Consider the following 144,179-nt stretch of genomic DNA (forward strand, 5'->3'; position numbering starts at 1 on the left):
TGTTTGAGGAGTTTTGCTTCACGTTTCACTTCACGAGGAGAAAACTTTTATCCGGAATATAAGTTCTTAGATGCTTTGTGTCAACCTCATCGGAGCTGTTATCAGCTCACAGAGTGCCCTCGGTTGTCATGGAGATGATGAATAAAATATAGAAAATGTTTTAAAACCCTCCAATAGTCATTTTCAAGAGTCAATTCACACAGAGAGGAAAAACAGGCCGTTGGCAAACACAAGATCACTAAAAAAGAAAATAGCTCCTCAGAGCAGCAGTTGTTTAATCTTGTTGTTTAGCAACAGTTACAATGCACAACAGGTCATTTAATAAAAACATTACACAACAATCACATTAATAAATGCATAAAAAAAAAATGGCACAAAAGTAAGAAATTAATTTAACTGTTTCATCTCTGGCATGAGCTGCTAACATTAGCATGCATGCTATCTAGCTTAGTAGGTCAAGATTTAGACCAAAGTTTGTTCTTCTCTTTATATCTGCAAGGAAACAACACGTTTCATATATTTACAACGACGTTACAACAACGCTGCAAAATCTGTTAGCTATAGGCTACTGTGAAGGTGTTTAAATATACAGACTGAAACAGTCTTAATGCTAAGCTAGGCTAACCACAAACACATCCACATTCATTGTAGCAGTTCTTCGTCATGTGTCATGTTGTTATTTTTTATTGTTTATCTCTTTATCTCTCTTTTATTGTGAAACTGCCACTTTTATTTTGAAATGTACATTTTTGAAACGCAGTACTGGCAGGTGAAGATAACATGCGCTTAAGCGAAGATTTCTAAGTCATCAGGCTATTTCAGTGGTTGCAAAGTGTTCAAGAACCAAAGATACATTTCTCTTGTATCGCAGCCAACGAGGTCATTAATGGTTTTTCTCTTTATTTTACTTTCCGGATCCATTTTCCCACACGCTGTAAATGTTTTTACTTTGCTAATGTTGTCGTTATAATGTGTTTGTGGATTTGGATAGAGTTGCTTCCAGGGAATTACATTCACTACTCATCACACAGACATGGCGCTAATGTCAAGAGATAAACAGAGGAATGCCTTTAATGTACTGTTTGGGGACGATATAATACAAGATATTACATTTAGTTGAAATATTTTGAAGCAGATCACATCTAGGCTATATGCATTTTAAATGTGTGTCCATCATATCTAGAGCTTGTTCTATGAACTAAATATTTGTCTCATTATGGTTTTCACGTATGTGTTTACCTTCAGGATGAAATTCTACGTGGAAGGGAAAAGCCAGCGGCCGCCACCGTCTCTGAGTCCGTCTCTTTTTTTTTGCCGGTTTGAGGTTTTCCAGCTTCTTCCACCTCTGTTAATTCCTGAGATCTGTCCTTTTCTCTGACATTTGCACAAATGCTAAAGGGCCCGGGCTGTTTGCCTTCCTCCATGATGGAGGACGAGTAGTCTGGCTCGGTGGCAGCCGCAGAGAGCTTGACATATGAATTCAGCCCCGGTTTCCCTCCACATCCGCCAGGCCCAGGGATGAAATCCATCTCTCTGTGATGAGACAATGATTTGCTGAGCTCCATTGTGGCTGCAGAGCGGCGGCAGCACAGGGGCGAATTTGCATGTAAATACACGAGGAAATGATTCTGCAGCAGCAACGGTGAGGTATCGCACCCCTCCTTCCTTTACCTCCTGATCCTGCCACCACAAAACAACACACACACACACACACACTGAGCGCAGAGTAAAACACATTAACATTTTAGATTTCAATTTTTCCTGAAGTGATAGGCTACTCGTCGTGCTCTGAACAAACCACAGTGGGCCAAAGAGAAAAAACACACACAAAGGACCTGATGAAAGACAAACAGGAAGTTTGTACAAAGTGAAATATGAGATTTGAATGTAAACATATTAAATAAGTTATAAAAAGGGTTGCTAAAAAAACATGTGAAAAGATTGATAACTGTTACTGAACTTTGGAGTTAAAGGGTAAAACTGTTTTTGTGGACAATAACTTCTCTTTTTTGGGGGCGGGACTAAAGAGGAAGCTGATTGACGTAGATAAGCTTCCAGCTTTGATATGCAGTCTATGACAGTGGTTCTCAAAGTGGGGTCCGGGGACCCCCAGGGGTCCTTGAGAGGGTTTGGGGGTCCCCAACTTTTTTCTTGAAATGTTACCACTTTTTTCTAGAATTCTTTAAGCTTTTACCATTTCGGGTTTTTTTTTACAAGTCTTACAACTTTTTTTTTTTATTTTATTTTTTTAGAATTTTTACCACTTTTTGTGATGTTTTTGGAGAAATCGTACCATTTTTTTAATAGAAATGTATCCATAAAATTACCAAAATCTCTATCTATCCATCCATCCATCCATCCATCCATCCATCCATCCATCCATCCATCCATCCATCCATCCATCTATATTTGTGTATTTCTGGAGTTTTCTTCACTTTTTGTCCAATGGGGGTCAGTGGTCTAATTTGTGTAAATTTAGGGGTCCTTGGTGTAAAAAAAAAGTTTGAGAACCACTGGTCTATGATACACACTTCATAGATCAGAGCTGGTCTCAGACTCTGATTCTGACGGCTCCAACACCTCTTGGCCCGAGTGATGATGATGACGGGAGCAAGAGGAAAATGTAGGTCAGGAGCAGGAAGAGGTTGTGATGGGTGGATGTTAGCATTGTAACCATGGCAGCAAAGCGTTGTCAACTTTGACCCAAGCCATGATTGTTGGATGTGCCGGTCTTTGCCTCTTTCCTGTAATCGTTTTTGTCCTTTTTACTGCCACTTTAACTGTGTAGGAGCCTCTTTACTCTGTCATGGACGGTGCACACTGTCTCCACCCTGGTTCCTCCTGGTTCCTCCTGGTTCTTGTTAAACACAGTACAAACAGCAGAGCATGCAGGACGTCTTTATCACCAACAACAACCAGCGACACAGAAACCCAAATTAAAGCTCCTCTGTACCAACTACACTTTTACTAAGTGGCTCCTATTCTATATACAGATTTACCAATTAGTGAATTTGGGATGTTTCCTGCTTCCCTGGATGATCATCCAGCCCAACATCATCTCCCCAGGGTGAGGGAGCTGCAGCTGGAGGAGCTCACACAGGTCTGTAAAGTCCTGCACGGGTTCAGTTTGGTCGTGTACAAGATGAAACTGTTGATCCCAGTGGAACGGATACATGAATCAGGACAGTTTTCCAAGGATGGGAGAGAAAACTGTGACCATGCAGCTGCAGGAAAAACACAAAGATACGAAACTGAGCTTCTCTTTAGATTGGCTGACTGTTTTCTAAAGCGATTTCAGAATAAAACCAAATCCTGCACGTTGTTGGATAGTGGGTCCAGGTGGTGAGGGGGCGGGGTGACATCACTAAGTGACAGGAAGTCCTGACGGCTGGTTTTAAGGCTCAGTTTCTGAATACAGGCTGTGTGCATTTCAATCCAGATTTTTTTTTGGAAATGCCAAACCAGATGCCGAAAACCTTTGCATGAAGCAGGTGCAGTGAACGCATCGTCTCTCCTCCATCATGGTGAACGTTTTTTTTGTTTTTTTTCTTTCCGTGGTATTTCGCAGGAAGCTCCAGGAGGATTCACGTCGGCCTTTCCGTCGCTCTTCAGCTTCCTTAATCAACATGGCAGCTGTGTTTCTACCTCCTCCCCCTCCCTCTACCCCCCATCCTCCCATCCTCTTCCCTCGTTGTCGTAATAACATGCAAGACTGCCATGACAGGTAGGTATTTGCACGAGATTAGGGCTGTAATATTTTGGCATTAAGGTGAATTAATACAGAAATGAATATGGAAAATGCGGGTAATTACCAACTCTGAGGCGCTCTGAGACATTTTAGGGACATGTCAAAGGATTTTCCCTTCCTGCTGTCTTCTTTACCCTCCCCTCAAATGCCACCACGTTTTTTTCTCCCCTGCTGTTTTCTTCTTCTTGTCTGCTAATAGCAGAGCAACCCCTGAGCTCGCAGAGAGAGAGAGAGCCAGCGAGTGAAAGACTGTTTGAAAGCACTGATTATCCCCGAGCAGTCTCTGATGGAGCCGCTCGGCTTGATGCATGTAATTGTGGCGTAATTATACACTGACACGGGGGCTTTAACGCAGGAGGCCCCCGTCAATCCCTGACCTTCTCAGCCGCCCGGACAGGTGAGACAGAGGAGGAGGAGGAGGAGGATCTGAGCTGACGGTACAGACTCTGTGTCAGCGAGGTGAACTAACACATGTGTCAGATGTCGCCTTCAGCTGGAAAACTGACAATAACGAAGCAAAAGCTTTGAGTTTTAGTCAGTTTCAGAGCCGCCGCCTCCTCCTCCTCTCTTCTGATTGGCTGATTGACACCGACCTGTTGTTACTGGAGCTCCAGAGAGAAGCTGGTCAGTGAACACAGGAAGTGAGTTAAATGTTGAACTATCCCTTTAAAGCAGAAGTAAGCGGAATATTTGTGTTAATATAAGTCTTAAATAGTTATATCTTCTGACGGCAATCACTTACATAGAGTGTTTGGTCTGAAACACGGGTCTGTCAGTCACTCTGCTCTGCTCTGAGCCGAGGAGAAAACTTTCCTTGTATCCTACAACCTTTATCCAATGAGGAGAGAGAACTAACTCCATCTGCTGACAAGAAGTTAGCCAAAACCACCGGATCGCTTACTTCTGCTTTAAAGCAGAGAGCAGCGACTCACAGACTCTGAGACTCTTAGTTTCCTGTCAGTCACTTTAAGGACCTGGTTACATCACTTTTTTCTCTCCAGAGTTGGAGTTAGAGATCTTTATTCTGTGGATTTGTGACATTCAGACCTCGTTTTGTTTAATTTAACTGTTTCATCATTCAAGAGAGAAAGAGAGAGAAGAAACTAAAGTCACAGACAAGCTGTTCATGTACGTCCTTGTTGGAAAAGCAAAAAATGGAATATAACATTTACTTTTCAGGTGTTTTACCATAATATTACTGAAAATGTGACTTTTAATTCTTTTTAAAGAAATTGCCAAGAGGAGACTTAGATCTCTGAGCGCTGTTTGACCTCCACATACTGGAGTGGATCTGTCTGTAACCATTCATTCACCTAATGAGTCTTTGTTTACAACAATGACTTTCTCAGTTTCTTTCAAAAAATGGATAATATAACTTTCGAGTTTAGAAGTATTTAAAGTCTTTTTAAAGTCTCTGTAATACAAATTTTATTTAAATAAAATAATAAATCATGGCCACATTTGAGAGTAAATATCTTTTATTGAATTGCATGCCATTCATAAGTAACATGCTGCATGCACTAACATCAAGGTCTGCATTTTACCGGCTTTCTCTGAACTTCTGTGACTAAAATGACATCTGGTTTGTTAGCGACGGCCGTCTGCCCGACTGCAGGTGAATGCAGCATCAGTGTAACGCTCCATTCCTCCTCACTGCGTTACCGCGGTGACTCTTCACAGACGCCACCTCCACCTGAGCCGACAGCTCCGGTGTCTCCGCTGAGTTTCCGTGGTTTCCTACCGTCACGCTGCCACTGAACGTAAAAACATGGCGACACCACATGGCAGCAGCACCGAGCTTACCCGCTCCATGGAGATATGAATGATATGAACGGCTCATTCAGAGCTGAAAGGAACACTTCAGTTTGTTGATGGGGGGGATTACTGATTAATGAAAAACAGACTGAAGAACCAAATAATCGATTTTCCTGAATAGATAACAGGAGAAGTTACACAATGTCCCTTTAAACCGGCTTTAATATAGATTAATTCTGTTTTCTTTACAAAGATAATTTGCTCCTCTGTCTTTACTCATCCATAAATGCGTTGCCTCTGTCATTCTTAGCAGTCCAAGAGGAGACCTACTATCATCTCAGTTTTGTATAGTCAAAATGCTCTAGACAACCAACATTGTGTGGATGAAATAAAGAGTTAAACTATTTCGATACACACACACACACACCAGTGAAATATTTAATTATATTTAATGAATTCAATCTACTCCTCTATTTGTCTTTGTCATCTGAAAGTATTTGAGCTTTTACTGTTTGTTGTTTTCCTAACAAGAGGAAATGTACAATAACTAATAAGAAAGAAGAAGAAGAAGAAAGAGAGAAGAGGAGGTAAATGTATTTTAAATTGGGTGTAATAACGTACACACAGCATCAGCTCTGATTGTCAGACGCCTTATTAGGATGCAACTGATTATTAGCATAATTAATTATAGCTGTGTTTGACAAGTTAAAATGAACGTGAATCTGTCTGATCAACAGTGTGTGTGTGTGTGTGTGTTGTCATAGATGTGCTTTTTACAGGTTGTTGAAAACTCCAGTCTCTCTCTCTCTCATCCTACATCTTTTCACCCACTCTTCCAGGAAGCCGTCAGACAACAGGAAGTCTATTACGAGGCTGTTTCTTGGTTGTTGTGACCCTGAGCTCGGTAAAAGCTGCCCGTCCTATATAACGCTGCACTTTACCGTGGAAATATGAAAGAATGAAAAGCAGCAGCGGCAGCAGCAGCAGCAGCATTAACGCAGCTGAATAAATCCAGGTCAGACGGCTGCATGGAGAGAGTAAAATAATCCACAGCAGGTGAGGCAGCGAGTGCATGGCGAGCTCTGGCCTTCGCCGTGTTTGCGCTCTTATCAGGTGATTGATCGATCTGATTGATGAGCCAGGATGATCGTTCACCTGCCCGCCCGTGTGATGGGGCCAAAGCTGTGTCTGATTAACCAGCAGAATGAGATAGAGAGGCGGCGGCCAATGGCTGCAGCGGCCGCCGCTAGAAGAAGGCCTCTCATATATAGATTTTCCCTGAGCGTCGTTGCTCTTCAATCACTGAACTACTTCATCAAGAGGCATCAATCAGCGCCCAGCAGAGCCGCCGGTAATTACAGGGGCCGCTTCCAGCCGCTGATTTCTCCCGGGGTGGTGGTGGCGGCGGCGGTGGCACCGTCAGTCGCCAAACCGACCCCCACCTCCCCCCTCCTGCTCTGGTTTGATCCACTGATCTGGCAGAGCAGCGGTGGCGGCGGCGGCGATGAAGCGTTTCAGCCGCTGTCAGGAGCCAGGTGGAGATTTTTTTTATTTATTTTTAATTTGAATTTTTTACCGAACATGAACCTGAGTCCAGCTTCAGAGAGAAAAAGCTGCTACAAGACCGAACTGAAGAGTCTAAACTACAGGTCAAAGGGTCAGGGAGACTCAGAAAGCTGTGAACATGTTAGTGGTGGTAGGTGCACAAGGCAAGGCAAGGTAATTGTATTTGTATAGCCTGTTTTTACAAACAGTTTGTCTCAAAGGGCTTTACACGGCATCATAACAACATCCACGAGGCAACAGGTTGTTTTATCCACTGATGTGTAAAGTACGGTGGCCTGGAGGTGCAAACCAACATTACAAAATCCGAAACACTTTTACAAAGCTTGAGACAATACAAATTTACATTTTAGAAAACATTTTTACATATCATAAAACAAAATTGGATTACCATAACACATTTACAAGCCCTGAAACAAATTTACAAATAACATCAACCGGAAAGGGACTGTACCAACTCCGGGGTTGAACCGGAAGTGATAACGGATGGTGACCCAAGATGGACAGCAATCGGTGCCGCCGGCAGTAGCCTATGTGAATTTGCTGCTGTCATTACCGATACCGGCGCTGTTGCCAGTAGCTATCGTCATTGCCGGTGACAGGAACGATTGCTATCCATCTTGGGTCACCATGAACTCCATCAACGACAACAACAACTCCTATTGGCTGCTTGTTATCACTTCCGGTTCAACCCCGGAGTTGGTACAGTACATTCCCTTTCCGGTTGATGTTATTTCTAAATTTGTTTCGGAACATATAAAAGAGTTTCGCCACTCGTAAATGTGTCTCAGTGTTTGTTGAAGTATTTCGTTTCTTGTTAATTCTTGTAGTTCTGTTGTTGGTTTGCACCCCCCAACCACTGTAGTAAAGACTTGACTGTTCCCTCCCTTTAACCTAGATTATCTTCATCTGCTTCTGTCTGTTTATTAATCAATAATGAAATATATAATGTTGAACTCTTTGGAGGAAGAGGAAGTACTTCCTTTCTTACGTCCTTTTAACACTAGACCCTCCTTTTGCAAAATGAGAAAAATGCTGTCCCACAATTCCTTGCAGCATTTAAAGTGCTGCACTGTTTGTGACAGACGATGTGAAAGCCCATAAATCCACAAAGACACATTTCTCCTGTCAGATCTGTCCAGTTCTCATCATGAGGAACAAGCAGATTTAAATTCCTTGGCCATAATAAAATACTGCGTTCATAAATGTTTCACTAAATCCCCTCTCATTGTGGTGGAAGCACTAAAAATTGATGTTCTCTACTCAACAAATATATAAAAATGTCAGAAATGAGCCTTGTCAGGAAACTTGACTTATCACTGGCTCAACTTGGCTTTTTCATATTATCTCATTCCAACATGTTTGTCGTCCATGTGTTAGAGATAAAGTTTGTGTCAGATTATTATGGTGCGTTCAATTTGTCGCACCCTGAGGTCGGACATATCCCACCAGCCCTGATGAAAGAATTCAAGATGGCCGCTTTATGTCAATAGTGAGTAGGCTAGCCTTCTGCAAATTTTACTGTTTATGTATTAAATTTCACATTAAAATCAACCATGTAGCTTCATATTGATCAATTATGCCTGACTATTTTCCTTTGCTGTTTGTATTTGTGAAAAACAGAGTGTTGTTATTAAAAATTAGGAAGCTAACAACAGTTAACAGTGGCTAACAGCTAATTGTCCTTTTGTTTTGGTTCATGTTAGGCTTCGGGTTTTGTCTTTATTCCACTTTGGTTTAGAAATGTACTTTACATATAATTTCAGTAATACACAATTATTGTGTATAATAACAACCACCACCCCATTGTTACCCAAACAAATGAATTATTTAAGAAAAAGAGAGACATTGCATGTTTTTTGTAACTTTGTATGCCTTTTTTAAAGCGCTGTCATATCAAAACGTTTGTATGAAATCTTTTTTTTTTTTTCATTTCATCCAGTCACAGGATCAACTTATTGTCATGACAGAAATAAGTATTGATAGATGTGAGGAGTGAGATAATAAGTGCAGCTGCATGTTCGATGTTGGAGAAAAACATCGAACACCCGGTGATTTATTGACTCGACCTTTGACCTCAGAATTGAAGATGACATCACTATTTCCTCCAACGACGTTTCTGTCCACCAGTTATTTTATTATCACTGTTTGTCAAATATAGATGGAAAAAGAAAGAGAAAGAGAGAGAGATGTAATGGGGTCATGTGTGTCTCCTGAGAGGTGATCAGTGCTGTGTGTGTGTGTGTGTGAGTGTCTGACTCAGCAGGTCACATGACAGCGAGAGGCCTGATCCCCGAGCAGCCGACCAATCAGAGCGCAGGTTCCTACCGCCTGGTTCAAGCCTGAAAGAAACACAACAGCACCCGACGGAGAGGCAATTAATCTTAAAGCAAAAAAAAAAAGAAAGAAAGAAAGAGGAAAAAAAAAAAGGCAAGAAACGCAAGGCGAGTGTCCCAGGTGACAGAGGGGATTCTGGGTAATGAGGGTGCAGTACATTTAATTAGCAGCAGCGACAAGCCTCAGGACCTGAGCAGATGTCCAGATGGAGAAGATGGAAGCCGAGGATCAAGACGAGGAGGGTTTTTGGCTGCAACTGGTTCATTATTGATCAGGAGACCGGGTTTTATCACGTCAGCAGATCTTCTCCTCCTGAAGCAGCAGGTTGAGTCGGAGTCTGAGCGGCTCCTCAGAACAAAAGAACAACCTTGTTTCTTTAGGCGAATTCAGCCTGTTCGCACAAAGACCCATTTAAAAACCCTTTCACAAAAAGGAAAGATGTGGAAAAAAACGACATTTCTAGGTGATACTATTAAAGAACGTTGTTCCTATATGTGTATCTGTGCATGTCACTGAGAGTGGGCTTAACAATTGGTTAGGTGTCCAAGGTTCACAGATCCAGATGTGGTTACATTGGTTACATCAGTCAGGATGTCCGGGGTTGTCTTTTTCTCATACAAACAGGAAGTTACAAATCCTTTTCAAAATAAGGTTTAAAAAACAGTCTTTTCATTTCATATAACATTAATTTAAAGAGACAACAAGGAGTTTGCTTTTGGTTATAAAAGAGTATCGTATTGATGAGGATGAATCTACGTTACCACTTGTTAATGGGTCTTCATAGTTATTTTGTTATTATTATTTAGTGGTCGACTCTATCTGATCGTCTTCCAACCTCCGACTTTCATTCTTGATCAATAAAAACATTCATCGCAAATGTTTTTTCTTTCGTCCGTCTTGCGCCGGTCCAAGAATTTCACCGTGCTCGCGGAGGCTCATGTGAAATGTATTGAGAAAACACTTTGCTTTCCGAAACTCCTCGTTGTCCCTTTAAATCCCAGTCACTGAGAGCAGACCATCACTGTCAATGACGTCAAGAGCACAGAGAAAAATGAAAAAACACAAAGCACATTCAGAACAACAACAACACATACGTAGAATTTAAGCAAACATTGTTAAAAACATCTACATTGTTGATCATCGTTTTAAAGTGGCCCAATGCAACAAATATACTGAGTTTGAGTGTGTGTTTGATCACAGCGGAGAAACGAAATGCAGGTTGGTGTTTGTCCGAGGAGCATGCAGCAAATTGCATAGTTTCTGTGTGCCTAGTTTATTAGATAGCTGGGGTATGATGGGATGTTTCCTGTTAAAACTTACTTACAGTAAAGCCCCTGTACAGACTTTTCATTTAGTGTTGATTTTGGCGGCCCCTGTGGACAAAAGCGGTGGTGTTTTGCCTGAATGAAGACTGCATTTCCCACTGTCATCAGGACGTTTGTCTGGCCGGCGCGTGTAGATTTGTTTTGGAAATGTCGGAAAGAAGACGGGACTTGCTTTGAAAACTTTTTTTTTTTAGCAGCTATCTGCAGCGTGCATATGGATGAGGTAATGTATCTATTTGTATCGTTTGTCATTGGTCCGACCCGACTATGCCTTCCAAAGGTATAGAATTAGACTACTTAGAAATAGCGTATCTTCACACTGATGGGCTCATTTGCTGCTGTAGGTAACAGAGACACATCAGCAGAAACCAGAGACTTTTGCGTATCCAGTTAAAAGCTCCGTACCGGGGCTTTAATTAATAAAAATACTCACAGTCCTTTTCTGCCTTCAAAAAAAATGTTTTTTTGGGGGGGTTCCCTCTCATGTACATCTGTTGCAACTGCTCATCTGTAACACATTTTCTCTCTAAGCACATGAATAAAAAATATCTGAATATCTTCCGGTGACTTTCTCCTTTTCTTATAGAACACAGTGATGAGTGGAGTGAAACAAAGGCCTGTTGGGCAGGAAGTTTGTTTGTTTGTTTGTTTGTCGGCACCAGAATCCGTCCAGTCTGGGAAAAACATCAGATTTGAGCCGTGATTTGTACCAGTTGTACACGGGGCCAGATGAAAACAAGAATGCGGTCCGATATGGTTATTTCACTTTCTGTGTGCAGCCTTGCAGAATCCAGCTGTTGCATATGCTCTACACATTTGGCCCGGCCACGGCATCGGCCCGCGTCTGGCTGACCGGACCGAGATAATGACGGGACAAACAAGGACAACCAACACTCGTCCTTTTTCCAGTCGATTTTTTTTCTCTTTTTTTTTGGGTGGGATGGATTTGCTTGAAAAACCTGCGCTGCATTCAGATGGAAACACTCTGTGAACAGGTGCTGGAGGAATTTATAACCATTTAATTTCCACACACACACATGCACACACATGCAGATGCAGCCGGAGTCAGACGGTGACAGTAATGAGGGCCTCGGGCTGCCGTGCAGGTGATGTGGCGTCACATCCAGCCACAGAAACACGCATTGGATTAGATTCACCCCAACAGAGTCTCCTTCCACTTCAACCAGCCACTTATTCCTATTTCACAAGACGAGCGGGGAGGATGACACTTCAGAGAGAGCGAGCATCTCTCTTCCTCTCCGTCTTTCATGCACAAAGAAATCAAGAGGGGGAGAGGAGGAGGAGAGATCGTCTTCTAACTTATTCTGATGGCGTATCTTCTCCCCATCAGTCACGCATGGCTGCTAATCCTCTGCTATGCTTCTACAGAAAAAAAAGAGAAGAGGAGAGAGATGGAAGGAGGAGGAGGAGGAGGAGGGGGAGGCAGAAAGATGTGACGGAGTGTATTTGCATTCAGGGGCAAAGTTATAAAACGAGGGATGAATCCTCAATGGGGGGAAAGCCATTATCAGCTCACTGGTTAGTCTGACGGCGAGAGAAGAGAAAGAATGAGAAACGAAGGGAGAAGGAGAAACGTAGCTCAGACAGAGGTGAACAGTCATCTCGGCCCATTAGAGAACTGAGAGCGACGCGTTTTCACCTTCCTCTCTCTGGCTCTTTGAGCTGACAGAGTGGCGGGCTGCTCCCAGATCAGAGCTTGTCAGGAGGTGACGATACGACGTCGACGATCAGAAAAAGAAGAGGAACGGCGGCGGCGGCGTTTCTTTCAGGCTGCAGGTCTGGAACTGTTTTATTTTTTTGTCTTTTTTTATGAAACTCAACCCTCAGAGAGAGAACGGCGGCGACATGCCGGTCGGTCGTCTGACTGTCTGGAGTTAATCACCTCCACGCCGCTGCTTAACGCTCACACTGTTAAATTACCTCAGTTCACTTTACCTGCCCTTTGCCCCTGTGGTTCTTAAAGGGATAGTTCAACATTTTGTCAAACTGGCCCATTGCCATAATCCCTATAGTCATAGCAGTAGGTTCGTTACCTTTAATTGTCGGTGCAAGCTGTTTTTTAGAACGGCGGAGCAGAGCCGTGAGCTGCTCAGAGCTACGCTACGGAGGCTCATGGGATTTCTTGATTTCAAACTCATCAAACTCATCAAATACACAATCCAACAACTCCAAAACGCTCTGGTGGACAAGATGTGACCTGCACATTCACCACGCTATGAGATAATAACAGAACAATGGGCCAATTTGCCCAAATTTTTCAAGAGTACCTGTATGCAGGGACAATTAAGAGCATACTGGAAGTCACGACCGGAAGTTGCTCTTCTTCATGTGTATCATTTCTATGTAGATAAAAAATAATAACTCAGTAACTCAATGGTCCATAATAAAATATTGTTTTCCAGCGGATATCTTAGTTACAACATGATTGAGCTAACTAAATATTTTTTGCATGGATCGTTTATAAAGTTATTGAGTTATTAAAAAACGCTGCGAACGGCTAGCGGCTAAAGGCTAGCGCCGCTCCTGCTGACAGCAGACCAGGAGAGAGAGAGAGAAAAAATAAATGAAATGTCGTTGGTGTGTGTTTTGGTTAGGGTTAGGCAATGAAGAAAGGAGTTGGTTAAGGGTAGATTCTTAGAATAACATAGAAATAATATACACGAAGAAGAGCAACTTCCGGTCGTGACTTCCGGTATGGATCAGCTGGGCTAATGGCGGCGCCCTTGTCCCTGCACACAGGTCCCTCTCAAATTTTTAACAATCCCTTTAAGCCACGCCCCCTTTTAAGTCATTAGAGTTGATTGAACCCCTCCCACTTTTACCCCATGTGCACATTCGCTCTCTGCACGACTTAAACATATTATTTATCATGAGTTTATCTCCTAGGGACGATGCATGTTAGCAATGTAACGTCTAATTAAAGTGCAACAGATGCAGTGATGTAGCTACGGCTAATTAGCTACAGTAGTTAACTTGTTGCTGTTCAGGCTTTTAGGAGAAGTGCAGGCTCATGATACAACATTATTTACCATGCTAGAATAATTCAGCCTCAGTATGTAAAGCTTTCAAGTCTTTATATTTAGAGTTTTTATTCTACATGTGGGAAGCTGAGGTCAAATGTTGCTGGTCTACAGTCACCTCCTCAAATAAAAACTCCTTTACTGGAGTATTTTTGTATAATTTGTCCATCCACACACTTTAGAATCTGTTTTAGAGTTATAATATCTAATTTATGAGATCGTCAAAGCTTGATAGAGATTTTGCTTCCGTTGATTTTTGCATCGTCCTCAGATCCAGTGTTACACAATAAGAGTGAAAAGTGAGATATATAACCACAGTGTGCATGTTGTAACAGGTAAATAGGAGTCCAGAGCGATTCATATAGGGGACAATATTAATATAATAATAAAAAAACACATTTAACCACAGGAGTTGATTTCTGCTCAGTCCGACTCCACACTGAGTGACTGATAAATGCTGCAGCTCAACCTGAAAGGAAAAATAAGTGGCTTTGTGTGTCCATGTGTGTGTGTGTGTGTGTGTGTGTGTGTGTGTGTGTGTGTGTGTGTGTGTTTGCTCCTGTCCTCTAATGCATCACGCTCTGTGTCTCCACCGGATGATGACCATCTCTGGTGAAAATGTTGTCATCCGAGCTCACAAATTGAAATAATAAAAGTGAAATGAACTCGGGGGGTTATTTTTATTTTCATTTATTTATTTTTCCGTTCTTTCTCCCTCTGCACCTTTTATTTAAGCCCAGACCGGGAATGAGGCTCGTTTTCCCGCAATTAAACCTTATTCAGTCTCCAGTGTGGCAGCGGGACGAATGGATTTCACTACAGTCCGTGAATACATAGATGATGAAATTGCCAATAATTGCTTCGGCGAGCGGCCGACGCAGGAAGATTCTTCTCCATCATCAGCTCAGACACGATGTTCCTCCCTCTCCGTCTCTCTGTCTGTCTCTCTTTCTCTTTCTCGTATGTGAAAACCTCTGCAGATTGTTTCCTAACGAGGCCGCGGAGCGAGAGACAGACATGTGCATCTTGTCTGATGTTTTCTCCCATGCCGGTTGCCGCGGCAACGGCGATAAAGTGGCCTCCCACCCGCTTCCCTCTTGACCACCGAGCCACTTATAGGAGGAGGTAGCTGGTTGGTAGTATAGGTAGATAAACCTCCGTCATTATCCCCAAGGTGATTCTCAATGAAGAGGGTTTTATGATGGCGGCCCGACTGAAGTCAATGAGGACGACGGAGTTCAGAACAGGAAGTAGAACATCATCATCATCATCATCGTCATGGTCAATCAGACTTCACAGGCTCAGAAATCAGCTGTACATTTTTATTCACCTTCAAATCAGCTGCTTCTGTTTCTGCTCGTGTTTCTTCCTCCCGCTCCGGTAAAAAAAGATTAAAGAAAGTCAGCGGCTGCAGGTTTGGTATAACCTGCTGCATAATGTTTGGTTATATAATTCATCAAAATGATTATAACCTGACATTCCTTGATCTGCAGCTCATGTCCCTGTGCTCATGTTCCTTCTATTTGTCCAACCTAAACTCTGTCTTTGGTTCTTGTGCTTCACGAGACAGGGACAACTTTTTTCTGTGCTGTTCAGTTTCATTTCATTGGGTTTATTTTCATGTTTTTATATGGAATTTGCATAATCATTTCTGTGTGTTTTTAATTTGTGCAGGGCTTCATGTGTGTGTGTTCAGTAGGAACCTGTTGAATCCAGATGCTGAAGAACTGAGCAGCGACTCCTGATATTTTGGAGAGTTTTTTCCTCCTTTGGTTCTTGAACCTGTTTTTATTTGACTTAGTGTACTTATTTCTATTCATACTTAATTTATCCTGTTTTTTTCTTTTTTTAATCAATAATATTATATTTATAGTTTTTACTCCTTTAAAGGAATAGTTCACCAAAAAATGAAATTCAGTCATTATTGACTCCCCCTCATGCTGCAATACTCCAGAGTAGTTTTTTATTCCTCAAAGTGCATCTGGAGACCCGGGAGGCCGGTTCCTAGTCCAACCAAAACTTTATATGAGAGTAATAGGGTCCGACACAAAAACGTCCATAAAACTACACAAAAACCATTTAATATTCCTCCACACTGCTCGTCCACTGCAATCCAAGTGTCCTGAAGGGAGATAGTCCAGAGTTTACTGGAAACTACGTAAATTAGGCAAGTCCGGTGAATCGTGTGAACACGCCCGAGGCAAATTCATTACAGGACTGTTAAGGATGTAAAAATGTCCTTTGATGACACTGTTTCCAGTAAACTCTGGACTATATCCCTTCAGGACACTTGGATTACAGTGGACGAGCAGTGTGGAGGAATATTAAATGGTTTTTGTGTAGTTTTATGGACGTTTTTGTGTTGGGCCCTATTACTCTCATATAAAGTTTTGGTTGGACTACGAACCGGCCTCCCGGGTCTCCAGATGCACTTTGAGGAATAAAAAACTACTCCAGAGTATTCATCAGCAAGAGGGTGAGTCAACAATGACTGAAATTCATTTTTTGGTGAACTATTCCTTTAATGTGCCCCAAGTTTAGTTATTCTGAAGAGGTTTTTATTCAAGTTAATGTTCCCCCCAAAATATAACGTTAAAAATATGTGGTCCCACCCGGTTTTAACATCAGGTTAGATGAAAATCATCCAGTGTGTCACCAGAGCAACCACAGTAAATGTGACTTTAGCTCCAAACTCTGCTGTTAAAAATACACAGTTTATGAACTCTTCCTCCTTTAACATGGATCTGTTGTACATATAAAATAATTAATGTAACGAGCTGCGACTGGATGAAGCTCATTTAGTCGATCTGTGTGTGGTACTTTATGTTCTGTTGTTCTTCTTCTTCACACTCACTCCCAGATAAATCTCACTCTTTGTTCTACATGAAATCGTTTCTCTCTGTTTGTTATTTTCACCTGGAACTAGAATAAAGAGAATTTGAAAAGGTTTTTTCTATCGTTCATCTTTTCTTTGAACGTTCCTGTGTGTTAAATATCGACTTCATTAACAGCCTGTTTCATGTTCACGTCTTATTTCAGTCTGACAGAGCTGCTGGATTGTTCTGCTCTCTGAACTGAAGTCGAGGGTTCGATTCCTCCGGTTGTTTTAGTAGTTTACCTCTTCGTTCATTCTGCTTCTTCTTCCTGGTCGCCTGCACATGTGTTTTACAGAAGACTGATTCAAGTTTTTTTAACGATATTTTTAATTATTGATGTCAATGGTACAGTCCATGACTCCTCCTGGGTCAAGGAAGGTAGGACGAAAGGGAGGAAGGAAGGATGAAAGGCAGGCAGAATGGATGAAGGGAAGGAAGGAAGGACGAAGGGAGAGAGGGAATGAAGGAGAAAGAGAAAGATGGGAGGAAAGAAGGAAGGGAAAAGGAAGGAAAGATAGATGGAGGGAGGGAACAGATTTGGTCAAAGGGGAAGAAAGTGGGACAAAGGGAAGGAGGTATGGAAGGAAGGAAGGATGGAAGGGAGGGAAAAAGGATTGAGGAAACAAGGAAGGAAAAAATGAAGGAAAGAAAGATGGAGGGAGGGAACAGATTTGGTTTATTGGGTCAAAATGGAGGAAAGAAGTAAGGACGAAGGGAGGGAAGGAAGGAAGGAAGGAAGGAAGGAAGGAAGGAAGGAAGGAAGGAAGGAAGGAAGGAAGGAAGGAAGGAAGGAAGGAAGGAAGGAAGGAAGGAAGGAAGGAAGGAAGGAAGGAAGGAAGGAAGGGAAAAGGTGAAAGAAGGAAGGGGAAAAGGAAGGAAAGATAGATGGAAGGAGGAAACAGATTGGGTTAATCGGGTCAAAACGGAAGAAAGAAGTAAGGACAAAGGAAGGAAGGAAGGAAGGGAAAAAGGAGGAAGGGAACAAATCAGGTCAATTGGATCAAAAGAGGAAGGAAAGAAGGAGGGGAAAGGGATTGTGGAAAGAAGGAAGGGGGGAAGGAAGGAAAGAAGGAAGGATGGAGGAAGGGAACAGATTGGGTCAACTTCAACACAGGGCATGGTTTACGGTCATAAATCATTTGATCACTGTGGTTTGTTTCACGTAATTCAAGCACTGTCTTTGTTGGGGACTATTTTCAGTGGTGGATTAATCCAGAGTTGGTGACTATTTGGTGCAGTTTTCCAACCTCCAGATCTCTGACTCCACCTTTTTTTCTGTTAAAGTGAAGACCTGCAGCTCCGGTTGCAGCTCCGGTTGCTGCGTTGAGCCGAGGCCTCGTACGTGTTGGAGAGTTCGGTCTCGGTCGAGTCCGTCTGATGAATAACGCGGTGATAACTCATAAAGTCGGGGTCATAGCGGCGCAGTGCGATAAAACTGCACGTCGTCGGAGCCCCATTAGTTGTAATTGCCTCCATATCACTTCACAGACATATTTCTTTACTCACTGTAAATATCCTCATCCCTCGTTCTCCTCCTCCTCTTCCTACCATTTTTACAACAAAAACTTCCTCCCAAATACGTTTAAATCTCCTTTGCAGAGGTCGTCCTTCCTCCTGTCAGGTGGCACATCAACACACTTATTATTTATATGATTTATAGTTCAGATGATTCATGGGCCGGTTACACAGGCTGCTACTGTATCAGATGTACAGTTTGATTTTTGAGACTTTTAGTGGGAACTGAACTCTTTTCTTCTCCTTTCTCTTCAGTCAGAGAACAGATTCTCCTGGTCCAACATCACTCCAACACAAAGGAGTTGCTAAGTCTTTTTTTTTTTTTTTTTGCATGTGTTCAAGTCCTGCACTGGAGCAACATATGTAGCATTTAAAAAAACAGCTGGAAACATGGCTTAGTGATAACCAACTCTGTAAACATTAAGGGTAGTTCTCTGATTAAACTAGTAGGCACTTTCCTCCATGCACTTTAAAACCAGCACTTTAATGAATCTTAACAGCACTTGATGACACTTTTGTCGATTAAATACATTGTAATTCTGTACTACTCCTTGCTCCCTCTGACTGAAGCGACTGTGTGATATATTGTATATATTGTGATATATTGTATTTGTACCATGTTGTGCTTTGTTCTTGTCCTTGGTGTTCACGGGACTGCAGATGGAAATGAACTTTAGAGCTGAATCTGGCATATTTACATATTGTATGTTCATGAATATGCAGAGTCCCGTTACAAATAAAAAATAAATTAAATGAAAATGAAAACCTATTTGCATGCAAACTTTTAAAATGAAGGAAAGCTTCTTCTTTTTTTGTTATGGCTTAACATTACATGAAATATACAAGTTAAATAAAAAGTAATTCCACTGACTACTGGCTCTTTTCCACAGCACGGCTCAACTCGCCAAGGTCAACTGACTGCCGGCCTCTGATTGGCCAGAGAGCGTCGTCAGTGGAAGAATTATGAGTCCAACGTCTGACACAAGAAACCCAGCATTTATAAAAACACACCACTGATCTGAACTGAGACGGCTGCTGTGCAGAAAACCACAACAGAGTCCGTCGACGAGGTGCAGACGAGAGGATTCATGAAAAAAGACAAGTAACAAAGCAACCATAGCAGCTACGCTATAGCGACCCCGCCCACATTGTGGAGGAACTATGAAGAACTCAGCCGTAACTGTTGAATGGAAAATATATAAGCTCCCCTTCAAAGTAAAAGCACAAGTCAAAAGTAAAATCTTTGTATTTAAATGAAGAGAAACTGAAAAATGTCCAAAAAACAAATGAAAAATAATCAAGCAAAGTACACATGCACACAAATATAAAGCATCCTTAAAGGTATAATGCATAGGAATTCCCCCCATGTAGCAGTGTGGTTGCATATCTGAACGTATTCTTGATGTTGCATTCACGTGAAATCGGGCAGACGTCAGACAGACAACAGACGCTGCATGTAACAGGATAAACAAGCGTCTATGTAAACAAGTGGTCAGCCAGCACGAGGCTAAACAATACAGGCGTGATAATATGTTGTCATGGTGATGTCTTATTGTTTACCTGACCCACGTTTTACCGGCTTTCTCTCATAACAACTCATTCTAAGGTACCAGAAAGCTTTCATTTGTATGCGGGTGTGATTCAACTATAGTGAAATACGTGTTTATGAAAGACATATTTGTTTTTTGCTAATAAAAAGCCAAATAATTTACATACTGGGGCTTTAAAGCAGCACAGTTTAAAAACAAGCGCCACATTTATATTTCACGGTACAAACCTGAGCCACAGAGGGAACCAGAGGCCGGCCTCCACTGGTCTCTATTGTGTTTCTAATAGAAGACACAACAGGTCATAATGGGCCGCTCTGCGCTCTGCTGCTGTTTCTGTTTCAGGAGTCAATAATCTAAATGACTTGTGAAGATGAAGACTCACTTCACTGGGGGGAGAAGAAGCTGTGATGATTTGTGGGAACAGAATAAAAAAAAAAAGGTTCAGTTCTGCTGAACTCTTATTTTCCCCGCAGGGGTAGAAAACATTAAAGTGTCTCTTCGTCGTACGTTAACTCCTTCACAGTTTCCTGCTAATGTTTCAAGGCAAGGCAAGGCAAGGCATCTTTATTTATATAGCGCATTTCATACCAAGGCAACTCAATGTGCTTTACATAAAGACAAAACATTTAAAAAAAAAAAGAAGCATAAGACAGAATAAAAACAAACAAAACAATAAAAACAGAGTTAAATGCAAGAGCAAATAAAAGTAAAATAAAAGAAAAATTAAAAAAAAAAAAAAAAAAAAAAAAAAGCATAAGACAGAATAAAAACACTAAAAACAGGGTTAAAAGCAAGAGCAAATACAAGTAAAAGAAAAGAAAATAGATAAAGTTTTAAGTTCTCAGCTATAAGCACGTGAAAAGAGAAATGTTTTTAACCTGGATTTAAAAGTGCTTACAGTTGGGGCTGATTTCAGTTCTGCTGGTAGTTTGTTCCACTTGTGTGCAGCATAACAGCTAAATGCTGCTTCACCATGTCTGGTCTGAACTCTGAGCTCCACTATCTGACCTGAGTCAGTAGATCTCAGAGCTCTACTGGGTTTATATCCTACTAACATGTCATTCATGTATTCTGGACCTAAACCATTCAGTGATTTGTAAACCAGTAGCAGAACTTTAAAATCTATTCTGTAGCTGACTGGGAGCCAATGTAAGGTCTTAAGAACCGGGGTGATGTGATCTGATCTCTTTGTTCTGGTTAAAACTCGAGCTGCAGCGTTCTGAATGAGCTGCAGCTGTTTGATACTTTTTTGGGGGAGACCAGTCAGAAGGCCGTTACAGTAGTCTAGTCTACTGGAGATAAAAGCATGAATCAGCTTCTCCTGATCAGTTTGGGACATAAAACCCTTAATTCTGGATATGTTCTTCAGTTGATAAAAGGCTGATTTGGTGACTGATTTGATATGGCTGTTGAAGGTCAGATCTGAGTCTATCAGCACGCCAAGGTTTCGGACTTGGTCTTTAGTTTCTAAAGACAGTGACTCAAGGTGTTTACTGACAACAACCCTCTTCTCTTTATTTCCAAAAACAATGACCTCAGTTTTTTCTTGATTTAACTGAAGGAAATTTTGGCTCATCCAATTTTTGACTTGCTCTAAACAGTGACATAATGACTCTATTGGACTGCAGTCATCTGGAGACAGTGCAAGATATATCTGTGTGTCATCTGCATAACTATGATAGTTGACATTAGAGTTCTGTAGAATTTGACCCAAAGGCAGCATATACAGGTTGAACAGAAGGGGTCCAAGGACTGACCCCTGAGGAACTCCACATGTCATAGCCACTCGATCGGATTGATAACTACCAATGGTCACAAAATAACTCCGTTCCTCTAAGTAGGACCTGAACCATTTTAGGACTGTCCCGCTGAGTCCTGCCCAGGTTTCCAACCTGTCCAGCAGTATACTGTGATCCACAGTGTCAAACGCAGCACTGAGATCCAACATGACCAGAACTGACACCTTGCCTGAGTCAGTGTTCAGCCTTATGTCATTTAACACTCTAATCAGAGCTGTTTCTGTACTGTGGTGAGGTCGGAAGCCTGATTGAAATTTGTCAAAGAGTCCACTGGAGTTCAAGAAGTTGCTGAGTTGATTAAAAACCACTTTCTCAACGATCTTGGCTATAAAGGGAAGATTTGAGATGGGTCTGTAATTGGTTAAAATGGTAGTATCCAATGTTCTCTTTTTTAAGAGTGGCTTGATGGCAGCTACTTTCAGGGGTTTAGGAAACGTGCCTGATTGAAGTGAGCAATTTATTATTTGCTGCAGATCTGTTTGGACAGAGCTTATAATAGTTTTAAAAAAGTCCGATGGTATTGTGTCAAGACAACATGTCGATGTTTTAAGATGCTGAACTGTTTCTTCTAAGGTTTTTTGGTCAACTGTATTAAACTCTGACATTACAGTTGATTTATTCCTAGGTGATTTTAGGGATTGCATCATTGTATTATTTTGCTGATTTGTGTTGATATTTAGCCTTATGGATTTGATTTTTTCATTGAAGAAGTAAGCAAATTCATTGCATTTTTCTGTGGAAAAGAGTTCTGAAGCTATCTCTTTTGGGGGGGTTGTAAGCTTATCAACCATAGCAAACAGAGCACGAGTGTTGTTGATATTCTTATTAATCATTTCAGTAAAGTGTTGCTGTCTAGCCTTGAATAGCCCATGGTTAAAATTACAAAGACTTTGTTTGTAGAGGTCATGGTGGATTTGAAGTTTAGTTTTTCTCCATTTACGCTCAGCTTTCCTGCATTCTGTTTTCAGAGCCTTTACCATCAAAGTGTTCCTCCATGGTGTTCTCTGTCTGGCCAAGGTCATCTTAGTTTTAAAAGGTGCAATGGTATCAATGACATTTGAGATTTTGCAGTTGAAATTATCCAGGAGTTCATCAACTGTCTCTGCACTCACAGTTGGTGACATGACTATAGCCTCCATAAACTTAACACTGGTATTCTCATTTATGAACCTTTTCCTAACAGATACAGAGGGTAACTGCATGTTCGGAGTTATCTGTAAGTCAAAGAACACACAGAAATGATCAGAAAGAGCCAAGTCCTTGATATCAACAGATGTAATGTCAACACCTCTAGAGATAACCAGATCCAGAGTGTGGCCTCGGGTGTGTGTGGGCCCTTTCACATGTTGGGAGAGGCCAAAAGTGTCAAGAAGAGAGCAAAGTTCTTTGGCATTTGTGTCCATGTTATTGTCTATGTGAATGTTAAAATCCCCTGTTATGATAAAAAAGTTGTAGTCAGTGCAGATAACTGACAGCAGTTCGGCAAACTCATCAAAGAATTTTCCTGGGTATCTTGGTGGTCTGTAAATAATTAGGAAGAGAACTTTTGGATCCCCCTTTACTAAAAAACAGAGATATTCAAAAGAGCTAAAATCACCAAATATAGTTTCCTTGCACTGAAATACAGATTTAAAAATGGCAGCAACTCCCCCGCCTTTCTTACCACTTCGACACTTATTCATAAAACTGAAATTTGTTGGTGCAGCCTCATTGAGAATGGTAGCACAGCTACATTCAGTCAGCCATGTTTCACTAAGAAGTAAGAAGTCTAGATTATAGGTCATAATGATGTCATTTACTAACAAGGATTTGTTGGCTAGTGATCTTATATTAAGTAGAGCTAACCTTGTGGAGATAACAGGAGACACTGGTGAGTTTCGAGGTTGACAAGCTATAGTCACTAGATTGGTAGATTTAATTGAACCCTTTTTATTTCTCACCAGTTTGATCACTTTTCTGTTACCCGTCACCACAGGGATTGAGAAAGCTGCCTGAACTCCATAGGGCCCTGACTTTTCCTGGGAAAGAACATTCTTGATATCATTATTGCAGCCTGGACCCGGCACATATCATTCAGACTCAATGATATGATGATTCAGAGGAAGTGGGGGGGCTCGGTGACTTTTGGTCGAGGGTTGTTTCTGACGCGGTGGAATGCGAGGGGGTGGACGATGTGGGGGGTTAATTGGGGAAAATACGAGACCCTGGCGTGGTGTTAGTTGGATTCCACTAGTGAGAAAGCTCTTCATCCTGTCAGGGAAATCCAGAAATGGGGAGTCAGGACTAGATGAAGAGAGTTGGGGGCTGGATGGGGTTCGGGGGGTTGAATGTTGGGAGTCTCCTGTTGGGGCCGGGGGAGACTCCCCCTTTGGGGCTTTTGGGGCTAAGGGAGACTCCTCGTGTTGAGCTGATGGGGCTGGTGGATAATCCACTTGTTGCGGTGCAGATGATGACGTTGGGGCTGGTGGATAATCCAGTTGCTGGGGTGCAGATGATGACGCTGTTGGGGCTGGTGGATGATCCACTTGTTGGGGTGCAGATGATGCCGTTGTTGGGGCTGGTGTATAATCCACTTGTTGGGGTGCAGATGATGACGTTGTTGGGGCTGGAGGATGATCCACTTGTTGGGGTGCAGGTGATGACGTTGTTGGGGCTGGTGGATGATCCACTTGTTGGGGTGAAGATGATGACGTTGTTGGGGCTGGTGGATAATCCAGTTGCTGGGGTGCAGATGGTGACGTTGCAGGTTCTTTCCGAGTCTGCTGTCCTCCGTTGTCAATCCTTATCTCAGCGCCCTCACCAGAGTGCCGTCTTATCTGCTGTTTTGGATTGTTTTGTCTCTTGTCCTTGACAGGGACTGCTGGTGCCTGACGCAAAAAGTAAAAGATGTTGGCACTTAGCAGCTGTACTCCTGACTTGTTAAGGCTAAATCCATCTGCCTTAAAGAGGTGCCTGCGTTCCCAAAAGATGTTGAAGTTGTCAATAAAGTTCAGTGATTGAGCAGTACATGTATCTTTAAGCCATCTGTTCAGCATCATCAGCCTGCTGAATCTCTCATCTCCTCGCCGAACTGTTGGCAGAGGTCCACTGAAAAACACCTCAGTATTCAAACACTGAACTTTGTTTATCAGTTCCATGAAGTCTCGTTTTAATAGCTCTGATTGTTGCTTCACAACATCAAGGGCTCCTGTGTGTATGATGAGCGATTTCAATGTTGGATGCTCAGCAACAATCTTCAGGATCTTTTTTGAAACATCAGACACCATGTCATTGGGAAAACACAGTACCTTGGTGTTGTTCTTGTTGCAAAAGCGTTTTATGTCATACACAGCTCCGTCACCCACTATCAGTGTTTGAGGCCCAGTGGTTAGCTCTCTCTGTAGCCCTTTAGCATCAGATTTAGCCTCATACCTTTCTCTGGTCCTGGGAGATGAGCCTTCTTTTGGGGAGTCTGGGTCCTGTGAAAGTGGAGCATATCTGTTCACAAGTAGAATCCCTGTGTCTTGGGGCAGTTTGCTCGTAGCCTTGGTCCGTGGTTGTTTTCTCCGTGGTTTTGGGGTTGAGGAGACAGTCCTGTGTGATGGCAGTGCAGGCCACTCGGTGTCGTAATCCATCTCCGAGTGCTGGGTTCTGCCTGATAATCGTCTTCCCATGTTTGAGGGAGGTATTTTGTGGTGCTTTGGCTTTGCACCAAGAGAGTTCCAGGGAGGACTGTTTGATTTACTCCCATTTACACCTGGCTCCGGCCGTGCCTTGGTTGTGCCCGTTAGCCTTGTGTTTCAGAGCAGAGGGGGGGGTTGGGGGTGGGGGGGTGGGGGGGGTTGACTTCCCGATGCTCAGGCTTTTCACCGTGCACCAGGATGAATGAGTGTTTGTTCATTAGAAGTTAAAGCCTCCTCTGTGTACGTTATGTAAACCAGCACTCAATACACCTCAGGTGTGCACTTAATTCTACCTCCTCCAGTCGCACCGATGGCATCATTAAAACTCCATTACACACAATAAAGGACGGGGAGCTGAGAGTAAAAAGTATACGGCACGCTCCCTCTGAAGGTGAGACACTACAGGCAAAAACACTGTTTGTTCATACACTGATCCATTTTGAGATTTGGGGCTTTTTTTCTTCCTTAAAGGGACAACGAGGAGTTTTGGAAAAGCGAAGTGTTTTCACACTACATTTATGAGCCTCCGCGCACCGTGAAATTCTTTGACCGGCGCAAGACAGGCTCATGTTTTCATTCATCAATAATTAAAGTCAGAGGTTGGAAGACGATCACATACCGTCGTAGTTCCCACCATAAACGGCGATTCGGCGGCGTTATTCTCATGACTCGACACGAAACCGAAAGTAAGGAAACGCTGGTCGGCTCGCCCAGCATTTCCACCACCACTAATAATAACAAAATAACGATAGAGACAAAACAATATATTTATCGAAAATGGGCCCATTAACAAGTGTGGGTAACGTAGATTCATCCACATTAACGTGAGACTTTTTTATAACCAAATAGAAACTCCTCGTTGTCCCTTTAACATGTATTTTTTCAGAAAAGTTGAAAGAAATGGTAAAAAATCCACATTAAGGTGGATATTTTACTGCATTTTGTCTCTTTCGTCATTTCCTTTTTGTCAGCAACCAATCGTAAAACTATGATTTACATTAAAGGCTGTTTTCTCAAAATGAGTTTTTCAGACTCAGACTCTGAGCTAGAAATCTCCACTTCAGCAGCACTTACAGACACCAAACCTTCCAGTTTGATCCCTTTCTATATTCTGAAGGTTTTTACAGAGGGGATTGTTGATATATCATTCACAGCCTCATTTATACAACATTTTATTACTAAAAACATGACGAAATTTGATTTTTTTTAGGGCTGGTGACAGTATTTTCTCATTTACAGAGTGATAGAAAGAGATATCAAAAATCCCCTCTGTAAAAACGTCTGACTCTAATATGTCAACAAAATACAACAAGAATTTTGAAAGTAGCTTTATCCGTTGTTCAGATTTCAGTTCTGGAAATACGTATATTCAAATTAGTGCATATTTCATTAGATATTGCCTCTTTTACATATTTAAACATAACATTTGACAAAACTTGTATTAAAAAAATGTTTGTCTTAATGTAAGTGATGAACTTGGGAAGTTTCATGGTGATACGTGTTAGTTAAAGTTTTTACCCTATTCACCTGTAGTGTCTCCCCTGAAGAGCTGCAGGGGGACGGGTGGAGGGAGGATGCTCTGAAATGAAAACAAATGAAGTAATGCAAATGCAGAGCGCCGTCTTCATCGTCATCTTCGTCTCCGTGTCACCTGGATGGACGGAGAGGAGAGGAGAGGAGAGGAGAGGAGAGGAGAGGAGAGGAGAGGAGAGGCAGAGATCAAAGTGAAGGTGAACTGACGGAGATAAAAGAGCCAAAAACTTCAAACAGCCAAAGACTGGAACCGGCTGCCACTCACCGCCACGACCCACAATCCTCCAGGGCCAGGCCGCACCATCATCATCATCATCATCATCATCATCATCATAGGCATCTATTATAGAGAGAGAGAGACCTCAGACCAGGAGGAGCGGGTGGGCGGAGTTAGTGAGTTAGACCACAATCACACACCAGCTGGTTTTTATTAATCAATTATAAAACATGGAAGACACTGATTTGAACATTTCAATTCTCTGAACACACACACACACACACACACCTGCAGCTGTCACACATTAGAGGAACAAAAGGTTAAATTGCAATTATGGGAATAAAGTTGCTTCATCCTAATAGAACATGAAACAAAAGGAGCACGACTAGGAGGCGTGTGATCTTTTGGCCTTGGACTGTTATTCACATCCATATCTTTTAATAATGACTTATATACAACAAAGCAGCCGTGCATAAAGGCTGAGCATGATAGAGATGTTTGATTTCCAGCTTGCAGTGTGAGTGAATATGGTTTGTACCTAATAATAAAATCACCAGGTTAACAGTTTCACCACGCTGTGAGATAATAACAGAACGTTACCAGACAGAGTTGTTTTAGAGGGAAATACAGAGACTGCTTAATGAAAAACTGTCCCTGAAGGCAACGCGTATCAGCTGTTTTGCATGAATTTCCCTCTAAAACAACTCTGTGTGGTAACGTTGTGTTATTATCTCATAGCGTGGTGAATGTGGCAGGTCACAACTTGTCCACCAGAGCGCTGTGGAGTTGTTGGATTGTGGATTTGATGAGTTTGATGAGATGAAGAAATACCATGAGCCTCCGTAGTGTAGCTCTGAGCAGCTCGCGGCTCTGCTCTGCCGTTCTAAAAATAGCTTGCACCGACAATTAAAGGTAACGAACCTACTGCTATGACTATAGGGATTATGGCAATGGGCCAATCTGCCAAAATGTTGGAACTATCCCTTCAATGAACGGGCATCAGGTGGAGAGGTTCCACAGCCCCGGACCATCAGGACCCTGAAGGCACCATGACTTCTCCGTCGCCCATGTGAGCAGGTCTTGGCATATTTTTTTTTTTACCTGTGGGATAAAAGCAGCTTTAAACTGACAGGAAACTGTGTAAAAGGAAAAGAAGGAACCAGGACATCTGTTGCAGCTCAGAGCTCAGTTTGGCCCCCGCGGGCCCCGCTGGGCTGATGAATCCCTGACTGTTTGTTGAAGCCTGTAGTTAAGACTTGGATATGTGTAAATAAAGGTGTGTTACTTGTTTCTTCCTGCAGATTAATGAGTGTGATTGAATAATGATTGATCGCTTTGGATGTTTCAGAAGCACAGATGACATGTTTAAAGGGATAGTTCACCCAAAATTGAAATTTCCCTCATGTGGACTAAGGGCTGGGAGAAGTTTCAGAGTCCTCCGTGGCTTCTCTGAGTTACAGGGGGTCTCGGCGTAGCAGTGCATGTCCATATAACGGTTGCAAATGGATACCAACTGTCTTCGTAACAAAAAGACACACCAAAAAACATCCATGCTGCTCGTATGTAATGTCCCTCTTGTATTGAAGCCCCGAAATGCAAAATTGTCCCGAAAAAAAAAGTTATTGTTTGTAGCGGAAGCTCCTCTTCCCGGTTCGTCAAATTTGGACGAATCGGGAAGAGGAGCTTCCGCTACAAACAAGCTCGAAATATAGACTTATTTAACTTCTCCCAGCCCTTAGTCGACATGAGTGAGAGTAGATAATGAGTGAAATTTAAATTTTGGGTGAACTATCCCTTTAAAGAGAGACGACAGAATCGTCTCCGTCTGTCCAAACTCGGTCCAAAGTCTTTCACCTGATAAAAGCTTCAGGAGCTGCCAGGAGGCGGTGACAGCGAGGTGGAGGAGGACGAGAGAAGTTCAAGTCCTTCAGCCGAACAGAAAAGAGAGAAAGAGGGAGACAGAGAGACGGGGGGACGAGGGGGGACGAGGGGGGATGGGGGGGGGGTGAATACTTGAGCTGCTCCAGGTTCGCTCAGAAAATATGACTTCCTGTATCGCCGGGCGTGACAGACATGACAGGCGGAGCGGTTAAGCTGACACTCAGCCATCCTCTCTGTCATGTCCAGAGCAGGGGGGGTGAGGGGGTGAGGGGGTGAGGAGGGGGACAGAGGGGGGAGTAGAGGAGGGACGGAGGGGGGGTCAGGCGTCCTGACAGCCTGCAGGACACGATGAGGAGCTGCAGCCTGACGAGTCACCTTCACATCCACCTCACTAAACCACCAACTTCCTGCCATCGCCGCCTGCGTGTGTGTGTGTGTGAAGCCAGTTAAAACTAACAAGAACCTCAGGGTCGATCTTTGAAGTGAAGACAAATTCATTCTAACAGCACAGAACACGTATGTGTTTTTTGTTTGAAGGACAAATTCTTTTTTCCAAACACCTTCACAGACACTTGATCAATATATTTTTTTATATACAGAGAAAAATATACAGTATGGCGGCCAGACGGTGTAGAGTGGGTAGCAAGAACAAGGTTTTACATTTACTTCCCATGCTTCAAGCCAGCCAGGGTTATTATAGTTTACAAAAATCTAAAACTAGCAGTGAAAAAAAAAAGAATGTAATTCACAGAAGTAAAAAATAGCGATGGGTTGGGTCTATTTTTTGGCAAATTTAGGCAGCAACAAACAGGAAGACAAGACAGTTGGCATTAACATGTTCATTTTGCACCAGTTGAGGATTGAACTCTCAACCTGACACATAAACCCGTCTTCTATCTCATTTAGCTAACTGGATAGCAACATAGTCTACTTGCCAGCCCATAGGGCCCCATTGTGAACCTGGAAATGTTGAGTACCCCAAAGTTTTATGTTAGAAATAGATAGTATGGGTCCCCAGTATTCAGAAACTGCCGGATGCTAACTTATATATATTGGGCAATTAGCATAATTGACATGATTAGCATAAATTAGCATAATTGCCTATTGATAGATATCACGTGACGTCACACAGCGTTCGCAGCCGGTCACAGCGCCATCTTGGGTACCGACTTCCAAAGGCAGTCTATGGGCTGTGACATCAAATCTCACAAAAATAGTGGATAAACCTTTTTTTATTACATGGCTCTATTGAATGTCGTATTCCGATAATTTATTGATATTTCTGATATTTATTTACATCTTGATTTTGCATTTAACAGTCTGTTATTCCTGTTTAACAGATCGTTGCTAAGTAAAATACACTAGGTAGGGACGCCGCTCTGATCAGCGCAGCACAGAAAAGAGAAACTATGCAGGATATTTACTTTGTTTCATTTTTACCGTCATTAAACAGCTTGGGAGACATGTAGGCTACGCCAAGGGAGGCTGCCTCACTCTACTGAGTGTGAGCAGCTCGTACGTTCACGTTGCTTTCGTGAATTGTAAACACACAGACGCCCCCTCGGTTTTAGCGTCCAGCAGTTTAGCGGCTAATTCAACCGCAGTGATGGATAACTGTACCGGAGAGGCTCCACAACTTCATGAGCTTCATTTGAGGAATAAACGGCAGCTTTTACCTGACGGGAGACCGACGCCTGAGCTACGGTAGCTAACAGCTAACGGCTTTTACTTTTCTCTCTCCCTCCCTCCCTTTCTTATACACGCACACACACGGCCCAGGTTGTCTGTCATATCTGCTGTAAACCTTGTAATAACAGCTTGTTGAGTAGGCTACAGTTAAAACTATTGTTGCTTCGGTTTGAGTGTGGATTATTAACGGTTTGTTTAATGTGAGTAATGGTCATCGCGTCCTGATGAGTTGGTTTAATAACAGCTGATAACTGTGTAGATGGCGTGGATTGTGATGAGAAGGTGTTGCACATATTTTAAGACTTATCTGTGCAAACCATTGTGCAAAACCTGTTTGTTGTGCCTTTTTGCATGATAAGATGATTTGCCGAATTCTTCTTCCATTCCTGCAGCCTTTTGTCTCAATGTTAACGATGGCAAATTGTCGAGATATTTTATTACTTTATGAAAATAAATGTCTGTGAGTTAAAAAAAAAAAGAAAAAAGAAGTGGGCTATGCATTTTTGATTTGATTTGGCTTTTCGTGTATTTGGTTAAACACATATAAGTAACAGGAGAGAGACAGTGAGCGAGAGAGAGAGAGAGAGAGAGAGAGAGAGACGAGGAGAGAGAGAGAGGTCAGCTGGGTGAGCTAGATTAACTTTTAACGGGAGAGAGAGCGGCGCACCGCGCTGTCAAAGCTCGTCTCAGCAGAAAGGTGCTGGAGGTGTGTGCTTTCAAGGCAAGGCCATCAAAATGAGAAATATCCATATCCAAACTACATCAGGCAGCAGTCTTCTGGTCAGAGAGGATGTGGCTGCACTGAGCTGAATAGAGGTTAACTCAGTGTTCGGTACCCAGCATGGCGGCGGCCCGGTGGAACGCACCGTGACGTCACCTACTGATATCTATCTATATGGGCAATATTTCAACAAAATTGACTTGGCTGATCTGGGCAATATTGGAGTGGTTTTAGGGGTTATTGATGATGCTGAATCCATTTCTGACATTTTCCAAATTCAAAATGGCTGTCTAAACCGGAAGTGACCAGATTTTAACTGCCAGTGGGCCGATTTTGATGGATTTCAAAATCTGGTTTCCGGTTTAGACAGCCATTTTGAATTTTGAAAATGTCAGAAATGGATTCAGCATCATCAATAACCCCTAAAACCACTCCAATATTGCCCAGATCAGCCAAGTCAATTTTGTTGAAATATTGCCCATATAGGCAATTATGCTAATGTATGCTAATTATGTCAATTATGCTAATTGCCCAATATATATAAGTTAGCATCCGACAGTTTCTGAATACTGGGGACCCATACTATATATTTCTAACATAAAACTTTGGGGTACTCAACATTTCCGGGTACATTGTTGGCAAGTAGACTAACAGCTTATGTGAGGCTTCACAAATTTGACTAAGCCACATGATAGCAGCTGCGTATGCATGAAAAGGCAGATTTAAAAATGATTGATCTGCTCCATAAGTGAATAACTGATGTTTAAATATGCCAACATTGAAAAATGCAGTTTTTGAGATAAATTCAGAAATTCACACATCATCTACCATGATTTCATCAACGTTGTACAGTATGATGTTTTTAGCTAAAATTTGCAGGTATATGTTTACAGTAGTGTTTACACTCAAACATTGTGATGCACTGTAGGCTCAAACCAAAATGAATAAATAAAAAATCTGAGAAATAAATGTTGTGTAGGACCGTCTGAAGCTGCTCTGTAGCAAGTTTGGTGTCAATTGAGGAAAAATTGTGGAAGGAGAAGTTTCACATTAAAAAAAAAACTGAGTGAAGGACTTCATACTTTTTAATAGGTTTAAATGTACAAACGTTTCTTCAATATTGAGGCTACAGTTTGATGGAAGTAGTGAAGCTGTAGCACGTATGGTTGATTTGTTATGAATTTTCAAAGTTTTGAACTTTAGACGCTTGCTATAGCGCCACCAGCAGGACTATTGGTTTGAGTTTACATCTGAGGTAATCTGGCATGGGAACGGACCTTCGTGCAAAGTTTGGTGAGTTTTCACCCATGGGAAGTATGAATTTTTCAGAAGAAAGAAAGAAAGAAAGAAAGAAGTATGAATATAATAGTGTCCTTACCGTCAAAGTTTGGAGTTCAAACTCATGAACACTTGTGTGAATGTCTGTCTGCATGTCAGCCCAGTGATTGACAGGTGTCAGCTGTGATTGGCTGCACAGAGAGCGAGCGCTATAGACGATAGATGGGTGAAGAAAATGAGAGAAATCTGACCAGTCTTCAGGGAGTTCAGCCTCTGTCTCTCCGCTCGCCTCATATAGTTTCTGCTTTTGTGTTGCACTTCATGTCTGGTTGAGCCGTTTTGCTGCTCATTGTCTCGGACCCGGCTGCTGCTGCTGCTGCTGCTGCTGCTGCTCGCCACCGAACACCAGACGTTTGTAGAGACTGAAGAGAGGAGAGTGGATGTTCTAGTGTGCTGCAGTGGAAAAAAGAAGTGAATAGAGGAGCTCCTTTGTTCGCTGGGTTTGACTGAACAAGGGGAAAGTCAAAGAGAAAATGGTGTGTGTGTGTGTGTGTGTGTGTGTGTGTGTCAGCTTGATGAGAAGAGAGTTGTGGAATGGTTCACAAAACCACCATGCACTTTGCTTTTTTTTTTTGGTGCACTTGCAGTGTGTTATGTGTGTGTGAGTGCAGACCATGAATCACAAAATATCACAATTCTGTCCAGCAAACAAACGTCTACAGAGAGTTTGATACTGATAATTATAGATGTGAGCAGATTCAATGATTATAATTAACAGACTCCAGTGTTTGTATTAAAGCTCCATACAGTATAAAGGTAGATGTTTGTGTTAAAGCTCCATACAGTATAAAGGTAGATGTTTGTGTTAAAGCTCCATACAGTATAAAGGTAGATGTTTGTATTAAAGCTCCATACAGTATAAAGGTAGATGTTTGTGTTAAAGCTCCATACAGTATAAAGGTAGATGTTTGTATTAAAGCTCCATACAGTATAAAGGTAGATGTTTGTGTTAAAGCTCCATACAGTATAAAGGTAGATGTCCATGTGTAGTGTGATTATAAAGCAGCTCTAGGTTCTATATTAATACTGTGAAAGTATCAAAGCCTCAGTCCACAGAGAAATGCACACAGCCTATATTCAGAAACTGAGCCTTAAAGGGATAGTTCAACATTCTGGCAAATTGGCATTGCCATAATCCCTATAGTCATAGCAGTAGGTTTGTTACCTTTAATTGTCAGTGCAAGCTATTTTTAGAACCGTGGAGCAGAGCCGCGAGCTGCTCAGAGCTACGCTACGGAGGCTCATGGGATTTCTTGGTTTCCCTTATCAAATACACAATCCAACAACTCCACAACGCTCTGGTGGACAAGTTGTGACCTGCACATTCACCACGCTATGAGATAATAACAGAACGTTACCAGACAGAGTTGTTTTAGAGGGAAATTCGTGCAAAACCGCTGATACGTGTTGCCTTCAGGGGCAAACACTCTCTGAATTTCCCTCTAAAACAACTCCGTCTGGTAACGTTGTGTTATTATCTCATAGCGTGGTGAATGTGCAGGTCACAACTTGTCCACCAGAGCGTTGTGGAGTTGTTGGATTGTATATTTGATGAGTTTGATGAGGGAAACCAAGAAATCCCATGAGCCTCCGTAGCGTAGCTCTGAGCAGCTCACGGCTCTGCTCCTCCGTTCTAAAAATAGCTTGCACCGACAATTAAAGGTAACAAACCTACTGCTAAGACTATAGGGATTATGGCAATGGGCCAATTTGCCAAAATGTCGAACTATCCCTTCAAAACCAGTCGTCACGACTTCCTGTCACTTTGTGATGTCACAACAAAGCAGTCACACCACCACCAACTTTATTCAGAATGAGGATCATTTTAGCCAACAGTCGGCCAATCAGATTCCAGTTAAACTGCGTCATGTTTATAAATGTGAGTCATCTGTGATGTCATCGTGACCTTTGACCACCAACATCTAAGCCTTCGGTCTAAACGAATGTTTGCCTGAAACTTGAATAAATCCCCCCCTCCTGGACTTACTGAGATATTATGGGATGGACAACACAAACAGACAGTGAACAGCCTGACTGTCTCCCTGGCACCGAGCCTCTCAAACATCAACCTTTTCCACTAAACGGCTACAACTGCCACTTGTCCTCCGTCTCCCTCGTTCTGCCTCTCTCCGTCTCTCTCCACTCAATCTCTTAATCTCTTTGTAAATGACAGCAGCTGAGTTATTGTTTCCACAAAGCAGAAGGACACACAAACAGTGTCACGTCATAAACTCTCAGCTCCACTCGCTGCCTGGTCGATGATCTCCGCCCGTCCTGAGGATACTCCGCTCGCTCTCTGCTCTGATCGTCGCTCCACTTGGAGAATTAACTTCTTAGCCTTCAACTGGACTGAGACGTGGAGCTTCACTTCATTTTCAGACTCAACAAACTCATCAGTAGCTGGGTTTCCATCAGCTTGTTTTCATGGGCATTAGATGTTTGTGTGTATAAGTACCTTTATGGAAACAGAAATCCCAAAAAGTCCCAAAATATCACAAAATGTTTTCACATATTGAGAAAGGGGAAAAGCTCAAAAGTGCAACAGAAACAATAGTAACAAAAGTAACAAAAATGAAGGATGCCTCTGTTCGCTCTCTTGAATGTTCATGTTGTACAGTTACACATGTCTTCATCTTGCTTTTATTGGCCACATTGAATCTTCCGCCTTGTAAGGAAGATGCCTGTGACCTTTTCATTTTCCACTTGTCAATATTAAAATTATAGTAAATCAATAATCCACCCTATCTTGTAAATAGGAAGTCTTAGCAGAATAAGCAACACAATAAATTTTCAAAGTGAACATCAATATCTTATACTCTTAGCCAGTAGTTAGAGCTCAGCTCTGTACAATAAACATCTCAGTGTTTTGTGTAACAGTCAATAGATGCAGAACAACCAGAACACGCATGACTCAAATGGTGAAAATTGAGAACAATAACAATCTTACACCATTTTCTAGATTTACTATTTAGAACACTATAGGATGTTTGCTGTACAGAGTTGATTAAGAGCCTCCAGTAAACAGCAGTGTTAAAGAGCTTTAGACAGTGATTGACATTACCACAGGTCAAAGACCAGTGGGGGGGGCACACAGGGTGGCCAATCAGATTGCGTGGAGTCACTCTCTTAAAGGGATAGTTCACCCAAAATTCAAATTTCACTCATTATCTACTCACCCTCATGTCGACTAAGAGCTGTGAGAAATGTCAGAGTCCTCTGTGCCTTCTCTGAGTTACAGGGGGCTCCGCGCAGCAGTAGGCCTATTTGTCCATATAATGGTTGTCAATGGATACCAACTTTCTTCGTCCAAAAAGACACACCAAAAAACATCCAAATACCTCCATGCTGCTCGTCTGTAATGTCCGTCTTGTATTGAAGCCCCGATATGAGAAATTGTTCCGCCAGTCAGTGCAAATCACGCGAGATTTGCACTGACACAGGAAGAGCAGTGAACTGAGACACTGGGAGCTTCCGCTACAAACAAGCTTAAAACATAGACTTATTTAATTTTTTTCGGAACAATTTCTCATGTCGGGGCTTCAATACAAGAGGGACATTACATACGAGCAGCATGGAGGTATTTGGATGTTTTTTGGTGTGTCTTTTTGGACGAAGAAAGTTGGTATCCATTGACAACCATTATATGGACAAATACTGCTGCGCTGACCCCCCCGTAACTCAGAGAAGGCACGGAGGACTCTGAAAATTCTCACAGCCCTTAGTTGACATGAGGGTGAGTAGATAATGAGTGAAATTTGAATTTTGGGTGAACTAACCCTTTAAATGTTTTTGTTGTCTCTCTCCCTTCCATTAAGTTTGTTTAGTCGTGCCTTTTAATTACGCCGCCATGTTGCTCTGTCTTCTTCTGCTGAGAAACTTTGCACCACCTACTGTTGATTTCAGTGAACTTCCTCCTAATATTCATACAACCAGTAGTGGATGGAAACATATGAATTGGTAAAATTGGTAAAATTTTGCATTACATTTTCATATAGAAACCCCTCAGCACCTGTGCATGGAGACATTGTCGTCCTGTTTCTCAGCCCAGTCTTCATTTGTTTTACTTGTCTGTGTGTTACCAATACATCCTGATCTGTATTTATAAATGGTTCAGTTGGTTAACCAAGAGATCAAGAGGAGGAGGAGGAGGAGAAGTGAACCATAAGATCCCGAGCAAACAGTGAGGTGGAATAAAGAAGCTAATGAAGGGTATGACTCAAAAATAAAACCACAGTGAAGTGGATCTTTTATAACGGTGATAAAATACTGATGGAGCATAGACGGCAGATAAATGATGATGACTCAAGTTTTCTTTTCATTAGTATTGCTGCAGCTTTTTCTCTGATAGTGGAACAAAACCACATTTAATGAGTCAGTATCTAAAATAGCCATGTTTTCCATTGTAGCAGCATCTCTGTGGAGGAAGCTGTTTGTTATTTAATGGGGTTGAGTAACAGCCCTCAGTCACTTTAAAACACTTTGAACATCATGAACCTCTGGAATCTGGAAAACCTTACACCTGTTGGCATTAGATGCTCAAAAAGACATAAAACAAAAGTTTCTAGTGCAGTTTAGTAAAAACTAAAATCACTCTCACTTTAGATGAGATAATCGTAGACGTTGGGGTAAATGTTTGAATCTTTCACTTCCTGTTTTTTGGTTTTGAAAGTTTTTGTTTCCAAAGTCAAGAACAAACTTTTCTGCTTCATTTAATGAGCAGAAACCGGTCGACAGTTTCCAGTGAGTTAATAAATCTCTGCATCTGCTTCTTATTGACGGTTTGTTTTCAGATGTGTAAATGTCAGTTTTTGTTTCCACAGCTGTAGTTCGATTCTCTGATGTCTATTTTCCTGCTGACTGTAAATGTTACTATTTAGGAAGACACTGTTTAGCCTCTGTGTGTGTGTTTGTGTTTGTGTATGTGTGTGATGGATGTGGGACACAGAATATAAATAATGTGTTTAAATGTAGATTTTTGGCAGTGAAGGATTTGTTTTGAGCTGAAAAAAAAAGAAAAACTCCAGGTTAGAAAAAAGGGAGGTTTGTTTTCTGGTAAATGTCAGTGTGACTGATGAAACATCAAGGGGGATAAATCCGTCACATCATTACCGACGCATCAGATCAACTTTGAACACAACTCGGCGCAACCCGCCAAGGAGAAATGCTAATTATACTAATTACAAAACATAGATGTTATCCTTCTGTGTGCGACGCGACGCGAGCCACAAATGGACGTAGATGGAGGTGCCATTTCGTTCCATCGATAATTGCGTGTTTCCATTTTACCGTGGATGAGAGTGCATTAGATGGAGAACCCTTTGAAGCTCCCCGGCTGTTTTTTCCGCAGCGCCGAGGTCTCTTCCATAAAACCCATTAGCTTGTGTGTGATAGTGGACCAGGAGCAGCCCGCTAAAATCAGCCGCCGCTTTCTCACATTGACCCCGAACGCAGCCTGAGAGCGTCGAGGGCTTCAGATGAGGGCTGCTGCTACCGCTGCTGCTGTTGCCGCTGCTGCTGCTGCTGCTCAGCTGTAATTACATGACAACCTTTAAATAACTGCAGTGTATAGCTGCCATTTGATAATGTGTCTGTGCCGGAGTTGTCAGGGAGAATATGGCCACGGAGTGTCTGTTGGTTGGAACGGAGCTCGGCAAAGCAATTCATCATCACAGTGCCTTGGCAGGGCAGAAAAAAAAGAAAAAAAAAAAAGAAAAAACGAAAAAAAAAAATACACCATTAACTGTGGATGAGTGTACTTCTACTCTGTATCTGTGCTGTGAGGTGTAAACCGTTTCCCTCTCCAACATTTCGGTGATTGCCGCGATTTGGCTTCGGCTGGAGAAGCAGAAGTTTTCTAAAAAACTCCCCAAACTTGTGACTTAGACGTGTTTGACATTGTCAGCACTTTGACTGGGCTGAGTCACCTTGAAGCCTATTAGGAACAAAGATGAGATGTAATGCTAAATGTCATTGAAAAATGTCATGCAACAGGATTAGTTACATCACTCCTCTTAGCACAGCGCTGTGTCTCTGCTAAAGACAACGAGACGTTTTGCACTGTGTCTCTCACTGCCATCGTATAAATTACACATTATGTTTTTTTTTGTTTTAATAGACGCGACTCATTTAAAGTTAAAGCTGCTGTGAAGACGCTCGGTTGTGGACGGTCAGTCTTTAAATGATGGAAGCGATCAGGGCTGATTGATTTTTTTTAAGAGGATTATGCCGATGTTTTAAAATCTCATCACTGATCTGGAGCTCCATGACGTCCAGTGAGGAAATCCTCCTCAGTGAGTCACATTATGGCTGCACTTAAAGTCATGAAACACAGCAGAGCAGTGCAGCTTTAAAATAATAAAGATTGGAAACTTCATGGAAATTCCATTTCAAAACTGTTAAAGGGATAGCTCAACATTTTGGCAAATTGGCCCAGAGCCGTGAGCTGCTCAGAGCTATGCTAGAGGCTAATGGGATTTCTTGGTTTCCCTCATCAAACTCATCAAATACACAATCCAACAACTCCACAACGCTCTGGTGGACAAGTTGTGACCTGCACATTCACCACGCTATGAGATAATAACACAACGTTACCAGACAGAGTTGTTTTAGAGGTAAATTCATGCCTTCAGGGACAGTTTTTCATCAAGCAGTCAGTGTATTTGCCTCTAAAACAACTCTGTCTGGTAACGTTGTGTTATTATCTCATAGCGTGGTGAATGTGCAGGTCACAACTTGTCCACCAGAGCGTTGTGGAGTTGTTGGATTGTGTATTTGATGAGTTTGATGAGGGCAACCAAGAAATCCCATTAGCCTCCGTAGCGTAGCTCTGAGCAGCTATGACTATAGGGATTATGGCAATGGGACAATTTGCCAAAATGTTGAACTATTCCTTTAACAAAGGTGGACGTCATCTCTGTGACTCCACCCACAGGTTTCTGTAATGTTATAGGTTGGGATTTAAACCAGTGCTAAAAGATTACAATTTCCAGAAACTAGAATTTGTCACCTTTAAAACAATACCTAATACATGAATATTGGCCTCCCAGTTCTTCTGTTACAAGCTGAATAAGTCAAATAGGCAAGAATTACTCTAGACTCACTCTAGTGGCCAGAAGGGGAACTGCAGCTGCAGGTTGAAGTTTCCACAAGTTCAGGACATAAACCTGGATTTCCTGCTTCCTTGGAGTCCAATATAAACATCAAATCCTGAATATGACCCAGAACCAAAAGGCTTTGGCTCTTTGTAATCGCCATGACGATGACCTGCGAGTCACGGCTATAGAGTCAGGAACAGGAACTGTGACCTCATCCCCGGAGAGAGAAACCGACCTCCATCTTTCTTCTGTGATCGGTGGTCAGCAAAACAACACATGGTTTTTGTCGTCTCGCAGGTGATCAATGCCGCAATTCAACAGCGTGTGACCTCAGAGGGATGGACGGGGATGGCGGCGGGGTGGGGGGGTCGCGGAGTGGGGGCATAAGTCAGTCGGGCTTTGTTGAGCCGGCGATCTGAAGCGGCTGTGTTCACCTTGTCGTCGTCGGTTCGCCGCTCCCTCTCTCCTCCGGCGCTGACATGAGCTGATTGGTGTGTCATTGAGCTCTGGGCTTTATTTGACTGTCCATCAAAGCTGAAAGCTGAAGGGTCTCTGTCTCTCTGGTTAACCCCTCCTTCCCCCCTCCCCTCCCCAACACACACACACACACTCCTATCCCCACCCCCCAGGGGCCAGAAGCGCAAGGTCACCAGGCAAGTGGTGCGCCGGCGACCTTGGTGGGATGGGGTATAATATGAATACAATCATGCTGAGTGGCGAAATAATGGCGCCGTAAATTCAATAAACAACCCGGCGGACCTGACATCACCTTCCTTTCATGACATCTTTTTCTGACAGGACAAAGTAATACAGCGCTCCCCCGAGAGTCCCTGAAAACAGTCAATTTCTCCATACTAAATGTCAAGGCGGCCATGCGTGGAAATATGAAAATGGAAGAGCAGAGGCGGAGGCACTTAACGGAGAGCGGAGAGGACAGCAGCACCTGCTATCAGCAGGAATCCGCCGCTCTCCACCTGTCTGAGCATCTGAACTCCGCAGAACAAAAAAACACTGTTAACCAGACGCAGAGGAGGAGGAGGAGGAGGAGGAGGAGCTGCCGGGATGAGAGGCCTAAAACACTCCGAACAAGCCGCTCGTCTCTGACTCCGGCCCGTATTTGTAATTAAATAGTTCCAGTCACCTTGGAAACCTCCGAGGGTTAGGAGTTTGACTGTTGCTCCTCCATCTTCCTGCAGCTTCCTCTTCACTTTTCTCCTCACCCCCTTCTTCTTCTTCTTCTTCTTCTTCTACAAGTTTCCAAATGTGATCTATGGTCAAAACCGGAAGTCGGTTTTCGTGGAATTGTATGTTACGTTTCCATGGTTTTCAATCGTTGTCATAGTTGCGGTAAACGCATGGATCTATCCACCACTTTCCGGAGAATGACGCTGGGTGTCGCCATGACACTCCATTCCACCGTTACTGTATTGTTGATAGCATAGACTGGTTGATAGACATCAGCCGTGATGACTTTATTCATAATCATCACGTAATTTTAATGAGAACAATACGGACGAGGTTTTAGCTTCATGTCACATTTTCACGTCACTATATCACCGTTGCGACTACTCTGATGTTTATGAAGTCTATAAAAAGTCTAATTTTAGATTAGACTCGCTAAAATGCTACAAAAACCGTCTTCCGTTGTGGTGTGACGCAATGGATTATGGGAAAATAAAGTGGTGGATTAACGCTGGCTTTTAACACGAATGTCAATTTGTGTGATATCCATTGTTAAAAGCTGCTGTGATGATCCATGCATTTAACCAAATAAAATAATAAAATCCATGCATTTACCGCGACTACCGAAACCATGGAAACGTAAACATAAAATTCCACCGGAAGAGCAAAGCACGTTTTTGACGTTCGGAAAAAAGTGGATTCTTACTCCTCTGTATTAATCTGACAGTCGTTGTTACCAGGCGCTGGGTTAAATATAACAACAGGGGACTGTTGGCTGTGTTGGTGGGGGCGTGTTGTGACTTTATTATTACTCTGATCCTTTTATTGCATCCATATACAGCACTTTACATCCTGTACTGTTTGTTCTCAGCCACTTTTACCCCTTTTGTCCTGCAGAAACAATGTTTATGCAGTCGTCAGCATAAGGAACTCAATGTCAGTGCAGCGACGTGGTACAGATTGTTCAGTCGGATTTTGTGGTTTGAAGTGCAGGTCCTGTGATTAATGATTGGATAGGTGGGTTTGAGTTGGACTTTACACAGTGAAAGTATCCATGAAATGTAACATTTTTTGTATTACAAGTTTCTTTGAAAATTAATTTGTTTGTAATTGTGGTCATTGAATTGGACAGCACTTTGGTCAACCTTGGCTGTTTTTAAATGTGCTTTATCAATACATTTGATTTGATTTGATTGTTGGTAACATTTCATGGAAGATGAGCATGTCACAGAAAGATGTTAAATTAATTAATCCCCATATCATAATCAAACCACCGGTGCAGCATCTAAAGCCCCAGCTCGACTCTACTCGCCCTTCTTGTACAAGGAATCTGGTACTACTTGGTTCAATTTTTCTGGTACCACCTCGGCTGAGGTACAAAATTGGTTAAAGAGGTACTAAAAGGTGACGTGAAAACATTGTAGACCACTGATTGGTCAAAGAGAATCATCATCACTACGTCATTGCCTCGTCAATGCGTAGCATGCACTGGATATCCTGCACGGCTCAAACCCACAGCTATCACAGCAGTCACAGTTTTTCAGTGAGTCAAGTTAATTTCAAAAATCAGCAGCCCGAGATGAGATGGCGGAAGTTTTGTGCAACATCGACTATGATGAGAGCCTCCATCATCCCTGTAGCAGGTTACAAGTAATTTATTTAACCATCATATTACTCTGAAGCTGCTTCGTTGAGGTAAAAATCCTGCTTAGTTCCTCTTTAAACTCCCAAAATGATAAAAAAAAAAAAAAGAATCCAGGAGGTCGAGCTCGAGGAACCGATTAACTTTCTACAACTGTGTGACAGGAAGTGAACAGTTATCACAGCTTCAGTCTCTTTTTCACAGGCCTGGCTTCTATTTTCTCTCAGCCGGTGACGACTCAACTGTAAAAACAAAAAAACAAGTTTTTGTTTAACCAAACGGCAATTTACTGCATAATTTATACCTAATGTGAGATAAATAGAGCTGTTTCCTGGGTCTGGTTTTTGTATTTTTGGACCTTTTTTTTGTAAAACAGGCTCATTAACACGTGCACTCTTTGACTTTGTCTAATTATCTCCAGAGATCTATGAACAGAGCGTTTGAACCTTCCACTAAAGGCCTTAAAATAAATGCAGCGTTACTTCCTCCGTCGTTGGTTTCTCTGTAAAATGCATTCAAACACAGCAAAAAATCCAGTTCATTAATATTCTCCGTGTCCCTGTGTAGATGTTGGAGTGTGTTGAGTTGCCCCTCCACCCCCCTCAGCTCGTCCTCTCGGGGTCTTCAGTCCTCAGTCGTAAACCTCTCAGCAGCCGAGCCATTCAGCTTTGATGGACGCCGCCTGTGATGAAGGTAAAGCTGCTCTAACGCCCGTAAAGGACACTTCCATCATGATTACATTTACATTTAAAGGGTCAGTTCATCCAAATCACACATCTTATTTTACTACGGCTCGCCTGTGGTGCTGAGATCCGCCCACGCAGCTAATTTAGTTTTATATGCTGAGGGTTTTTTTTTTTTTTGCATATACTGGGATCAGATATTATGTTGTGGTTCAAAAAACTGCAACAGATAAATAACATTTTTTTTTCTCCACCTCAGATAAAATGTTCTATACCTCAGATGAGCGGTTTCTAAATTAGGGAGGGCAGGAAGCTGAACAATGCAGAGCACAGCACAGAGTTTTAACTTGTCAAACACAGGTGTGACTAATAACACTGTCAACTGTAGCATTACATTGCAATAATAGCTTGAGCTGAGCCATTATCAGAGTGATTGCCTCCTCTGCTTTTAATGTGAAAAGCCAAAAAAAAAAGAAAGAAAAACAAGGTCTGGGAGACAGAGTGAGAGAAGCTGCAGGGCAGAGAAGGACAGGGAAAAAAAACATTTAAATCACCGAACGGATGTAAAATTGAGTGTCGGTGTTGAAAAACTTTGGTTTTAGATGCTTTTAATTTTTACAAAAGAAACTCATGCAAAACAGCTTCCAAATGGAGGCGTGATATTAAAGCGCTGCCCTGCCAATCAGCCAATCAGAAGAGAGGAGGAGTCTCCGAGTCTGTCTTCTGATTGGCTGACTGTTTTCCGACTGATCCAATGAAAAAAAATAGAGCAGATTTCGGAATAAAACACTCAGAGAAACCAAATCCCCCAAATTAGGTCCAGGTGGTGAGGGGACGGGGCTTTGTTGTGACATCACAAAGTGACAGGAAGTCCTGACGGCTGGTTTTAAGGCTCAGTTTCTGAATACAGGCTGTGTGCATTTCTCTGTGGACTGAGGCTTTGATACTTTTCACAGTATTAATACTATTGTCAGGGTTGCAGGAGGACCCAAATGCAAGAGCTAACACAGGCAGATTACTTGCAAACTAAAGTTTAATCTCTCACAACAGGCAGGAGAACGTAACAACACCATGACAAACACACAATAATCGGACACAGACAAAGGGAGACACTGAGGCTGAACACACAAGGGAAGACACAGGTGGTGCAATCAAGGCAGGTGAAACTCATTAGGTTAGGCGGGAAACTTAACAGGAAGACAGAAGTAAGACATGGACTTCAAACTAAAACAGGAAAATAACAGGGAACAAGAGACACAGACCATGACAGACAGGAAAACCCAGAACTACAAAATAAAATAGGACTAAACTTAACTAAACAGGGGGACACACAGTTGACAAATATAATATTAAAGTTAAACCATCCTTAACTGGCTCAGACTGGTTCTGTGGCTTCTGGACATTTTGTTTTTCTTTAACTCATTGATCGTAATCGATCACCTTGTCTGAGATGAGGATGAGAACATCACGGAGGAGGAGGAGGAAGAGGAGGAGGGGGTTGGGGGTAGTGGGGGGGGGGGGGGGGGGGGGGGTCACAGTAAAGGCAAACATGTACTCTACTGTGCATCTCGAGTTAAGCTCTGGAAAAAGCTACTAAATGGACCTTGAGGTGAGATTGTTTTGTGAAGGTCAAGAAGCTCAGTGGAGTGATTTATTCTCCAAACCACCGAGAGTAACGACAGCAGCAGGAGGAGGAAGAGGAAGAGGAAGAGGAGGAGGGGGGGGGGGCATTTAGAGAAGAGAAGAGATGGATGGATGGATGGTGGAGATCAGAGGAACTTCCACATACAGTATTTAACCCTCCTGTTTTCCTCCTGGCTGGGTCAAGGAAGGAAGGAAGGCAGGAAGGAAAGGAGGAAGGAAGGAATGCAGGAAAGACAAAGGGAAAGATGGGAGGAAAGAAGGAAAGGGAAAAGGAAGGAAAGATAGAAGGAGAGAGGGGTCAAAAAGGAAGGAAGGATGAAGGGAAAGAAGGAAGAAAGAGAAGGAGGGAAAAGGGAAGGAAAGAAAGATGGAGGGATAGGGAACATATTCATTCAAGGAAGGAAGAAGGGAAGGAAAGAAGGAAGTAAGGAAGGGGAAAAGGATTGTGGAAAAAAGGAAGGGAAAAAGGAAGGAAAGAAAGATGAAGGGAGGGAACAGATCAGGTCAATTGGATCAAAAGAGGAAGGAAGAAGTAAGGATGAAGGGAAGAAGGAAGGATTGTGGGGAAAAAGGAAGGAAAGAAGGAAGGAAGGATGGAGAAAGGGACCAGATTGGGTCAATTTGACCCAGAAGGACAATCAGAGGGTTAACATTTATGTCCTTTTTGGAATGTGCAAGGCTTAATTGAAACCATGGATTAAAGGTGCTCGTACAGTACGACTTTACGAGCACTTTGGATCAAAGCGCTGACTTTGGATCAACCTCAGCTTCGTGGATTGGAAACCAAGTTCCTGGATTGGTTATGGTTTCCTGACTGGATGATCTCATGTGTAGGAGCAGTGTGAGTGTATATACGGCGCCGACAGAAGCAGAACACGAGCGTAGAAGAGTCGGACGACGACCCCGTGACCTTGTAACCCCCGGCGAGCTGCAGCCGGCTGCGTCTGGATGTATGTTTTGACACGATGAGCTGTATGTTTGCATGTATCTCTGACTCGGGGAGGTTTGTTTTCAGGCCTTCCTTCCCTCGCTCGCTCGCATCCGTCCTCATGTTTCCTCCTGTGGAGCTGCAGGCCGGCTCTTTTCCCTCTCCCCTTCCTCCCCCTTCCTCCCCCTCTGCCCCCCCCACACCCACCCCGCTGTGTCCAGACTTGTCAGAGCAGATTCTCGTCAAATTACCAATGTCCTGCATCGGGGTAATTGCTTGCCAAACCCACTCCACTGATGCAAATTTAAGGGGTTGCATGTGATGGAGATAATGCCAAATTGGTTTTGAGATTTTGCGATGTCTACTCAGCATGGATAGATAGATATGTGGGCCCTTAAATTACAAAAAAAAAAGAAGAAGAAGAAGGAGAAGAAATGAAACGAGGCTCTGTGTGGAGAATGCTGATTTGGCATTACTCAACATCGGAGAAGAAGATATATTTCTCCTCCCTGCAGCTCGCTCCTCGCAGAACAAATAATTGTGAAGTAAAAAGTCTGCGAGGCTCTTAGTGCTTCATAACAGACACGCACGCCGCAGTCATAACACCTCCTCTCGTGTCCCGTAATGTTCAATTGCCTCGGCTAAGTAGCCATTAATCGCGGCCGAGGCTAATGGCCGCGGTCCAGCTCGGCTACAGCCGTGTGACCCGACTGCTAATGAGGCAGAAAGAAGTGGCTCAAGTCTTTGGTTTGTCGTCGTCGTGGTGATGGTGCCAGTGGCCCTCGGTGGTCTGGCCGACGGCCGCCGCGGGCCGGCCGCTCTGTGACGCTGATGTCACCTGATGGGAGAGGCCAGCGAGGCACACGATTGGCTCACCCAGAGGGAGATATCAGAGCGCACAGCTCATTTCAGCAGGATTAAACTCTGGAGGCTTTGAGGAGCCGAGCTGAGGAGTCGAGTTTTCCTCTGGGGAGGAACACGCTCTCGCCTCTGATGGTGGAGGAGGAGGAGGAGGAGGAGGAGGAGGAGGAGGGGGGAGGGGGGGTTTAATTTCAGTGGCTAAGTTGGTGGTAGTGGTGGACGTGGTAATGAGACGGGGGGAGGGAGAGAAGGGGGGTAGGGCTGTTCACGGCTAAATTGGCAATGACAATTAAAGAGTGGTAATTAACAGGGTTAGGAGGAGAGCGGCCTCCGGGGAGGAAGAAGAAGAAGAAGAAGAAGAAGAAGAGGAGGAGGAGGAGGAGGAAGAGGAGCGGCGAGCTCAAGGGCGACGACGGCAGAGCGACGACAAAACAGCGTCAGGTAGAAGTCACAACATGGAGCAGCAGAGACAGGGTTCCCACTCTTTTCTTGAAATCATTTTTCAGGACTTTTCTGGGACATTTTCAGCTGCTACAGTCTGACAGACTTGTTATTAGGCCTTTACACGGCTTTCCAAGAATATTTGTCTTATTTCTTGTCAAAATGTCTCATTTCTATTCAAACTAATCTCTTTCCACTTAAAGCAGAAGTAAGCGATCCGGTGGTTTTGTCTAACTTCTTGTCAGCCCGATGGAGTTAGCAGTCCCCGCCCCCGCCCTCGTCCCTACGTCACCACATTCACGCGCATCCCTTGGCTGCACACACAGAGAGGACCGCCCCTTTATGCCATTCTCTCTCCTCATTGGATAAAGGTTGTAGGATACAAGGAAAGTTTTCTCCTTGGCTTACAGCAGAGCAGAGTGACTGACAGACCCGTGTTTCAGAACAAACACTCCATAGAAGTGATTGCTGGAAGTTTTTTGTGCTTGTAATAAGAAAGAAAAACTTTCTCCACTGTCAGATTATATTATTTCAAGTGAAAATCTGCTTGAAAAAAGTAAAAAAAATGTCTTAAAAACAAGCTACTTTTTAATGTGATGAGTCTTATTAGGTATAATGAGATTTGTCTTGACTAGAAATAAGACAAATATTCTTGGTAAGACATTTGAGTTTTTGCAGTGTACACATCGCTCCGTCCCATTCATGCTTGGGAGAAGTTGTAATTCAGTACTTTATTTTGTAAATTCAACCGGTTTGTTTCTATATTTATTCTTTTCTCTCACCCCCAGAAGTTTGATTTAAAGATGCGCTGTCTGTGGCTCAAACTTATCTATGAAATAATATCTTACGTGCTTAGAAATTAAGACAAATTTATCATAGAACAATGCAAAAAAATGTTGATTTGTTTTTAAACTGCACCTAAAAACAGCTCTCTTTTCTCGCTGGGCACATCTTTGGAAAAGAAATCCTTAGTGGGGTCTGAAAAAGTCAAATAGAGCTCTGATGTCACCATGTGATAAATTATTTCCCAGGACAACTCAAGTTTTTCCAGGACATTTTACCCTTTTTCTCAATTTCCATGTGTTTTCCATGACTGGATATTGGTCAACCATTTTCCAGGTTTTCCAGGACGCGTGGGAACCCTGGGAGAGAGTCCAGGGGGGCTTAAAGGAGCGTTTCAGAGGTTTAGCACTCTGAGCTCAGACGCTAACACGAGGCTGTAAACACACGATCAATGTTTATGATCTCTGACGCACACGTGAGACAGTCAGTAAAATAAAAAAAAAGTCTGAGTGATGTTCACACCGACACCATGACACAACGATAAATAAATCCTCCGTGTGCTCGTTCTCTCCTCTGCTCCACAGCCCAGATGTGGAGCACATACATCACCACTGTCAGACGCTGTACTGTACTGTACTGTACTGTATGTCCACATCTGGACCAATTGTAAGGCACAGAAACATGTAATCTGTCCAGATGTGGGCCCAGGCCAGAGGTTTGATTCTACACAACACAACACAACACAGCACACGTAGCACTTCACCACAGGGAGTAACACAAATGTCAAATATGAGCAGCTCCTACACACACAGACAAGCAGCAGGTTTCTTCAGCTTCACTGCGATCAAAGCCATGGTGCATGTGAACATACTGCACATCAGTAAACACCACATTCCAGATGTTTTACAAATATAAACTCAGATGCAAATGTGAATGTATTTTAGAATTTCAGATCTGGATTCAATTTCTGACTGATCCAATAAAAATAGAGCAGATTTCAGAATAAAACACTCAGAGAAACCAAATCCTGCAAAGTTGTTGGATGGTGGGTCCAGCTGCTTTATAATCACACTACACATGGACATCTACCTTTATACTGTATGGAGCTTTAACACAAACATCTACCTTTATACTGTATGGAGCTTTAACACAAACATCTACCTTTATACTGTATGGAGCTTTAACACAAACATCTATACTGTATGGAGCTTTAACACAAACATCTACCTTTATACTGTATGGAGCTTTAACACAAACATCTACCTTTATTTTGAAGGAGCTTTAACACAAACATCTACCTTTATTTTGAAGGATCTTCAACACAAACATCTACCTTTATACTGTATGGATGAGTTTTTACACAACAAGTTTCAGCCACCATTTAATCATTGTGAATCTGCTAATTTCAGCATTGAGCTGTTAAAGTCCAGTTTTTATTGTGAAATGAAAGCTGAATCTTAAAAAAAATAAAAATAAAAATCAAAGTCATTAGAAAGTGGGAAGAGAAAGAAAATAAGAAGAATACAATTACACCAAACTCTGCTCATGTTTTTTTCAGCTTTTCATAAATATGCAGGAACCTGTAGAGTCCTGAATTTTAAAACGCTGCTTTTCAAGTGTGTGACTTTGACAGAATAATAAAGCTGATGAAATGATTGTGATGTTAAACTTCAACCCTCTGCTGCTGGTTGATGCTCACTGAAACAAACCAGGGAGGAGGAGGAGGAGAGGAAGGCCAGCTTGAACTTAATAAACGTCGTCTTTTGCTGCAGAGTGAGATTCTTCTTTAATTAACTCTCTTGTTGTCCTGCTGGGTCAAGGAAGGAAGGACAAAGGGAAGGAAGGAAGGAAGGAAGGAAGGAAGGAAGGAAGGAAGGAAGGAAGGAAGGAAGGAAGGAAGGAAGGAAGGATTGTGGACAGAAGGAAAGGAAAAAGGAAGGAAAGAAAGATGGAGGGAAGGAACAGATTCGTTCAAGGAAGGAAGAAGAAGGAAGGAAGAAGGGAAAGAAAGAAGGGAGAAGGAAAGGAAAGATAGAGGGAGGGAGGAAACAGATTGGGCCAACTGGGTCAAAAAGGAAGGAAGGGAAAAGGGATTATGGACAGAAGGAAGGGAAAAGAAAGGAAAGAAAGATGGAGCGCGGGAGGGGACAGATTTGTTCAAGGAAGAAAGAATGAAGAAGGGAAAGAAGGAAGGAAGGGAGTTTAGTTTAGTTTAGTTTATTCTTTTAATACGGGACAATGTGCAGTTACATTAATCATTTAAAAAAAAATGAAAAGATGGTTGCACCAGATTTAGCTCCCAGCTAATTTCCATCTGTAGTCCCTACACATAACATAAAAGTAATAAAATACACAGAATACAAGCTATTATACAAAGATGAGGGAAAAGGGAAGGAAAGATAGAAGGAAGTAGGGAACAGATTGGGCCAACTGGGTCAAAAAGGAAGGAAGAAAGGAAGGGAAAAGGGAAGGAAAGAACAGATTTGTTCAAGGAAGGAAGAACAAGGAAGGAAGAAGGGAAAGAAGGAAGGGGAAATGGAAGGAAAGAAAGATGTAGGTATAAGGAACAGGTCAATTGGATCAAAAGAGGAAGGAAGAAGAAGTAAGGATGAAGGGAAGGAAAGAAGGAAGGGAAAAAGGATTGTGGAAAGAAGGAAGGGAAAAGGGAATGAAAGAAAGATGGAGGGAGAGAACAGATTCGTTCAAGGAAGGAAGAAGAAGGAAGGAAGAAGGGAAAGAAGGAAGGGGAAAAGGAAAGAAAGATGGATGAAGGGAACAGATCGGGTCAATTGGATCAAAAGACGAAGGAAGAAGAAGTAAGGATGAAGGGAAGGAAGAAAAAAAATGATTGTGGAAAGAAGGGAGGAAAGAAGGAAGGAAGGCGGAAGGGAACAGACTGGGTCAATTTGACCCAGAAGGACGACAGGAGGGTTAAACGAGTGAGATTCCTCTTTAATTAGAATTAAAACCAAACTCTCCCTCTGGTCCCTGATCTCACCAGGATCCGACGGTTTTCTAAGGATTTGTCGTGTAAACGAGAGCAGAGCCTCGACACCGCCGCCGACCCGGTCAAACCTCGTTCAGCGCCGGCGGTGGAAAGGCCGACGAGCCGTTCGACGTTCGAGCGGGTGAGCCAACATTTCAGAGACTAATGAAATATTTTGTCATCCCGCGCCGTCCCCCTGGACCTCCCTTCATACCTTTTGCCACTTCACTTCCTTTTGCCTTCACAGCGAAGAACGCTTAACGCTCAACGCTCGACGCCGTCGCCACTGCCGCTGCCGCTGCGGGACTTAACAAGCCTGGAAAATAATTAAAATTCAACCAAATGATGAAACACTTGCAGCAAAGCGTCCTTGAAGGGTCGACAGGGCCTGTTCTGAACACAGCAAGGAGAGAGAAAGAGGAGGAGGAGGAGGAGGAGGAGGAGGGGGAGGAAGGAGGAAGGGAGCAACGTTTTTTTTCTTCGTCTTCTCTCTCTGTCTCTTCACAGAGAATAATGTTAAGCTGCTGCTCCCAGCTTAAGGGCCTCTTAAATTGGAAAGGCACTGGCCTATAGAGACATGTACCTGTCAAACAAATACCACACGCCTCTGATTCTCTCTCCTCTCCTCTCCTCTCTTTCTTTCTTTCTCTCCGGCTTCGTTTTTTTTTTTTTTCTTTTTTTTTAAACTCTCAGATGGTATTGGAGTCAGAAGACAGACGCCGGGCGCCGTGGTGGAGATTGTCGGGTTTGAGAACAGAGACGGGGATTCGCCTCTTAGAGGTATCACAGCGACACCGCTGTCGGAGGAATTAAGAGGCGAAGCTCAGCGGCCCCTCCGGTGATCCGCTCAGAAGATGTTTCTCACGGCCCGGAGGAGGAGGAGGAGGAGAGGCTGTCAGAGGGGGGAGGGAGGGGAGGGAGGGGAGGCAGCGTTCGCATGTGAAAATGAACATGTTAGAGTGAAATGTGTTGGGTCGTCTGAGTTCAATCTGGAAACATAGGACATTCAGCTCATCATGTAAATAATTCATTTCAAATCAGTGATTCAATTAGTGCATTTATGAAAAAGTCATGAACAGAAAGAAGAATTTTCCTCCCGGGGGCGAGGAGCAGAAACAATCTGAGTGTAAACAAACCAACGCTTCACACGGACACGGAGAGAGAAAAAACTAAAGACGCAAATCAAACCAACAACTCACTCACTTTGTTGGGCGGAGCCTCAGGCCAAATTCGATGTCTTTCGGAGAAGTGAAGCTTCACCTGTGGAGCAATGACCACGACATCACAGAGGCAGCAGCTGGTCTGCAGAGCTGCTCGGCCGGCCAACCTCCGTCGTCATCCCGGGGGACAAAACGATCGCTAATTAACTTACCCGCAGACTTTTAGAGGTTTTCCGCCGGCTGGTTAAATTATTTTTAGGAGATAAATGTTGGTCTCGTTGATGAAATCTAACAATTAGCATTACTTTGTTTGAATGTAAAGTGAAGCTTCCTGTGTGACAGAAGAGCAGCGCTGCCTCGGGGCTCTGTATGTACAGAAATCACCATATTTAATGTTACATCAACATCAAAAAATACATGTTTTACAATGAACACATCAGTCTGTATTACATGTTATTACTATTATTTATTTTATTAAGTTATATAGGGTACACAGCAAAGATACTCCACTACCCTCATTTTTTAAAAATAACGGGGTACGTATAAATGGGGCCTCAGATCACTTGAAGAGGTCTCGGCTCGTTTCCATTCAAGCCCTGGATCGGTTAGTTTGCAGTGAGAACGTCATCGACATAACGCACACGCTGCTGATCTTCAGTGCTTCTCCTTCAACTTGAACTTAGACTTTATTGTCCCCAGAGGGAAATTTGCTTTGCAGGCAGGTAAAAACATAAAACATAGGAAGCACATTCAGTTTCGATACAACACTGAAGAAAAAAAAGAAAAGAAAGTGTCAGAGAGTGTGTCATAACTGTTCCTTTTTTAAAATCTAAATTAAGTTGAGTAATGGCTTGTGGTATAAATGAGTTTTTCAGTCTGTTTGATTTAGCCTTTGGCAATCTGAGTCTCCTGCCAGAGGGAATCAACGACCCGGCTGCTGGTTCAGACTGGCCTGACCGTGTTCAGGTCGGATTTGGGCCAAAAATAAACACAAATGACTCAGAGTGGGTCGGGTCTGGGCTTCAACTGCGATTCAGTTTTAATTTTCAGGGCCGTTGAGAACTCTCTTCCATGGTTTTTATATTTCCCTGCAACCTCCTCCTCCTCCTTCCAGGTAAGATGTCAGACCAATAAGAGAAGAGTTGGTTCACGCATGGCATTCGTTTACAACTTCAGACACCCTAATAAACGCTAAGCCCCGCCCCCAGAGACCGACCAGAATCACATTAGCGACTATAAATTATATGTCTTCCCTTCCACAACTTCACAGTCAGTTTCCATGCAGACGACACAACAACAGTAGGATAAGCAGCAGGTGGGTCTCAGCTCGGACTTCTCACAAAACTTTCCTAAAAAATAACAGGACATATAATTAACAAGGTTCAAAGAACACTCAGTATTTTTCCATTAATAATAGTATTTTGTATGTGACGTGTTGAAAGTTGTGTCCAATGTGTTGCATGGACTCAAAACACATAACAGAGAGGAATTATGTGTTTAGATGAACATTAACGATAATAAAACCGAGTGTCTTATTTACCACATGGGACATGTCCTCAAAATGTAAAAACTGATTTATTAAAAGAACAGAATGAAGTGGATAAAGTGGATTATCATAAATAAAACAAGGAAATTATCACAAGAAATGAACAGTGAATTTTCTGCCTCTGAATATGAAAGACACATGAGATGTTTACACGCTGCATCACGGTAATTACTCCTGTAACCGTGGTCAATTACAACCGTTAATTACTGTGGTGGATTGTTGCATGGACGACCGACAACAACGTGTGTTTGTTTGGTGTCAGTCAGAAGACAGCTGAGTGACAACTTTTGAAAATAAAATAAAAGTCAGCAGGAGAAACAGTGGCCGGTTCAGCTGCAGTGACAGCCTTTCAAAATAAAAGTCTGTGATGTCCTTCAACCTTCAGCTCTGAGTTCCTCTGCTCCTTCACCTTTGCTCTTAAAGCTGCATTTACAGAGGTAAAACATAAAAAACAGACAGAATCTGATAATAATGATGATGATGATGATGATGATGATGATTATGATGTTTTATAGTCCATGTATAGCTCTTTAATCTGACAAACAGTTGTGCAGTTACTTTTAATTACGTACGTTTGTGTGATCAGGGCTGAGTTATTTTTATTTGCATCAGCGCTGTCACTTTAATCATGTGTTTATATGTTCTGTTCAGTTTTATATCAGTTCACCAACTGCTCTGTAAAATCTGTCTCAACACGAGTCTCTAAATCATTAATTATCTCCATGAAGTTTAATGATGATGACGGAGACGACGTCCCTGCTGATGATGGGTTGTTGCAGGTTCATGTGATGCTATAGGTGCTAATGTATATAATAGTTAATGGTTGTGTGATAGTAACTAACAGCTGCTCTCCTTCTCCTCCTCCTCCAGCGGTCTGCAGAGCTGTCAGTGCAGAGAGTGGGAACGCTGCTCCGCCATCGATTTATGGTCCGACCGCTGTGGGAGCTGCACTCAGGCTTCACGTGCTTCGGTTTGCACAACCGTGCACGGCCGGTAATGAAAACCTGAAGACAAGGGAGGACAGGACGAGACCACATGAGATGAGACCCTCGTGGTTGTTGTGAAGACAAAGGAAGCAGAATTTCAGGTCTGGTCCTCGTACACAGCCTGATGGGAGAAAATAAAAAAGACCTAATAGACATTTATCTGATCATTTTTACTTTTAATCCCATAAATATGAGATGAAATGTCAGATTTATGAAATAAAAAGACACAATAATGAGATAAAAACTCATATTCATGAGATAGTCGCAAATATGAGATGAGAAAGTCTAAATAATCAGATAAAAAACAACAATTATGAGATACAAAGTCAAAATTGTAAGATAAAAACTCAGAATCATGAGCTAAAATGTCATGAATATGAGAAGAAGTCATAATTATGGAATAAAAATGCAAAATAATGAGATAAAAAGTCTAAATAATCTAATAAAAAGTCACAATCATGAAATAAGACTTGAAATTATGGGATAAAAACTCATAATCATGAGAAAAAACATCATGAATATGAGATAAAAAGTAATAATTATCAAATTAAAGAAGAAATTAAACTGATTTACCAAAGTGGTATATTTTCACTGGCAGAAACAGGCTTCCGTACGGTCGTGATACAGCAACAAATGAGGATTCATCCGCTGCTAAAACTAGTCCCTGACAAATTAATAATTTCTCCACGTCTGGTACAAACTGCAGCACAAAGATGTTCGAGGGAAAAGGACCGAGGAGTTTGTTCATGTGATTATCTTCATGTTGTCATTTGATGTTTTCTTTTGCACACATATCGTATGTTTCATATTTTTTGTATTTGTACTGACTCTGTGCTTCATGTAGGAACTAAAGTTGTGCCTGTTGCTTTGGGACACTTGTTCCTTCTTGCTCATCAGCAGCCTGGCTGTTGTTTATTTGTTTATTCACATGCTAATGGATCATTGTGTATGTTCATATGTAGTTAGTGATAATGTGAGTGTGTTTCTTTTAATCTGAAAGCGAATAGAAAAGCTGAAGATTTTACCAGCGGGTTCGTGGTGCGGTCTATTTCCTGGAGGGAGTTTACAGGTTGGTTTTTTGGGGCTTTTTCATATCGTTTGTTGACTTTTTTCAAGGAACTGGATCTAATAACAGCAGGTCTGCTCTTATTCCTGTAGAAACACAGATGTGTGTGTGTCTGTGTGTAATAATGTGATTCAACAGATGCACACACAAACACACACACACACACAGAGATATGAGCCCGGCCTCCAGTGTTTGTCCGGTTTAATTTCATCTATTTATTACATTACGTGGCTTTTGTTTTATGAACAGATGCAGCAGATTCATAATCCACCCCTCCTCCCCCTCCCGCCTGTCAGTCTATCAGAGCGTCACGGCTTCTCTTCCTCCGTCGGGGGAATTGATCTGTTTGCTCCCCTGACGCTCCCTGTTAGCATTGATTAACCGGTGAGTCACGCTACCTCTGCAAAGACAAACATTTGAAGCTTTCATTTTTTTTTTTTTTTTTACCCCTTTAATTATTTAGAGTCACAGTGAGGTTCCACGTTCATCGCAGCCTCATACATCATGCAAAAAAAAATACTCCGACTGACAGCCAGCCACACGACGCTCAGCGCTCTCAGGCCCCTTTGCTTTTTTTTTTTTTTTCCTCCTCCTCTGTTTGTTTTGGTGGCGAGCTCTGGGGCAGGAGGGGCAGTTAGCGTGCGGCGTGATGGGAAGCTGAGAGCTGAATTAGCACTAATGGCTGCGGCTGAGAGGAGAGAGGGAAGGTTTTATGGATGAAGTCGTGTATTTTTCCTCAGATTTAAAGCAGAGAGAGAGGGGGAGAGAGGGGGAGAGGGGCCGTTAGCGTTTACCGGGTCGTTCGTTGTGCTCCTCTCTTCTCTTTGTTCGACTCCGGCTCAGTCTATTTGCTGCAGTGATAAAACAGCAGAGTGATTAAAATGGTGTGATAAAAGCAGCCAGAACAAGGATGCTGCTGCAGCACTGGATGTTTATGTGACCGTGGAGACGAGCTGAGATTTATTAATGACTCTGGTGTGAGTGTGAAGAGGAGGAGGAGGAGGAGGCCTGGACTTAAAGCCTGCAAGCACACACACACACACACATATAAAGTACTGCATACAGCTCTAACCCAGTTAATGAGTTGTAATTACGTGCATTTATACGAGGACACAAGTTTTAAACCTTCAATCTGATCGATATGGGGGCTTCTATTGTGAAAGAGTTATGAGTTGAAAGACAGGAAATCAGGAAAGAGAGAAGACGGGAAGTGAGGGAAGGAATTTCTTTCAAATTTGGCGCAAAGTTTTGGATGAAGTGGAAATTTGCTCACTGTGACCTCACAAAAACACCTTTTACATCATAACGCCATAAATTCATCCACTAATTACGACACAATTTCACTCAAAGGGTTGAGAGGATGAAATACAGGGATTGGAAGAGACATCCAAAAGGTCAGAGGTCAACTGCACTGGGATGCCTGAGTGTTGTGTCTCAGTTCAGAGGCCAAATAAAGGCGGATTACATCACAGTGCAGAGCAGAGATGTTGTGAGATGTTGTGTAAGAATAAATAAAGTAAAAAAAAAAAAAAAAAAGTGGTCATCTCTGTGTGTCTGTGGACCAGGTGTAAAATATCTCACTTCAAGCGAAGCTCAAGACTTGACAGCAGTGGTTGTATGTCTTTATGTGCATTTTTTACTTTTGCTCCATCGCCTCTGTGACGTCTCAGGAACTGGAGTTTATTTACTAGACAGGCAGGTAGCACAGTTTCTATCTGGATCAATCAATAATCTGATAAAAAGTCACAATAATGAGATAAAATGACTAAATAATTAGATAAAAAGTAACAATTAGCATATAAAAAGTTGAAATTATAAGATAAAAACTCAGAATAATGAGCTAAAACGTCATGAATATGAGAAAAGTCATGATTATATGATTCACAATTCAAAATAATGACATAAAAAGTCACAATCATGAAATAAAAGTTGAAATTACGGGATAAAAACTCATAATGACAAGAGAAAACTTCATGATTATGACATAAAAAGTCTGAATTATGGAATAAAAAATCTAAATTATGAGATAAAAAGTCAAACTAATCAGATAAAAGTCATATTTATCACTAAAATAAACTATTTATTCCATACTCATGATTTACTAAAGTGAGATGTATTTGTTTTCACTGGCAGAAACAAGATACTGTCGTGATACAGCAACAAATGAGGATTCATCCACTGCTAAAACTAGTCCCTGACAAATTCATAATTTCTCCATTACATGTCTGGTAGCAGCACAAAGACGTGCTGAACTTTATTTACTAGACAGTGAAGAAGCACCGTTTCTATCTGGAGCTTTCTGCATCTTTTAACTGTCAATCCCTGATTTTACAGTTTGCACATGAACTTGTGTTGCAGGTGGACTGTACCAAAGTTCCCAGCATGCCTTGGGCCGTTGTGTTTTTGAGGCCATATGCGGTGTTGTAATGTTTCTAAATCATCAGTGTCCTGCAGATGTTTCTGTTCCATCACAGATGTTGCAACAGTGAAACACTTTCCCACCAGGTCACATGACTCCAACTCTGAACGCACATCAATGCAAACTGTATGTGAGTCCAAGTGATTGATTGATTGATCATCCAACAGAACCTTTTCTTACCAACTGCAGCTCAGGCGTGGGAGTTGTTTTAGAGGTAAATTCATGCAAAAGCGCTGATGTGCGTTGCCTTCAGGGACAGTTTTTCATCAACAGTCTCTGTATTTCCCTCTAAAACAACTCTGTCTGGTAACGTTGTGTTATTATCTCATAGCGTGGTGAATGTGCAGCTCACAACTTGTCCACCAGAGCGTTGTGGAGTTGTTGGATTGTGTATTTGATGAGTTTGATGAGGGAAACCAAGAAATCCCATTAGCCTCCGTATAGCGTAGCTCTGAGCAGCTCGCGGCTCTGCTCCGCCGTTCTAAAAATAGCTTGCACCGACAATTAAAGGTAACAAACCTACAGCTGTGACTATAGGGATTATGGCAATGGGCCAATTTGCCAAAATGTTGAACTATCCCTTTGAAAGATGTGAACCAAGTGTCAGCGCAGCCAAGGTGTGATGATGATGATGATGATGGTAATAACACAAACACGCGTCCTCGTCTCCAACATATTGTTTATATCGACCAATTAGTGTTGTGACGCCTCCGACTCAGAAACGGTCCTGCGTTGCCGCGGCGTCCTCTTCCTCCAGCAGCAGCAGCAGCAGCAGCATCAGCAGTAGCATCACAGCGAGCAGCAGCCCGGCTTTCATGTGAAGCCTCGCGGGGACGGAGCCGGAGCACGAGACGTTTTTCCTCTTTTAATTGGCGCCTCTCTCCCTCTCTCTCTCTCTCTACGTGCTCGTTAGTTCACAAGGCTTTAATTTGGCGGTGGCGTGGCGGACCGGCCCCGGCCCCGGCCCCGGCTCCTCGCTCCGTACCGGACCAGGACTTGATAATAACGCTGTCAGTAACTAATTAGCAGCAGTGACGGCGTCTGTCAGGAAATTGCGTGCAGAGGCAATTAAAAATGATGCACTATTAGTTTTTTTTAGGAGCTTTGAGGTTATTTCTGGAACAATCTTCCTCTCAGCTGATTTGACTTCATGTTTGATGTTTTTTTTTTGTGTGTGTGTGTTTTTTTTCCCCCTATGCTCAGACATATCATTTGGCAAGGATGCATGCAGCACACACACACACACACACACACACACACACACACACACACACACACACACACACACACACACATCAGAGGTCAACCTACAGCAGAGCAGCGTGTGTGTGTGTGTGTGTGTGTGTTTGCTGCCAGCACCTGCAGAGATAATAAATGTCAGGGTTTTAAGGTGCCTGTCCACCTGCTGCAGGTTATTTACAGCACAAAGTCAGTAAAAAACAAAACACAACATTCAAATCTCACAAAGTGCTCGGCTCGCTGTCATGGCAACCTGGAGGACAAACGTATGCAGAGGATGCCAGGTTTTGTTTATACATATATATATTCATATTTATATTTACAGTCCCACTGCTGAACTTGTTGTTCCAGAGGAAGATCGCAGACTTCACGTCGACCTCTCGCTGCCCTGACAAACTGTCCACACACACATAAAAGCAGATTTTAAAGGTAGATTCTGCAGGATTTTCCTAAAAAACAAAATATAGACTTCTACAACATGAATCCTGCTCATCCTCATCTCCTATGGGCTTCTACTCATGTGTGGTGGAGACTGTGACCGTGTTTCATCCACTATTTGCTTTGATTTGATTTGGATCCCCATAATACACATCAACTATTCTTCCTAGGGTCCGATCAGTGTAATAAAAAAAAATACAATTCAGAAATACACAATCAAAGCATAACAAAAGATTTACACACATAAATTATCCATAACAGTCTACATAGACAACATACAGTATGTAAAAGTAACAGCATATAACCAATAATCTAAACATCTAATCAGGTATAGAGACACACACATACAGTGTCAAAGTCGATCGAATTATCTGAAGATCAATAAAAATATTAATGCGAATAATGTCGGTTCAAGTGTGTTTCCATCTCAGACCTTTAAATCCAATAAAAAGCCGTGTGTAATGACATCATGTGCTGTTTTGCGATCACATTGGTGTATCGAGTTAATTGTTTTCTTGCAATTTAAGGTGTTTCCATTCATTTTAGTACTAAATCGCAAAATATAAGAACGTCCATCCTTCATCTTTAACCGATTATCCGAGGCCGGGCTGCACACAGGCCGTGTACTGGAGTTGTTGCCTGGAAAACATAAGTTAAAGGCTACAGGCTGGTGCATATAATGCCACATACCTGTCATCTAAACACCGCTTTGATGCAGATGCACCGCATGTTAAATCCTACAGACACCGGAGGTGGTCTGTGAACGGCAGCGCTTCAAACTGTTCTAGGAGATGGAGACACTTCACATGAAGCCGGTCTGTCCTGTTCACCTGCATCTTTCTTTGTTTCCTCCACCGTGTCTTTAACAGCTGGAATACATAGAGGAATCGACATAAAACATTATCACAACTCACATTTATCCAGCAAAGAACTGTTCCCATCAGGCGCGCTGGAAGTTGATTTCAGTGGGGGGGGGCTGGATGCTGCTACCTGAATGCATAACGTACGCTATGCGGCGGCGGCGGGGGGGGGGGACGGGGGAGTACTGACTGGGGTTTCTATTGTAGCCGAGCGCTCTGGGTTCGCATACTGTATTGATATAGAAAATCAATAAACGGGACAGGAGACGAGATAGCGTGTCCAGTAGCAACTCTGCTTCACTTTATTCCTCCAGACCAAGAGACACACCTACACAACAATAGGGCTCGAATTTCTAACCCCTCTCATGTTAAATATATAGGCTATATCGGGGCACACTTTCCTGATCCACCATGTCAGATATTAATACACGAAAGGAGGCTCCCACATGCTTGAGCCTAAACTGCTGAATAATAAGTCATGTCCTGTTATTTTAAGCCTTTGAATATATTTCAGCCTACAAGTCAGGGTCCTGAAATTATACACATTATACACATCTCGGGGTTTGCAGGTAGGCCTATCACACACACACACATGCACACACACCTGCTGCTGTGTGCTGTTTGGGTTCCCCTGTCTGAATGGACCCTATGGGCTTAGATTTGAGTTCTCAACGGACCAGAGCGGCTCCACCAACCCGACTGGACGCGCCAGTTCGAGCCCGGTTCAGCCCAAGAATGTAGAAATGACACGGTCAGGTCGAGGCTGTCAGGTTGTGCCTCACGCTTCTTCTTCTTCTTTTTTATTCCACGGCGTCGTTGCCGAGCAGATGGTTTTGTGTGTCACCGGAGCTCTGGAGGGGAGACTGGCTGGGCGCTGTGCAGCCCAGTAGGACGCTCGTGTGTGGGTGAGAGGAGCAGGGAGACCGGGCCTGAGCTCAGCAGAACTCAGACGTATCAGGGCCACGTTGCAGAGTGCAGCCGCTCAGGTTGCAGCGGTGACACGATTCACCTACATTTTTTAAAACCATTATTTAATCAGCACCATTTAAGATACTCCGGCACGGGTGGCGGGCGCTCTGACAGGGGGGGCTGCAGCCCCGGCAGCATCCCCCTTCCCGCGCGTATGGTTTCCATCAGTGTTTGTCGTATAAACTTTGTATCGATCAAGAGAAAAGTCTAAAACGTCAACATGACACCTGTGATTTCCCACAATCCAACAGGACAACCTGCTCATCATCACCTTCCTGCTCCACAGAGGATGAACCTGGGCTACAGTTTCGCTGTGTAAAATATATTCTCCACACACTTCCAGATAACTGTTGGTTTATAACTGCTCAGACAAAGGAACTCAAAATTTAAAGCAGATATCAGTGGAATGTTTTTGTTAATATAAGTCCTAAATAGTCCTATTTTCCGTCAGCAATCACTTACATGAAGTATTTCAGCCTAAACACGAGTCTCTCCGTCACTCTGCTCTGCTGTAACCCGAGGAGAAAATTTTCCTTGTGGGATACAAGTGTTATCCAATGAGGAGAGAGAACGGCATGAAGGGCTGTGTGTGCAGCCAAGGGATGCGCGTGAATGTGGTGACGTAGCACGAGGACCAATTGATGCCTGACAAGGGCGGGGGCTGCTAACTCATGGTGCGTTCAAAGAAACTCGTACTTTGTGTTTTTCCTTCCTGTGAAGTCATACCAGTTCGATCTGGTACGAGTTCACGGGTCGGAAGTTACGAGTGGCCGTTATAGGGAACTTTCACAGACAACAGGATGGTAAAAACACGAGCTACGGGTTACCTGGAACGCTACCAAGTCGTAGTTGTGACTTGAAGCTGTAACTTACGGTTTCAAAAGCCTGCCTTGAACGCAGCATTAGCCGAAACGGCCGTGAAGCTGATATCTGCTTTAAAGCCATTGAAATTCATGAGATACATTCTGGGAGTTGTAGTCAACACTCCTTCTATTAGCCTTCATGACCACACAGATTACATCACTCTGAGCTTCTTCTGTTGGATTTTTCACCTCATTTTCTTGTGTGTGTGACTTGTTGTGTTGTTGTTGTTGTTGTTGCCGTGGTCCTGTCTGTCGGTGTGTAGTCATGTGATTCCTCTGGTGGCAGCCGTCTCTCCTCGCGCCCACTTCCCTTCACTCCCTTCACTTCACCGTCCTCTCTCATGCTGTTGTTTGTTTGTTTGTTTGTCTAATTACAGACTTTTTTTTGACACCTGTGCCAACTCTGCAGTGGCATGAAACACACACACACAGCTCTCTGCACACTGCTGCACACAGATAAACACACACACACACATGCACACACACATGCACACACGCAGAGTCTATCTCCCATTTGCAATGCACACGCACGTAAACACACTCGTCCCCTTGTGTGCAATTACCACTTCTTTACTATTTACCTCACTCTGCACGCTAGCTGTTTCTGAAGGGTTGCAGGTAAACAAAACACACACACACACACATTTACTGTCTTCACACATTTGCACACACACACACACACACACACATCTTGAGTCCCTCGGTGGCGTAGTGTGTGCGCCGGCTGCAGGTAGCTGCTACCTCATGTGGCGTGCTCCCTCCCCCCTGTAAACGCAGTCTGTTGCGTTGTGTTGTGTTTGTGTTGTGTTGTGTTGTGTGAGTTTTTTACCCACAAACTTCCCACAATGCAACGTCGCGGGGTGTCGCACAACAATGTTGCGTTTTTGTCTGAATCTTGGACGAAGGGAAATAAGGAAGGATGGAAAAGTGGAGGGTGAGGACAGATTTGTTCAAGAAAGGAAGAAGGAAGGAAGGAAGGAAGGAAGGAAGGAGGGGAGGGGAAAATGATTGTGGAAAGAATTGAAGGGAAATATGGAGGGAGGGAACATATTTGTTCAAGAAAGGAAGAAGGGAAAGAAGGGAGGAAAAGAGTAGAGCGATAGATAACAGATTGGGTCAATTGGGTCAAAAGAGGAAGGAAGAAGAAGTAAGGATGTAGGGAAGGAAGGAAGGAAGGAAGGAAGGAAGGAAGGAAGGAAGGAAGGAAGGGAAAAATGATTGTGGAAAGAAGGAAGGGAAAAAGGAAGGAAAGAAAAGTAGAGGGAGGGAACAGATTTGTTCAAGGTAGGAAGAAGAAGGAAGAAAGAAGGGAGGAAGAAAGGAAGGAAGTGGAAAATGATTGTGGAAAGAAGGAAGGGAAATATGGAGGAAGAGGACAGATTTGTTCAAGAAAGGAAGAAGAAGGAAGAAAGAAGGGAGGAAGGAAGGAAGGAAGGGAAAAAAGAAGGAAAGAAAAGCAGAGGGAGGGAACAGATTCATTCAAGGAAGGAAGAAGAAGGAAGGAAGGAAGGAAGGAAGGAAGGAAGGAAGGAAGGAAGGAAGGAAGGAAGGAAGGAAGGAAGGAAGGAAGGAAGGAAGGAAGGAAGGAAGGAAGGAAGGAAGGGGGAAATGATTGTGGAAAGAAGGAAGGGAAATATGGAGGGAGGGAACATATTTGTTCAAGAAAGGAAGAAGGGAAAGAAGGGAGCGATACGGAACAGATTGGGTCAATTGGATCAAAAGAGGAAGGAAGAAGAAGTCAGGACGAAGGGAAGGAAGGAAGGGGAAAAGAATTGTGGAAAGAAGGAAGGAAAGAAAAGTGGAGCAAGGGAACAGTTTTGTTCACGGAAGGAAAGAAAGAAGGGAGGGGAAAATGATTGTGGAAAAAAGGAAGGGAGAAAGGAAGGAAAGAAGGAAGGATGGAGGAATGGAACAGATTGGGTCACACCCCTTTCCTTTCCTTTCCTCCCTTTCCTTCCTTCTCTACATCCTTACTTCTTCTTCCTTCCTATTTTGATCCAATTGACCCGATCTGTTCCCTATCGCTCCATCTTTCTTTCCTTCCCTTTCCTCTTCCTTATTTCCTCCCTTCTTTACCTTCTTCCTTTCTTGAACAAATCTGTTCCCTCCCTCCATCTTTCTCTTCATTCTTTCCACAATCATTTTCCCGTTCCTTCCTTCCCTTTGTCCTTACTTCTTCCTTCCTTTTTGACCCAATTGACCCAATATGTTCCCTCCCTCCTTCTATCTTTCCTTCCTTTTTCCCTTCCTTCTCTCCTCACATCTTCCCCTTCATCCTTCCTTTCTTCCTCCCTTTCTTCCTTGAGGACAACAGGAGGTTTACTGTGAAAAGCTGCGAGTTGAACCGGTGTTGGTTTGAAAAGAAGCTGCACATCAACGTTGCGTTTTTGTCTGAATCTCTGGATGACGATGGCGTCGACCGTCAGCAGCAGATGGTTCAACGTGCGCTTGTGAGGAGAAGGAAAAGAATTCCCAGAACCCCCCTCTTCTTCTTCTTCTTCTTCTGATGACGGCCGTCGTTCTTGTTGGGTGTAGCGGCGGCAGCGTTCCCCTGGCAGATTCCTCCTCCTCTTCTCCTTCCTCTCCTTCTCCTTCTCTCCTCCTGAAGTGCTCTCATGCAGCCAGCTGAGGAGGGACGGACGCCACGGCTTTATTTAACTAAGCATCGTCGTCGTCGTGGTGCCTTCAGGGACCCTCCGCTCCCTCTGGACGGGACAGTGACGCCACCTGGGAGACGCGCTATAGTGGAGACGTGTGAAGACGTGTCAACGAGAGACTTCAAAGGTTTAATGGACGAAGGAAACGACCACAAAGACTCATTTATTTCATTTTAATGAGATCAGAGGTCAGACTGAGTTTACTAATAATTAAAGTTAATCCACTTTAAGTGAATAAAAAACACACAATTACTGTAAGTTGAAAACACTTGTACATAGAAAGAAGAATACGTTGTTATAGTAGATTCCTCATTTTTATGTGACAGTGGGACACAAACTTACTGGAAATATCCACATCACATCTCTTGATGGTTGGAGATGCTGGAAAGAAGGAAGGGACAAAGGAAGGAAAGAAAGATGGATAGAGGAAACAGATTCATTCAAGGAAGGAGGAAGGGAAAGAAGGAAGGAAGGGAAAATGGATTGTGGAAAGAGGGAAGAGAAAAAGGAAGGAAAGAAAGATGGAGGGAGGGAGGGAACAGATCAGGGCAATTGGATCAAAAGAGGAAGGAAGAAGAAGTAAGGACTACGGGAAGGAAGCAAGCAAGGAAGGAAGGAAGGGAGGGAGGGAAAAAGGAAAAAAAGGAAGGATGGAGGAAGGGAACAGATTTGGATCCCTTTCCTTCCTTTCCTTTCCTTCCTTCCTTCCCTCCCTTTATCCTTACTTCTTCTTCCTTCCTCTTTTGATCCAATTGACCTGATCTGTTCCCTATCGCTCCATCTTTCTTTCCATCCCTCTCCCCTTCCTTCTTTCCTCCCTTCTTTCCTTTCTTGAACAAATCTGTTCCCTCCCTCCTTCTGTCTTTCCTTCCTTTCTCCCTTCCTTCTCTCCTCACATCTTCCCCTTCGGACAACAGGATTGTTAAAAAAAAAAACTTGCGTCGACCTGCTAATTTTAGCGGGAAAGCGACTTCTTTTGTTTCTTTGAGTCCAGGTCGAGCTCCAGTGGCGTTCCTCTATGAGATCTAATTAACCCCCTCCCTCCTCCTCCTCCTTTCCTCCTCCTCCTCCTCCTCCTCCTCCTCCTCCTCCTCCCTCCCCATTAACATGGCTTCCTCCAGGTCCTGATAACACACCCAGATAGAAGATGACAGGATTAACCCTCTGTGGAGACGAGGTCACGTTCTCTCTCTCTGTCTCTGTCTGTGTTTGTGGTGGATCAGAGAGATGAGCGGGAACCTCAGACTGAACTCTGATGTGCAGCGGCGGCGGTAGCGACGGCGGCGACGGTTTCTCTTTTGAGGTCAGCGGCTGCATGCCATCGAGACTAAAACACTAATATGCAAACGCTCCCCTAACAAGAGGAAGCCCCCATTAAAAGAACAGAGAAGACGGAGAATAAAGATCAATGGCGATGTATGAATGTGACCCTTCAGAGACTCTGCGGGGGGAACGAGGCGGATCGGCTCGGCGGCGTCCGATAACCTCCGGGCCACAACAGGAAGCTCTTCTTTCTGTTTCTGTTTCTTCTTTTCTTTTTTTTTTCTTCCAGGGAAATAAAATGAAGGAATAAAAACCAGAGCGGCTGACCAAGATGAAGCCGCCCGGGGGACAGAGAGCAGCGGAACGAGAGATGAAGGGAAGGCCAGAGAGATACATTTATATTATGTGATTAAAGGGGAAGGGGGCTGGCGGTCGGCCGGTGACAGACAGAGTGATGTAGCGGGAGTCGAGAAGCGGCAGCGGCGACGGCGGCGGCTCTGGACTCTCTAATTGACCCCAGTTAGGATCCACACACCCCGTCTCCCCGGCGCACAAAGAGCGAGCTAATTGCTGCAGCTGATTGGGTCCTGATAGAATTACGTCTGTCAGTGAAGGTCGTTAGGCTCAGATTCATCTTCTTCCAGCGGCGAAGCCAACTAAAGCCTCCGTATTCCACCACGACCCGTCTTAACGAGCTCGCCGTCAGCTCTTTTGTCCGGGAGAAAATCCCAGATAAAGCAGGAAGCCGCCATCGCCATCGCTTGCCTCGTGTGTGTGTGATCTGGGATACGTGGATCGATATCTGTGTGTGTTTGTGTGAAGAACTTCTCCTCCTCTGAAGGATGCGCAGCAGCAGCGGCGGCGAGATGCTTTAATCTGGGAGGTCGAGCCGTCGCTTCCTGTGGTCGCTCCGCAGGAAGTGGATGTCTCTGATAAAGATGGCGGCGGCACCCCAAAGCTTTCTTTTTCCTCTTCTTCTGTGAGCTTTAACGCTGTCGTTTGACCGTTACAGCCGCTCCACACAGACCAGAGGAAAAAGAAAAAGGAGACGTTCTGCTCCTTTACCACAAATTAAAACAGTTCCCAGTGTCTTAAAGACATGTATGTGACACAATACCCCAAGGATCAAACATCACAGCTCTGTTCATCCGCTCAAAACAGCTTTAAAGGGATATTTCAACATTTTGGCAAATTCGCCTACTGCCGTAATCCCTCAATCCACCAAGTCCAGAACCAGGACCAGGACCTTTACCAGTCTTAAGGTGTTTTCACACATGTTTAGTGCGCACCCTAGTGTGGCTCCAAATGTTAGAATGATACATTGTTTAATTTTTCAGTTAGTGCGGTTGCTTTCACACCTGCTTTTTGTCACTCGGGACCAAACTTGGAGAGTGTCATGTCTCCATGACTACCGGTTGAAATCTGGAAGCGCTGATTGATAAAACTTTCATGATGGAGACTCGGGTGGACCTCTGCTGCTCAGAACCAGACTACTGGACCAGTATTAGTACCACTCACCGGCACCAACACAGGAAGTAGCAGAACTAGTACCCTGCAGCAGAACCAGCACTAGTACCGGTACCATAACTAGCACCAGATTCGGAACCAGTACCGGTACCAGAACCAGTACCAGAACCGGTAAGAAGAACTAACATTAGAACTGGTACTGGTACTAAACTCAGTACCAGAACTAGTGCCCAAACTGACACCAGAACCAGAACCAGTACCAGAACTAATACCAGAACTGGTATCAGAACCAATACCATTACCAAAGTGGAACCAGCACAAGTACCAGTCATAGCAGTAGGTTAACAGTAATTGTCGGTGCAAGCTGTTTTTAGAACGGCGGAGCAGAGCCGTGAGCTGCTCAGTGTTTCCATGTTTCCCTCATCAAACTATTAACAACTCCAAAACGGAGCAACAGAGTAATTCACACCGAGATCGCGCCGCGTCTACCCGCTGTCGACAGTAGGCTAGCGGTACCGCTGGAATTTGAAAAGGAGAAACTATGTTGTGACAATGACACACACAGAGACAAGATGTTACAGTAATAGAGAAGCAAAACAAACTGTAATCAAAGCAGAGGAAGACGTTCTGGCCGAGCTAGGCTACGACAACATGCCGCTGTTGAAAGTTGTTTGTAGGTTTGGTTGAGCACAAACACCAACAATCAATCTGTCCTCCATGCCAGCCATCGAATCCACGCAAATCCACCGCAAAAGTTGAAAAATTTCAACTTCCACAGGCGGAGAATCGGCCATAAAGTCGCGCAACCTGTATTGACTGTATTGAAAAAAGTAGTCAACAGTAATATGTTTACTTTTTAAAAATTAGTAATCAGTAGTTGATTACTTTTCCAGAGTAACTTGTCCAACACTGGTCTTGAATGTGTTTTCTGTTGTATCCCCAGGTCTGATGTGTTGTTTAAAGTGAAGTTGTTTAAAGTGAAGTGAACTGTGTGTGAACTCATTAAACTTTCCTGTTCTTCCTCCACACCACAGTTTTATCATCTTCTCGTCTCATTTATGTCACCGATTCAGCTCATTTTTAAAAACTCAACACCACTTTCATTTAATAACCCAAAAATAAAGCAGCTGCAGCAGCAGCATCATAAAGAAGAAGAAGGAGAAACTTAATTTGAGCAAATGAAAGAAGTTGATGTGCGTTGACAAACAGATTTAAATATTCATACGGCTCTGAGAGATTGTGTTTTTATTTCCTGGAGTTGCTGCTGCTGCTGCTGTTGTTGTTGTTGTTCTCCAGACTGGGAGCTGCTTCACCTCTGAGGGTGGTGTTAATACTTGTGTTGGTGCACGGTGGCGAACACTCGGTCCTCATGTCCTCCATCAGACACTCTGGAGAAGACAAAAGCTGCTAACAGGATGTGTGAAACCTGCTGATCCCTCGCAGCTCCCAACAAGGTCGGACAATCTGCCTCGGTCTGTGAAGAGGAGGAGAAATAAAACACAGAGAGAGAGAGAGAAACAACAATGTGTGATGGATTTAGTTCTTAGCAGGAGAAGCGGAACATCGATGATGTCCGCCGCCTTTACCACGGACGCTCGCTGGCGATTTTCAGGATTTACTGTGTGAAAATCTCAGAGAGAGAGAGAGAGAGAGAGAGAGAGGCCTGCTGCCAGGAGGAGACGAGAGCTTCTTCATTTAAAGGGATAGTTCAACATTTTGGCAAATTGGCCCATTGCCATAATCCCTATAGTCATAGCAGTAGGTTTGTTGTCGGTGCAAGCTGTTTTTAGAACGGCGGAGCAGAGCCGTGAGCTGCTCAGAGCTACGCTACGGAGGCTCATTATGGGATTTCTTGGTTTCCCTCATCAAACTCATCAAATACACAATCTAACAACTCCACAACACTCTGGTGGACAAGTTGTGACCTGCACATTCACCACGCTATGAGATAATAACACAACTTTACGAGACAGAGTTGTTTTAGAGGGAAATTCATGCAAAACCGCTGATGCGCGTTGCCTTCAGGGACAGTTTTTTAGCAAGCAGTCTCTGCATTCATGGATTGATTCTCTTCCGCTTCTGCTTAGGCTCTCTATAGATACCTGAGATCATTTATTTGTTTCATCAACTGTTAAATATTTGAATCATCTGATTTGATGTGACGACAACTTCACAACTTGTAACTTATACTTTTCAGCTAGCCCTTTGTCGCCATTTGTATCAAATTTGATACACGGAAATACATGAGTTTCTGAGACCTCTACATCCTCACTGTGATTTTTAGTGATAATAGGCTAGTGCTATTCCCCTCTGAGTCCGGGGTTAGCTGTTATCAACATCCGGGGTCTGTAGGTTGACCTACTGACCTCTGACCTGGATGATGTCATCTCTGAGCGCCACGCGGTGAGGCTTGTTGCTACCGCTAATGCTACGGTTCTTTTCTGCGTGTTTCTGACTTGTCAGAACAAAATGAGCAGCTGGATGAAGTTCAGCTTCCACAGGCTTCCTCTCCTCAACCTGGACTCACTAAAGCTCCGGCTAGTTGAGATAAAAATGGACCCGAATGCCGAAGCGGAATGATTATTATCAGAATGAGACTCGATATCATCCAGGTCAGAGGTCAGTAGGTCAACCTACAGACCCCGGATGTTGATAACAGCTAACCCCGGACTCAGAGGGGAATAGCACTAGCCTATCAGAACTAAATATTGGTGAAATGAAGGAGTTTCGCGGCGGCTAATGTGTTACGGGGTGTTCCCACCAAACGCGATGAACGCGATTGAATCGCGCGTCAAATGAAATCGCGTCGCGCTAGACGCTCCAGTTTTGACGCTGGTTCAATATGCAAAAAACGCCTCGTCGCGGCATCGCGTCGCGCGACGAGCCCGCCCAAACAACAACCTTTCTCCCACTATTTCATTCTCTGGCCGTCGCTGCACTGTTCCTGTCCCTGTATATGGGAGAGGAACAGTGGTGTGGGTCTCTGGCTGCAGCAGAGACAGCTCCGTGAAACTACTGTGTGACTGACCGCCTGTTGAGTGCTTTGGGACGGGGCGGCCGGCTCGCAGCGCCCGCTGGTTGAAAACGGCAGTGATAACGGGCTTTCAGGTCCGAATATCCAAACCAAAAACGTTTGTAACAGCACCGGAAAAGCAACAGTGAAGAGCTGTGGCTTTGCTGCAGCTAATGGGGATCTGAATAATAAACTAAACTAAACCAGAAAACTTCTAATATTGTCAATAGACTCGCTCTGACTAAACTGCCAAGGGAACACCAGTACGTCCGTACGTCAGCACGTCGGTGACGATCTCAAAGCTGATTGGCTGTCGCGGCGCGTCTTCACGCGAATTCGCCGCAAAAGTTCAATTATTTGAACTCGAGCGATGAAGCGTCATCGCGCCGGGCGACGCGATGGAGGTGATTTTTCGCGGCCAACGCGTCCATCGCGCCGCGCTATCGCGTCCATCGCATCGCCCGGCGCGATGACGCTTCTAATCGCGTGTTTGCATTGACTTTACATGTAATCTCGACGCGCGATGAAGCGTCATCGCGTTTGGTGGGAACACCCCGTTAGAGGCTGCATTGCGCTGCCCCATGTTCTCGCATTATACGGATATACGTGGCTCTCGACTGGATCTAATTTTGTCGGAACGACTTGTAATGACACCAAAGTTATCTGGGTGAGTAAATGATCGTATTTTATGCTAGAAATACGGTCCAGAATGTAAAAAAAGGCAATTATCCTTTAAGGCTTTACAGGGCTAGTATTTTCTGGTATTTATTGTATTTCTATAGTACGTATTCATTCTATAATGTATTCTTGATGTATTCCTGCTATCGCTTAATGTGTTCTATCTTGTGTGTTGATTGTGCCAACGGCTGCTGTCTATCACATTGTCCCCTTGGGGGACATTAAAGATCAATCAATCAATCAATCAATCAATTTGAACACGTAAAGAAAACAAAATGTTCTATAATGGCTCGAACAGTCTCAACACCTGCTGCTCATATCGAATAAATAGTTGCATCTATGTTTGTGTTTCAGTGTAAAAAAGCAGCTGATGTGTTGCTCTATGTGTGTGTGTGTGTATGTCTGCAGCTCGTTGCTCTTCAGTACATTAAAGCCCTGCAGCCATTAGTCCATTAGTGCCCCTCCCTCCCTCCGTCAGGTCTAAGAGCTGGAGGTGGGAGCTGCACATCAGATGAGAGCTTTATAACACGAATGCTATAGATGTTGCAGGATTTAACCTCTGACCTCTGTTAGCACGTCGCCCACGCTGCCCGGCAGAGCCCCCCCACTCACCCCCATCCCCCTCCTCCTCCTCCCCCTCCTCCTCTGACGCTCTGGGAGGGAACACGCCGTAATCAAAACAAATGAGTCAGTGAACGGAGAGGAAACGGGCGCCGTGAGCAGGTTTTCTAATGACGACTAATATTAGCATAACCTAATATGCTTGTTGATCAAGGGTAAACTTTTGGTGGGGGGGGGGGGGGGGGGGACGTGTTAGGTGCAGAATAAACAAAAGCAGCTGCTGCCAAGGCTCCAGCAGCTTTCAGAGGGAGGAGGAGGAGGAGGAGGAGGAGGAGGAGGAAGATGCCGAGGCCATTCTTAATGTGGATGTGAGGCAATCTGCCGGCCGGCCGCGCGCTCATCCTACTCCGCTTTCATTTCTGCTGAGTTCTCAGAGGCTCCAATTAAACTCCGGAGCGAAACGGGAGCAGTCTGAACAAAACGCATTAATATATTTATTTTGCATCTTTTACCCAAAAACAGAAAAAGAAAAAAAAAATTCCTTTGTTCCATTTCCTCCTCCTCCTCCTCATTCTTCCTGTTTTCCCCCGGCAGTTAATTGCACGGAACTCCTCTGTGTTTTCCTGGTTACATGGCCGCTCGCCGCTGCTGCTGCAGACCTGCCACTGTCGCCGCTTAAATATTCAATGAAGACTTAAGTAACAATTGTTGTTCTTTTGCCCATCAACTATTCATGATCTCTAAGTGAGGTGCACCATGGGAGTCGAGTGTGGGGAGAGAGTCGACCCCTCCTGCAGGAAACCTGTTTGCAGGGAAACAGGGAAGTAAATGAACCTTGACGTCAATTAAAGGCACAATCTGCAAAAAAACTAAACAAAACAGAAAATAGATCCATGCCTTCACATTTGCTGCAGCTTTAATTGATAAATAAAATACAAATCTAATTAAAGCCGCAAGCGGCTATGACGGGCCCTCGTTCCACGCCACTCGGCGTCCCGATCCCACGACCCCCCCGGTCCCCGCTTCCCCCGGGGCGCTCTTCGAAACCCCCGCGCGCCACCGGACGCAGGCGGCTGCGTCGAGGGCTGTCCCCTCATCGAACACGCGAAGTTTCGAGCAAATCGGACAACGTGCGATGGAGTTACGGCAAGTTTACGGTTCGTCCACCAGGGGGCAGTAACGGGATGTGGGCCGTTGCGTTCGGGGTCGTCACCTCATCACACATGTGAAGTTTCGAGCAAATCGGACAACGTACGATGCAGTTACGGCAAGTTTACGGTTCGTCCACCAGGGGGCGGTAACGGGATGTGGGCCGTTGTGTTCAGGGTCGTGACCTCATCATACATGTGAAGTTTCGTGCGAATCGGACAATGTCGCTGCAAAATATGTCATTTCCTGTGTCCACAAGGGGGCGAGTTGAGCGAACTTGCATACGAGGCAATGGAGGTGTAGAGGGCGGGTGTCTGATCACGTACATAAATTTTGAAGCAGTTCGGACGAAGTACGTGGGAGATAGAGCAGCTCGTGTATGCATGGCGAGGCATCAGAAATGGCGGCGGCCACAGTGGCCACGCCCTTTGACCGACCGACCTGCAGAGCACAAGCCGTAATCAGGGCGGTCTGAGGATGATGTGTAGCGAATATGAAGCCGATCGGGCGAAACCCCTGGGAGGAGTTCGTTTCTGATGGACCGCAATACGTGGCGCCGCCACACGGGGGCAATTAGCCGTAGCCTCAAAGCGTACGTAATGGAGCTTCACCGATTTGTTTTACATGTATCAGAAGTGGAACGAAGTTGCTGGGGCGAACTATGTACGATTAATTCATGTTAGCGTAATCTGTGTCGACTTCCTGTTACCACCGGGGGGCGCTATGAGTAACGTAGGAAGTTAATATGTCAGATTGTTCAGGAAGGACCCATCATCATGTCCACCAAGTTTGAAGCGGCTACGATGAAGTATGTCGGCGTGAGAGCCGTTCGAAGTGAAACGGCGCCGAACACGAACAGTCGCCAAAATGTCTTGCATCATAGCAGCCACGCCCTTTGACCTACAGACACGCGGAGCACAAGATAAGGTCAGCATGGCGTGTCGATGGTCCATAGCCAATTTGAAGTCAATCGGACGAAATCTGTAGGAGGAGTTCGTCCAAATACGTCAAAATTTCAATCCAAAATGGCCGACTTCCGGTTGGGTTTAGGGCGTGGCTTCAAGAGGATTTTTTGTGTGTCTCCCCATGTTCTATAACCCCACCAAATTTCATGCACGTAGGTGCAACGATGTGGCGGGGCTCATCAATTCAAAATTTGTAGGGGGCGCTGTTGCGCCATTTTTTCCCGGATACTTTAATCATTGGCAAAATATCAAATTTTTCGCCAGACGTGATGCGTCTGCCAAATTTGGTGAGTTTTTGAATATGTTTAGGGGTCCAAATCTGCGATCGAAGTCGCGTAATAATAATAATTAAAGCCGCAAGCGGCTATGACGGGCCCTCGCTCCACGCCACTCGGCGTCCCGCTCCCACGCCCCTTGGTCCCCGCTACCCCCGGGGCGCTGTTTGACCTCACTGTCTGCAAGCAGATGTGGGCAGGTCAGTTAAGGGGTGGTCTCCCATTAATCACGAGAAGTTTGAATTAAATCGGAGAAAGCATGAAGTAGTTATGACAATGTGATGGTTCATCCAACAGGGGGAGTTAACATGATGTGCGCAGGTGCGCTGAGGTTTGTTCCCTCATCACACATGTGAATTTTAGAGCAAATGGGACAATGTATGCTGGAGTTATGACAAGTTTATGTTTTGTCCACCAGGGGGAAGTAATGGGAGGTGGGCTGTTGTGTCCACATTTGGCCCCTCATCACAGATGTTAATATTTGAGTGAATCAGACAGTGTCAATGTGAAATATGCAATTTCCTGTGTGTACAAGTAGGCTAAAGAAATACAACAGAGGAATTACAGAACGATGACAATTATGTTCTGAATGAAATGGTTCAAGGGGAATAGGCTAATATCTATTTTAGAGCCACAAGTCAATATGTTATTCAGTTATAAGTTTCCTATGTGCGTTAGAGGCGAAATGTGAACGTAGAAAATTTATCAAACAGTTGGTCTGTTTTGGCAACAGAGTTTGTTTGCACAGGAGGTGTTTTTTGCTTTCATTATTATCATGCCAGCTATATACATGATCTCATTCTGTTGGTACAGGTCATTTAGTGTTCACAGTGTGGTTCACCATATCCACTTTGTTGTGAGTGTGTGAGCCAAAAAGTAACTTTATGTCTGTTCAGTACAAGATGTGTATCATAGACATCTATTTGAACTACATTTTTTAACCCCTCCCCATGTACAAAAAAAGAAGAAAAAAAAGAAAGACAGTGCAAAATGATTTTCCCTTCAAAGTTATAGCTGTGAGTCTTTTTCAGCAACATGTTTTGTTATCCTGGGTGAAATGGTTCTTCTATCCTGCAAGTAGTCAATACATTCAGCAAAAAATGTGGCAATTTTAAAGAGAAAGTTGCAAAGCTGTAATACATATGGTTGATCTGTGTTGAATGTATTTTTGATTATTTTAGTTTTGCCCTTTAGATAGATGTTGTATTACCACCATCAGACCTATTGTCTTGTGTTATTAGTTGAGAAAATGAGGCATTTTGATGTTTTATCAGCATCATCCTTGCTGGGGCTTGAACCCGCACCCTCTAGTACCAAGACCCATCTCCTACCTAAGTGAGCTAATTTTCTTGAATGGAGACCTTGTGTGGCTTCTGAAATAGACGTAGGGAGTCAGCAGCCAGGCAGCAGTTGTCAAAATTCAGAAACAGAAAAGAAAAACTTCAAATATTATCCCTGGAAATTATATATTTATGTTGTTATGAATATTAAAGGGTGAATATGTAGAATATCTATTGGAAGCTATATTTAAAAAAAAAAAAAAAACATTAACGGGGCGTTTTGAGGCGTACAGAATGAAAGTATTGCTTTTACATAAAAAAAAAAAAATCAGTTTGAATTAAAAGGTGAATTGAATATTTATTAAAAGCAATATTTTTTCAAAAATAATACACCCATGGGGCATTTTGAGGGGTACAGAATGAAAGTATTGCTTTTCCATAAAAAAAAATTGTTTAGTCTGATTTAATATTTTAAATTTTTTGGACGGGCTCGACAATGACTTTCTTTCTGTAACGGTTCCTATTATACTAGAAATTCTACATGACGGTACAACTGTGGATTACTACTACGGTGCCAGTTTCTGCTACATAGCGGCCGCCTCTCCTCTCCTCTCGGCTTCTCACTGCATGCTAGTCCCTTTTAAACAAAACCCACATGCACCCACTGCAACCTAACTACACAGCTGCTGAATGATTGGCTGTTTCCCTGTTACTGGTGATGTCCGGGGATATGACATGACGACAGGAGACAGCTCCGCTTCTATAGAAATTCGCTTCTAAACAAACAACGAGCTAAAGTTCTGTCTCGCCCAGATGTGCACGGCTTACAGTCACAAACACGAGACAACACACTCACCACGGCAGAAGCACCGGGCGCGAGCGGCGGTTCTGTTGCGTCGTCGTCGTCAGTGGCACTTAATTAATTTAGCTCTGTTTATTTTCTCATTGGCTAATATCAGGCTATATGCTTTGTGTACTGGCTGAGGAATAAAGAGTTAAAGGATGTCCAAGTATAAAGCACCTAGAAAATGCATAAAAAATATAGTTTTCACAGGGAATCAGTTCCTGTTCATTGTATTTTGTCCTGGTTTATTATGTTGGAGAATAAGCATTATTGTCAAATAGGATAAAAACAAATCCACTGTCTTTAAAAAAAATCTAAGTTGATTATTTATATTTGTTAAACATAAATTAATGTGCAAGAGACTGAATGGTTATTTATTTTCAACCATAACAATTCTAACTTTTTATTTCTTATTTAAAAATATATGTTTCAGTCTAATTCATACTTTACCAGTATTATGTTTATCATGCACCAAACAACATTATAATTAATTAAAAAGTATTTATAACTTGTAATAATAATAATAAAAGGTTGCAGTATCTTGATATTACCCAGAACCGTGATACTTTGTCTGGTATAGTACCATGGTTATTTATTTTGGTATCGTGACAACTATACATCACAATAAGCATGTATTCCATCAATTTTCTGTATCACTTCCTAAAATTGTCATATGGTGTGCTGTGAAAGCTATGTTATATAAAATGAACATGGGGTACTTTTTTTCTTTTCTAAGTGACTTCATCATACATTGTAATCATGACTGATTTGATATTTAACATTTCCTTGGGAAAATTCACTATATTTTGGATTATTTTTCAAAATCATCATGCAAAGGAGGACATTGCTCCTCGATCTTTCAAGATATTTTAGAATAATTCTTTTAAACTTGTAATAACTCTAATGCAACGCTTGAGACTCTTGCTAGTTCATTTTTCTTAGTGTTCTACGGATATTTTCACAATTTATCACTACATATTTTCTAAATGTTGTGTAGTTTAAAGTTATATTGTGAACATTTTGATTGAAGTTCCTTTTAAAAACCGGGTTGTTTTGACTACTGGTCACATTCAATGTTGTAATAGTTCTACAATGATAAAACAAGCTGTAAATTAAATATAGTTCATATTTGCCATAATAACTACGTATGTTTATGTTATAGATAGGCGCCTACTGTAATAAACTCACAACAAAAATATTCAAAGCATTTTATGTAGTTGTATGAGATAAAGTCAATACAATATATATATATATTATATTATTATTATTATATTATTATATATATTATATTATAGTATATATAAAATGGAGATATACTGCCTTGGGCCACTGTCATCTCCAAACTCAACCAAAACTGAAAGTTCTTTAGTTCTGCTTTAATGTGGTTGAACCCAAAAATAAAAGTAGAGGTTTTTGGGGGATCACCAAAAACGGTTGTAATTCTGCAATAGTGGGTCTTACAGAGTTAAATGTTAACATTTTTTAAAAAAGAAAAAGAAAAACAAGGCAGTGAAAACACAAGGTACACACTGAGTTCTGATATCTGGTCTACATTCAAACAACAATGCATCCAAGGCGGCAATACTAGCAACAGTAACTGGGGGTGGGGCTTTGGTGGGCTTGGTGGGGGGCGGGGCTTAGCCAGCTATTTGTTTCCTCCCACTGCGCTGTGATTGGTTGGGAGAGTTCACCCCCATTTCTATTTAATCCTGAGTTCACTGCTCCTTTGGTCTGTTTTGACCAAACTGTGAAGTTCGTAGTAGGTTTCTACTGGGAATCGCAGAGCGAGATAAACAGTCTTCGAGGCATTTTGCTGAGAGAAATCCCTTCCAAGGCTTTTTGCTGAGATAATCTTCAACTTCACTCATCACCGGACTAATTTTGATTTTGTTCATCTTTGAGTCAAGGAACTACCACTCATTACAGTAAGTCAAGCGTTTTCTTGTACCATGAACAATTTCTCATTGTTTGTTGTGCTTTTGATAACATATTGGCGTTTTTGTGTGTATATAAACTAAGTGTGTGGTTATGGGCTATTGCTGCCTGTTTCAAGATAGCATACTGCTTTGTTAGGCTAGTGGCTAGGTAGCATTTGGTGTAGTTAGCTGTTAGCGTGCGCAGGCAGCAGTGAGACTGGTGTTTGTTTCTAAGCTGAGAGCTGAGGAGTGAAACTGTGGAATATTCAGAATGTGAAGCAGTAGTGTGTATTTAAAGGGGTAGTTCACCTAAAATTCAAATTTCACTCATTATCTACTGACGCTCATGTTGACTAAGGGTTGGGAGAAGTTTCAGAGTCCTTAGTCAGAGAAGGCACGGAGGACTCTGAAACTTCTCCCAGCCCTTAGGTTGAGTAGATAATGAGTGAAATTTGAATTTTGGTGAACTATATCTTTAAAGTAATTCAAATTGTGTGTCGTGGAAGCTGCGGTGGCCTCTGACCTTAGTGCATTGTGGTTGGATTTTGTGGTAAATGAACAGCTTCTTTTAAATGTGCTTCCTTTTAAGTGGTTCAAATGTTAAAGTGTTGAGGGTTTAATGGTAATAGTTGGCTTTGCTTTGGGTTTGATTTGTACTGCTTTTTTAAAGAGGTCAAAACTGGCATATAAAGGCTTAACTTTTATTTGGATGATGTATTTATTCTCAGCCTAATGAGTTTGCTTGTTGGTTACTTGGCGTGAGGCTACATTTTCTTTATTCTCTTGGCTTCCTTTGCTGTGTGACTAAACTGGAGAGTGAGTAGTTGGTTTTGTGGTAAATTAACAGCTATTTTTAAATCTCTTTTGTTTTAACTGCTGTAAACTTTTAAGAGTTGTTAGTTTGTGTTGGGGCTCAGTGGAGTTCACATGGCAGTCAAGTGGTCCGTTCACACATTTCACTGGTCAGACAATACTGTATGCCTGACCTACTTTTGACTCATTATCATCTTAATAGCATTTAGCATCCATCTTACCACACCTTAAATTCATGAATGCTTTAAAAGCAAGAAGAGCATCCCCCACAATTGATTTGCCTTTGAATTGATATGAGCATTGTCTTACCAATACAGACTAAGACAAAGGGCAGACTTGGACAAACAGTATTCATTTACTTTCCTTTTACTTACTTACTCTGCCACAGAAGCTACTACTTTACATTAACCATCATGTCTTATTGAAATACAAAAATACGTTCTGTCTGTTAACTACAAAATTAGCATTAGGAACTTGAAGAGCAACATTTTTCCCTCTATTTTCATGAAAGGATTGTAATTTGTAATTCATGTCGTGATTAAAATAATACTAATAATAATTTGGCCACATTTTCTGGTCCAGCCAGCTGGTTGAAAGTGGTTTTATCTAGATATCTGAAGACCCAATGACTGAGAGAAAGACAGTTTCGTGGTTCAATACTATTTTGAGGATAATAAATGAGCCAATTTCAGTCTTTACAACTAAACACATAACTTTAATTTATTTTTACAACATTAAAACACAGCTTAAATACAAACAATTTATAAAATGAATGCATTGGCAGATGCAATATCACTAATATTTAAATTTGCGTATTTAAGTATCTGAATTATGAAGCTGATTGATTAAGTGAAGTCTAACTTAGGCAGGGAAATGGTTCACAAGTCAAAAGGACGAGAATATCCATTGAAGTGGGCTTAAAAGGACCATCAGTGAATTACTGCTTAAAAATCTGAATATTTTTATTCTACACACATGACATTTAAAAACAACTACATGACATGAATCTATATATGCCGCACTAACATAAAGAGAAAAGTCATAATTGATCATGTATTTAAGTAATGAACTATTCTCATTTACATCTGCCCTAAATGGTGTGAGTCCCAAGTGGGATTATATGGTATGTGGGCTTAATACAACATTTTCAATTACTTGTAACAATTTCTAACCACCTTCAACACTCTCAATATTTCTCCTTCTCACAGAATGCAGGACTTTCTAAAAAATAAATGAATACTGTTTGTCCAAGTCTGCCCTTTGTCTTAGTCTGTATTGGTAAGACAATGTTCATATCAATTCAAAGGCAAATCAATTGTGGGGGATGCTCTTCTTGCTTAGGGAAGATGTAAATGAGAATAGTTCATTACTTAAATACATGATCAATTAATACTTTTCATGTTATGTTAGTGCAGTATATATAGATTCATGTCATGTAGTTGTTTTTAAATGTTGTGTGTAGAATAAAATTATTCAGATTTTTAGCAGTAATTCACTGATGTTCCTTTTAAGCACACTGGCTATGTTTCAATGGAGATTCTCGTCCTTTTGACTTTTTAACCATTTCCCTACCCAAGTTAGACTTCACTTAATCAATCAGCTTCATAATTCAGATACTTAAATACCCAAATTTAAATATTAGTGATATTGCAGCGGCCAATGCATTCATTTTATGAATTGTTTGTAATTAAGCTGTGTTTTTATGTTTTAAAAATAAATTAAAGTTACAGTATGTGTTTAGTTGTAAAGACTGAAATTGACTCATTTATTATCCTCAAAATAGTATTGAACCACGAAACTGTCTTTCACTCAGTCATTGGATCTTCAGATATCTAGATAAAAAACACTTTCAACCAGCTGGCTGGACCAGAAAATGTGGCAAAATTATTATTCGTATTATTATTATTTTTATCATGACAAGAATTACAAATTATAATCCTTTCATGAAAATAGTGGGGAAAATATTGATCTTTAAGTTCCTAATGCTAATCTTGTAGTTAACAGACAGAATGTATTTTTGTATTTCAACAAGGCATGATGGTTAATGTGAACATCAGTGTTAGTAGCTTTTGTGGCAGAGTAAGTAAGTAGGAAAGGGGCAGGTCACTCCCTTTGATGGTGTGTTTTATAGCAATCTATATTCACATTAAGTGTTTGTCGAATCTGTGTGGCTTTGGCGGGCAAAAAACTTTATTGGAGTTGTGTGTGCTGCTGGTAATGTCAAATAATTTCTGAATGTTTGGTAGCAACAGTAACTGGGGGCGTGGCTTGGTGGGGGGCGGGGGTTAGCCAGCTATTTGTTTCCTCCCACTGCGCTGTGATTGGTTGGGAAGAGTTCACTCCCATTCCTATTTAATCCTGCGCTCACTGCTCCTTTGGTCTGTTTTGACCAAACTGTGAGTCGCTTAGTAGGTTTCTACTGTGAGTCGCAGAGCGAGATAAACAGTCTTCGAGGCATTTTGCTGAGAGAAATCCCTTCCAAGGCTTTTTGCTGAGATAATCTTCAACTTCACTCATCACAGGACTAATTTTGATTTTGTTCATCTTTGAGTCAAGGAACTACCACTCATTACAGTAAGTCAAGCGTTTTCTTGTACCATGAGCAGTTTCTCATTGTTTGTTGTGCTTTTGATAACATATTGGCGTTTTTGTGTGTATATAAACTGTTTCAAGATAGCATTCTGCTTTGTTATGTTAGTGGCTAGGTAGGAGTTGGTGTAGTTAGCTGTTAGCATGCTCAGGCAGCAGTGAGACTGGTGTTTGTTTCTGAGCTGAGGAGTGAAACTGTGGAATATTCAGTATGGGAAGCAATAGTGTGTATTTAAAGGGGTAGTAAAAAAAAATTCAAATTTCACTCAATATCTACTGACCCTCATGTTGACTAAGGGTTAGGAGAAGTTTCAGAGTCCTCAGTCAGAGAAGGCACGGAGGACTCTGAAACTTCTCCCATCCCTTAGGGTGAGTAGATAATGAGTGAAATTTGAATTTGGGTGATCTATTTCTTTAAAGTAATTCAAATTGTGTGTCGTGGTAGCTGCGGTGGTCTCTGACCTTAGTGCATTGTGGTTGGATTTTGTGGTAAATCAACAGGTTCTTTCAAATGTGCTTCCTTTTAAGTGGTTCAAATGTTAAAGTGTTGAGGGTTTAATGGTAATAGTTGGCTTTGCTTTGAGCTTGATTTGTACTACTTTTTTAAAAGAGGTCAAAACTGGCATATAAAGGCTTAACTTTTATTTGGATGATTTATTTATTCTCAGCCTAATGAGTTTGCTTGTTGATTACTTGGCGTTAGGCCACATTTTCTTTATTCTCTTGGCTTCCTTTGCTGTGTGACTAAACTGGAGAGTGAGTAGTTGGTTTTGTGGTAAATCAACAGCTATTTTTAAATCTCCTTTGTTTTAACTCCTGTAAAGTTTTGAGTGTTGTTAGTTTGTGTTGGGGCCCAGTGGTCATTGTCCATCCATGTCCACATCACTCTCTTTGTTTTGGACGATGGCTATTACAGCCTGCAGACTGTATTGAGGATATAAAGGCTTAACTTTTATTTGGATGATTTATTTATTCTCAGCCTAATGAGTTTGCTTGTTGGTTACTTGGCGTGAGGCTACATTTTCTTTATTCTCTTGGCTTCCTTTGCTGTGTGACTAAACTGGAGAGTGAGTAGTTGGTTTTGTGGTAAATTAACAGCTATTTTTAAATCTCTTTTGTTTTAACTGCTGTAAACTTTTAAGAGTTGTTAGTTTGTGTTGGGGCTCAGTGGAGTTCACATGGCAGTCAAGTGGTCCGTTCACACATTTCACGGGTCAGACAATACTGTATGCCTGACCTACTTTTGACTCATTATCATCTTAATAGCATTTAGCATCCATCTTACCACACCTTAAATTCATGAATGCTTTAAAAGCAAGAAGAGCATCCCCCACAATTGATTTGCCTTTGAATTGATATGAGCATTGTCTTACCAATACAGACTAAGACAAAGGGCAGACTTGGACAAACAGTATTCATTTATTTTTTAGAAAGTCCTGCATTCTGTGAGAAGGAGAAATATTGAGAGTGTTGAAGGTGGTTAGAAATTGTTACAAGTAATTGAAAATGTTGTATTAAGCCCACATACCATATAATCCCACTTGGGACTCACACCATTTAGGGCAGATGTAAGTGAGAATAGTTCATTACTTAAATACATGATCAATTAATACTTTTCTCTTTATGTTAGTGCGGCATATATAGATTCATGTCATGTAGTTGTTTTTAAATGTCATGTGTGTAGAATAAAAATATTCAGATTTTTAAGCAGTAATTCACTGATGGTCCTTTTAAGCCCACTTCAATGGATATTCTCGTCCTTTTGACTTGTGAACCATTTCCCTGCCTAAGTTAGACTTCACTTAATCAATCAGCTTCATAATTCAGATACTTAAATACCCAAATTTAAATATTAGTGATATTGCATCTGCCAATGCATTCATTTTATGAATTGTTTGTATTTAAGCTGTGTTTTAATGTTGTAAAAATAAATTAAAGTTATGTGTTTAGTTGTAAAGACTGAAATTGGCTCATTTATTATCCTCAAAATAGTATTGAACCAGGAAACTGTCTTTCTCTCAGTCATTGGGTCTTCAGATATCTAGATAAAACCACTTTCAACCAGCTGGCTGGACCAGAAAATGTGGCCAAATTATTTTTAGTATTATTTTAATCACGACATGAATTACAAATTACAATCCTTTCATGAAAATAGTGGGAAAAATGTTGCTCTTCAAGTTCCTAATGCTAATTTTGTAGTTAACAGACAGAACGTATTTTTGTATTTCAATAAGACATGATGGTTAATGTAAAGTAGTAGCTTCTGTGGCAGAGTAAGTAAGTAAAAGGAAAGGGGCTTGTCACTCTCTTTGATGGTGTGTTTTAAAGCAACCTATAACATTAAGTGTGTTGTTGAATCTGTGTGGCCTTGGCAGGCAAAAAACTTTATTAGAGTTGTGTGTGCTGCTGTTAATGGCAAATCATCCCTAAACGTTGGGTAGTTGGTTTGTTTGTTTGGCGGTTTTTTTTGCTCTGCTATTTACAATATATGTAAGTACTGGTAACCTTTTTGGTTCCGCTTTTTCCCTGTTTTGTTTGTTTGTATTTTACCTTTAGTTTTGTTGGTTGGTTTGCTCGTTTGTTTGTTAGTTGCTGTCTGATGTCTTATTGTGAGTTTGTTTGTTTTTCATATTGTAAGAACGCTGGGTAGCCACATTCTTTTGTGCTATTCATCCTCTGTTTGAATGAGAAAGTGTTTTTTGTGTTAAATGAACAGCTATGTATCCTTCTGTTTGTTGTAAGTGGTGTAATGTTTGAATATGCTGCTTGTTTTTAATAGTGTTTGGCAGGTTAGAGTTGTGTGTGGTACTAGCAATGTCAAGTCATTTCTGTATTCATGTCTTTATCTAGATATGTAATTTGTTCTTTCTATTTGTAGATGCCCCGTGGCAAGTCCTACCGTCGTGCCGAGGCTGCTAGGTTCCGGCAGCAGTCTCGGCGGCAGGATGCGACTTTCCTGCCAGCCTGCCCCGCCTTCAGTGCCAGTAAGTATTCTTCCATATATTTCCCTAAACCATTCTCTGTATATGTTTCTGTATGCATGAGCTGAAATGTTGTACGTATTTTCATCAACAGTCCCCGGCACTGGCTGGCGCCGGAAGTCTCTGCAGTGGCCCCTTTCTCCGCGCACCGGGAAGCAGCTGAAGGTGGCCATTCCTGCAAAAGTCCCCGATAAGAAGGTATGTACTATTCAGAAATCATGATGAATGCTGATAATAAGTGTCATTGTGAGTGTACATCCTTTAAGACGTGTTTTTTTCCTTTTCTCCCAGCTTGTTCTTTTTGTCGGGGCATCCCATCTACGCCCCATCGTGGATGGATTCGTGCCAATGGAAGCGGACGGCTACACCTTCGGTTTCCTGTCTGTGCCGGGGGCGTGCGCGGACCTGCTCAGGAAGGAGGTAAATCATGTTGTCCACACTTGTCCTCATATCCCTGATGCTGTTTGTGTTCTTGCCCCCAGCAACAACCTGAACCAGACCCCGGACCGAGCAGCTGCAGCGTTTGACCGGTACCTGCGCGCTGTCATGGAAGCCTGGCGGACTGCAGAGGTAGGTCATTGATGTATTTGTTGAACATGAAATTATATGTACTGTGACTATCGATTTGTAACTGACCGTTATGACATTTTGTGTAGGTTTTCGTCGTGGACCATGTCCCTCGTCTGTCTGTGGAGGGGTTTGTCCAGGAGTCCCACAGACAGAACTTCCAGCGCATCGCAGGACAGCACCGTATGTTTGAAAATATCAATGCATGGGTTTAGGCACTTATGATTTATCAGAAGTATCTATTTCAGCTATAATTGAGGCAATGCTCCTTTATTGTTTGTGTTATGAAAGTTGACCGTGGACTGTGCGTTGAGTTTTTCAGTAATCCGTGGGTTTTCCTTGTTTTTGTTGTCTTTAGGTTTGCGGTTCTACTGCCACGCGGAACGCTTCCCACCGAGGCAACGGCAGCTCTGGGCTGTCGATGGTGTAAGTGAAAATTGTACTTTGAATCTCAGAAATGCTTATTTAGACAACACAGTATGATTGACAGTAAATGTCATCTTGTTCAACATTACTGTATTGTAATCTTTATTTGTTCCTCTTCATAGACGCACCTCAGTGACGACGCGGGGATGCCTATCCTCGTGGAGTCGCTGGTGGCTGCCACCAAGCAGCACCTGGAGCGGCCCGCGCCTCCGCCACCTCCGCCACCCGTCGTCTTTCCGGTGTCCCCCAGGCCCAGGCCCATTCCCACGTGGACCGGTCGGGAGGTCGCGCCGGAGGAGGTCCCAGCCCCACCTCCACCCACCCCTCCCAGGGACGAGGACGCCTGGACGACCGTGCCAGGCAGGAAGGTAAGAAGACGAACTTTGTCTACATATGGTCATGAACTGAGAAATGAAGGTTTTTCTGTATCCTAATGTCTTTTCTGTTTTGTCGTTGTAGCGCCGTTGCTCTCGGGAGAGGAGGGTTCCTCGAGTGGTATGTTATCATTTCATTTAACTGTGATCTTGACAGTGACATTCTATTCCGTAACAAAACGATAAGTGTGACAAAAAATCTTTATGTCTTTCATACAGCGTCTTCTTCCCCTGAACCCTTTCTGGCTGCCGCCTGGGATGTTGCCTGACACGGACGACGCTGGTCCTTCGGCCGAGGACGCTGTTTCCACGGGCGAGCAGGTATTTATAGAACAAGAAACTTCTAATAGTTCAGATATTCTTTTTGTCCACTGTTTTGACACTTTGTTTCTGTCACTTTAGCCGCCGCCTGTGGGACCTCGTACTCGACCTGTCCCCAAGAAGCCCAGATGTGCTAGGAAGAAGGTATGTTGTGTTTAAATCCTGAAGGAGATGTGTTCATGTATTATTGTGATGGACAGAAAGTCATTGTGAATGATGTATAACTGCAAAATCTGGATCAGATTTACTTGAATATGTAGATTTAATGGGATGACTTTCCTTTCTTATTCTTTCTAGGTCGTGACCTCAACTCCCACGTTGACTGTCCGTCCTGAAGCCCAGGCCGTGGACCAGAAGGCAAGTAGAGTTATTGAATGGTCTTTGTAATTGTGTTTGTTGTTGTGGCAAATTTAACACCATCTTTATTATAGCCAGCATGACTCTCTCTTCCACAGGTATTAATGTTTTCATGTTTCTTCTTTTGCAGGTGGAGGCGACACCCGACCCTGTGTCGACCTGTGATGTGCCGGGGACCACTCCTCCTCCCATTGTGGCTACACATCCTGTTGCTGTCCCTCCCATCCCTGTGTCTGTCCAGCCTGCTGCCCTGGATGTGACGGTGGACCGGCCGTCAAATACTGGGGGCACACCAGGAGCAACTCAAGGTCAGAGTATTCCCACTTGCAGGTGTTTGTCGATGGGGGGAGTGTCTTCAGTGGCAGGGAAATCTTTGCTTACTGCATCGGCTGGTCTTGATGTTCATGCTTACGTGTCATGCAGTGTTGTCGCGGCAGTTAGACATAGCATCGCTCCGGTTTGTACGTGGCGTGAAGCAGATATTGATGTTGTTCGTGTCGAGGGGAAACGATTGGCAACTTGGTTTGGGTGGGGAAGGAATGAGTTTCATTTGTTTGGTCAGAAGTGGAGGGTGGATTTGGGGGAGACAGATTATAGGAGCTTTGGGGATGGGACTGAGTTGAAGGAGGAGCTGAGCGAGCATTTGTCCAGGGATGGGATGTGTGTGTTGAGGCTCCACAGAGCAGCGGTGTTGATCATCCAGCACATGGGCTCCTTTGTTGTGGTGGATTGTGGGGTACGCAACGCTGCGGGGTTGCTGTCTGATCCAGGTCGAGCCAGGGTCATATTTAACACGACCTTGGGTGATCTGGTGGATGACATCACTGCTCTGAGCGAGTCTTTGTCTTCAGCGTTTTTTGCTGTCAGTCGCATCTTGGTGGAGCAGTGTGGTGATGAGGGAGAGAGCAGAAATGTTTCTGTGGTTATTGAACCAGTTGTGGCAACTCAGTCTGAGGGAGAGAGCGGCATTGTGGAGGAGTGTGTTGATGAGGGACAGAGCATTTCTGTGGAGCAGTGTGTTGATGAACCAGCGATTGATCCCATTGTTACAAGTCAGTCCCAAGGTCGCGCTTCTGTTAGAGGAAGTTTCCATCAAGGCGACCAGAGTAAGTTTGCATATCACGGTCGTCAGTGTATGGCCATTGGTTTGGTTGCTTTATTGAGACACTCCAAAGACAGCGTCTTTGAGTGGCAGTCTGACACACTGGACGAGGTAGTGCTCGCAGGTGATAAACTGTACACATCCATGTGGGAAGGCAATCAGATCGCACATCCATCTGGATTCCCTGCTGTTACAGAGTTGCCTAAGCAGTATGGTTTTGTTGATTTTGAGTATGATGTGAAACCTGTATATGGATTTGGGGCCTCCCCTCCAAGTGTGCGTATTTCACCTGAGCACATCTCTCTGTTTGACGGTCTCTGTCAGAGGTGTACACAAGACAAGCCCTGCTTGGTTACAATGGGTGGGGCTACATGTGCTGTCATTTGTAGTAAAGATGGTGAGTATGCTGTGGTTGACTCCCACGCTCGCGATGAGTATGGGATGGTTGATGGTGAAGGACAGAGTGTTGTAGTCTATTTTAGTTGTGTACAGCATCTGTTTGAGCACTTTAGCAAATTTGCAGGTAGTCAGACATTTCCCAAGGAGTTTGAGATCTGTGGTGTTCAAGTGAAACCCTCAACTGTGTCCTTGAGTGCTGGTGCAGCTGCTGAGTGTGTAGAAGAACAGGTAACCACTCCTGGTCCTGCTCCTGTCATTCCAGTAGTGAGTGCTGGTGCAGCTGTTGAGTGTGTAGAGGAACAGGTTACTGTGATACCAGTGGTCCGTGCAGCCACTAACAAACGCGAGAAACGTAAATGCACACAGACAGCTGTTGCCTGTGGAGAGGGACAGGTTACCCCTCTTGTCACACCAGTGGTCCGTGCAGCCACTAACCTACGTGTAAAGCGTAAATGCACACAGACAAATGACACTTCCAAGAAAGCAAAGAGTTTTGATAATGATGTCAATTCAGATGTTGTGTTTGTTGGGGATGTATCATGTAAAAACTTAGAATTTCGTCCCCTTTCTAAAGATGTTGCTTTTGCTCTGTGTAAGCAGGTTAATGTAGAGTCAGAAAGAGTAGATGCCACATCTTCTGCTGTTGGTCCCTTGGGGATTCCTTGTAGGACAGAGAAGATTGTGGGTGATGGAAACTGTTTCTTTAGAGCTGTTTGCCAGGCCATTAGTGGTACACAGAAGCACCATAGGAAGATTAGACTTGCAGCAGTGAAACATCTAGAAAGCAATCATTTGTCATATCAGAGTCTTTTGAGAAGTGAGTATCCCTCAATATCAGAATACATCAAGATTTCAAGGATGCATTATGTTGGCAGTTGGGCCACTGAGTTAGAGATTCAAGCCACAGCTGATTATTTAGGTGTTAGTGTTTTCACCTATTATAATGATCGCTGGCTTGAATATAGCTGTCAAAATAGTAAGTTGTCAAATGAAGCTGTGTATTTACATAATGTCAATGCTAACCATTATGAAACAGTTGTCTGTGTTCAGCAACCTGAAAAACGAAGCTGTTATGGTTATTGTAAAGTTACCACTCCAGTTTCTGTAGGCTATAGCTTTAGAAGTCGTACTGTTTCTTCTGTGGATAACAAGCATTGTGTTGATCATAAGAAATCGGATTACCTTAAAAAGAAACATAACTTGAAATCTAAAATAGACTATCAACAAAATATTTTGCGTTGCGGAAGTGTAAAAGAAGCTAGAAAACAAAGATATCAACTGGAAACAAAGCATAAAGAGCAGAAAAAGCATTTGAGCATCAGCAAATATAAATACAATGTTGTACACAAAATGTGGCTAAAGGCCCTTAGTGTAAATAAATACAAAGATAATCTTGTACATAAGATACGTATGAAGATGTTAAGTGTCCAGAAATATAAAAAAGACATTGCACATCAAACACGTTTGAAGATGTTAAGTGTCCAGAAATATAAAAAAGACATTCCACATCAAATGCGATTGAAGAGGCTCAGTGTTGATAAGTATAAGCATAATACTTTACATAGAAGTAGAGTCCAAAAAATGAATAAAATTAAATATCAACTTGATGAATCTCACAGGAAAAAAGTAAAGGTTTCAATCCTCTCAAGATATCACAAAAATCCTGAGCATAAAAAGCGTGTTGTAGCAGGTGTTAGAAGTAAAAGGCAAGAGAAGAAAGAGAAGATGAAACAGTTTGACTTAGTTATGCATCAGTTCTTAGAGGAAGTGCATGAAGGGCCAGAATGTATATGTGCCGTGTGTTTCCGGTTGTTGTTTAGGCACCAGGTTCTGAATTGTAAAAGAGATGATTATAACAAAACACAGACAGTAGCCTCAATAGCCAAAAACTGCATAAGTGAGGAGTATTTGCATAAGTGTAATGAGTTTTGTCTTGTGCCATGTCAGGTGTTGGACACTGCTCGGGTTAAATTGTGGATTTGTTACACCTGTCACTATAAGATTAACAGAGGTGAGATGCCAGCTGAGTGTTGGTCTAACAATCTAACAGTTCAGGCCGTCCCTCCTGAGTTGGCCTGTTTGAATAGTTTAGAGCAACATTTGGTAGCTTTACATATTCCATTTATGAAGATGCTAGCGTTGCCTAAAGGCGGTCAAAACGGAGTACATGGTCCAGTGACCTGTGTTCCAGCCAACATTGTACAGACCAGTAACCTGTTGCCCCATTCCAATATGGAGGGGTCTTTGTTGGCAGTGAAGTTAAAGCGTAAGTTAACCTATAAAGGTCACTATGAGTATCAGTTTGTTGATACTCTCCGCATTAGACAGGCCTTGCAGTATTTAAAACAGACCAATAGCCTTTATAAGGACATTGTTTTTAATGAGGCGTGGTTAAATGAGTTTTGTCAGGAACAGGAAGCTGAAGTTCCTTTAGCATCACAGACTGTTGACAGTGCTGATGCCAACAATGCTGCAGCATCACAGACTGTTGACAGTGCTAATGCTGACGTTCCTTTAGCATCACAGACTGTTGACAGTGTTGTTGGTAATGTTCCTGCAGCATCACAGACTGTAAACAGACCTGATGCTAATGATGCTGCTGCTGCAGCAGAGGAGGAGGAGCTTCTTCACGATAGACAGTCACATGGCATGTTTCAGGACACCTGTCTAATGCCTGTTGATATTGGTCAGGAGGTTCTTGACCAATATTTTGATGATATTTTGAATGTAGCACCAGCAGAAGGTAACAATCCTGTGAAGCTGCTTTCTGATATTACTAATGAAGCAAAGTGTTTCCCAGTGTTGTTTCCAAGGGCCAGAAACACTTACCACGAGCATCGCCAGTATCGTTTGACTTTGTCACGATACTTTAATAATCGCATTTTACATGCAGATGGCAGGTTTGCAAATAATCTTGAGTACATATTTTTTGCTCAGTATATGTCAGAGGTTGAACAGGTTGTGTCAAATGTGTCAATTGCATTACGTAAAAGTAAAGGGGGTGAGAGGTCGTATAAGGTGTCAGATATTCTGAATAATGAGGAGAATTTCAAGAAGATGCTGGAGTATGATGATGGTTATCGTTTTCTTCGACCTATTAGAGGCACTCCAGCTTTCTGGCAGGGAGCCCAGCGTGACCTACTGGCCTGTGTCCGTCAGCTGGGCATTCCAACCTGGTTTTGTTCATTTAGTTCTGCAGATATGCGTTGGGGCAATCTGCTCTCTACTATTCTGAAGCAGGAAGGACGAACAGCCACTGTAGAAGATTTAGAGTGGGCTGATAAGTGTGATTTGTTGAGACGCAATCCTGTCACAGCTGCTCGCATGTTTGATTATAGATGGCATTGTTTCCTCAGGAACGTGCTCATGTCACCATGTCAACCGATTGGTAAGATTATAGATTACTTTTACAGGGTGGAGTTTCAGCAGAGAGGTTCTCCTCATGTCCATTGTCTATTCTGGATAGAGAACGCTCCGCTGATAGACAGAAACACTGATGAGGAGGTAGTTCAGTTCATTGACAAATATGTAACATGTGAACTCCCATCATCAGATGAAGAGTTGCTGGACATTGTTACTACTGTTCAGCGACATTCGAAACGACATGCCAAGACATGTAAAAAGAAAAACACTGTGTGTCGTTTCAATTTCCCAAGGCCCGTGTCTACCAGGACATTTATTAGCCGGCGCCCTGATGAAACAGTGCCACCGTGCACTTGTCCTGTAGACCCAGCTCATCCTGGTAGATTGTGTCCATGTCTTACACGTTTAGCTGAACTTAAAAAGAAAAAGAAAGAATGGGCCAACAGGGTTCTGACATCCATTAAGACGGCTTTGTCAGATGAAAACAGAAGTTTTGATAGTGTGCAGCAGCTGTTTCAGACCTTGAACATTACTCAGGAGGCGTTTGAGGAATGTGTAAGAGTGCTTGAACGGCGCACTCAGGTGGTTTTGAAAAGACAGGTTGATGAAACGTGGATTAACCACTACAACAAGTCTTTATTAAAATGTTGGAATGCAAATTTAGATATCCAATTTGTAGTGGACGCGTATGCCTGTGTAGTATACATTATTTCCTATATTTCCAAGGCAGAGCGGGAAATGGGATTAATGTTGGGCAATGCACATAGGGAGGCCTCTAAAGAAGGTAATCGTAGTGCAAAAGATGCTCTTAAGAATTTAGGCAGTGTTTACCTGCACCATAGAGATGTGTCTGCCCAGGAGGCTGTTTACAGGCTTACTAATATGCATCTTAAAGAGTGCTCCAGAAAGGTCATGTTCATTCCCACAGGGGAAAGTACAGTTAGAATGAGTTTGCCTTTAAGTGTGTTAAAACATAAGGCATCATCTGCGTCATCATGTGATCTTAGCGATGAAGACATGTGGATGACCAGTTTAAATGATCGGTACAGGAACAGGCCTAATGATGATGTGTTTAGTGATATGTGTTTGGCTTTGTTTGCGTCTGAGTATCGCGTTCTCACCAAAAATGAGAAATGTAAAGGGGCAATTCAATTAAATGGGAATTTTGGTTCTGTAGCCAAGAGAACTCGGACAAAGCCAGCTGTAGTTCGCTATGCTCGCTTCTCTGAGACCAAGAGTCCAGAGTTGTTCCACCAAAGCATCTTACAGTTGTTCCTGCCACATCGTTCAGATTCCCAGCTTAAACCCACTAACTATGTAACTTTTAAAGATTTTTACGAGAATGGTAATGTCAGGTTTAGTGATGGGGCCAGGCATTGTGTGAGGTCAGTTGTTGATGTAAATAGACGTAGATTTGAGATAGAAGCAGATAAGATAGAGAATGCTCAGAAACAGGTAGATGATCAGGGTGTTTTTGAGGATGCCTGGGCTGAGCTGTGTCCAGAGGCGGAGCTGGAACGGTTAGAGTGCGTGCAGGAACTTCAGGACAATCCACAGCTAGGGGATGACCCGCCAGAAAACATTCCAGATTTAGCTGTTACCAGGCAACAGGTTTCTCATTTAGAGAAGAGGAATGTCATGAGCAGAAGCGAGGGCTTGACATTGATTCGATCACTAAATGAGACACAGTTGTCTGTTTTTTATCAGGTCCGTCAGTGGTGCTTGGATAGGGTCAGAGGGGAAAAGCCAGAGCCTCTTCATGTGTTTATTACAGGTGGTGCTGGGACAGGGAAGAGCCATTTAATCAGAGCTATTCAGTATGAGGCAGGGAGACTTTTGTCTACTGTTAGCCGTCATCCTGATAGCACGTGTGTGTTACTATGTGCTCCAACAGGCATTGCTGCATACAATTTGAATGCAGCAACGATACACACCACATTTAGCATTGGGAGGGATGTGCGCTTGCCGTACAGTCCTTTGGGTGAAGAGAAGCTCAATTCATTGCGAGCTAAGTTAGGTGATCTGCAGATTGTGATTATTGATGAGATTTCCATGGTAGATCACAACCTTCTAGCTTACATCCATGGACGGTTGAGGCAGATAAAACAAACAGGTGACTTTTCACCGTTTGGGAATGTGTGTGTGCTGGCTGTTGGAGACTTTTATCAGCTGCCTCCTGTTAGAGGGAAATCGTTGTATAATGATGATGTGACTGTGAACCTTTGGTCCAGTTTATTTAAGGTTGTGGAGTTGACAACGGTTGTAAGGCAGAAGGAAAAAGCATTTGCAGATATGTTGAACAGGCTCAGAACTCGTCCTAAAGAGACACCATTGGAGGACAAGGATGTTGATATGTTGAAACAGCGTGTAACAGGTGAAGAGAGCTCAGCTTTGCATATATATGCAACAAATAACCAAGTTAACCTGCACAATCATTCCCAGCTGGTTAATGTATGTACTGAGTGGGAAGAGATACATGCCCAGGACTTTGAGAACAGCAAAAAAACCGGCAAGTTGGAATTGATGAGCGGTCATCACAGCAGAGCATCCAACACATGTTTGGATCAGGTGTTAAACTTAGGTGAAGGTGCTCGTGTGATGTTGATAAAAAATGTGGATATCAATGATGGGCTTGTGAATGGGGTATGTGGCACAGTCACTGATATAGTTCATCAGCCTGACAGTAGGTTTCCTCAGGTTGTTTTTGTCAAGTTTGATGATGATAATGTTGGTGCCCAGAGGAGGAAGAACAGTGCACATACCCCACCAGTGGTAGCTGGCTCAACAGGCATCAAGCCTGAAGAGGAAAGAGCCACTGGGAAAGGCGGGATGCGCCGGCAATTTCCATTGAAACTTGCCTGGGCGTGTACTGCACACAAAACACAGGGACTTACTGTTGACAAGGCAGTGGTCTCCCTAGAGAGGATATTTGCTCCAGGACAGGCCTATGTAGCTTTGAGTCGTGTCAGGACTCTCAAAGGGTTGATCATTACAGATTTTGAACAGAAGGTCATTTTCTGTAATGTCAAAATAAAGCATGCACTGCAAAGCATGCCAAAGTTTTTAAGTGACAACATAGCCCGGCCTAACATGGAGTCAAATGCTTTCTCTGTGTTTTTGATGAATGTGCAGGGTTTATCTGGACATGTTGCAGATTTAGCATCATGTACTCAGCACTTGCAGCTTAACTGTATTGCTGTGACAGAAACATGGCTGTCTGCACATTCTTTACTAGAATCAGTCCAGATAGATGGTTTTAGTTTCCACAGTCGTCCCCGAAGTTTGTCGTACACTAGCAATAATCCACTGCTAGTGGATTTCCAGGGGAAGCAACATGGCGGTGTGGGTCTGTACTGTAGGAATAGTTTAGTGTGTGAACTTCAGGTACCAGACGTGGACCTGGAATGTTTGGTTTGTGCCTGTGATGGTGACATAGTGTTAGCTGTGATTTATCGACCGCCATTATATCCTATGCCTTTGTTTAAAGCAAATCTCAGCAAGTTGCTAGAGAAATTGGATTCCTTCAGTAGAACTATTGCCGTTATAGGGGACTTTAATGATAATATTTCCCCATCTTCATCAGAAGATGTGTCACCATCTTCATCTGTTTGTCGTTTTATGGGAGAGAATGGTTTTGTGCAATGTGTGAAAAAACCGACAACAGAGAGAGGCACACTCATTGACCATGTGTACATCAAAACATCAATTTATGATGTACAGGCAGTAGTGTTGCCAATTTATTTTAGTGACCATGAAGGAATTCTCTGTTCTTTCAGCAAGACCTAGTTGAGTAATGTAGTATGAAATGTGTAATGTAGCTATAGTAATATATTTTATATGAATTTGTTAGTTGTTGTAATTTCAAATGTCTAATGTATATAACTATATAATACAGTGATGCTAAAGTATTTAACATACATTGACTTATGAATTATATGAACATGTATTAATCTGTGTTTAGTGTATGTATTTGTGTTTCCTTGCTGGCCCTCTGTGTGTTCTGTGTTCCAGGTGGTTCCAGCCCTTTACTTCAGGCGTCTTCTATATGGACAGCAGTGGCCAAGCCATCTTTTGTATTGTGTTTTCTTTCCAGGTGTACAAATATAGCATATATGGATATGTTTGTGTTGAATTCTGTAGTTGTTGTATATTTAATCTCTGTATATACACTGTGAATGATGATTGTAATGTGTAGTATTTGAGTTATTTAAGTCTGTGTCATATGAATGTATTAAAATGTAGTTTTGAATTTTTGATAGTGATGCTAATATATGAAAATGTATTATAATAGTTGATTGTATGAATATGATCTCTCTCTCTCTCTCTCTCTCTCTCTCTCTCTCTCTCTCTAAAACACACTAGTTTAATTATGCTGGAGGTTTTTTCCTGTTAAAAGGATGTTTTTCCTCCCCACTGTTGCTGAAGTGAGAACTGTTGAGTGTCTCTCTAATAGTTAAAAAATAAAAATTGAATTATAAACACTCAATACCTTCTTCCCTTTTTATGTTAAGTTTGCCATGTATTGTGTGTACTAATGTTTTGTTGCCATAATAAACTACAGCTGCATCTACTCAACTGGGTTCTAATGAGTCTATTATTCAACAGTAACTGTAGTGTACACAGACACCACCACATATAAGTATGAGATGAAGTAAAACAATATCCATAATGTTTGCAGAAAACCATGAAGACTTGAAGCACCAAGCCAAGTAAAACGAAGAGAACAACCTGCTGGGAGTAATGAAATAGCCGCAAAATAAGATGCTTTATTTGTCCATTAGTTGGCACTTGGAGGTATACCAAAAAATGGTGTGTAATCAACTAATGTTTCCTAGCAAAGGACTGACGGTCATCAGTTTCACACCAATGTTAGAGTGAAATGGTCAAATATACAAACAAATCAATTTATGAAACAGTGGAGGCTGGTCCATAGAGTCAGGGGTGGTTGGTCCTCTATTTGTGAGAGGCAAGAGGAAGATCAACATGTTTTCAATAAAAAGTAACTGGTTGAAATAAACCATTACCCAATAATTTATAATATAGGCTATTATAAGATTGCTTTTATGGAAGAAAGTCAACCTAATCCATTTGAAATGATTCAACAGCAACACCTGCAGGCAAATGCGACAGCAGTCTGTGTGAAGAACAGGGAGCAGGAAGGGGGGGGGGGGTGGCAGATACGTGACTTGGGCATCTGGAGGGTAAACAAAGACACAAGTTGATTTTTTTTTCTATGTCAGCTCTGGTAAAAGCTTATGTATAAATATGTATGTAATTTGAGTGGAATACTTGGCTTAGTTAATAATAATTTCAGATTTTCATGGTTTGTGTTTTTCCTTTTTAAATCAGAGTGTGACTCCTGTCCTCCCCTATTTTTTCCGTCACCAGCTGCCACTGGTATGAAATTAAAGTATTTATCATTACAGTTATACTTATAATACTACAATAAAAATCAAATACTTTCCCCAGTATGACTACATATAAATCACTGAGTATGTGTACAATATGGTCAAAGCTGGTGTCACCATAAAATCTTGTAAGTCCTGGGCAAAGGTTACAGCCTGTTTGAACAAATCTGTTGAGAAGCAATAAATCACTGAAATGATAGAAATCGCCAATAAAAGGTGATGTCATCATACTTGTAAGATGAAGGTTGGTCCACCAGGGGGCAGTAACGCGATGTGGGCCGTTGCATTCAGGGTCGTTACCTCATCACACATGTAAAGTTTAGAGCAAATCGGACAATGTCGATGTAAAATATGGCATTTCCTGTGTCAACAAGGGGGCGAGTTGAGCGAGCTTGCGTACGATCAAATGGAGGTGTAGAGGGCGGGCCTCTGATCACGTACATAAATTTTGAAGCAGTTCGGATGAAGTACATGGGAGATAGAGCAGCTTGTGTATTCATGGCGAGGCATCAGAAATGGTGGCGGCAACAGTGGCCACGCCCTTTGACCTACCAACCTGTAGAGCACAAGCTGTAATCAGGGCGGTCTGAGGATGATGTGTAGCGAATATGAAGCTGATCGGGCGAAACCCCTAGGAGGAGTTCGTTTTCGATGGACCGCAATTCCTGTCGCCGCCACAGAGGGGCCATTAGCCGTAGCGGGCAGCTGCGTCGAGGGCGGTCCCCTCATCGAACACGTGAAGTTTCGAGCAAATCGGACAACGTACGATGAAGTTACGGCAAGTTTACGGTTCGTCCACCAGGGGGCAGTAACGGCAAGTTTACGGTTCGTCCACCATAGGCAGTAACGGGATGTGGGCCGTTGCGTTTGGGGTCGTCACCTCATCACACACGTGAAGTTTCGAGCAAATCGGACAATGTACGATGGAGTTACGGCAAGTTTACGGTTCGTCCACCAGGGGGCAGTAACGGGATGTGGGCTGTTGCGTTCGGGGGCGTCACCTCATCACACATGTGAAGTTTCGAGGAAATCGGACAATGTACGATGGAGTTACGGCAAGTTTACGGTTCGTCCACCAGGGGCAGTAACGGGATGTGGGCCGTTGTGTTCGGGGTCGTTACCTCATCAAATACGTGAAGTTTCGAGCAAATCGGACAATGTACGATGGAGTTACGGCAAGTTTACGGTTCGTCCACCAGGGGGCAGTAACGGGATGTGTGCCGTTGCGTTCGGGGTCGTTACCTCATCACACATGTGAAGTTTCGAGCAAATCGGACAATGTTGATGCAAAATATGTCATTTCCTGTGTCCACAAGGGGGCGACTTGAGCGAGCTTGCATACGAGGCAATAGAGGTGTAGAGGGCGGGTGTCTGATCACGTACATAAATTTTGAAGCAGTTTGGACGAAGTATGTGGGAGATAGAGCAGCTCGTGTATGCATGGCGAGGCATCAGAAATGGCGGCGGCCACAGTGGCCACGCCCTTTGACCTACCGACCTGCAGAGCACAAGCTGTAATCAGGGCGGTCTGAGGATGATGTGTAGCGAATATGAAGCCGATCGGGCGAAACCCCTGGGAGGAGTTCGTTTCTGATGGACGACAATTCCTGCCGCCGCCACACGGGGGCCATTAGCCGTAGCCTCAAAGTGTTCGTAATGTAGCTTCACCGACTTGTTTCACACGTATCAGAAGTGGAACGAAGTTGCTGGGGTGAACTACCTACGATTAATTCATGTTAGCGTAATTACTGTTTACTTCCTGTTACCACCGGGGGGCGCTATGAGTAACGTGGGAAGTTAATACGTCAAATTGTTCAGGAAGGACCCATCATCATGTCCACCATGTTTGAAGCGGCTACGATCAAGTATGTCGGCGTGAGAGCCGTTCGAAGTGAAACGGCGCCGAACACGAACAGTCGCCAAAATGTGTCGCATCATAGCAGCCACGCCCTTTGACCTACAGACATGTAGTTCACAAGATAAGATCAGCATGGCGTCTCGATGGTCCATAGCCAATTTGAAGTCAATCGGACGAAATCTGTAGGAGGGGTTCGTCCAATAACGTCAAAATTTCAATCCAAAATGGCCGACTTCCGGTTGGGTTTAGGGCGTGGCTTCAAGAGGCTTTTTTGTGTGTCTTCCCATGTTCTATAACCCCATCAAATTTCAAGCATGTAGGTACAACGGTGTGGAAGGGCTGATCAATTCAAAATTTCAAGGGGGCGCTGTTGCGCCATTATGCTGAGCACACACTGAAGGTGTTCAAATTATCAAATTTTTGGCCAGACTGAACGCGTATGCCAAATTCCGTGAGTTTTTGGCTTCGGCAAAGGGGTCTTATCGGCGAAAACATGTTCGGAAGAATAATAATAATAATTAAAGCCGCAAGCGGCTATGACGGGCCCTCGTTCCACGCCACTCGGCGTCTCCGCTACCCCCGGGCCGCTCTTCGAAACCCCCGCGCGCAACCGGACGTGGGCGGCTGCGTCGAGGGCGGTCCCCTTGTCGAACACGTGAAGTTTCGAGCAAATCGGACAACGTACGATGGAGTTACGGCAGGTTTACGGTTCGTCCACCAGGGGGCGGTAACGGGATGTGGGCCGTTGTGTTTGGGGTCGTGACCTCATCACACATGTGAAGTTTCGAGCTGATCGGACAATGTCGATGCAAAACACGACATTTCCTGTGTCCACAAGGGGGCGTCTTGAGCGAGCTAGCGTACGATCAAATGGAGGCGTAGAGGGCGGGCCTCTGATCATGTACTGAAATTTTGAAGTGACTACGATCAAGTATGTGGGCGTGGAAGGCAAACGTAATAGCATGGCGACTAAACGAGCAGTTGGCCAACTTTGTCGCCCCCTAGCAGCCATGACGTTTGACGTAGAGAAAAGCTTTTAATAGGGTTTGACCAGCTTGGTCTCCTGATGATCTGTAGCGAATATGAAGTCAATCGGGCAAAATCCGTGGGAGGTGGCAGTTCACGATGGAGCGCTATTCCTGTCGCCTCCACAAGGGGGCCATTAGCCATAGCGCCATAGCGTTCATGAAATACCTTCACCAACTTGTTCGGCATGTTTTAGAAGTGGAATGAAGTTGATGGGGTCAACGATGTATTTTTAATGAATTTTAGCGCACTTCCTGTTACCACCAGGGGGCGCTATGAGTGACGTAGTAAAATTATATGTCGGATCGTTCAGGGTCACGCCCTCATCATGTGCACCAAGTTTGAAGCTGCTGCGATGAAATCTGTGGGCGCGATAGCATTTAAACCTTTTTAGCTGAATTAGGCAACTTGGCCGTGCGCTAGCAGCCACGCCCTTTGACCTACAGACCTGCGGAGCACAAGCCGTAATCAGCTTGGTCTGGAGATGTTCTCGACCCAATTTGAAGTCAATCGGGCGAACTCCCTCGGAGGAGTTCGTTTTGCGTCAAAGAAATGCTAACCAAAATGGCCGACTTCCTGTTGGGTTTAGGGCGTGGCTCCAATTCAATTTTTGGTATGTTTGGATATGATACACGTGTGTGTCGAGTTTCGTATGTGTACGACAAAGTAAGCAAAATTTGTCTATGGAGAATTTCGGAAAAACTTCAAGGGGGCGCTATTGAGGCATTTTGCCACGCCCATGGGAAACGACTCTATCAGCTGAAAGAGCTCGCCATTCTTGACCTGTGGATGAAATTTCGTGAGGACACGACTTCGTTAAAGCCACTAAAAAGGCAAACGTAATTGTACGATAAAAAATCGTCAGTCGCCGCGGCGGCACACGGACGCCGTTCGTCGTATCTTCACAGCGTTCATAATGTAGCTTCAGCAACTGGTTGTGCATGTATTAGAAGTGGAATGAAGTTGATCGGGTGAAGTATGGATTTTTAATGAATTTTTGCGTACTTCCTGTTACCACCGGGGGGCGCTATGAGCCAGGCAGGAAGTCGATACATCAAAACGTTCAGGGAGGAGCCAACGTCATGTCCTTTGAATTTCGAGTGGCTACGACGAAGTATGTGCGCGTGATTGGCAAACGTAATTTAAATTGGGAAGATACACATTCGCCGCGGCGGCACACGGACGCCGTTGCTCGTAGGGTCAAAGCGTCAATGATGTAGCTTCACCATCCGGGTTTCCATGTATTAGAAGTGTAACGAAGTCGATTTCGTCAACTATGTATTTTTAACGAATTTTTGTACGTTTCCTGTTACCACCGGGGGGCGCTATGAGCGACGAAGGCAAATAATATGTCGGATCGTTCAGGGTCTCGCCATAGATTTTTGCACCAAGTTTGAAGCGTCTACGATCAAGTATGTGGGCATGAGAGCAATTCGTACTTACATGGCGAGCACCGAAACAGTCGCCAAACTTCGGGGCACGCCAGAGGCCAACCCCTTTGAGCTACAGACCTGCGGAGCACAAGATAAGCTCAGCTAGGTCTGACGATGTTCTGAACCCAATTTGGAGCCGATCGGACGTAATCCCTAGGAGGAGTTCGTTTTGCGTTTACAAACTTTGAAGCAAAATGGCCGACTTCCTGTTGGGTTTCGGGCTTCGCTATAGGAGGATTTTGTGTTCATCTCGCATTGATGAACATGTGTGGCGATTTTGGTCCGCTTTCGTTAACGTCATTTTTTTCCCTATGGGTTTTTGGGAAAATTGTAGGGGGCGCTATTTAGCCATTTGGCCCCGCCCAAATGCGACGCTGCCAAAATATCAAATTTTTCGCGAAGCCCCACGAGGCTACAAAGTTTGGTGAGTTTTCGTGCATGGCAAAGGGGTCGTTTTTGCGATTCTTTGCGGGGAATAATAATAATAATAATAATAATAAACATTTGCATTTCGGGGAATTTTGCGCCAGGTCAGTGGAGTACTTGATTACTTGCTTGCTTACTTGTTGTTACTCGTCGGCTGGCACGTTGACTAATGTGCATGTCGAATAACAATAGGGACCTCCCTGGGTCGTTGACACAGGCTCGGGCCCTAATAATAAAAAACATTTGCATTTCGGGGAATTTTGCGCCAGGTCAGTGCAGTACTTGATTACTTGCTTGCTTACTTGTTGTTACTCGTCGGCTGGCACGTTGACTAATGTGCATGTCGAATTACAATAGGGTCCTCCCCGTGACTTTGTCACTGGCTCGGGCCCTAATTAAAGCCGCAAGCGGCGATGACGGGCCCTCGCTCACCCATGCGACCGCAGGGCCTGAGGCATGCCTGGGCTGCAATGTTTTGTTCATCCACCAGGTGGCGCTAAGCAGTTGTGGGCGGGTGCGTTCAGGGTCGGCCCCTCATCACTCATGTGAAGTTTGGAGTGAATCGGACAAAGCATGAGGGAGTTATGAGCAGTTAATGGTTCGTCCACTAGGGGGCAGTAATGGGATGCGTGCAGGTGTGTTCAGGGTCAGCCCCTCATCACACATGTGAAGTTTCGTGGATATCGGACAATGTTGATGTAAAATATGCCACTTCCTGTTTCCACTAGGGGGCAACATGAGTGAGATCGCCTATGAGCATATGGAGACGTTGAGGTCGTGACCCTGGACCTGTGTACCAATTTTCATGTTGATACGAGTTCATTAAAGCCATCAAAAAGCCAAACGTATGTTCATGGCGAGGAATCGTAGCCACGCCCCCACACGGACGCCATTACTCGTAGCTTCACAGCGTTCATGATGTAGCTTCACCACCTTAGTCTGCATGTTTTAGAAGTGGAATGAAGTTGATGGGGTCAACTATGTGCCATCAGCACACGTTAAGGTAAAACCTGGCCACTTCCTGTTACCACCGGGGGGCGCTATGAGTGACGTAGGAAATTAATATATGGGGACGTTCAGGGCGGAGCCGTCATCATGTCCAGCAAGTTTGAAGCTGATCAGATAAAGTATGTGGGTGTGAGAGCTGTTCGAAGGTGAAATGGCGAGCAAACGAAAAGTCGCCAAAATCCTCAAGGCCCCAGAAGCCACGCCCTTTGACCTAGAGACCTGCGGAGCACAACTTTTGATCAGAGTGGCATCTCGGTGGTCTCTAGCCAATTTGAAGTCAATCGGACAAAATCCCTAGGAGGAGATAGATCAAACAGGTCAAAAATTCAAATCAAAATGGCCGACTTCCTGTTGTGATTTCACCATGACATAAGAGGCTTTTTTGTGCGTCTTGCCATGTTCTATAAGCCCACCAAATTTCATGCGTCTAGGTGACACACAAAGGCGGGGCTGATGTTTTCAAATTTTCTAGGGGGCGCTATTTAGCCATTTGGCCACGCCCATTTCCAACGACTTTAAAATATCAAATTTTTCGCCAGTCCTGATGTGCATGCCAAAATTTACGCGTTTTGGGGCATGTTGAAGCCTCCAAAAATGCGATCCTTTTGAGAGAAAAAGAATGAAAGAATGAAAGAATAATAATAAACATAGCAGAAACAATAGGGCTTTCGCTGGGCGACAGCAGTCGCCGCTCGGGCCCTAATAATAAACATTACAATATCTGGCATATTTTTCGCCAGGTCTATGCAGTACTTGGTTACTTGCTTGCTTACTTGTTGTTACTCGTCGGCTGGCACGTTGGCTAATGTGCATGTCGAATTACAATAGGGTCCTCCCTGTGACGTTGTCACTGGCTCGGGCCCTAATAATAAAATAGATAATCGAATCAGCAAAATGTTCCAAATAGATTTTTTTTAAAGACAATCCAGTTGTTCCTCCCTGTGTATTGTCAGTCAGTGTCTTTGTGTGGATTTGGTATCCTGTTTTTGTTCGATTTTGTCCAAAAATAAAATCTTGATTTTCTTCTCTCAAAAATCGATTTCCGATTACGACAACGATTTTTTTGTTAAATGACAAACTATTTTGTGTGCTGTTTGTGTCTTTTTAAATGGACCTAGAGTCTAATTTTAAAAAAAGAAAATCAATCTATCTATCTATCTAAAAACATGACGTCAACTGACTGCCTTCCACTGATTGGCCAGAGCGCGACGTCCGACCATACGTCCGTCACGAGAATCAATACCGCTAATTTTAAAAACACACAGACAAACTGTTGTTATTCTGTCACCTGAGTTAAATGTCTGCTGTGTGGAAAACCACGCGGTCCGTAATCGAGATGACACGGCTGTAGCCGCTGTTATATGACGACCCCGCCCCCGCTGAAGAACTCAGCTGTAACTTAGAAGACCTAATCCTTGTCGTATCACACCGCTGTGATATGACGGCCGAGTCGAGCCGAGTCGAGCCGAGCAGAGCAGAGCTGTAACTGTGTAGTGGAAAAGGCCCGTTGGTCTTTTTGGCAACGAAATCCTCGCTGGTCTTAGCAAAATGCCGACATGCGTCCATCCGTGATGGGAGGAAGGAGGCAGCAGTCATTACGGTAATTCAGCACAGCCCAGATTCATGAACGGGGACTTACCGTAATTACCCTAGTTAGAGTAAAAAATCAATTTTTAGGATTTCACGTTTTTAACATCGTCCTAGCCAAATAATCGCGATTACGATTTTAAATCGATTAATCGAACAGCCTTAGTGCACGTAACATCATATCCCGATTTCAGAAACCAGGATGCACCAGTTTTGAGAAACCTGGTTTTCTACAACTCAGCATTTCTCCCCATCTTGGTTAATTAGCCGCCCTCCTCTATCAAACCACATGAAAAAAAAACAACCTTGGTTTTATTTTCAAACTCTGGATTAAAATTCAACAAACAAATCGATGAAGTAATAAAACTGAGTTTCATGGATCTCCAAACTCTGCTCGTTCCTCAGTACCGCTGACCTGGAGAAAGTTATCCATCCCATCATCTCTATCACGTCTTGATTACTGGGAACTCACTGTGTTCTGGGGTCTCTCAGTCCTCTCTATCACGTCTTGGACTTGGCCTTCTCCACCCGAGTCCTTTAAATGTCTCCTCAAAATGTACTTTTTCTCCTCAGATTTTAACTGTCTGGTTTGATTCTCGTCCTATTATCATTTTTCTGTTATATTTACTTTCTTTTTTCTTGCTGTTTTGTATTCTTTGTTTTGCTGTAAAGCACGTTCCATCAATTTCTGCATTGTTCTGAAAGTGCTATATAAATAAAGTTGAGTTGAGTTGTAAACACCTTGAAAACGTTTCTGATAGCTGCAATGAAAACAACACACCTGTCACATGTCACACAGTTGATGAAAGTTTTCCCTCCGCTATATGAATCTATAAACTGCATTAACACGATCCTGTCGCTGCTGCTCTCTTCTTATGTTGCTAAATATAAGATGAATGAGTCGTATTTGCAACGAGATCTCAGCGTTTAACAACACAAAACACGAAAATAATATACAGTAGATTTCAAAATTGCAGCACTTTGTGTTGTACAAACTTGAACATCACAGACGCCGGCGCTATAATAAGACGCAGTGATGAGAAACCAGGATTCATCACGTTAAACAGGGAGATTAATAAACATGTTTCTCTGTGTGCATGTGAACGCAGCATCCTCAATATGATCATAAATGTCATACTTAACATGTAAACTATCTGTCTCCAGCTCCGACTGTTGAAGAATAAAACAAAAATCCTGATGAAACAAAGTTCACTATGGAAATAAACTAATTATTTCACCTTGTTAGCTGAGTTTTTTCTTCTTTTTTTTAAAGAAATTAAGATATCAGGACTCAATAATGAAACAGATGTTTGGTGAAGATGTTGATATTAGTTTTTGTGTGTTTACAGCAACAGGAAGCAGAGGCATCATCACTCTCTCTCTGTGCAACACACACACACACACACACACACACACACACACACACACACGTATATAGAAAAATACCGTCTTCCAAACCTCAGTGAACCACAGTGGAGCATCAGAGAGTCTAACGGCTGAAATACACTGGGAACGGCCGCGACGCGAAACGTACGTCGCGCGACACCCGCAGCAGCTCGCGCCCATTCAGTCAATGGAAGCTCCTCCACCGGCCATGTGAGCGACGCGCACTGCAGCGGCCGTCGCGCGGCGTTTCTCTTCTTTTTCGCGCCGAGTCTATTTTATTTCCTCGTCGCGTGGCTACGCGGCCCTCCAACAGGTAGAAAACTACAGAGAACTGTGTATAAAACGAATATATTACGTTTAAAAGTGATTAAAATAAATGTCTCATGTACCAGAGGCAAAGCCAGTAGCAGTGCAACATTATGGGGTTTGTTTTTTTACATTGTGGATCCATGACCGTGTTAATTGATACCATTTAATATAGTCTGCACTTGCAAACCCTACATAGTCAGCAAATTACCTGTGAAAAAGGTACTGTCAATCCATTTTAACAGGAGGGATGTGAAAATGTGTTGAGATGCATAAAGTGCACTCATTTACTGCAGCTTGACAAGGTGAAGCTGACAGCTGCAACAACAAACAGTGAAGCCGCGACGCGTCGCGTCCGTGCCTGGTGTAGCAGTTAAAAAACTCCGCTCCGCCCCGCTTACGTATCGCTTCGCGGCCGTTCCCAGTGTATTCCTGGCGTAATAAGTCAAACTGCAGTGCATGAATACCAAATGCGGCCTAATTGATTACCTAATTTATGCAATAACCAGTATTTTTTTAATTATAGTTATTTATGGCCCAAAGTGTTTACGCCGGCCGGGCGCGGCTGATTCATGGCCGGCGCGTTGAGCCACGGGTCAGACGCAGCCGACCCTGTTTATAACACTGACAGCAAAATTATCACTGCTCCACTTCATCATCATCGGCGCCGCTGAGGACGGGGAGCTGAGCCGAGCCGAGCCGAGGGCCGGACAGTCAGAGGGAAAAAGACTGAGGAGGATTCACAGTCTGGATGTGAGTGCTCCTCTTACATTATATGAACATTAAATGTAAAGAAAACGCAGCCACAGCGAACGCTCATATATGAATCTCAGCTGGATTAAATTCTGCTGGAGAACCAGAGACTGATACAGAGATGATGCAGAGATGTGATGAACTCATTCTGTGTCTTTATTAACCTCCTGTTTAGATCATCACATTTATATAACACTGCATTTAAACACTAAGGAGAAGCTACACTGCAAAAACTCAAAATATTTACAATAATATTTGTCTTATTTATTGTCAAAATGTCTAATTTCTAGTCAAAACGAATCTCTTTCCATTTAAAATGAAACTCATCACCTAAAAATTTACTTTTTTTTTTTACAGTTTTACTTGTTTCAAACAAATTTTTACTTAATACTATAAAAAAGGTAGAAACATCTGCCAGTGAATGTTGTGCTTGTAATAAGAAAGAAAGACTTACCCCACTATTAGATTTTTTCTTATTGCAAGTGAAAATATGCTTGAAAAAAGTAAAAAAGTGTCTAAAAACAAGCTACTTTTTAATGTGATGAGTCTTATTTTAAGTAGAATGAGATTAGTTTTGACTAGAAATGACATTTTGACAAGAAATAAGACTATTGTGGTAAGATTTTGAGTTTTTACAGTGTACAGGAGCTGAGAGGGGACATTCAGCTGCCTGCAAACTGAAGCTCATTCAGGTTAAACTCTCGACAAAGTAGATAATTCACCTCCATAAAGAACACAACATGTTTATGTTGTTAAGTGGAGCAGAGAGAATGACAGCACTTTAAATCTGAAAGAAAACTGGAGGTTTGTTTGTTCGTTTGCTGCTGTTTTCATTGTCACATCGTCTCTGCACTGATGATTTGTTATAAATAAAACTGGATTTGACTCGATTTGACCGAACCAAAAAATAAACATTGTTTATGTCTATAAATACACAAGACAACAGACTGACTGACTCACTGCTCAGTTACCACTGGAGACGACCTGGAGAGTCAGTCAGCTGAGAACAGAGCTGCTTCAACAGACTGTTAGGTTGAAGCTTTTACTGTATTGTGAAGGAGACAATTATTTATGCTACTTACAGCATTTTATCATGAAATACAGGATGGACCTGTATGAGGACCGGTGGTGAACCCAGTGACACCTTCAATGGAGAGACATGGAGAACTGCTGTTATAAAAGAGAGACATAGTACAGGTAAACTGTTATGGTGGTCCTGAGGGCTCAACTCACTGCAACATTTTGGCAAATTGGTCCATTACCATAATCCCTATAGGTTTGTTACCTTTAATTGTCGGTGCAAGCTATTTTTAGAACGGCGGAGCAGAGCCGTGAGCTGCTCAGAGCTACGCTACAGAGGCTCATGGGATTTCTTGGTTTCTCTCATCACACTCATCAAATACACAATCCAACAACTCCACAACGCTCTGGTGGACAAGTTGTGAGCTGCACATTCACCACGCTATGAGATAATAACAGAACGTTACCAGACAAAGTTGTTTTAGAGGGAAATTCATGCAAAACCGCTGATGTGCGTTGCCTTGGGACAGTTTTTCATCAAGCAGTCTCTGTATTTCCCTCCAAAACAACTCTGTCTGGTAACGTTCTGTTATTATCTCATAGCGTGGTGAATGAATTGTTGGATTGTGTATTTGATGAGTTTGATGAGTTTTGAGGGAAACCAAGAAATCCCATGAGCCTCCGTAGCGTAGCTCTGAGCAGCTCACGGCTCTGCTCCGCCGTTCTAAAAACAGCTTGCACCGACAATTAAAGGTAACGAACCTACTGCTATGACTATAGGGATTATGGCAATGGGCCAATTTGCCAAAATGTTGAACTATCCCTTTAAGAAAACACAGAAAGGCCCGGTCCAACTTGGTCCCACCAGTCGTCAACATTACCTTGTGTCGTCTTCTCTACTCTTCTCGTGTCTTTCACCTCTAGAGATTAAAAAAAAAAGGACAGCTCACACACACACACACCCCATAGTTTCTGTGTCAGCAGCTTCAGATGTCGAGACAAACAGTGACATGTGAGCGTCCTCTCCTCCGAGGTGCGGCGGTGTCACAGCACGCCGCCGCACGCTTTAATGCACAACTCGTGTAGCCGCATTAAACATGTAGCGACGCCGGCGAGCGACAGTAGAGGAGCTGGATGAGCTGCAGGCAGAGCCGGAAGGACAGGAAGTCATCTCAACCCCGCCGGGACGGGAGCGCCATGAGGAGGAGAGGGGGATGAAAAATGAAAAAGGATGAAGAGTAGAAGAGGAAGAAGAGGAGACGTGTCCCTGTGCAGTTGTGTTGTCGTTGTTGTTGTGTGCTCGCTGCTCGGGGTTCAGCTCTGAGGGAGAAGCTCTGAAGGAGTAGATGACCTTTGACCTCCGGTTGACACACACACACACACACAGCTGCCACTTTCCATTTGAAGCCTCCCCTCTCTTTTCCCGCTGTCTTCCCAGAATGCCGTTCTGCATGTTGATGCAGCTGCCAGCGTCCGGGCCTCGCCACCAGCCGTCCGTCTGTCTGTCCGTCACATCGCTGGCTCCGGCTGATCAGAGCTGGCAAAGAAAGAGAAGAGAAGAGAAGAGAAGAGAAGAGAAGAGAAGAGAAGAGAAGAGAAGAGAGGGGGGTTGTTTTATTTATTTTTTTTACTTTATTATTATTTTTTTTCCTTAATGAAACTCAAAACCAACACAGTGAAGATCCATCAGGTCAGAACCATTTTCAGACGGTTTGTTGAAACCGTGTCATGTTAATAAAAACTCAAAGTAAATGTTTTTCCTCAAGGCCACGACTGGTCGCGTCCAACAGTGAATTTATGTGAAATTGTTTTAGTAATAGCTCACTTTGACAACATGAAGGTAGTCCACACGTACCTGGGTATTTTTCCAAACTGAGTTTTTTGAATGAATGAATTTATTTACTTCAAACCTTAAAAAATAAAATTCAAAAACCCAAAAATACAAACAATATAGAGTAGTGTCCAAAAAGGAGCAGGTAGAAGTAAAACTTATATGACCCTATACCCTTTCTTACTTATCTATTAATAATTCTATAATTTTTATTTAGTTTAAAATTAATATTAATATGATTTCCTCCGTTTCCAAAAAAAATTGCATCCACACCGGTGCATTTGAAAAAAATCTCTGTCCATATGTAAGCAGCAGCAAAGCAAAGACAAAATAAAAACTTACATAGCAGTGCTTTAACGCCAGCAGGCAGAAATAAAACTTCAGCTTTTAAAAACGCATTGACCAATCATAGCATAGTATAGAAGTACAGAAGTGACTTCTGGACTGATCTTTGCTTGCTAATATATCCATGACTACCGACATGCTTTGTGTTGTAAGTCGACCGTTTTTGGAAATATGCATTTTTAAGGACCAAAAACACCATTTAAATGGATGATGAGGCCTAAACACAGAGAAACGTATCCAGTTTCGCCAGTTTGCATGTACGTGTGGACATGGTCTTTATCTATCTATCTATCTATCTATCTATCTATCTATCTATCTATCTATCTATCTATCTATCTATCTATCTATCTATCTATCTATCTATCTATCTATCTATCTATCTATCTAAACAGCTCAAACTCATTATACGGTAACAGACTATAAGGGATATTATAGGTTTTGATTTCATCAAGTCACCTTGACCTTTGGATCAGTTTTTCCTTGAATCTGATTGGATAACTTCACCACAGACAGTGAGAGATCATGTTCATGAGAATGAGCGACAGTTTCCACGTGACACCGACTCAGCTGATAAATAAATATTGATCAGAGGGATCAGTTTCCTCTGATCGCCTCGTCTCTGGATTTTCTTATTTGTTTCTTTTCAGCAGCAATTGATGAATTATTTTATTGCAGCTCTGTAGCTTAATTACATTTAAAGGGATAGTAGCATTTTTTTTAAAAGTGGGGTTGTATGATCTACAAATAGCCCCTAAGTACTTTAATTGCAGTAGAAGACTCTCTACACTCCTCCCGTTAGCAACGCCAGCCCATAGCCCTGCCCAGAGATTTACAACATACATTGTTGTGAATGGACCCAAAGAAACGGCCTATTTTCGTGGCCTAAAAGAGGTTTTACCTGAAAAAAAAAATACACAGTTCCATTGTTCGCTATAATATAATTTTTTCCAGCCCTTCAAAGTGCAGGAAAAACACAGTTTTTATTTGGACCTAACCAACTGCTGATCGGTGGGCGCTAACCCTGGGCGGAGGGATACGTGAGTTGGTTAGGTCCAAATAAAAACTGCGTTTTTCCTGCACTTTGAAGGGCTGGAAAAAATTATATTATAGCGAACAATGGAACTGTGTATTTTTTTTCAGGTAAAACCTCTTTTAGGCCGTGAAAATAGGCCGTTTCTTTGGGTCCATTCACAACAATGTATGTTATAAATCTCTGGGCAGGGCTATTATGGGCTGGCGTTGCTAACGGGAGGTGTCCAGAGAGTCTTCTACTGCAATTAAAGTACTTAGGGGCTATTTGTAGATCATACAACCCCACTTAAAAAAAAATGATACTATTCCTTTAAGGCTGAATCCTGTATGTTGGTCCAGCACGGACATATTGGGAGGTGTTTTCATTAATTCATCGTCTTCCTCTTCCTCATATTTTCCTTTACATGTGTTGATCAGATCAGTCTCGTCTCTTGGCCGGCCTCAGCGTGTCATTAGCGCCGCCTTGGATCAGCTCCTCGTCCTCCTCGTCCTCCTCCTCCTTCCTCCTCTAACTGCTCTGGCGTTGAGCTCTGGCCTCGGCCGCCGCCTCGTTCAAAGCGGCTTCGCGCTGTGATGAAGGAGTCTCTGCCATCTTTTACTTCTGGTCGCCAGGCGCTGAATAACCGACATCTGTGCACGCTCGCTCTTTTTTTTTTTCTTTCTTTTTTTTGACTCTGACGTTTCACTTTCAAATGAAATGAGGAGAAAGTGGAGATGAGTCAAAAAAAATGAAAAGGTAAACAGGATTCTGGCGGGACGATCTGGCCGACGTCTCTACCGTCGTACACAGGTAACGAGGAGAATCTCATTTGGATGATCTGACACATTTGATGAATGAAGAGACAATACACTTCTGTGCTTAATAAAACAACAACAACAACAACCCAAAAAGGAGGTGTGTGTGAGCGCCAGCCTCCGTTTGCCTTCTGCTGTCCTCAGAGGAGCGAGCGACACCAATTAACTCCCCGACAGTTGTAACCGGGGGACCTGTAAGATACCACACAAATTAAATTAAACCATCCCTAACCATATGCCAATACGTGTCTTCCTCAAAGCCTCCTTCTCAATACTGACTCAGCGGCACAGCGGGAAGGAGGAGAGAAAACACACGACGACAACAACGACACCAAAGTAAAACTCTCCCAGGGAGCTTGACTCAAAAAAACGAGTCAGCAGGAGTCAGGGATGGAAACCTTTCACATTTAAACCAGTACCGATATGCAACAGCACCTGTTTTGGGTATTTTTTTGTATGTATGTGTGGTCATGAAACTTATTTTGTTCATAAAGAACTTCTGAAATTTGAAGATTCATGAGGGATCCTCCTTAAAGCAGAAGTAAGCGTTTTTCCGTAAAACCTCTTTTAGGCCGCGAAAATAGGCTGTTTCTTTGGGTCCATTCACAACAATGTATGTTGTAAATCTCTGGGCAGGGCTATTATGGGCTGGCGTTGCTAACGGGAGGAGTGCAGAGAGTCTGCTACTGCAATTAAAGTATTTAGGGGCTATTTGTAGATCATACAACCCCACTTCAAAAAAAATGCTACTGTCCCTTAAACCTTCCTCCTGTGTTCGGGTCACCACTGACCCATTTTTAAGCTTTAAATTATACATAAAAGTAGGCTACCATGTACATTTGTTTATTGCATCAAGGCTTTTTGACTTTGTCAGGAACTTCTATTTAACAAAATAAAACTTTTTTTTTTTTTTTTCAAAAAATTCTAAAATGCTCTGGTTAAAATTATGACATTGTGTTGTTAGGGTCGATTTCGACCTGGTTATAACGATATGAAGAATAATGAGGGTTACAACTGAAATCATAAGTGCAAAACCAACATTTCCATGGATAAGGAGCCTAACAGTGTTGTTTTTACTGTGTTTTACACTTGATTTAAAGAGACCCGGAGGAGTTTGCTTTTGGTTCTAAAAGAGTCTCATAATAATGTGGATGAATCTACGTTACACACACTTGTTAATGGGCCCATTTTAGATAAATGTATTGTCTTTATAGTTATTTTGATTTTATTATGTAGGCTACTGGTCGACTCGCCCAGCATTTCTTAGTTTCGGTTTCCCGGACGCTGCCCGGCGAGTCATGGGAATAACGCAGCAGGATTGGTAGCTGGCATCGTTTATGGTCGGAACCACGACAGTAGCCTATCTGATCGTCTTCCAACCTCCGACTTTCATTCTTGATGAATGAAAACATTCTTGGCAAATGTGTTCTCTTTCGTCCATCTTGCGTCAGTCCAAGAATTTCACCGTGCACGCGGAGGCTCATAGGAAATGTGGTGTGAAAACACTTTGCTTTCTGAAACTCCTCGTAGTCCCATTAAGACTCGGGTCAAAACTGACCCTATAACACAACAGATGGCAACAGAAATCTAACACAAGATAAAAGTTAAAGGGGAACTATGCAAGAGCAGACTTTGGTACTCATCCCTACAAGCATCTGCACTCAGACCGTGGAGGGGGGGGGGGGCACAGCCTCAGGCCCTGAAGAGTCTGGCTCCGGCCCTGACGACGGACCGATCCTCCTCTTCCTCTTCCTGATTATTCCTGGTTTGTCATCGTCCCACCACCTGCACAGCGATGACAGGAGGAGGCAGAGGGCAGCGCAGGAAACAGACCTGACACGCCGTGACCCCGCGCCGAGGCCGAGGCGGAGAACGTCACTCAGGCCGCACGCCGCCACCTGCCGCGAGGCCGCCGAGGTCGGCCAATCAGATCAGGGTGAAAGGTGTCGGCCTCGTGTCTGTCTTCACTCGGCTCAGCAGTAACTCGTAATTTGTCACTCAGGAAAAACTGAAAACACCTTGAAGATCTATTGTCTTCACCTCTGACTGAAGGAGGAGAAACGAAGCTTTGCCTTTGATTCACAAAACCGCTCATTAAAAAATAATAGTAATATCAATATATTCATCAATTTATGATCAAATGCCTTGGAAAGGGTGGGAATAGATAATAATGGAGTTACAGACACAGAATAAAACAGGTACACTGTAAAAACTCAAAATCTTTCCAAGAATATTTGTCTTATTTCTTGTCAAAATGTCTCAATTTTAGTCAAAACTAATCTCTTTCCACTTAAAATGAACGGAACTTGTTTTTAGACAGTTTTCACTTGTTTCAAACACATTTTTAATTGAAATAAGTAGAAAAGTCTGCCAGTTAAAGCTGATTTTTCTACTTATTCCAAGTGAAAATATGCTTGAAAAAAGTAAAAAGTGTCCAAAAAACATGGTACTTTTTATGTGATGAGTCTTATTTTTAGTATAATTAGATTAGTTTTGACTAGAAATTACATTTTAAGTAAGTTTTTTCCCCCCCCAGAACTGTGGGGGAGCTCCGGAGAGGGAAAAAAAGAGAAACCAACGAAGGAGCGAGCTATTTCCTTGCCGACTTGCATAGTACCACTGTAATGTACAGTAACAGTCAGTGTGTCTTGATGAAAACTTTCCAGCTCTGCAGACACTTTTCATTAACGGCACTTTTGTTGGGGATCGGCCAACCTGGGTTTTAGGGGGCGGGTTCACTTTGTGCCAAGTTCAGGTAATTACTGGAGAAAAAAAAACGGAAACTCTGCAGAAGCCTTGAAAGTTAAAGAATAATTATTCAAGCTTTTTTTTTAATTTTTTTTTTTTTAGGCTAAATCATCACTTCCTCAAGGCCCGGGAACTACGGTCTAACACCTCAGGGACAAGAACACCAAGACTAGGTCTGAGCCAATCAGAAGAGAGGAGGAAACTCTGAGCCTCCCTTCTGATTGGCTGACTGGTTTCTAAAGTGATCCAATAAAAAAAAAAAAATTTCAAAAATATTTCAGAATAAAACACTCAAAGAAACCAAATCCTGCAAGTTGATGTTGGATGGTGGGTCCAGGTGGTGAGGGGGCGGTTGTTGTGACATCACAAAGTGACAGGAAGTCCTGACGGCTGGTTTTAAGGCTCAGTTTCTGAATACAGGCTGTGTGCATTTCTCTGTGGACTGAGGCTTTGATACTTTCACAGTATTAATATAGAACCTAGAGCTGCTTTATAATCACACTACACATCGACATCTACCTTTATACTGTATGGAGCTTTAATACAAACATCTACCTTTATACTGTATGGAGCTTTAATACAAACATCTACCTTTATACTGTATGGAGCTTTAACACAAACATCTACCTTTATATTGTATGGAGCTTTAATTCAAACATCTACCTTTATACTGTATGGAGCTTTAACACAAACATCTACCTTTATATTGTATGGAGCTTTAATTCAAACATCTACCTTTATACATTTTGTGACCTTTCAAACTCGCCTGCAGAGCAACTTTAATAAAAGTTCTTTGGCTCTTACCAAAGGTTACACTGCAGCGGGTTGCCTCGAGTTCAATATTTACTTATTTAGCCAATCAGTGTCATGCAGGTCTGTTCAGACACCAACAAAGTCTGACACTTTCTTCTTTTTCTTTTCTTTTCTTTTTCAATATTTCAAGTACAGTTACACTGGGAGTCTGTGTGTTACAGTATACGAGAGACTGAGTGTTGCATGTTCAGTGTTATAATGACAGACTGATGTCATTCACCAGCAACACAAACCTGTTTCAAGGTGGGTTGGTTTTGATGACATCAAAGTGTCTGCCACATCCAGACTGTTTAAGCCAGCTGTCACTCCACTGATCCACACACTGCTCATGTGTTCACACTGGGACCAACATGACGCTTTATAACCACTCAGATATGATGATGATGATGATGGGGGTGGTGTAATAACAGACTCAGGTGACTTGCACTGCTCCGTAACATCTTTCCTTATAGCAACAAACATCAGTCACACAAAAACACACACACAGCCTCGACTGTCTCTACTTTATTTATTTGAATTGCATTGTATTGAATTGAATACAACTGTATTTATCTGGAGGGAAATTCAGTTTTACAGCTATACCATTAGTAATTTGTTAAACACATTCATTAGTTAGTTTAATATAAGATTAATTTATGTTTTAACAAAACTTGATGCCCAGGTAAGGCATAAAAAACTTGGAAAGGTGGTTACTTCAGCTAAAAGGTACATTAAAGGGATAGTTTAACATTTTGGCAAATTTGCCTATATTGCCATAATACCTATAGTTTTAGGAGTAGGTTATACCTTTAATTGTCGGTGCAAGCTGTTTTAGAACGGCGGAGTAGAGCTGTGAGCTGCACGGTACATTCGCATTTTCCTGACAAGTTGTGTTCTGCACATTCACGCTATATGAAATAATCATATAACATTATGAGACAGAGTTGTATTCGAGGCAAATGCAGCCGAACTACATCCCAGACATCGCTGCTCGGCAGAGTAACTTAGAAAGCGAGAGTAGTTTCGAAGTATTTGCTTCATGTGTCGTAAATGTTACATAATTTTTACGTGATTATTTCATAGTGTGGTGAATGTGCAGGTCACAACTTAGTTTGATGATGGAAATGCGAAAGTACCGTGCAGCTCGCGTCTCTGCCCCGCTGATCTAAAAACATCTTGCAAGGTGATAGGTAGGTGATGAACCTACTCTACTAAGACTATGGCAATAGGATAATTTGACAAAATATTGAACTATCCCTTTAAAACATCGTCCTGAAAGACGGTTTCTTTGAATTTATTGGTTGGATTTCTTTGAAAGATGAAGAGAGACCGTCAGCGTCTCTGTTCAGATCAGCTGCTGACGTCTGTGTCTTTAAACGTTGGAGCAGAAATCCAGAAAACGCCGTCTGCACCATGAGCGATGCCGTCACTCTGTCAGAGTTCACGGCAGCGTCTCGTGTTTCTCTGGAACTTTGCGGTCAGAGAGGTAAATGCTCGGGCTAATAGCCCTGACGAGGATGGACTTGCTAATTTGCTAATGGCTTTTTTTTCTTCTGCTGCTGCTGCTTCTTCCTGTGGGCCATTAGAAGAAGCAGCAGCGGCCGTCCCTCTGTCAAGCTGCACGATGATGCAAACTCCACTGATCACCATCACATCAGCCTGCTAATGGCTTCTGAGAGGGAGCAAACACATTCAATCAGCGCGTTAACGCTAAAGGCAGCGGATCCTTCCTCCTCCACCGCCGCCGCCACAGCAGCAGCGTCTCTACCTCCGTGTCACGGCGCTTTGATTTTGTGCTCGATACGGCCGTTAGTTATTGTGCTGCTCAGTGTTTTTCTGGCTCGTCTCAGCCGATCGGCTTTAATCATTAGAGCAGGAAGGTCCGGGTCCTATTGATTAAGATGAGCTGCAGCTCGTCATTAACACACACGTTACACAAGACAAAGCGCTAACTGGACATCAAGACCTCACCCTGATACACACGCACACACACACATGATCTTTACTGGGTTGAATGGTGTCGACACTTTATTTGTTGTGGAACAAAATTTAGATTATAAAGAAGAAAGAATAAGAGGGCCACAAATGAAACTAACAGCAGATTATATCAACAGGAATGCAATGTTGTTATACTGTACATACTCATATGAAGTCATATAGTCATATATAAAGGCCTTGTCCACACGGAAATGGAGCTTCACCCAAAACGATCATTTTTCTTGTTCGTTTTGAAAAAGTTTCCTGTAAACACGACATCTTTTCAAGAAATATCTACGTTACGGATCCACTGAAAACGACTCTAAACGCTGCAGTACGTCCTCCAGGCCTGTGTGTGGTGCTGTAATGAAGGTATGACATCATCCTTTTGGGTGTCTACACAAAAATGCTGGGGCAACGTTTTGAGATTCTCCCACTCTGGGACAAGTTTCCCAAAAATACTGCATTCACTCCCAAAACGCTGTTTCCGTCTGGACGAAACGCCATTACGATAAAAGACTTATGCGGATTCATTTAAAGATCCCATATTATACTCTTTTTACTCAATTTCACTCAGCTGTCAGACGTCCAACTAAACTGTATTCGAAATGTATTGCCCCAAACTGATCCGTGGTCCTGAATGTCGGCTGTCTAAAAGTCGCTCAAATGAGCTCTACTGAGAACAAGCTGTTTCTGTGCCTGCACCTTTAAGTAACATGGTTACTGTAAACGGCAAAGATTATTACCACTTTATGACTTCAAATTGGTCAGCATTTCATCAATTTAGCTCAGGAGTTTCTTGCTGTGCACTGCAGCCATAGAAATAGACGTGGTAGGTGTGACATCAGCACAGGAGCTGAGTCTGAACAGCCTGTATGAGCAGCGTTTTACCAGTCGGTGGGCTGCAGAGTCGATGCAGGACCCGTTTGCTTTCCTCATTCTAGGAGTTGGTAGGCTCAGGGAGGATCAGTTTATGTATGTAGAGACCAGAAAAAACCTGTTTTTCATAATATGGGACCTTTAAGCCGTATCCTTGTGGACAGGCTCAAAGTGTAATCAAATGAACTGTAAACAAGGCGAGGCAAGACATCTTTATTTTCTTATATTTCATACCAATGCAACTCAGTGTGCTTAAACAAATACAGTCAAAACAAGTTGAACCATATAGAAATGCATCTAGGTATAATATAATATAGTGGACACATCCATATTTTTCAATAGGTATTTGTTATAAATCTATGCATTCATATACATGACATTATAATAATAATTTATCCACTGACATATAAGGCCACAGGTTTTTGGAGAGGCTGCACTGTTAGAACAGGAAAGTGTAGGCTAGTTGATGTTGTTGTTGATCCCTGCCTGTCTCTGTGACTCTGCAGCTTTGTGTAACAGAGGAAACTGTCCAGTGTGTCACCGCTGATATGATCAGAGTTTAAAGCCTCTGAGCTCAGAGGTTAAGATGTCGAACGTAAACCGGTCAAGTCCGACTGCAGATGTTTGTTCCCTCTCTCTCTGTTATCTCTCCTCCGTCTGTAATAGAAGAAAAACGAAAAAAAAACAGAGGACACTTACAGAAAAAGGTTTACTGGAGTTGAACTGAACCCAGAGAAGCTCTGCCTGGATTTACTTTGTCTCAGCAAATCCACTAATTCCACTCTAAAACTTGTCTGTTGTAAAGCAGAAGGAGCCAGTGAGTGTTTTAATCCTGAAGCTGCTTCACTTCATGACTCATCGGACAAACTTTTGTTTCATTCTGGTAGAAAACAAGAGAAACATTTCTGAACCTTCTCTAAGTGAAAAAACAAACTCAAACAAGTTAAACCTTATGGAATCAATGTATTGATATGAAACAACATATAAAACACATGTTCATTAGCTCGGCAGGTAGGTTCATCACTGGTTTATGTGTGTGCACTGTATTTCCAGTACGTGTTTCTTATGTTTTATCAAGTTGCAGAGAACTGCATGGCCACCATACTTTTTATCCTGTTGTATTTAACAGGGACATGGGGAAAATAATCAATGGCTGAATAAGAAAAGAAAAAGACGATCTTTGCAACATCCTTCAAAACTTTAACGCGATCTCGCAAAAATGTTTTCATTTACAGTAATTTACTTGCGGGTCAATTTGGCCCATAGAAACAGAATAAACACAACAATGGAGCCACACATCTGTGGGAAACGTTTATAGAGTTTAAAGGGATAGTTAAACATTTTGTCAAATTGGCCCATTGCCATAATCCCTATAGTCATAGCAGTAGGTTCGTTACCTTTAATTGTCGGTGCAAGCTGTTTTTAGAACGGCGGAGCAGAGCCGTGAGCTGCTCAGAGCTAAGCTACGGAGGCTAATGGGATTTCTTGGTTTCCCTCATCAAACTCATCAAATACACAATCCAACAACTCCACAACGCTCTGGTGGACAAGTTGTGACCTGCACATTCACCACGCTATGAGATAATAACACAACGTTACCAGACAGAGTTGTTTTAGAGGTAAATACAGAGACTGCTTGATGAAAAACTGTCCCTGAAGGCAACGTGCATCAGCGGTTTTGCATGAATTTACCTTGAAACATAAAAAATACCTGTGTATTTGATGAGTTTGATGAGGGAAACCAAGAAATCCCATGAGCCTCCGTAGCGTAGCTCTGAGCAGCTCACGGCTCTGCTCCGCCGTTCTAAAAATAGCTTGCACCGACAATTAAAGGTAACGAACCTACTGTTATGACTACAGGGGTTATGGCAATGGGCTAATTAGCCAATTTGTGAGATCCGTAGTATTTCAACATCTGGAGCTCAAGTTATCAGTGAGAGGAGATGAATGTGTTTCTTTGTTGTTTCTCCCAGTTTTAAACCTCCATGTCTGTTCAGCTGGACCACTGAATCATATCTTGTGCTTTTTTAATAATTATTACTACTGAAGCACTGACAAGTTTTGTCTCTTTCTCATATTTCATATCTTTATTTCACGCTCTGCATCATTAACTCAGCAGGTTTTACATTTATAATTGCTGTTTGCATCTGAACGCCCCTTCACTTCATCCACAGACGGACCGTCTCCTCTCTCCGTCCTCACACCGGCAGCGTCTCGTCTCGTCTCGTCTCTTCTCGTCTCACATCCCGACTCTGACTCCTCCCGGCTCGTCGTCGTTACAGCTCCTCGTCTGCAAAAAGCCTAATTAGATCTAAATTAGCGTCACTTTCTTGACTCAACATTATGGATCGAGGATGAGGGACTAATTACGCTGCTATTAATGCAGAGAGAGGTTAATGACGGGGGAGTTTGTCACCAAAACAGAACAAGGAGGGGACGTGATCAGCTCAGCTCCTCAGCCACTGGAACCAGCTGCCCCCCCTCCTCCTCCTCCTCCCTCCATCCCTCTCTCCTTCATCCCTCCATCCCTCCCTCCGTCGTCTGTCTCTTTCTGCTGAGGTGAGCTGTTCTGCCAGTTTGCGAAGCCGGCTGCACTTTCACTTCACTCGTGATCTATGTTCACTTTATATGTGGTAAACAAATAATAACTCAACTTTACAGGCAGTCAACTGCTCAGTAGATTAAAGCATAACTGCGGCTGAAGCCCCGGGATGCGTGAACACAACATATTCGCCCGTAATTATTGTATGTGACAAATCATCTGAAGGTGTGTGTGTGTGTGTGTCTGCGTGTGTGTGTGTTTCCCTCTAAACTTTTGGAGCTGGTCCCTGCAGCACAGGTGGAGCTGTGAGCTGTTAGTGGGATCACAATGCTCCGATGTGTCGTGTCACACTCGGGATGATTCGGGATGTGGAGAGTCTCAGTGGATCCTGATGAGATTGACTTTATTGATCACAGGCTGGGAAATTATAGAAATGACTAATGATCAGCAGCTGAGGAGAGTAAACTGGATTCTGCTGAGTCAGTTTTTACCAACAGTGATTCCAGTCTGCAGCAGACAGATGCAGAGTGTGCAAACAGACCTCTGTCGTCACGGTTATAATAGGAAAAGATTGCCACCGAACTGCATCACAATGTCTCCAATTAAGACTGAATATACATCTCTGCACTTGGCTCCTGACTATAGGCTACAACTTGTGACAGACAACTTTTGCTGTTGTTTTTTTTGCAGGACATCATTCTCATGTTGTTTGTACAGGCCGACTGTAAATCCTCCAATAGAAGCTTCTATCTGCTTCACCTGCTGAACTGACCCAGCTTCTATCAGAGACAGGTGTCTATATATCTATATTTTATTTATTAGTTTAGAATAGGGGTGGGCAAAAATATCGATACGGCAATATATCGCAATATTTTGTACCGCGATACGATATCGATATTCAAATTTTGAATATCGATATCGCGATTTATCGATTTTTTTCAAATAATAAATCATGTTTCAGACGTAAATCCAGTACAACTTCCGCACCTCTGCTCCGCGAGGTGTCACTGTACTGCTACCTCAGACAGTGTGTTGTTCATGCAAGTATGTTGTTGTAACTTGCGCTTGTATAGTTACAATAAAATGGCATGGATAATTTGAATTACAATGTTTTGACTCAGTTTGTCCCATGAATTATCACTATCATCTGATGTACATACAACTCGGATTTTAAGATGCATAATGCCTTTTACATTTTTCAGTGAACTATGTAGAATATCGCAATATATGGCAAAATTTGGATATCGCAATATCATATCGTATCGGGACTCAAGTATCGTGATGCGTATTGTATCGTGAGGTCCTTGGCAATGCCCACCCCTAGTTTAGAACAAATCTTCTGCTCAGCAACGATGGAAATCCTCTCCAATGAGTCGGATCCAGAGCAGCATCATTTACAAGTTTAGTCAGCATCCATTCAACTTCTTCTAAATAAATGTGTTGCTCCGCCCATAGACTGTATATAGGCTCCGCCTCTTTTATTTGGGTCAGTCCTCAACTGGCCGAACTGAACAACAGTTAGTTTTTGGCTGCATTCAGGCCAAAAATGAATGCTCATTCAGTCCGTTAATTTCCCGGCCCGTTGAGAACTGTAGCACGAATCAAGCAGCTTAGAAAGGGCTCAAACAGGCGATCGTGGGCTTTGAGAGGATTTGTTCATTCACAAGAACTTGTAGAAAGTTGAAACAGACCTGGCTTCTAATTGAGACTCGGCTTTTATTTACTAAAAACCTGGAGCCAGACCCGGTCCAGTACGGGAGACCGGAGTCTGTCTGAGCCCAGATTCACTGGTTCTCCTTTTATTTTCTTTCAACTTCCTGGTGAACATCTGATTAAAAAAGTTGGTTAAGTGACTGATCGGAGCTCCTCGCTGTTTCCTCCTCCTCCTCCCTCTTCTTCAGTGACACTTAATGTGACTCCAGGGAGAAACAAAAACTCAGACAAACTATGCAAATGAGTAATTAGTCCTATAACAGTTTCCCCAAACATCAGCCCTTAAAGCAGAAGTAAGCGATCCGGTGGTTTTGGCTCTAACTTCCTGTCAGCCGATGGAGTTAGCAGTCCCCACCCTCGTCCCTACGTCACCACATTCACGCGCATCCCTTGGCTGCACACACAGAGAGGACCGCCCCTTCATGCCGTTCTCTCTCCTCATTGGATAAAGGTTGTAGGATACAAGGAAAGTTTTCTCCTCGGCTCAGAGCAGAGCAGAGTGACTGACAGACCCGTGTTTCAGACCAAACACTTTATAGAAGTGATTGCTGTCGGAAGATAGAACTATTTAAGACTTATATTAACACAAACATTCACCTTACTTCTGCTTTAAAGCAACTGCTTTGTATTTATTATAACAATTGCCATAATACGCAGCGTGGCGTCGTGATGGATCGGCCCCTCGCCGTCCCCGAAACCGCAGAGAAGAACCAATCAGATGGGATGTAAATACTCAGAACTACTTTTGAAATCCCTCCGCCCAGCAGCAGCCGTGTCTAGGATGTAGTTCCGGCTACGTATTTCCCTCTAAAACAACTCTGTCTGGTAACGTTGTGTTATTATCTCATAGCGTGGTGAATGTGCAGGTCACAACTTGTCCACCAGAGCGTTGTGGAGTTGTTGGATTGTGTATTCGATGAGTTTGATGAGGGAAACCAAGAAATCCCATGAGCCTCCGTAGCGTAGCTCTGAGCAGCTCACGGCTCTGCTCCGCCGTTCTAAAAACAGCTTGCACCGACAATTAAAGGTGTACAGAAAAGAAAATTGAATTTGAGCCCACTATGGATCATAAAATTAATGTAATAACTCATCTTTCAGACGATGTAGGTCAAACTTTGTGCAAAATTCTATTTTTGAGTAAATCTGGGATGAAAGTGTGTATTTTTTTTTTCTCATTGGATAATGCAGGCGCACGGATTATACGTCAGCCTGTACACGATTCACCAGCCACTGATATTGGATCCGTCATTCAAACGTCTGAGACACGCACACACACACGGAGCTCGGTCTCGCCCCAAGCTTTGAATATCCCGCCCGCTCGATAACGACCAATCAAATTCGTTTTCCTTACTCGGGTAAACTCGTGTTGCAGCTCGTGACAACTCGGCGCGACAAACAGGACAAACGGCCATTTCTGTACAGCTTTAAAGGTAACAAACCTACTGCTAAGAGGGATAATGGCAATGGGCGAATTTGCCAAAATGTTGAACTATCCCTTTTCAGCTTTTTGGTGTAAAATCCAGATGTGCGGTGAGTCCAACTCAGATCAAAATTTTGTCAACGATAAAATCTCAGAATTCGTTTCTAGTGGTTTTTTTTCCCAGTGTTTTCTACAGAGAGATAAAAATACTTCACAGTCATGTGTCCCAGTAATGTAACAACAGTTCAGTTTGACCTTGAGATACAATTATGAGTCTGAGCCTTGGTTACCAGCTGCATGGCGGCCATATGTCTCCATAGTAACGAGGCCGCTCCCTCTCTCCCTCCTTCCCTCCCTCCCTCCCCCTCTCTCTCTCCACGCTGGCATACGCCAACGACACCGTTGATTTGTCGCCCGGGGCTCGCCAACCTTGTAAGGTGACGGCGAGGCGCGGCTCCCGTGTCCGGGCGGCGGCGGCTGGACTGCTGGTGATAATTAGTCTATGTAGCGGCGCCGCGCTGACTGGGCGCACATGTTCCAGCTGTCACAGGTGTATTCTGGGAGACGCGGTTCGGTGACAGGCGTGACAGCACCATCTGGACCTGTCCGTATCGCGGGACGCCAACTCTGCGGTGACAAGCTGCGAGCGGCGCCGAGAGACTGCGAGATGAGCGTGCACGTGTGTGTTAATTTGTGAGTGTTTGCGTGTGTGTGTGCACGGTTGATGCCCTGTGTGAATATTCAGGAGGAGCCAGCAGGAGAACATGTTGCATGGTGTGTGAGCAAATGCATGTTTCACACATATTCTGTGTGTGTGTGTGTGTGTGTGTGAGAGATGCAGTTAAAGGACAATTCCGGGCGAATTCAACTCGGGGCTGTATTTTCCTAACGTTTTAGGTCTAAAAGAAGGAATCTGAAGATTTTCAGTTGAATTGCTCCTGTTTTGCGGTAGTTGTGTCTGTCCCCGCGTCGCCACGGCAGCAATGAATAGGAGTGAATTGAAGTTCTGTTTCTTAGGCTGTTCACATCCCTCAAAGCCACAGACAGCGTCAGATGGCGACTCAAACATGCAGCCAGAAGTTTATTTACTTCAAGCAAGTCAAGAGTTGATATTCCTGTGTTTATGACACAAACGGGAGCTTCCGACTGCACGTAAAATGAGACAGAGTTGTTTTAGAGGGAAATACAGAGACTGCTTGATGAAAGACTGTCCCTGAAGGCAACGCGCATCAGCGGTTTTGTATGAATTTCCCTCTAAAACAACTCTGTCTGGTAACGTTGTGTTATTATCTCATAGCGTGGTGAATGTGCAGGTCACAACTTGTCCACCAGAGCGTTTTGGAGTTGTTGGATTGTGTATTTGATGAGAAGGGAAACCAAGAAATCCCATGAGCCTCCGTAGCGTAGCTCTGAGCAGCTCACGGCTCTGCTCCGCCGTTCTAAAAATAGCTTGCACCGACAAATAAAGGTAACGAACCTACTGCTATGACTATAGGGATTATGGCAATGGGCCAGTTTGCCAAAATGTTGAACTATCCCTTTAAAGGAAAAAAAAGAAAGAAACTGGAGCAGGGGACAGACACAACTACCGCAAAACAGGAGCACTTAAACTGAAAATCTTCAGATTCCTTCTTTTAGACCTAAAATGTTAGGAAAATATAGCCCCAAATTTGCCCAGAATTGTCCTTTAAAGTGTGAATAAGTGCGTGCAGCTGAACATGTGTGTGCACTGTGAGTGGAGAAGCTCTTGGATGTGTGTTTTCTATACCTGGAGTCCAGCAGGAATTGATGCTGTACACACAAAGACACACATATAGTTTAGTTGCATGTGCATGTGTGTGTGTGTGTGTGTGAGTGCACTGAGTTCATTCACTCTCATGTGTCTTGTATTTTTTCTTCCAGTCTTTAATGACGGTTTAAAAAACAAACAGCTTCTACTTTTTGATCCCAGTTTGCTTCAAAACAAAAAGCGCAGCGGCAGAAACTCCTGGCCAGATGTTCAGGTGCTCTGCTCTGGATGTTTCACGGTACAAAAGAGTTAAGAGTCAAAACAAACTGAAGTTTCACCCCTTCTCACGGGTGAATAACTCTCAAAGCATCGTGGGACGCGGAGGAGCAGCACAGCGACGCAGCCCGACTTTCAGAGACGGTGTTCAAAGAGAACGGAGAGATTCACCACAGGAGGAAGAGAAGTTCAGAGTCTGTGACGAGCTGCTGGAAACAAACATGAACCAATTTGTCTGCACGTGTAATTAGACAAATCTGACACTGATGTGAAACTGTGATAAGCTGTTGGACGGACCGAGGTTCTTTCTCCATCAATAACCAATGCAAATTAAAGATGGAGAGACTTCCAAGGGGCGTGACCAACAGACGTAGATCAAATTAACTCTAAGCAAACCAATCAGATCAATCAACTTAAAGAGGTGTCAACAATGTGATTGTTGTAGTTCTTTCAGAAATAACCTGCACATTCACCACACTATGAGATAATAACACAACGTTACCAGACAGAGTTGTTGTAGAGGGAAATTCATGCAAAACCACTGATGCGCGTTGCCTTCAGGGACAGTTTTTCATCAAGCAGTCTCTGTATTTACCTCTAAAACAACATTCTGTTATTATCTCATAGCGTGGTGAATGTGCAGGTCACAACTTGTCCACCAGAGTGTTGTGGAGTTGTTGGATTGTGTATTTGATGAGTTTGATGAGGGAAACCAAGAAATCCCATGAGCCTCCGTAGCGTAGCTCTGAGCAGCTCACCGCTCTGCTCCACCGTTCTAAAAATAGCTTGCACCGACAATTAAAGGTAACGAACCTACTGCTGTGACTATAGGGATTATGGCAATGGGCCAATTTGCCAAAATGTTCAACTATCCCTTTAAAATGCATTGTTGTCCTGAGGCAGCAGACAGTGACTGACCAGCAAGAACCAGTTCTGCAGTGAAGTGCTGCCCTACTTCATTGTTATTTACAGGGTGATCTGTTTGGATGAGTGAAGTGTAACAGCCTCTGAAGGTCATGGAGTTACCTGTGGTGTGTTTCTGTGTATATCTGAGCAGAGTACTGACTCACTCAGCTCGTCGTTGGCCCGCGGCCACATAATGAGGAGGCAAAATCTTTCTCTTTTTTTTTGCCGACAGCAGATATGGAGAGGTGTCCGACTTTTTGTGACTTGATCAATAGTTATTGCACTTTTTGGTAAAACTGTATAAAAAAGGCCAGAGACTGTTTGAACTTAAACTGCACCAAACTTTTAAAACTTTTGTTCCCATCAGTTCTTGAGCAGCAGCAGCAGAGAAGCAGCAGCTGATAATTGATAACTGAGAAGGTTTTTGTTGTCAGTGTGGACTCCATTTCTTCTTCTTCTTGGAGGGAGTGATTATTTTTCTGCACTTTTTGCAGAGTGAATGAATGAACTGCTTTGAAGTAAAGTCAAGAACGTAATGGGAAATGGATCCTCAGATACTTTCCAGTGATTCAAATGGTCTAATTTATCAAATAAAATATAAAAAAAAGACACAGTAACTGAACCTGATTAAAGGGATAGTTCAACATTTTGGTAAATTGGCCCATTGCCATAATCGCTATAGTCATAGCAGTTGGTTCGTTACCTTTAATTGTCGGTGCAAGCTATTTTTAGAACGGCGGAGCAGAGCCGTGAGCTGCTCAGAGCTACGCTACGGAGGCTCATGGGATTTCTTGGTTTCCCTCATCAAACTCATCAAATACACAATCCAACAACTCCACAACGCTCTGGTGGACAAGTTGTGACCTGCACATTCACCACGCTATGAGATAATAACACAACGTTACCACACAGAGTTGTTTTCAAGGTAAATACAGAGACTGCTTGATGAAAAACTTTCCCTGAAGGCAACGTGCATCAGCTGTTTTGCATGAATTTACCTCTAAAACAACTCTGTCTTGTAACGTTCTGTTATAGCGTGGTTTCTAACCTCCGTAGCGTAGTTCTGAGCAGCTCACGGCTCTGCTCCGCCGTTCAAAAAATAGCTTGCACCGACGATTAAAGGTAACAAACCTACTGCTATGACTATAGGGATTATGGCAATGGGCCAATTTGCCAAAAATGTTGAACTATCCCTTTAAAGGAAAACAAAAGTAACTGGAGCAGGACAACAAATTCACTTCATCTGCAAATGAGGTCATTGACCTCTGACCTCTGCTGCAGCTCCACCATCATGCAGGTGAAATAACAAAGTAATCAAAACAGTAAAATATGAAAAGACGACTTCTTCAGCCTGAATGAAAGCAGCTGGAGGAGCTTCTCCGTCAGAGCCCAGAGCCTTTGTTCCTGCAGGAACATGATGATGGACGTGAGAGTGAGTGTGTGTGTGTGTGTGTGAGAGAGAGAGAGATGAAACAGCAGTGCAGATGAAACGGTGCATGTGTGTGTTGGGTGATGCGGTGGTGGTGGTGATGGAGCGAGGTGTTGCCCGTTACACCGAGTCTCCCCCAGGGCTGGTAGCTCTGGAAGCTCTCTGGAAGCTCACTTCACTCAGATACATGCAGATCAAACGCTGCATTGATCTCTGGGCTTCATAACGCACACACACACACACACCCCAGCTCCAGCTTCCAGCTTCCAGCACCAGTTCTACCAACGCCCCCGTTCTTTCCACCAGAAGCTGTGTGAAATATAAAACACATGTTAATTATGATCACACCAAGTGTCAGTTAGCGCTCACTGTGAAGCTGCATGAAACGAGCTCGGTGCTGCCGCTCGCTGCATCACTGTCACCGGCCCATTTATGTTTGGACTTGGTTTATTGTTAATTCACAACTACAGTGATTACTTATTTACCACTAGAGGGCAGAAAACTTAACTCGAACAGCCCTGCACGTCCTGGGTGAGGGATCCCTCCTCTGTTGCTCACCCTGAGGTTTCTCCAATTTTTCCCTGTTAAAAGGGTTTTCCAAGGAGTTTTTCCTCAGTGGATGTGAGGGTGTAAGGACAGAGGATGTTGTTATGATGCCATGTAAAGCCCTTTGAGACAAACTGTTTCTTAAAGGTATAATGCATAGGAATTCCTAGCGGTGCGGTTGCATATCTGAACGTATTCTTGATGTTGCATTCAGGTGAAATGAGACGTCAGACAGACAACAAACGCTGCATGTAACAGGATAAACAAGTGAAACAATACAGGCGTGACAACATGTTGTCATGGTGATGTGGTATTGTTTTACCGTCTTTCTCACGTGGAGTAAAATTACATCCGGTTGGTTTGGCGACGGCCGTCTGCCTGACTGCACCTGAATGCAACACCAGTGCCTCCGTCCTTCCTCACACTACACAGTGGTGACAGTTTTAACAGGCCGAGCCCACAGCTCCGCTCAGTTTCCGTGGTTACCTACGGTCACGCTGCCACTCAACGTAAAAAATGGCGATGCAACATGGCCGCCTCGGTTCGGTGCGTCGCCCCTTTTATATTTGTAACGACTTGTAACAACTCATTCTAAGGTACGAGAAAACTTTCATTTGTATGCGGGTGTGATTCCACTTCAGTGAAATACGTATTTATGAAATAAATATTTGATTTTTACATACTGGGGCTTTAACATGGGATATACAGATAAAATTGCCTTGCATTGCATTGATGTACATCTGCCAAACAAAGTCATGGCTAAATTATATTAGCATTCAGCTTCTGAGTCATGTGCAACTGCAGTTCCTCTCCCGACCACTAGGGTCGGCCACCATAGACTCCCATGTTAAAATGTCCTTTAATTTTTACAGCAGAAATCAACATGTTTCCATCCTGGTCCAGAAACAGCTTTGGTCTCTCTACAGATCATTTCCTCCTCCATGACGACTGTTTACTCTAATAGGCTCAAAGCGATTTGCTCATTGATCCACTACTTCCTCTTTTGAATCATTATCCCTCGTTTCAGACCATTGTGAGTGAGTGGTTCAATTAACAGCAGTGTTTGTAAAGGTAAAATGTGTCTCAACATCGTTGTGCATTGTCAGCGCCATAAGTGTTGCTACGGAGACGGCCTGGACAACAAATAATGTTCTTGTAGATGTAAAGGGACATCATTAATGTTATATACAAGTAGTCTGTCTTCCTTTCACCTGTTATTGGCCTCGACAACTTTCAAAATACAAGAAGGAAAAGAAAGAAAGCTGAATCTTGGTCAGTGAGTGAATTCCAGTCCAATCGTCTGAAGCAAGCTGCCTTTTTAAGTTGGGGAAGCTGCAGGTTTAAACCAAACGTCACAAGACTGAGGGCCACTTGACACCTAATAAAATATATTTAAGTTTGTGGTTGTAACGTGATAAAATGTGGAAAGGTTGGGAGGCCTGAGAGCGCCTGCAGCAGCGTCCCTCAGGGAGGAACCGCTGAGCAGTGGGATGTCTGGACGGACCGACTCCTGCTCTGACGTTTCTGTGTCGGAGCCAACGGGTCACATGCAGTCATGAGGTTGAATCAGAATTTGGCCTCTGACTCGTCGTGTTGTGCCAGCACAAGAAAAAAAAAAAAAAAGGTTTCACGCTCCACAGTGAGCCACGGTGCCGTTGAGCAACAATGCTTCCCAGCCAAGCGCTCATTATTAATCTGAGAAACAGAAGCAGATAGATGACTGAGCTGAAAGGATGAAACTCTCCTACGGGGCATTAACTGTCTCTGGAGTCGCCTGCAAACAACAATCTACACACACACACATTCACTAATCTGTATGCTCCTGGCAATGTGTGTGTGTGTGTGTGTGTGTGTCTGCAGCTTCACCTGTTATCCAGAGTGGAGATGAGATGGACAGTGAGTGAAAAAAAAAAAAAAAAAAAAACCTCTCTCTCTCATTTAATTCAAATAGTTTGTTTATGCATAACAAAAGTGTGAAGAGCCCTTGATTTAATTAAAATCCGCCGGGCTGCAATAACACAGGCTTAACATCAGCGACAGACAAAAGCAGGATCAGTTTGGTGAGGCTAAACATGCCCTGTAGCAAACTGACAGAGAGCTTCAGCCTTAATGAACGGCTGCTCTGCTCTGTATTCCTGCTGCACATGTGAACTCACCACCACCGCCGCCGCCGCCGAATTGAATCTTGAATTAAGTCGCTCCAACACTTCGGGCCCCACACACGAATATTTCCACCGCTGAAAGTTTCCCTTCCTTCCTTCCTTCCTTCCCGACCGTCCTCACAGTCCACGGAGGCATAGGCCTACATTTAAATAATAATTCTGTTGACCCTTCCTCCTCTTGACCTCACCTGAGGCACCGGGCCAAACTCTTCTCACTGTATTTATGGCTGAACTCCGGTCTACACTCACTGATTTAGAGGTGGTGCGTTCAGGCGAAGTGATTGTCAAGTCAGTGAGTCAGTGAGTGTTGTTGCCCTTTATGCCCCTTGCATACCTGCCAACGCGCCCTATTTTTAACCCCTTCTCCCGCCCTGCTCCCGATTTGTAATTTCTCCCCCTGTTCTTCCGATTCCATAGTGATATGAGCTGTGCATCATTGCGCACGTTCGAGTTTCCGTCCATGCTCGAGCCGAGGCGGCACTTTACTAACCAAAAATGAACAAAACAGCTCCCATAAATGAATATTCAGCCTGATCTTCCCATTTCTAGTCGTGATCTACATCAGTACATAGCTACCACACGTTTTGCAGGCTGCATGTGTCGGTCTGACTTTAGTGGAGTTAGGTCATTGGGTGACAATGGGAACCAAGAAGAGTGAAGTCCTGGACACACACACTCTGCCGGGTGATGGCACCTGTATTTTTGGAGTGAGGTTTGATTCTTGTACCTGAGCATACAATAAAAATAATAGAATAGAAATAAAATACTTCATTATCATTGCACACAGAATACAATGGAATTTAAGCTTGTACTCTAAGGGTGCAATTATAGACATCCCAAATCAACACGACATACATCACATTATAAATGGAGTAAATCTAAATTAAAGTGAGAATATGTTGGCTACAGAATAAAATCTTGCACCTAAATAGAATAAATAAATTATACTTGTGTGTTGACTGTGTGTTGAGAAACTCTCTTTTTTAAATAAATCTACAAAGTAATTTTGAGCCATGATATTATTAAAATGTCTCAACTGTACAATGTATTTGTATTTGTAGAGGACAAAGTATTTATGCATTCTGACAAGAGTAGATTTACTTTTTCTTTGAGAATGAATTTTTATTTTTATGACTGTATTCAATATTTTCTGTGTGGTCTACAGGTTTCAACTCAAGCCTGTTGGAACTTAAAAAAACTGGAGAGTCAAACTTTATTAACAAGTTGACAGTAAGTTGGGAGCAGCACACGGAGGATTATCAGAGACACACAGACACAGAGATAGAGAGTGTCTGCATCACTGCACAGTAAGATGTATTTTCATTTCAGACTAGATTTCCAATCAGAGCCATCTGCCTGTCGAAGCCTCTTTTCTGTGTGTTTAGACTCGTTTTGAAGGGCTCGGCTGCTCTCGTGTGAAACCCGCCCCGCATGTCGCTGAAGGATTACACACTTGTCTGGCTGCTAACACACCTCGAGGATCCTCACCGCCCCCTCCAGACCTGACCACGAGGAGCTGACAAAAAAAAAAGAAAAGAAAAGAGGAGAGGAGAGTCCGGCCGGCGGCTACTGCTGCTCCTCTCTCATCCTCACTATAGAACAAATCGCCTTGTTGTTCACAACTACTTCTGGGTAGAAAACCAGCATGAGAACGGACGAGAGTTTCGCTATATCTCATTTTTCACGTCACTATATCACCGTTTAGACTAATCTGATGTTTGTAAAGTTTATAAAACCAATGATTGGACAAACATGACTATTTATGTGTGCACATTTTTATAATTAGTCATGGTTATCATAGATTAGCCGGGCTAACCCTTAGCGGGGTCATTCCTTTGTTCCCACAGCCCTATGTTCCCACATTTCTAACTTTTGTTGTCACTGAAAATTAGGCCATATGTTCCCACAGCCCTTTGGTCCCACCATTGGTTGGGTTTAGGCAATGAAGAAAGGCAAGGGAAGGCAATTGTATTAGTATAGCCCTTTTTTACCACCAGTTTTTTGTCTCAAAGGGCTTTACATGGCTTCGTAACAACATCCTCTGTCCTTAGACCCTCACATTCACTGAGGAAAAACTCCATGGAAACCCTTTTAACAGAGAAAAATCTGAGAGTTGGTTAAGTTTAGTAAAAAGACCTGGTAGAGGCTAGACAGGCCAGATAGATAGAGTCCAGATAGGTAGAGAGAGTCCTGTGGGAACATAGGGCTGAGGGAACATATGTTAGCTAGCTGTTTAACTTTAACAACTCTGTGACTCAATAAACGCTCCATGAAAAATATTTTTTCCAGCGGATATCTGAGTTACAACATGATTGAGCTAACTGGAGTAGTTTCATGTCGTGTCCGACAACGGGAGGGTTTTAACAGCTGACGTCCTGATGTTAGCTTAGCTACCGCCGTTAGCTCACCCTGAGGTTTCTCCGATTTTTCCCTGTTAAAAGGGTTTTCTATGGAGTTTTTCTTCAGTGGATGTGAGGGTCTAAGGACAGAGGATGTTGTTATGATGCCATGTAAAGCCCTTTGAGACAAACTGTTTGTAAGAAACGGGCTATACAAATAAAATTGTCTTGCCTTGCCTAGCTTTGCTACTGTGCTACTGCAGCTTATCTACCGCCGTTAGCTGTCCCTGTCAGCTACAGCCACTGATGCTTTCTAGACACTGTGATTCCCCCAAACTGAATAAATACCACACATACACAAAACACACACACAGAAATAGTAATGTTTCTTCAATCATTTCAGATTGGTCGTGAAAAATATGATATAGCTAAACTCTTGTTTGTTACTATTGTTCTCATCCAAATTACGTCCTAGTTTTCTACCCGGAAGTAGTTGTAAACAAGGCAATTCGGTCTATAGTTTTTGTTTTGTGTGTTGGTTTTTTTACTCCTAGGTTTTAATCCCTCACTATCAACAGGAAATGACCCACCCTCCTGCTATCTAATCGCCCCACCGTGACCTCTGCTCCCCACCCCCCCCGGCCTCATCACGCCACCACATCTCCAGATCCCTCTGACTTCCCCGGCCGGCTTCAGGCTCCAGAGGCTTCGCTCCTCATCCTCCTGCTCCTCGTCTCTTTGATGAAGAGGAAGTGGATCAGCAATCAGGCCGCTAAACATAGCGTGACCCCCCAGACTACACATGCACACACACACACACACACACACACACACACACACACACACACACACACACACACACACACACACACACACACACACCATGCAGTGTCTCCCAGGCCTTCCTAATCCTCTGATTTGTTCCGTTTTTTTAATTTTTTTTCCCAGACGGGCAGTGAAGTACTCACACCCTGACACATCAAAGACACACTGCACACTGGGAGACTTCCTGTTTGTATGTGTGTGTGTGTGTGCAATCATGTATGTGTTTGTAATCAGACAGCTGATAAAGTGAGTGTGGCATATAGATGGTGTGTGTGTGTGTGTGTGATGGTTTGTTTACACACGACAAGTTTCAACTTCGACACGCATGAGTAACGTTGTGGGTTAACACACACACACACACAAACACACAAACACAGTCACTACTGAACTGCCGTGTTGACCCAAAACCAGAGACCGAACCAAAACACAATCAATTGAAGAATTATTAATAATAATCAATGGCAACACTTTACAATAAAGGTCCCTTAATTAACGTTACATTATTAAGCATTAATATATAAACTAATGCGTTCATTAATTCTGAGTAGCCTAATGCATAGATAATAACTAATTACATTATTCAACTTTTATTATTACTTAATAATTTATTAACTAACTTTGAGTAGTAAACATTAATTAACTGCTTACTAATAGTCTACATTAATTAATGTGTTTCCTAATCCTAAGGAATGCGTAATAATGATTGTTAATATATCTGTAAACTGTTAATTAATGCTTAATAATGTACTAACTCACGTTAATTAAGGGACCCTTATTGTAAAGTGTTACCTAATCAATCACTCTATCTGTTATCCGTACGTCGCAGCGTCTCATCGCTCCAGTCTTCTCAGTCTGGTCTTGTTCCAGCTGATCCTGGACCAGATCCTGGTTCTCAGACCTTGTGTCTTCAGATCCTGTCTCACCCGATTTTGTTTAAAAGTGAGACACTGAGGCCTACGGGCATGTGTGTGTGTGTGTTTTTGTGTTTGTGTCTGACACACATGAATATATATAAGTACATATATACATCCATAAATACATCCATATGTATAGCAGTTGGAGGCAACACAGCAGCGGTGGTTGTTGTTGTTGTTGTCGTCGTCGTCTCTACACTCAGACCCCGTCACGCTGCAGAGATCACTAAACACATAACTGCTCAGATTAACAGCGCCTGTGTCACATGTGGGGAGATAAACAAGAAATATAAACTGGAGGAGACACTGTACAAGTGTGTGTGTGTGTTTGTGTGTGTGTGTGTGGCCTCAGATTTCTGATTACAGAACACACACACACACACAGGAAGTCGCATATATCTATAATTCGTTTGAACCACGACACGCCACGCTGCTGCAGTTACCACCACTTCCTGTTTGCACAACGATCATCATCTGCTTTATTTAATTTGGAGACTGAAGAAAAAGTATAAAATAAAAACAAAAAAAAATGTTTTCCCCCCTCCACAGCTCAGACTCAGATGGAGGGATGGAGGGACGGATACAAAGGAGTGTGACGAGCATCGAAGGTCCTAGAGCGGAGCCGAACTGAGCCGAGCAGGTTTGTGGACGTACGATACGAATCTTAACCAGGAGAGCCAGAGGCGCAGATCGATGGACAGTCGTCCTTGATGGATGTCAGAGAAAGTGATGGAGCAGTGGAGAGAGAGAAAGATAGAGAGAGGTGGGGGTAGGGAAGGGAGGGGGGGCGACGACACCCCAATTAACTATCATGACTTTGAGCTGAGAAGAAGTGACTTTTACTTTTTTTTTAATTTGCTGGCAGCTCTAATTACCTGAGCTCGGCCCAGAATAAAAAAAAATCCCAATAATAGGTGTGAAAATGACTGTTTTCAAGCTCCTTTATGAAAAGCTGACCAAAAAATAAAATGTTAATCAGATTTTTCATTCTCCAACTTTTTATTTATATTTTATAATTTTTTTTGGCAAAGTTAAAACTAAAAAGGACTTACCGGTAATAAATTGCTCTCATGTGTGATGAACTCATCCTGATGCACCAGTGTTTCGTTTTTCATGTTTTAATGAATGAATTAATGAGTGAATCATCTCTACTTGGACCTGCTGTGTATTTTTAACCCTCCTGTTGCCCTCCTAGGCCAAGGAAGGAAGGACGAAGGGAAAGAAGGAAGGAAGGAAGGAAGGACAAAGGGAAAGATGGGAGGAAAGAAGGAAGGGGAAAATGAAGGAAAGATAGATGGAGGGAGGGAGGGAACAGATTGGGTCAAAAAGGAAGGAAGAAGTAAGGACGAAGGGAAAGAAGAAAGGAAGGAAGGGAAAAAGGATTGTTGAAATAGGGAAGGGAAACCAAAGGAAAGAAAGATGGAGGGAGGGAACAGGTCAGGTCAATTGGGTCAAAAAGGAAAGAAGAAGTAAGGACGAAGGGAAGGAAGGAAGGGGAAGGGAAGGAAAGAAAGATGGAGGGAGGGAACAGATTAGTTCAAAGAAGGAAGCAGAATGATGCATGAAGGGAAAGAAGGGAGGAAGGAAAGAAGGAAGGAAGGAAAGAAAGATGGAGGGAGGGAACAGATTGGTTCAAGGAAGGAAGGGGAAAAAGATTGTGGAAAGAAGGAAGAGAGAAAGGAGGGAAAGAGGGAAGGGAACAGATTGAGGATTAAAGGTTGTTTTTTTTTCTTTTTCTTCATCCTTACACATGATCTTTGAGTGTGAGTGTGACATCTCCTTGAACAGTCCTGGTTGTTTTAACACTCGTAGGAACGATGGAGAGGCCGCTGTTCTCCTGGGAACCGTCAGCGCAGCAGAGAAAACGTCTTCATCCTCCTCCGTCAGATGTGAGAGACACACGATCCCGTCTCTGCAGCTCCGTCCTCCTCTGATCTTCTCCTCCAGCGTCGTCAGCTCTGAAACCCTTTCTCACATATATCTATACACAGGTGTGTGTCTTTCATCATCACGTCCAATCGGCTGATTTCGCCACAGGTCGATAGATGATAAATCCTCTGAATACGTAAGTTATTTTGTTTATTCTCTCCACTGTCCGTCAAAACTAAAGCCACAAATGCCTTGTAACACCGCACTATGCAATAATGTAATAGATTTTCACATCATTATATAATAACGCCGCATTTTGTAATAAAAATCTTGAACGCAATATGTAATAAACTTTGCCGCATTTTGTAATAAGTTGTTACATTTAGCATCAGTTATTACAAATTGCGGATGTTGCACTTTTTTTGTAATAATAATAGAGATAATAAGAGATTGTAATAATTTGGTGCATTATGTAATAAACCACCAACACCCACCAATGTGTGGCACGAGTAGCCTATATGCATATCTACATGGACTGGACCACGGGTAATCTAATTTTCTTCATAAAAAAGTGCAAAACCTGCAATTTGTAATAACTGATGCAAAATGTAACAACTTATTACAAAATGCGTCAATGTTTTTTACATATTGCGTTCAAGATTTTTATTACAAAATGTGGCGTTATTACATAATGCAGTGTTACATACCTAAAAAAAATAGCTGTAATTCTGTTTTCACTGAGTAAGGGGAATTCTGATTTGTTCTTTTTCCATGGCTGCAGCACAACAACACGTCTGAAAGCACATTATGTACATATCAGAAATAAACCTTCAGCAGAGTAGAAGAGAAGCAGAGTCGCTGCACTGTGTCCACAGGGGAGACAGAATAACACTGATTACTGCTGAGGCCTGTGTGTTTGGGAGAAAAGTGAAGTCGCGGTATTCGAGTGTTTATTGGTGCAGGTCAGGACACGGCGGCTTCCAGGTAGCTCCACTTTCTCTGCTCCAAAACCTCTGATTGGCTCCTGATGAAAAAGCCGAAAATGCGTCTATAACTGCCGGTTCAGACGGATAATAACAGAGGTGAAAACAACACGTGGATGTTTTTTTTTTTTTTTTTTCCCTCCAAGGTCTCCTCAGGTCGGCTGAACACACGGCTGAAACATTAAGCTGCACCGTGTGCCTCTGACCCGAAGGACACGCACGCCGACACTTCATTCATCGGTAATTGCTGGACCGCATTGTAGCGCTGACCTGCGGCCTGCCGGCATTCAGGCCCGACGCGCTGGTACTTTATGTCCCAGACCGTTCCTTCACTCTGTCATTGTGGAGGATGCGCCAGGCAGTTAATTGCCATAGAAAAACCCACCACCACCGTCATCATCATCATCATCATCATCATCATCTTCGTCTTCTTCAGTAGAAGCGTCTTTCAATCTGCGGCCAGGAGCGAAATCAGATCAAACCAACAAATACTGTACTGAAGCATTTACTGTCGAACCTGCAGGTTCAGTTCAGATTTATATACTGATGAATATTTTTACCCCGTCTGTTTTCAATAGCAACATCGTACACACCAGATCCTTTTCATTCAAATCAAAACCAAGCACTATCTACAGGTTCATCTCAATAAATTAGAATATCATGGAACAGTTAATTTATTTCAGTTTAAAGGGACAACGAGGAGTTTCTATTTGGTTATAAAAAAGTCTCACGTTAATGTGGATGAATCTACGTTACCACTTGTTAATGGCTCCATTTTCAATAAATATATCGTTTTGTCTCTATCGTTATTTTGTTATTAGTGGTGGCGGAGATGCTGGGCGAGCCGACCAGCGTTTCTTTACTTTCGGTTTTGTGGCGAGTCATGAGAATGGGAGCGTGCCTATGTTCCCACAGCCCTATGTTCCCTCAGCCCTATGTTCCCTCTGGACTCTCTACCTATCTGGACCTATCTACCTGGCCTGTCTAGCCTCTACCTGGTCTTTTTATTAAACTTAACCAACTCCTTTCTTCATTGCCTAAACCCAACCAATGGTGGGACCAAAGGGCTGTGGGAACATAGGAATGACCCCATGAGAATAACGCCGCCGAATCTCCGTTTATGGTGGGAACTACGACGGTATGTGATCGTCTTCCAACCTCTGACTTTAATTCTTGATGAATGAAAACATGAGTCTGTCTTGCGCCGGTCAAATAATTTCACGGTGCGCGGAGGCTCATAAATGTAGTGTGAAAATGCTTCGCTTTTCCAAAACTCCTCGTTGTCCCTAATTCAAGTCAAATAGACTAGTGAAACTCATATTATATAGATTCATTACACACAGACTGAAATAATCATGTCTTTTTTTCTTCTAAATGTACCGTACTTTCTGGACTATAAGCCTCTACTTTTTTCCCCGCCCCGGTGTCCCAGCTCTCGTCTCTGCAGCACCGCAACACCAACGCGCTCCATAACCCGTAATTCTTTGTTTATGACGGTTACGACTACACAAACACACACGCCGCAACATTGTATATGTTATGTAACGTTATCCACTGCTCCATTTATTGATTTTTCACCGGCTTTGTTGTAAACAAATGCACATGGGCGAGAGGAGCGTAACCAAAACAGTGGAAAAGCGAGCAGACTTGCACAGTTCCCTACTGTCTTTCTGTGTAAATATCTCATGTTACAACATGAAAACCTGCGGCTTATATTCAAGTGCGGCCTATATGTGTATTTTCTTTTAAAATTTAGCTGGTGCAGCTTATACTCAGGTGCGCTCTATAGTCCGTAAAGTACGGTAATGATTATGGTTTACATTTAATTAAAACCCCAAATTCAGTAAATCAAAAGATTATAATCTTATAACTCTAATCAAATAATGAACTCCAACCACCTGCAAATGTTTCTTGGGCCTTAAAATGGTGTCTGGTTTCCCCTGTTTATACATGTAAACATGAGACCTTAGTTTTCCCAAAATCTCCATTTTGGATCTTTCTCAGTGACCTTAAAGGGACATTGTGTAACTTCTCCTGTTATCTATTCACGGAAATCGATTATTTGGTTCAAAAGTACGTTTTTCATTAACCAGTAATCCCCCCAGCAACAAACTGAAGTGTTCCTTTCAGCTCTGAATTTGCCGTTCATATCAGCGGAGACACCGGAGCTGTCGGCTCAGGTCGAGGTGGCATCTGTGAAAAGTCACCGCGGTAACCCAGTGAGGAGGAATGGAGCGTTACACTGATGCTGCATTCACCTGCAGTCGGGCAGACGGCCGTCGCTAACAAACCGGATGCAATTTTAGTCACATAAGTCCAGAGAAAGCCGGTAAAACGTGGGTCAGGTAAACAATACGACATCGCCATGACAACATATTGTCACGTGTATTGTTTTGCCTCGTGCTGACGGACCACTTGTTTACATAGAGGCTTGTTTATGCCAATACCTGGTGTTGTCCGTCTGCCGTCTGCCCAATTTCACGTGAATGCAGCATGAAAAAATATGACTGAGTTGCTTGCGATCTACAACTGCACCGCTAGATGGGAGTAATTCTTACACAATGTACCTTTAAAGAGTTTTCTTGTGGATAAAAGAAGAAAAAACATTACAAGATGTCAGTTTTTGCAGATACCTGGCTGCCTGTACATGGCTCAGCTTAACTCCCATTAGGGCAAAACCAGTGGTTTACTAAAAAGCCAAAAAAACCTTTCTGCAACCAAAAAACTACTGCACCTCCCAACACAAAGACTACACGTCTTTAAAATGACAGCATCGTCTCAACTGGTTAACTCAACAAGTATCTAAGACTCTGTTTGGATTAAAGTCGTCCTCTGGCTCCTAGCGTTCATGTAGTCCATGCTAATGTTCACTTGGAGCCCAGCGAGCTCTGGTTCTGGGGCAACACTTGCAAAAACCTCCAAACAAGCAGCGACGGTGATCTGAGACAAACTGACACCGAGCTTTGACTTGATTGAAGCGAGAGCTCTCGTTACATAACGGAGGCAGACTGAGGATATGAAGTGAAGGACATCCAGTCTCATTAAAGGCGACAACTTCCCCCAAACTCCATAAGTGAGGGGGTCAGAGGTCATCTAATGCTCGGCTCTTCCCCCCCCCAGTCTTTTTTTCCCTTTTTAATAGACTTGCAGCAGAGGAGAGAAAACACACGTTATGTAACCTGAGTGATTCGGGGAATGAGTCCCATTAAACGTTTTATGGCTCTTTGAAGCGCTGCGGCATCTATTCACTGGTGTCTTTCAGCTGGTTACAGACACGTTGTGGTGCTGTGATGGAGGTAAGTCGTACTTAGGGACCGCGCTCTGCTTTTCAAAAGTTTTGTCAAAGAGGTCTGAAGAAGGAAGTTTCCACAAAAACAAGAGGAATATTAGAGCTGTAGTAGTAGTAGTAATTTAAATTTAAAGTAAGCTGGGGGCGGGATTACTGCAGCTGGAGGAGATGGACAGAACCACCTGGATGTCCACAGGTTTCCACTTCCTGGTTACTGTCGGGTGTACAAAATATCGTCCCTCTGTGCATTATTCCTTTAAGATTGTTGATAATTGTTGTGCATGTGAATTCCCACACTGCTGAGGTCCTTGAACGCACCACATAGGTATTGATCACCTCAGAGCAGATATAGGCTGAACTGTCCCTCCGTGTGTGCGTCCATTGAGCTATAAGTCTACTTTGACAACTTAAGAGTAGTTTTTGTCATTGGTTTGTATGATGTGATAAGCAGTTAGGCTAACTGCTAATGCTAACTAGCAATAGCTTGCGAGATTTAGGCTATGTTGCTAATTACAGTTGTTTATTCATTGCACATATTGGTGCTGACTTTAAGTTTAATAGATCATCCACCGTTAGAGCTGTATCTCAGGTTGTACCTTATTTCTAATCAATCTGTATAGTTGTGCTTAACATTGCAGAAACCACACACACACACACACACACTCAAATTCATAAAAGGTTGAACTTTATTGCTGGCTCTGTCCTTCATTCTGCACTTACCTGTGTCCTGACCCGACACCCTGAAGTGGTTGCTGCCACCTAAGATCCTATATAGTCAGTCTGTCATACATCGGGTCTGAGAGACACACGGTGTTTTCTTACATTGTGATTTTAATCTGTGCTTGGAAATGTAAAGTAAAGGCTGCACCGGCCAAAACTCGTCCTCAGAGAAATGGTGAATGAATTCTCCTCATCCTCCTCCTTCTCCTCCTTCTGTCAGATACCTGCAAGGCCACAACATACAGCACATATGCATGTCCACACAGGTGTTATGAATTATTTGTCAGAGCTGCTCGGCTGCTGGTTTCACTGGGCTTCACTTTATCTCAGTAAATAAGATTCCCAGAGCAGCAGGGCTGTGTTCACTGACACGTGCACCAGAAACACAGCAAACCTTCGTTTCTTTCGGAGTCTTATCTGAAGATGTGCTCAATGTGTTCTTCAGTGTCCTGCAGCCACTCTTCATGGTCATATGTTTGGACCACAGCAGATGAACTGAAGTCTCATGAAGCCCTGCAGACAGTTAAAGGCCAGAATTCATTTCTCATTCATACCTGCGGTCATACTGCAGTTTAGTTTTGAGTTTTTCCTCAGTTGAACAAACCGTCAAACTCACCATTGGTCTCCTCTCTGAGTTGGGGGGGGGGTGTCCATTATTGTTAAAGGGATAGTTCACCCACAATTCAAATTTCACTCATTATTTACTCACCCTCATGTCGACTAGAGCCGTGAGAAGTCTCAGAGTCCTCCGTCCCTTCTCTGAGTTACGGGGGGGGGTAACTTTTGAATTTTGGGTGAACTATCCCTTTAAAGGAATAGTTCACCAAAAAATGAAATTCAGTCATTACTGACTCACCCTCATGTTGATGAATACTGCAGAGTAGTTTTTTCTTCCTCAAAGGGGGGTTCGTAGTCCAACGAAATCCTTAAATGAGAGTCAACAGCGCCCGACACAAAAACATATATAAAACTACACAAAAACCTTGCAATCTTCCTCCTTACTGCTTGTCCGCTGTAATCCAAGTGTCCTGAAGGGATATAGTCCAGAGTTTACCCGAAACAACATCATTTAGGACATTTTTAAACAGTCCTGTATTGAATTTGCCTGGGGCTTCTGAAGTTGTCTGAGGTTCGCCATCGCCAGTGACGGACTGTCACCAAGGCCCTGGCATTTTTGACAGAGGCCATACATTACTCAAACACTACTGTAGATATATATATATATATAATGATCATAATGATAATGAGAAAAGAAAATGCATTAATCACCAAAATTGCATGCTAACAGGAGGCTTTGGAACTGGACTGGAACAAAGTTTTGAATTATAAGGGTAACTGCCCTACCAGGTTGTGTACAGTCTTTCATAGTTGGTCGGCCATAGCCAGCTGGCCCAGAACGACTTTTTTTTTTTGCGGCCACCTCACTCTTGGTCGCATTATTACGCAGCCGTTGTGGCATTTCCCCATACTGCCCTGGCCGGTCCGTCACTGGCCGTCGCATTACGTTAACCTCCAAAAGATTCTAACGATGCAATGCAGACCATAAGGACTGTGATTCGTCGCTCAGAACGTTATTTCCAGCATTTCATTTTCCCAGTTTCTCCTTCTTTTTAAAGTGTTAGCAGCATTTCTTGTTTCACAGCAATAATCTTCAACTCCAAAAAGACTCTTTTCACTTTGGTCGCCATTTTTCACTGTGCCCGAAAGAAAGAAGCAGGAAGATAAACAAAGGTTCGCAAATGAAATGAAGAGCGTTATTGCGGTGAATTGCACAGTGACGCGTTCCCTCGACACGACTGCATCGAGGCACCGGCGTTATAACGTCGTGGAGCATAAACCAGGCTGAACACAGCAGTCGACTCCACACACCATAATGAACTATAGTTCATACACACTGCTGCCCACTTCCTGCCCAGCAGACAGCAGCAGCAGACAGAGAGGGGAACATATAGCCGCTAAATAGCCACATATTTTTCTCTGTGTAGTTGGCGGAGACAGTTTAAAGCCTTTTTATCTCTCTAATGGCAGAACTTGACGAGATCATTGACTTCAGGTGGAGTAACAGCAGAATCACCGGGGTTATTAAAAGATACGAGGTGCTGGATAGAAAGCAGGGGGATCTGCAAGCATAATGAATTATAGAGTGAAGCACTTGCCAAAGTAATATTCAAATCAGCCCTCTGATGTTTGAATTCATTTTGTTCTTA

At 42.9% G+C, this 144,179-nt stretch overlaps 1 protein-coding gene across 1 annotated transcript; it reads left to right on the forward strand.

Moving 5' to 3' along the window:
* Nucleotides 1-6,646: 6,646 nt before the first annotated feature.
* On the forward strand, nt 6,647-111,631 carry LOC310992854 (uncharacterized protein; the record flags this gene model as incomplete). The annotated part of the gene is made up of 14 exons (XM_083981081.1): nt 6,647-7,038; nt 50,810-50,936; nt 84,689-84,794; nt 84,886-84,989; nt 85,083-85,361; nt 85,448-85,541; nt 85,717-85,784; nt 85,907-86,152; nt 86,244-86,279; nt 86,378-86,479; nt 86,561-86,623; nt 86,777-86,836; nt 86,967-87,144; nt 111,537-111,631. 14 exons carry the CDS (start codon nt 6,647-6,649, stop codon nt 111,629-111,631), a joined length of 1,950 nt encoding a protein of 649 aa, XP_083837207.1.
* Between the last annotated feature and the right edge of the window lie 32,548 nt (nt 111,632-144,179).

This window comes from Trachurus trachurus, assembly GCF_905171665.1.
Source record: "Trachurus trachurus genome assembly, chromosome: 10".
In the NCBI taxonomy this organism is placed as follows: Eukaryota; Metazoa; Chordata; class Actinopteri; order Carangiformes; family Carangidae; genus Trachurus; species Trachurus trachurus.